The 144,179-nt window shown below is 46.8% G+C and overlaps 1 protein-coding gene, 1 long non-coding RNA gene and 2 pseudogenes across 4 annotated transcripts in view; 1 reads left to right on the forward strand and 3 right to left on the reverse strand.

The window, feature by feature from the left end:
* Window positions 1–43,204, reverse strand: part of Tgt (tRNA-guanine transglycosylase) — a 196,498-nt gene extending 153,294 nt beyond the window's left edge. For all 3 annotated transcript variants that reach the window (XR_011040591.1, XR_011040592.1, XM_068354084.1), the window contains exons 1-2: window positions 43,052–43,204; window positions 40,368–40,582 (exon numbers count right to left, since the gene is read on the reverse strand). Coding sequence is in view for 1 of the 3 variants with exons in the window: in XM_068354084.1 (XP_068210185.1) it covers window positions 40,368–40,571 (204 nt within the window). In the remaining 2 variants the exon portion in view is untranslated. The remainder of the gene's footprint in view (window positions 1–40,367; window positions 40,583–43,051) is intronic.
* LOC137623947 (5S ribosomal RNA) lies at window positions 21,216–21,334 on the reverse strand (annotated as a pseudogene).
* A 7,835-nt stretch (window positions 43,205–51,039) lies between the features above and the next one.
* On the forward strand, window positions 51,040–98,884 carry LOC137623301 (uncharacterized). The gene is made up of 2 exons (XR_011040593.1): window positions 51,040–51,139; window positions 96,275–98,884. It is a non-coding gene; the product is annotated as an uncharacterized lncRNA (long non-coding RNA).
* Window positions 98,885–102,424: 3,540 nt separating this feature from the next.
* LOC137623843 (uncharacterized) lies at window positions 102,425–104,576 on the reverse strand (annotated as a pseudogene).
* Between the last annotated feature and the right edge of the window lie 39,603 nt (window positions 104,577–144,179).

The following is a 144,179-nucleotide window of genomic DNA, read 5'->3' on the forward strand; positions in this document are numbered from 1 at the left end:
CGACTCCTTCCTCTCATCGTCCGTTAGCTTAGGACTAGCAGCTGCTGTCAAAGCGTCGTCCTCTGGATCGCTCTACCCTTCCACATCCGAACTCTCATCCATACGAACCCGGAGTGAGTCGTAGTTGTCAACGGGATAGACCGGGGATATGGAGACTGCTGAGGAGGTGCTCACTTCCGGCTGCCCAAGAGGCAGTGAAGAAGGAAGCCCCGGACGAGAATTTTGGGATGGTGAATAAATTCTTTCAGCTCCCTGCTACGAGGCAGGTGGTCCTCTGTCAACGAGGGCCCAGAGGGCTCCATTGGTCTACAGGCGGGAAGGGAGTTCGCTGCCAGAGGGAGCATGTCATTCCCAGTCACAGGTCGTACCTCCTTAGGCACTATCTCGACCGGCGAGGGACAGAAGGAGTCCCTGTAGCAAGTCACCCTATCCTCCTTGGGGGGCAAAGGACGAATCCTTTTACTCTTTCCCTTGGGTCTGGCCTGTGGCATCTTGAACTGCAGGGGGCTACCCTGGGGTTCTTTCCTACTCTCTTCCCGTGGTCTCTTAGGATGGGATAACAGATTCGCCTTGCCAGTCGGGCCCGCAGGCGCAGAACCCTCCGATCTCCTCCTAGGATCGGAGGGAGGAGAGGTCCCTGGGACGAGAGGTGGCAACAAAGGGATCCTAGGAGTGTCCCCTAAGGACTGGAAGCAGGAAATGACTCCCGTCATGGCTTGATGCATTACATCAAATAAGGCGCGAAGCCATGGCGAGTCGCGGGCTCTCGAGGAACTGAAGGGAGGGTCTTTAGAAAGACACGGATCCCTGGGTTTATGAACCTGGGCAGGTTTCTTAACCCTCTTGCCTGAGGGAGGCTTCCCAGCAGGCAAGATTGGCACAAGCCTACCCTTTGGGATAGGATCTGGGTGGAGTAGCGTGGGCGACTGTTGTCTCTATGGTGACGGGGGCCTATGAGACTGGGGAGACTGATGGGTGATTCTTCTTGCAGGAAGGTTAACCCCTACCGCAAAAAAGAGAGACAGTAATTCTTTCGGGGATGAGGTCGCTACCATACAGAGGCGGGTTTGGTTCGTCGAGGCTGTTAAAACGCGAGAACCCTCTCCTGACTGAGGTGTGAGAATATCGAGAGTTGGTGCTTGTAGAGCGTCGTGTGACGCTGTTCTGTCGCATGACACAGCGCGAGGAAGAGCTGTATCTAGAGGTGGGAATCCTGGGGGGGGGGGGGGGGGGGGGGCAACAGGGGATCGTGAACCACGATCGCATGCTCTACTATAACTCGGGCGGCTAGGAACTCCATCACTAGTTCCTGTTGGGTTGCGCGCACCTGATGATTCAGCATAGTAAAGATTGCACGCGCCAAGATGGCCACGCGCGTGCACTTCAACATGGCGCTGATTGCGTGCGCTTTGTTTGCGCGTGCAGTGTTGGTTACGTGCGTAGCACGCATAAGGTTGGTCGAGAGTGTGCAAGCTCTCACCGTGACGAGTCCGAAAACTCTCTGTCGTAAGAGTAACACTCTTGGCACTTAGGAGAGAACTCATTGCTACGATCACCCGAAGGTTCACGGTAGTGTAAGTTGCGTGAGCGCAAGCGGTCAACACAACGAGAGTCCAATAACACTCTGTTATACGAGTAAGACTCGCAATGACTAGGGTCACGAGAACCCGAAAGTTCAGCATGTACTGTGCTGCGAGACCCCGAAGGGTCAGCGCAACAAGAAACCGAAGTTCCTCTGTCACGAACCCCCGAAAGGTCAGCGTGATTAAAGGCACGAGTTGCGAGACCCGAAGGGTCAGCGCAATGAGAAACTGAAGTTTCCTTGTCACGAAACGCCGGAGTGTCAGAGTGACTAAAGTTACGAGAGTCCAAGGGTTCAGCGTAACTAAATTTAGGAGAACCCGAATGATCTGCGTGATGAGGAACCAATTCCTCTGTCACAAGACCCCGAAGGATCAGCGTGACTGATGGCACAAGATCCCAAAGGCTCAACGTTACCATCGTTACAAGAGCCCGAATGTTCAGCATAACTGAAACCCGAAGGTTTCGAGTCGCGTAAGCCCGAAGGATCAGCGCGACGGAGCCCCGAAGGACTCCTACTGTCATGAGAACCCACAGGATCAACATGACGAGAGCCCGAAGGCTCACGATCATGCCAGCCCAAAGGGTGATCGTCACGAGACCCCTAAGGGTCCACGCGAGGAGAACCAGCAAGTTCAAAAAGATGTCTCCTCACAGCACGAGGAGGAGAACGTCCGGGATGGAGAGGAGTTACAAACCCTTCCACCCTACGAACCTCAGGAGAGAAACGTTCAGCAGACTCCACCCGGGGAGGGAGACTGATTCAGATCTGAGGATAAATCCTCCGCAGGGGAGGAGAGTTCCCCCGAAGGAAAACGTCGCTTAAGACAAGGCTCTCGCTCCACCCCTGGAGGAGAGCCATAAGCATAAGGAGATCTCTGATAATCAGAGGCAATCTTCTCTCACAAACGAGAGATATGTTCCCCCCGAAGGGGAAACCTGCCTTGGAGAAAGCCCTGCTACCGCCCCTGGTGGGTTAGCTAACTCCTCGGCGTCGAAAACAAACTCTAGGCCTGACCGACGGGCAGCAGCGCCTGCACCCACATTAGGAGGATCAACCTCTGCGGAGGAAGGAGATAACCGCCTTCTTTCCGCTCCCCTTTGAGGGAGCTTGAAGAGAGCTTCCTTCGAAGGGGGGCCATCGATGCCCAATGATGGCCAAAAAGACACAAGGTCAGAAAAGGAACAGAAACTCCCTGGGAGAAGGAAAGGAGCCGACTCACTAGGGGAGCTGACACCTTCGCCTATCCCATAGGGTTGACTGGAGTCAAAAGCCCTGTGCTGCCACTCGGTCATACCCCGGAAGGGTCCGGCAGAGAAGCAGCTTCGGACAGAGATTTAGGCGTAGAGGAAGTAGAAGCCCGCGATTTTTTTGATTTCGCCCGAACTTCTCCCACTGGGAGGCAGGCCACTCCCGACACTCAGAACAGGTGTTGTCCCGAGAACACTGACGTGACAGAGGGTGAGGGTCCGTGTCTACGGACGACATAAAGGTACTGCAGCAGCAGGGCTCGCGACCAGGACATGTCTGCATAGCGGGACAATAAACACACACACACCATACACAAATGAAAAAGGAAAAGCAAATAAAGTCAAGGCAGTTTATGAGTTAACGGGAGAGAGAGACGGCACTCTACCGAGCCAAAAGTAAAAGTGGTTACTCAGCCGACAGGTGTGAGTGAGCGGAGTAGCCGGTCTACCCCTCCCTTCCGCTAACTAGTGAATGGGGGTAGTTATCTCTCACTAAAATTGTCTTGGCTAGTTTTCAGCATTGCCAAAAGTAATACTCTACCCTATAAATAGCGTAAGGTTTGTATCTGTGTCGCAACAAACACCTATTGAGAAATGATGGTTTGTATTCATGTAGGGAGCTTCCCGTTTAACCGCATGGCAAACAGGTCGGTTCCCAGTGAACCCCACATGGAAAGAAATCTCTTGTTGTGCATGGATATGGGGACCACTCCAATCCTACAAGCTTTGCCTGGCAACTGAGCATGTCTACTATAGTGCTCCCAAACGAAAGTGGCAGCTGAGAGCTTATTTTTTCACATCGAATCTTAAATATTTCGGTCATTTTACCTGGAGAAGCCCAAAAGCAGAGGATGGATTAAGTTCTTAAAGGTGGGACAGTTCCGTCGGTCATTATCCCGGATATACTGTAGCTCCCTTTTCGGCTATTTTTCCCAGGTGGCCAATGGAAAAGAAATTGGAATAGATTAAAAGTCTCTAATGCATTTAAAAACAAGACGCACTTGTCTTTATTATTTTTACATCTGAGTGAATATGATATACGGCATTATATATATATATATATATATATTCACATATGTATGTATATATATATATATATATATATATATATATGTTTATATATGCACAATCAAATCTTATATTCAATTCATTTATTACATTGTGTCTTTTACTCACGTTTCACTTGGCACTGTGGCACTGAATGACCTTTGAAAGTCCTAAAGCTTGGAAGTGACAAAAGAAAACTGGGGAAAATGCTGAAAAACACGTAAAGAAGCTTCAAATAGAAGGTTCTGAATGAGACCACCTTGATGCTGCAGAGCATTTGTAGGAGTCTTTCATAATCAATGTAGCTTCGTCAGATGATGATGATGAGGAGGAGGAGGAGATATAAATATGAACAGTAGTCGGAGTTTTTTTTTTTTTTTTTTTTTTTGTACAATTGTATAAATTCAATTTTGAGTATATACTGACTTTATTTTCCCTAAGTAATAAAGGACTTTTGTTGATATTTTAGATATTATTACCATTTCTTATTATGGCTTGTAAATACGAAAATGTTAAATACGAAAATGTTAAATATGAAAATTCATAAAGCATTGAAATAACTGTTTAGTATACAGTATTTCGAAATTGCAAATGTAACAAAATTAACATAATCGACAAATACTAAATGAGGAGACCTTAAAGGCTTCGACAATTCTCAATAGAAAGACTAGATAAATAAATGAATAAAGATATATCTATCTATCTATCTATCTATATATATATATATATATATATATATATGTATATATATATATATATATATATATATCTATCATTATATATATATATATATATATATATTATATAGATAAATATTATATTTATATATATATATATATATATATTATATAGATAAATATTATATTTATATATATATATATATATATACATACATACATACATACATATATGTATGAGTGTGTGTTTGTGTGTATGTGTTTAAAATGATTACAAACAAAAACTCTGTAGGCAGAAAAAAACCCCAGAAAGAATTAGAAGATTAAGATTTAGAGGTCACCCATTCTCAGAGAAGAATGGGATTAGTCCGACATGCTAAATCAGTTAATCCGCAAATGTCAAGCTGGGCAAATTGTTTTCTTGTGTCCTCACCTAGAGGTCGTGAAGGTACGAAATTATTTGAAAACTATACTAAGTATTAAGAAGAACTGTCATTCGACTGCCACTTTCGTTTGGGAGCACTATAGTACAATTACCTTACTTGGAATGTATCTGGCTGACAGCTCTAAAGGGTGGTACACCACCCAGATGTACATCTGCTTTGTCAACTTGCAAAGAGGAAGTGATAACATGTCCCTTGCTTGTTGACATAACCTACTATGGTGGTGTTGTCATTCATCAAAACTACCAAGTGACTGACTCCTCGTACACATTAAGAATGCTTGCAAAGCTAGAAATACTCCTTACATTTGAAACACATTTACATGCAAATGCTCATTTTCTACTGACCACATACCTGATGCAACCAGGTCACGGTCACCCAGATGTGCGCCCCAATCATCCTTCAACGGATCTAAGAACAGTTGCATGAACCATGGGCATTTACCTAGACCTTCAGTGACTGATGAACTTGATGGGGAGAGATAAGTCTATAAAGTCTCTTTTGCATCATATTAGGTGTTGCCATAGATGACAATAAAGAAGACTAGGCTTTCCTCCTCTTACTGTCAATGGGTGGGAGGCCACAATCTGCACTCATCACATGGGGATGACTGCAAATAATTATATTTGCTACAAGGGTAAGGGAGATGTGCATGAGTGTTGTAATTCAAGAGGTATTAGTTTGTTGAGTGTAGTTGGAAAAGTGTATGGTAGAGTATTGATTAATAGGATTAAGGATAAAACAGAGAATGCAATCTTGGAAGTACAGGGTGGTTTTAGAAGAGGTAGGGGTTGTATGAATCAGATTTTTACAGTTAGGCAGATATGCGAGAAATATTTAGCAAAAGGTAAGGAGGTGTATGATGCGTTTATGGATCTGGAGAAAGCATATGATAGAGTTGATAGGGAAGCAATGTGGAATGTGATGAGGTTATATGGAGTTAGTGGAAGGTTGTTGCAAGCAGTGAAAAGTTTCTACAAAGGTAGTAAAGCATGTGTTAGAATAGGAAATGAAGTGAGCGATTGGTTTCCGGTGAGAGTGGGGCTGAGACAGGGATGTGTGATGTCGCCATGGTTGTTTAACTTGTATGTTGATGGAGTGGTGAGAGAGGTGAATGCTTGAGTGCTTGGACGAGGATTAAAACTGGTAGGCGAGAATGATCATGAATGGGAGGTAAATCAGTTATTGTTTGTGGATGATACTGTACTGGTAGCAGACACAGAAGAGAAGCTTGACCGACTAGTGACAGAGTTTGGAAGGGTGTGTGAGAGAAGGAAGTTGAGAGTTAATGTGGGTAAGAGTAAGGTTATGAGATGTACGAGAAGGGAAGGTGGTGCAAGGTTGAATGTCATGTTGAATGGAGTTACTTGAGGAGGTGGATCAGTTTAAGTACTTGGGGTCTGTTGTTGCAGCAAATGGCGGAGTGGAAGCAGATGTACGTCAAAGTGTTAGGGGCAGTTAAGGGAGTAGTAAAAAATAGAGGGTTGGGCATGAATGTAAAGAGAGTGCTATATGAGAAAGTGATTGTACCAACTGTGATGTATGGATCGGAGTTGTGGGGAATGAAAGTGATGGAGAGACAGAAATTGAATGTGTTTGAGATGGAGTGTCTAAGGAGTATGGCTGGTGTATCTCGAGTAGATAGGGTTAGGAACGAAGTGGTGAGGGTGAGAACGGGTGTAAGAAATGAGTTAGCGGCTAGAGTGGATATGAATGTGTTGAGGTGGTTTGGCCATGTTGAAAGAATGGAAAATGGCTGTCTGCTAAAGAAGGTGATGAATGCAAGAGTTGATGGGAGAAGTACAAGAGGAAGGCCAAGGTTTGGGTGGATGGATGGTGTGAAGAAAGCTCTGGGTGATAGGAGGATAGATGTGAGAGAGGCAAAAGAGCGTGCTAGAAATAGGAATGAATGGCGAGCGATTGTGATGCAGTTCCGGTAGGCCCTGCTGCTTCCTCCGGTGCCTTAGATGACCGCGGAGGTAGCAGCAGTAGGGGATTCAGCATTATGAAGCTTCATCTGTGGTGGATAATGTGGGAGGTTGGGCTGTGGCACCCTAGCAGTACCAGCTGAACTCGGCCGAGTCCCTGTTCAGGCTGGAGGAACGTAGAGAGTAGAGGTCCCCTTTGTTTTTGTTTTGTTTCATTGTTGATGTCGGCTGCCCCCCAAAATTGGGGGAAGTGCCTTTGGTATATGTATGTATGTATGTACAAGATTTACATAGTGTATAAACCACTGACAGTGTCCACCCTTTTGCCACTTGGTTACAAAATTTGTGTAAAACATCTTTTGAATCCAACAACCAACCATTCACTCTGTAAGAAAGAGAAAAATATTAAAGCCTTTGGATAGGTTGCAACACTACACCCGTACTTGCTGTAGCTGAAGACAAAAGTAGTGTCTTTGACAGGAAAGTGTGCAGGACTACTGTATTAGCCTGTCCTCATCACTTGTTAACTACCTGATTGATGAATTCAATGGCCATTTCAGTTCTGCTGGAGACATTACCTATTTGTGTATGTGTAAGAACAAACTAAGATTACCAGACAAGATATTTTGTGTTTAGTAATGGAATCATAGGAAGAGTAAAAAGGCTCATTTCTGTATTCCAACTTAAAAGAATCCTTCAACAGACCAGTAGCTAGCACGGACCTGCTACTAAACCAATTAATCAAATAATTTGTAAAATATGGTAAAGATGTAATTTGTTACCTGTTCAAATGAAAAGCAACCTCTTAAAGTAAACAATACTAATAAAAATAATAATACAGTTTGGATAAAAACTTAATAACCCAATCAAGAACAGTGATTGCATAGAGGACAAAGATGTATATACTCAAAGATGGCAAAATAAAGTGAAAGATTAATTTCTTGGAAGTGGATGATATCCCACTACTTGATTACCTGTCCCAATTTTGCTAATGTACTGTTCCTTGAAACAAAACTTCAATTGGTGTTTCCAGCTCATACCAGGAATGCCCTTATACAATATAAAAACAACGTATTATTATTATTATTATTATTATTATTATTATTATTACTAGCTAAGCTACAATCCTAGTTGGAAAAGAAAGATGCTATAAGCCTAGGAGCTTCAACAGGAAAAAATAGCCCTGTGAGGAAAGGAAATAAGGATATAAACGATAGGAGAAATATGACAAATTCGTAGATATTTTGTATTTTTCCTAACTATACAAACCTTAGCTATTTATTTGGGGTTATACTTTTGGCGAAGCTGAAATGATGAGCCATTAAAATTTTAGCGAGGGTTAACTACCCACACCGCTAGTTAGCGGGGGTAGGGGGAGTAAGGGGGTAGCTTGCTACCACTCCCGCTCACACACCTGTGATTTAGTTCACTTTGCTTAGAGGTAGGACTTCAAGGGGGATAGGGCTGTCAGGCAACTTTGTATAAATAGCTAAGGTTTGTATAGTTAGGAAAAATACAAATTATCTACGAATGTCATTTGTTCCGTAACTGGAATACAAACCACACTATTTATTAAGGGTGACTCACCCATTAGGAAGGGTGGACGTCCCTGCCAATCTGGCTTTTGGCTTTACCCGGGGGCTCCTTATCTGAGTATGTTAGTACTCTAAAATAAGGAGTCCCTGCACTCGCTAAAGCCTTACTACGCAAGGTCCGCGGCCTATGCAAGACGTGTGTTGAGACATGCAGAAGTGTGAATGTCTAGGTAAAGTTATTCCGAGTCTATTGTAGGAAAAACTGATGTAACAAAGACTTTCCCAATACCACCTCGCCAGGGTATGGGGATGCTACAGTATTGTCTTAATATGACAAATTCGAAGATAATTTGTATTTTTCCTAACCATACAAACCTTAGCTATTTACAAAGGGTTTACTTTTAGCGCAGCTGAAATGACGAGCCAATAGTTTTTAACGAGGGTTAATTACCCCCGTGCTAGTTAGCGGGGGGTGGGGAAGGGTAGCTTGCTACCCCTCCCCCCTCCACACACCGGTGACTTGCTTCACTTCACTTAGAGGTAGGACTTGACTTGGGGGTCAGGGATGGCGGGCACATATGTGTAAATAGCTAAGGTTTGTATGGTTAGGAAAAATACAAATTATCTTCGAATTTGTCATTTGTTCCGTAACCGAAATACAAACCACGCTATTTACAAAGGGTGACTTACCCCTTAGGAAGGGTGGAAAGTCCCCAGCCTTACTGACTTCGGCTTGCCCGGGGGCTCGATCCCTTAGTGAGCAGCACTAGAGAGAGGGAGCCCCTGTACCTCACAGGTTCCTAGCATCGCTAGGAACGAGTGGCCTACATAAGTAGTGTGAGGAGGAGAGTGTGACTCGTCCTATGAAGTTGACCTTGAGACCTTCAGATAGGAATTCTAGGATAGGACGTTCCCCATACCACCTCGTCAGGGTATGGGAGACGCAACAGTATTAAGCTTAATACTAGGAGCACAAAGAAGCATGGGTTACCTGCAGAGGTCGAGGTCAGCTATGCGAGGACCAGGATGCTGCTTCCCCAAGAGAGGGGAGAATGAAGAAAGAAGTAAGGGTCAGACATACTCTTTCATTCACACAGACTAAGACCGGGTAACAACGCCCTCAACCTACTGCTACTTGTCCAAAAAGGAGCCTGAGGTTAGACCAGCTGTTGTGCAGCCACCACAGGGCCGATAGAGAACGTATCGAGGCTCCTGTGGGTCACGTCTTGCAGGTAGTGGGCTGTGAAGGTCGTTTGACGCTTCCAGACCCCCGCTTGAAGTACCTGCGTCACAGAGAAGTTTCTCTTGAAGGCCAGGGATGTAGCAATACCCCTGACATCGTGGGCCCGAGGGCGACGTGACGGAGGAGGGTCAGGATTCAGGGCATGGTGGATAACCCTTCGAATCCAAGCAGAGATGGTGTTCCTTGTGACCCTCCTCTTTGTCCTGCCTGTGCTCACAAACAAAGCTCGCACATGAGGACGGACTGCAGCCGTTCTCTTCAAGTAGTACCTCAGACACCTCACTGGGCATAGTAGCAGCTGGTCTGGGTCGTTTGTTACAGAACGGAGACTCGCGATCCTGAAAGAGTCGAACCGAGGATCCGGCACTCCAGGATTCTGAGTCTTGGCCACAAACTCAGGGACGAACCTGAACGTTACCTCCCCCCATCCCCTTGAATGGGCGATGTCGTACGAGAGACCATGAAGTTCACTAACTCGCTTGGCCGAGGCCAAGGCGAGTAGGAAAGCCGTCTTCCAAGACAGGTGGCGATCGGAGGCCTGGGTAATGGCTCGAAGGGAGGTCTCTTGAGAGACCTGAGAACTCGAACCACGTTCCAAGGAGGGGGTCTCACTTCCGACTGGGGGCAGGTAAGCTCATAGCTACGTATGAGTAAAGAGAGTTCTAGCGATGAAGAAATATCCACGCCCTTCAATCTGAAGGCCAAGCTTAAGGCTGAGCGATAGCCTTTCACTGCCGAGACAGAAAGGCGCATTTCTTCTCGCAGATACACAAGGAAGTCCGCTATTGCTGGAATAGTGGCATCGAGTGGAGAGATACCCCTTCCACGACACCAACCACAAAAGACTCTCCACTTCGCTTGGTAGACTCCCTCAGAGGACCTTCGCAGGTGCCGAGACATTCTCTCCGCAACCTGTTGCGAAAAGCCTCTCTCCGCGAGGAGACGCTGGATAGTCTCCAGGCGTGAAGCCGAAGCGAGGCTACGGCCCTGTGAGGGACACCGGAGTGGGGTTGTCTGAGAAGCTCGTGTCGTGGAGGAAGCTCCCTTGGGAGTTCCGTCAGGAGTTGCAGAAGGTCCGGAAACCATTCCGCGTGATGCCATAGCGGAGCTACTAGAGTCATGGAACAGTTGACCGATAGTCTGGTCCTGTTGAGCACCCTTCTCATCAGACAGAATGGTGGGAAGGCGTACACGTCGATGTTGTCCCACCGTTGCTGGAAAGCATCTTGCCAGAGTGCCTTGGGGTCCGGGACTGGTGAGCAGTACAGGGGCAGCTTGAAGTTCAAGGCTGTCGCGAACAAGTCCACCGTCGGGGAACCCCACAAAGTCAGGACTTTGTTGGCTATCTGAGGATCCAAAGACCACTCGGTACTCACTATCTGCGAAGCCCTGCTCAGACTGTCGGCGAGCACATTCCTCTTGCCAGGAATGAAGCGAGCTGATAGTGTTATCGAGTGGGTTTCGGTCCACCTCAGAGTCTCTACTGCAAGATGGGATAGCTGTTGCGAAAAAGTGCCTCCCTGCTTGTTGATATAAGCCACTACCGTGGTGTTGTCGCTCATCACCACCACGGAGTGACCCGCCAGGAACCGTTGGAACTGTTGAAGGGCCAGAAAGACGGCCTTCAATTCTAGCAGGTTGATGTGTAGGCACTTTTCTGATTCTGACCAAAGGCCTGAGGCCCTCTGGTTCAGAACGTGCGCCCCCCACCCTTCTTTTGACGCGTCCGAAAACAGAGTCAATTCCGGGGGAAGGACGAGAAGACTCACTCCCTTTCGCAGGTTCTCGTCGGCCAGCCACCACCGCAAGTCCGTCTGTTCCAGAGACCCCATTGGGATCAGAGTGTCCGGGGAATCGGATCCTTGATTCCACCGGGACTTGAGCCGCCATTGAAGGGATCTCATCCTGAGGCGGCTGTTTGGAACCAGACGGGCCAGGGATTATAGGTGGCCCAAGAGACGCAACCACGATTGGGCGGGGAGTTCTTTTCGCCTGAGGAAAGCTTCCGCCACCCTCCTCAGCCTTGCTATCCGGTCGTCTGATGGAAAGGCTTTGTGGAGATTGGTGTCTATTAGCATGCCTAGATAAACCAGTCGTTGGGACAGCTGCAGAGAGGACTTCTCGAGGTTTACCACGATCCCCAGATCCTGGCAAAGATCTAGAAGCCTGTCTCGGTGTCGAAGAAGGGTCGACTCCGAGTCTGCTAGGATCAGCCAATCGTCTAGGTAACGAAGGAGACGAATGCCGTTCCTGTGCGCCCAAGTCGAAATCAGGGTGAACACTCTGGTGAACACCTGAGGAGCTGTGGAGAGACCAAAACACAGCACCTTGAACTGGTAGATCTTGTTGTCTAGGCAGAATCTCAGGTACTTCCTGGAAGACGGATGGATTGGGATCTGGAAGTACGCATCCTTTAGATCCAGTGTACACATGAAGTCTTGTGGTCTCACCGCAAGTCTGACCGTGTCTGCTGTCTCCATGCTGAAACGGGTTTGTTTGACAAACCTGTTCAGAGCCGAGAGATCGATGACGGGTCTCCAGTCTCCAGTAGCCTTCTTTACAAGAAAGAGTCGACTGAAGAAGCCTGGAGAGCCGTCCACGACCTCCTGGAGAGCACCCTTCTCGAACATGGTCTTGACTTTGGCCTGAAGGGCCAGCCCCTTTGCCGATCCCATGGCATAGGAGCTCAACGACACTGGATTCGCTGTCGGGGGAGGTTGAGATGACGTGAACGGGACGCGATAACCTTGGCCGATCACCGAGATCGTCCAAGCATCGGCCCCGAGATGTTGCCACCTGCGGACGCAACGCTGAAGGCATCCCCCCACAGGTGGACACGCAGGGGGACTGCCACCCCTAGGGCTTGCGGCCGCGGCCGCCACCCCTAGAAGTCTTGCCTCCCCTGGAGGACTTACCACCCCTCTTGACCTTGGCTGGAAAGGGCTGGGGCTTAGACACCACTTTCTTAGCTGCCGGTGCCTGTTTTGGAGCCTTACGAGGCTGTTGCTGCTGTTGTGGCGGGGCTGGAGGCTTATAGGGCCGAGTTGTAAGGGCCCTGTGGAGGAGGGAGTCCGTGCTGGATTTTCTCCACCTCTCAGCCGTTCGCTCCAAGTCTTGAGGCTCAAACAGGCTCTCCCCCAGGAGGGAGGCATGTCGGAGCCTACACACATCTACGGCGGGGACCTTCGGATGGAATCTCTCGGACACAGCATCGCGACGCTTCAACACCGAGTTGGCCCACAGGGTGGTAACCTGGTGCGCCAAGAACTCGATGGAGCGGGTGCCCGAGAGCAAGAAGGTCTCTAGGGCCTTCCTATTGGTCTCCTTGGACAAGTCCTCAGATCGCAATAGGATGCCCAGAGATCCTAACCAGAAGTCCAGCCACGAAGTGGCCTGCATGGCACACTTAGCGACCTTCTCGTGGTTAAGGATCTCTGCCGCCGAGAACGACACCTGCCGGGCAGAGAGTTTCTCCAAGGGAACTCCCTTCGCCAGCTCCTCCACAGAGTGATGGAGCGGAAGAGCGAGGTTGTGCTCACCCAGGATCTCGAAATACCTCCTCTGCTGAAGGCGAGGAGGAGGGATGAGTTTGTTCCCGGCAGTGGAACGACTGGAGGAGGCAAGAAGTGCGAGCTGAGCATTGGCCCTAGCTCTGGCACTCTTCAGCCCCCGAGACCAGGGCAGAGCTGCACTGGTCTTAGGGGCCTTCCGAACGTCGAACACTTCATCCAGAATTGTGTCTTTGCCTTCACGGGGGGGGGATGACTGGATCCGTAAGACTGTTAAGTTGCCTTATCAGGCTTAGGACCTGCCAGAAGGCATGTTCGGACTCTTGCTGTTCTCCTCCCTGCGGGCTGGCAGCTAAGTCTCCTGCCCCAGGAATCTCTTCCTGGGGTGATACGTGGACATTCCCCTGGGTAGTCGTGGGTTCCTGTCGAATCCTTGCAGAGGATTTAGGGATGGTCTTGGAATCCTTGGGCTCCCTCCTAGGAGGGATACAGGATCCCAACAACGAGGTTCGAGGGGCCCCTTCCTCACGAGACGATTCTCCTGCCTGAAGCGAAGTCTCCCCCCCTGGTGCCGGGGGGAAGACTACCGGTCCACTGGACTCACCTGAGGACGGAAAGGCCTCGTCCACGGGAGAAGGAGAGAGTACTCGTGCAGGAGAGGGGACCCTCGAGACCGACCTCTTGGGAACCAACTTCGCCCTGGGGGAAGTCACCACAAAGTCCACTCCTCTCTTTCTCTTCAGCGTAGGAGAGACAGCCGCTGGTTTGTTACCCTGGCCGGCGAGTGCTGGTTTCATAACCCTCACTAACGCCCGTGCCAGCGGACCAAACCAAGTCTGCTGCTCAAAGGACACAGAGTCCGAAATCCTCGCCAAGGTGAAAGGGATCGGGCGATCCTTTGGAGTGGACACGACGGTACCTGCCTGAAAAGAAGGTGGGGAAGAATGCTGTAATGACCTGTCCACATCCTGCAATACCAACCTGTGCTTGGATGGAGGTGATCCCGAGTGCCGTCTAGGAGCACGCGTCCCTGCTGCTACCACCGGCTGTGGAATTCGCCGCGAACTATGGTCGCGCGAGGGTGAACGGTCGCGCAAAGGCGAATGGTTGCACAGGCGAGCGGTCGCGCGGGCGCACAGGCGAGCGGTCGCGCGGGCGCGCGGGCGCGCGGGCGCGCGGGCGCGCAGGCGAGCGATCGCGCGGGCGCGCAGGCGAGCGATCACGCGGGCGCGCAGGCGAGTGGGCGTGAGGGTGGGCAGGTAAATGAACACGTGTCCGAGGCGACGAACGCAAGCGATGGCGCGACGGCGAGGGATCGTGCTGCCGCGTAGGTGAAGAAGATCGCTGGCGATAATGACCACGTGATGGTAAGCGATGGCGAGCAGCATGTGAAGGTGAATGATTGCGCGCAAGAGGGCGGTCGTTCAGGGTTGCGCGATGAGGAGCAGCATGCGTAAGCGGGCGATCGTTCAGGGTTGTGCGATGGCGAGCAGCATGCGCAGGTGAATGATCGCGTGAAAGGGTGCGATGGTGATCAGCATCCGCAGGAAGGCGATCGTTCAGGGTTGTGCGATGAGGAGCAGCATGCGTAAGCGGGCGATCGTGCAGGGTTGTGCGATGGCGAGCAGCATGCGCAGGTGAATGATCGCGTGAAAGGGTGCGATGGTGATCAGCATCCGCAGGAGGGCGATCGTTCAGGGTATTGCGATGAGGAGCAGCATGCGTAAGCGGGCGATCGTGCAGGGTTGTGCGATGGCGAGCAGCATGCGCAGGTGAATGATCGCGAGAAAGGGTGCGATGGTGATCAGCATCCGCAGGAAGGCGATCGTTCAGGGTATTGCGATGAGGAGCAGCATGCGTAAGCGGGCGATCATGCAGGTTCGTGCGATGGCGGGCAGCATGTGAAGGTGATCGCTGGCGAACTGGTGATCGCTGGCGAGCTGGTGATCGCTGGCGAGCTGGTGATCGCTGGCGAGCAGAAGGTCGACGCGTGTCCTGTGAGAGGATAGGTTCACGAGCAGGAACGGGAAGATCGCTGGCGCGTTGGCGAGCATGTGTTTCTGACACACGCGCAGCACGATGTTGCGTAGCCACAGGACCAGGTGAATGGTGAGCAGGGAGTTCAGCAGGAACTAAAGGGTGGTCAGAGACCGCAGGGCGATGGTCCTCAAATGAGCGCTGACGCTCGGAAGAGAGCTGACGAGCAGGAGAGCGCTGGCGAGGGGGGCGAACCTCAGGAGAGAGCCGACGAGCAGGTGAGCGTCGGCGAGCAGGAGAGTCTTGGCGAGCAGGAGATCGTCGACGAGCAGGAGATCGCTGGCGAGCAGGAGATCGCTGGCGAGCAGGAGATCGCTGGCGAGCAGGAGAGCGCTTGTGCGCTGGCCCTGCTCGCGTAAGGGAAGAATCCCTTAGCCCCGAAGGGACCGTTGCCCGTCGGGTGACGAGTTCTCCAGAAGGCGAAGATCCGGCAGGAGATGGAGAGCGGTCCGCAGAGAGGTTCAAGGAGGGCGGAGCAGTCGGTTGAGGTTGACGAGGAGAGTCCCCCCCGGAGGACGAAGACCCAAAAAGGCGCCTCTTAGTCCCCCTGTAAGGGGAAGGGAGGCCCTTGTGGCGTAGAGGGCGGTGAGCCTTACGGCGGAGGCGGCCTCGGGGGAGATCGTCGGGACCATCGGTCCTCCAAAGGGGAGTCTCCTTCAAAACACTTCCCTCAGAAGGAAGCTGGGCAGCAGTCGAGACCGAAGGACTCACTTCCCCCTTCGAAGGATGCACGGAAGGAGGAGGAGAGCCTAGAGCACCATCACCAGCAACAGCACCTGCGTCGGAGGGCCCAGCCACGTCGGAGGCCTCTGTCACCACGACGTCGACAATAGACAGAGGGTCTACCTCCGCTACCACCGGCGACTGTTTAACAGCGGCCCCCAACGAGACAAGGTCAATAAGAGCGACCCTGGAGGGCAAGCCCTTAAGCCCCAGGGACGACCAAATCTGCAACAGATCATCACTGGATAAAGTATTATTATCAATAACCTCCCCCGGAGGAGGAGGGGGAACCGCCTCGCTATGGGAGGCGACGCCCTCTCCCCCCACCGAAGGTAGGGAAACAGAACAAGGGCCTGCGCTCCCACTCGGACGACTCTCCTTAGGAGGCGGACGAGGGGGAGCTTCGGAGGAGGTTTGGGCGGCGGAAGAAGAGTCCCGAGAACCTTCCTCCTTCAAGGCTAACCCCGGAGGAGAACGGTCTCTCTTGGACTTCTTCTTACGCCGACGGCCAAACCTCTCCCACTGGGAGGCAAACCACTCCCTGCACTCACGGCACATGTTATCCTGGTCGCACCGTCGGCCCCGACATTGAGGGCAGAGGGTGTGAGGATCCGTAATCACGTCCAACATGAAAGTCCCACAAGGACGGCCGGCAACTCCAGGGCATGTCCGCATATTAAATAAAAGAAAATAACTGAAGGTCAACTTCCAACCAATCACACAAGCTGAAAAGAAAAAGAAGAAAATTAAAGGCTGTCACGAAGGCGATGAACAGACACGTCTGATCACCGCCGAGCCAAAAGTGAAGTGAAGCAAGTCACCGGTGTGTGGAGGGGGGAGGGGTAGCAAGCTACCCTTCCCCACCCCCCGCTAACTAGCGCGGGGGTAATTAACCCTCGTTAAAAACTATTGGCTCGTCATTTCAGCTGCGCTAAAAGTAAACCCTTTGTAAATAGCGTGGTTTGTATTTCGGTTACGGAACAAACTAGGTACACAAGGGAGCATGGTTTACCTGCAGTGGTTTGAGGTCAGCATATGCAGAGAACCAAGGATGCTGCTTTCCCCATGAGAGGGTAGGATGAAGAAAAGAATAAGAGCCAGTCAAATCTTTTCATTCCCGCAGACTAAAACCGGGTAACAGTGCCCTCAACCTTCTGCTACTTTTCCAATAAGGAGTTAACACTCGCTAAAATTGTAATAGCTTGTTGCAATATATAGGGGTTTGTGTCTAAGAAAACTTAATAGTTTGTATATATGAAAAAAATTTCTTTTATTTATATGCTATGGTATCTCTCAAGCCCCTCCTTCCAAAAAATGTTTTAATCTGTTATTCCTTTCCAGGTATTGACAGCAGCCCCCTACACTCAGTAGGGAGTGTAAGGGAAGTTTATTTTTCAGAGTACTGTATGTACAGTATATAGAAAAAAGTAAGTACATCTGTCCCTGGAATCAAATGTATCGCAAAACATGATTATCTCGTTTTGATAGAAATAAATGATGCATTGCTCAAAATGGGTGAAACGGGAGAAAGTGAAGATATAAACTCAAGTTTCAAGGCTCAACTAGAAGATGATGTAATTAGAGAAGTTTTGACATCAGGCACGGATCTTCGTCAACAATCTCAGTCAGTTGAAAAAGAGCTTCGACAGTTGGAAAACTTGAGTATCCAAGATTACATCAACAAGGCTCAAGATATTGCTACTCTACATCACCAGATCACAGAATGTGATTCCATACTGGAACTTAGTGATGGACAGTTTTTTAAATGTTTGCCCCAGAACCAAGTTAACATAAAGTGGCATAGAACAGTTTTTTGCAGAGATAGCCAAACTTTTAAGTGTGTTCAATTCCTAAACCCAGTGGATTGTTCATGCAGATTATGAACCACAGTGTTGCGGGGTCCTCCGTTAAGCTTGAAGTTTGTTTCTGTCATAGTCAGGAATAAATCTGCATGATCCACCTGAGTATGTTGCTAGTCTGCCTGGGGGAAGAAAGTTATAAGCAAGATTGCCGGGATCTTCTAGTTTTGCCACATGAATTGCAATCCTTGTTGTATGAACTCTTTGATCATGAGGCAAGCTACTGGTATTTGCCCAAATAGATACACAGTTAGGTGGGCCTTTGTTTATACTTGTACTGTATTGGAACACTTATGAGTGTCCCACATGTGAATAGTTTTTGTTATTTGTGGAGCTGGAGTGGAAAGGGATGCTAATTTTGCCTTTAATTGATTATTCTAACTGACAAAACAATGTTAATGTATTCCTAACAGTTTTTTTTTTTTGTTTCATTTACAAATATGACAAATTCGGAGATACGTAATTTGTATTTTTCCTAACCATACAAACCTTAGCTATTTACATTGGGTTTACCTTTTAGCGTAGCTGAAATGGCGAGCCATTAGAATTTAACGAGGATGCATTACCCCCACGCTAGTTAGCAGGGGGGTAGGGGAGTGGTAGCTGGCTACCCCTCCCCCCTCACACACCGGTGAACTGCTTCACTTTCACTTAGAGGTAGGACTTGCCTTGGGGGACAGGGCTGGCAGGCAAATATATGTAAATAGCTAAGGTTTGTATGGTTAGCAAAAATACAAATTATCTCCGAATTTGTCATTTGTTCCGTAACTGAAATACAAACCACGCTATTTACATTGGGTGACTTACCCCTTAGGAAGGGTGGAAAGTCCCCAGCCATACTGGCTTTGGCTTTACCCGGGAACTCAGAATCCGAGTGAGTCGCACTCGAGAAAAGGAGTCCCTGCACCGAACCGTGTGGCCTACATAAGCTTGTGTGTGAAGGAAGAAGCGTGACCCTTCCTAGGCAGTTGACCTGGAGTTCCAGAAGGAACTCTGGGTTAGGACGTTCCCAATACCACCTCGTCAGGGTATGGGGGACGCGACAGTATTGACTCAATACTCGGAACACAAGGAAGCATGGTTTACCTGCAGAGGTTTTAGGTCAGCTATGCAGAGACCAGGATGCTGCTTCCCAGTAGAGGGGATGATGAAGAAAGAAGTAAGGGCCAGACATACTTCTTTCGTTCATGCAGACTAAAACCTGTTAACAATGCCCTCAACCTTCTGCTACCTGTCCAAAAAGGAGCCTGAGGTTAGACCAGCTGCTGTGTAGCCACCACAGAGCGATAGAAACGTAAAGATACTCCTGTGGGTCACGTCCTGCAGGAAGCGGGCTGCGAAGGTCATTAGATGCTTCCATACTCCAGCTTGTAGCACCTGCGTCACAGAGTAGTATTACTCGAAGGCGAGGGACGTTGCGATGTATCCGACATCGTGCTGTAGGGCGACGTGATGGGGGAGGGTCTGGATTCAGGTCGAGATGAATGTCCCCGAGTCCGAGCTGAAGAGGTATACTGGTGACTCTCCCCAGTGTCCTTCTTATGCTCCCAACCCGGCTGCACGTGAGGACAAACTGCAGCTGTTCCCAAAGATAACCCCTCGATTCCTTTACTGGCAAGAAGGAGAAGGTTTTGGGTCATCTGATACAGAATGGTGACTCGAAATCTTGAAGGAATTGGACCGAAGGGCCGGGACCCCAAGATTCTGAGTCTAGCCAACAACTCAGGAGCGAAACTGAATGTTGCCTTCCCCCATTCCTTAGAAAGGGCGGAGTCGTACGAGACCAAGGAGATTGCTTACACACTGGCCGCGGCCAGAGTGAGCAGAAGCCCCAAGACGGAATACGATCAGAGGCCTGACGTAATGGGTCTTGAGAAGATCTCTTAAGGGACTAAAAAGTCCGAACCATGCTCCATGTTGGAGGTCTCACTCCGACTGGGGGCAGGGACGTTCGCAGCTTCGCATGAGCGAGGAAAGGTCCAGCAGGAAGGAAAAAGTTTATTCCTTTCAGCCTGAAGGCCAGGGAAAGACTGAGCGACAGGCTTCACTGCCGAGAGCGGAAAGGAGTTTCCTCACGCCGAAAAGCAATAAGTTCGTTATTGCTGGAGAAGAGGCCTCAAGGGAAGAGGTATATCTCCCACGACACCAACCACAGAAGACTCTCCACTTCGCCTGGTAGACCCCTGCGGATGACTATCGCAGATGACGCGACCTCCGCCACGCGACTGTAGCGAGTTGTCTCTTCTTGAGGAGGAGGCGTAGTGTCTCCAGGCGTGAAGCCGAAGCGATGCCCCGGCTCGTGAAAGATGTTGCAGTGTGGTTGTTTGAGTAGCCTGTGGCGTGGGAGAAGCTCTCCCGGGAGTTCCGTCAGGGGAAGCAGAGGGTCCGGAAACCGTTCTGCGTATAGTCCCAGTGGAGCTCTCAGGGCCATTGAAAGATTTACAGACAACCTGGTCTTGTTGAGACCCATTCTCAACAGCCAACAAAGGAGGGAAGACGCAGGCGTCTATGTTGTTCGACCATAACCGGAATGCATCTTGCCAAAGAGTCTTGGGGTCTGAGACTGGGGGGAAGAACAGCGGAAGCTTTAAGTTCCAAGCTGTCGCGATCAGGTCCCCCAGGCCAAGACTTGCTGGTTACTAAAGGCCAAAGACCCCCAGGTACACTCTATCTACGAGGCTCTGCTCAGATAGTCGGAGAGGACATTCCTCTGCCTGGAATGAGCAAGCCGATAGTGGTATTGAGAGGATCTCAAATTATCTCAGTATGTCTACTGCAAGATGCGAAGGTATGAAAATGCATCCCTTGCTGGTTGGAATACCCCAGTACCATGAAGTCGTCGCGCACGGAGCGACTCAGCAGGAGCTGTAGGATCTGTAGAGGGGCCAAACTGCGGCCCCTAAGCCTGCCTGAATGATGGAGAGGTATCCTTCAGGTCCTGACCATAGGCCTGAACCGGAACATGCCCCCCCTCCCCCCCTTTTCTTTGACGAGTCCGAGAACAGCATAAAAAATGTGGGGAAAGGTCGAGAATATCCACTCCCATCAAGAGGTTCCATAGGTCAACACCCATTGCAGGTCTAATCGTTCCGCTGGTCCCATAGGGGCCAGAAAGTCCGGTTAATCGTTGCTTTGAAACCACCGGAACTTGGGCCGCCCCACAGGGAATTTATCCTGAGGCGACCGTTCGGGACTTTAGACGGGTCAATGAGGAAAAGAGACCTAGGAAACGATCCAAGGTAGGGCTGAAAGCTCTGCTTGACTGATAACAGGTACTGCGACTCTCCTCAGCCTTGCCACAGTCAACTGAAGGGAAGGCTCGGAGGAGGAGGCAACAGCATCTGGCGTCCCCAGGCGGTCACCCCGGAAGGCTCGGAGGAGGAGGCAACAGCATCTGGCGTCCCCAGGCGGTCACCCATCCAAGTACTGACCAGACCCGACGTTGCTTAACTTCGCTGGACGGACGAGAAGCGGGGTTTCCAACGTGGTAAGGCCGTTGACTCAATATCATGGCTAGATACTCCAGATGTTGAGGCAGAAGTAGAGAAGGCTCCTAGCAAATTACCATGATCCCTCACTCATGGTAAGGATCCGTAAGCTTGTCCCGGCGTTGAAGAAGGTCGAACCCGAGCCTACCGGATTGACCAGACCTCCAATAGGCGAAGGAGGCAAAAGCCTGCTCCTGAGCGGCTATGAGGAAAGCAGGGAGTGTTCTCTGGGGAAAAACCTGCGATGCCACGGCGGGATCGCCACACCGCATCTTAACCTGTAGTCTAGGCTGATTTCCAAGAGCTTCCTGGAAGATGGATGGAATGGAAACTGAAAGTACCCGTCCTTCCGATCCAGGGCCTAAGGAGTCCTGCCGCCTCGTTACCAGTCTGATCGATTCTGCTGTTCCACGCTGGACGAAGTTTGTTCGACAAACTTGATCAGAGCTGAGAGGTCGACTACGGAATTCCCGTCTCAGATGCTTTCCTATGAGAAAGGATCAACTGAAGAAGCCGGGGGGTGAAGCCGTCGACGATCCTATGGAAGACCTACTCCTAAGGCATGGATCATTCTGCCCAAACGGGCAAAACTCTTGCCGACCCCATGGCATAGATTGATTGATTTAAAGTTTTCAGGCATCCTGACATCTGAGGTCATTGATGCCGGTAACATTTAATTTATGTATACAAAAATAAAAAATAAAATAAAATAAAAAATTAAAGAGTATTCAATTAAAATCATAAAAGTTGAATGTCATAAAAGTTAAATATTTTTCAGAAGACCTGCTTCTGAAATAAATCTAAAAATGCCACTTGCATGGTAGGACACATCATTTCCAAGAATCTTGGCAAGGATGAACCTGCCACCCTCACCTTGAGCCTCAAACAAATATCTATCCCTTAAGTTGTTATAATTGGGGCATTCGGTCAACAAATGCCTTACTGTTAGAGGTACTAAACAGTCGTCACAATACGGCTAGTGTTGGCCCTTCAGCAGAAACTCGTGTGTCAACCGAGTGTGACCAATACGGAGACGACAAAGAGACGTCTCCCATTTTCGGGGCATCATATTATACCTCCAAGGAGATATGTCATTTGTTATCTCTCGCATTTTATTGCCATCTTGACTATCCCATTGCTGTTGCCATTTATTGCAAACCAATTTCTTGATGTCAGGTAAGAAATCATCACAGGGAATGGGATACCTTCTTGGCAGCAACTCGGATGCAGCCTCCTTAGCCAGTGAATCTGCCTTCTCATTCCCGGACACACCTACATGTGCTGGAACCCAACAAAATTGAACTGTTATACCTCTCCGTCCAGTAAGGAAAAGCCATTCTAAAATCTTTAAAACTAGAGGGTTATTAGAATTAAAAACTTCCATAGCTTGAAGGACACTCCTTGCATCACTAAAAATTGTAAAATTACCCTCCTTCTCCAACGCTATTTTCTCAATAGCGGTTAATATGCCATACAGTTCGGCAGTAAATATGGAAGCGGTCAGAGGAAGTGCACCTCTACAATTAAAACCATTACTATGTACTCCAAATCCAACGCCAGCATCAGATTTGGAGCCATCAGTATAGATAAAAGTTGATCCTCTATGTTCTTTAACATGTTCATTAAAAAGACACCTGGCTTCTAGGTCTGACATATTCTTCGTATCTCCAATAAAATATTTACAAAAAGATATCTCCGGTAACTTCCATGGAGGCGTTGATGATACCTTGAATGGAAGTACCTTATTTCTAATTATATCCAGACTATTTAATAATCGTTTCACCCGAAAGCCATAAGGTTGAGGAGATTTTGGGTGCAACTCAAAGTATGATGTGTGTCTTACAAGGCTTGCAGTCTGAAAAGCTAGAGAGTTAGGGAGTCTTTGCAATCTAAACCAATACCGAAGAATGGAAGACATTCGGTAAAGGTCTAGAGGTAACTCTCCAGCATCAACAAGGAGACTTGGGATAGGCGAGGTTTTAAAAGCTCCAGTAGACAATCTAATACCTGCATGATGTATCGAGTCTAATACAGTATTTTTAACCGGCTTGGGGTGGCTGAAGAATATACCTCACAACCATAACTAATTTTGGAAAAAATCAAGGCCTTGTATAATTTTAAAATAGTATTGCGGTCTGCCCCCCACGATGTATGGGACAATACTTTTAAGATATTCAGAGCTTCAACACATTTAGCTTTTAATGCTTTTAAGTGAGAAACCCATGTCAGCCTACAATCAAATATCAAACCTAAAAATTTAGCTTCTCTTGCACATGGTATCCGTTGACCTTTAATGTATATATCCGGGTCTGGATGTACTCCCCGGATACGACAAAAATGGACAACGGTAGTTTTACTTGTCGAGAATTTAAATCCATTCATGTCAGCCCACTGGATAATTTTATCAATAGAGAGTTGGATTTTTCTCTCAACCATTGCCATTCTGGTGCCAGCAAATGATATTGAGAGATCATCCACAAATAATGTTGAGAGAACATCCTGGGGAATGGCTGAGGATATCCCATTAATTGCTAGTGCAAAAGGGGTTACACTCAGCACACTACCCTGAAGAACTCCTTCTTCCTGGCACTTACTCTCAGATAGAGTTTCCCCAACTCTCACTTGAAAAACTCTACGTGAAAGAAATGCCTGAATAAATAGTGGCAGCTCTCCTCTCAATCCCAATTCATGAATGGTTTTAAGTATACCATATCTCCATGTGGAATCATATGCCTTTTCAAGGTCAAAAAATACTGTAACATGGTGCTGTTTGGAAGCAAAGGCTTCACAAATAGAACACTCTAGTCGTATCAACACATCAGTCGTTGAGTGCATTTTTCGGAATCCACATTGAATCGGTGATAAAATACCTTTCTTTTCAAGGTACCACATCAGCCTTGCATTGACCATCTTCTCCATGATTTTACATAAACAAGATGTCAATGCAATAGGACGATAGTTTGTTGCTAAAAACTTGTCTTTACTGGGTTTTAAAAAGGCTAAAATAATGGCTAGTTCCCAAACACTTGGGTAACTATGATCATGCCATATTCAATTAATAATACTTAAAATAAATAGCTTTGTATTAAAATGTACATGTTTAATCATTGCATATGGAATTCCATCGGGTCCAGGGGCTGTATCATTGCAATGAGCAAGTGCGGAATCAAATTCTCTTTCAGTGAAAGGAGAATTATACGACTCTTCCCTTCTTGTTGCAAAATTTAAAATTTTCTTTTCTTCAGTGCTCCTATACTGGTGACCAGGGGCTCCTTCACACTTGCTGGATACTTTTGAAAAATTATTAGCCAGGGCATTGCTAACATCATTTGCTTCAGTTACATACTGGCCATTCACCTTCAACACTGGTGGTGGGTTGGGGGTGAATTTGCCAGCTATCTTTTTTACTTTCCTCCACACAGAAGATGGTGGTGTTCTACTGTTAATGGAGGAAACAAAAGACATCCATGACTGGCGCCTTGCTTCTTTCATGGCACGACGGAACTGTGCTCTACATTTCTTGTACATAATTAAATTCTCATCAGTTCTGCGTCTACGCAATCGTGTTAAAGATCTTCTTGTGGCTCTGTGCAGGGCAGTTAGTTCTGAAGACCACCACGGGACTGGTCGTCGTTTGAATAACCCTGTTGTTTTTAGAATTGAATTGACTCCTGCTGTATGGAGAGTTCCATTCAGTAAGTCTATGGCATCATCGATATTATCAACTTGTCCTGCATCCCCCTCAATTTCGCTTAGCTCATGAAATTTATCCCAGTCCGCCTTGTCAAGATTCCATTGTGGCGATCCCTATAAAGGTGGACCATTGTTGGTGTTTATGATGATTGGTGCGTGATCACTAGTATGCCAATCATCTAATGTTCTCCAATCGAAGTCGAGAAGGCAATTAGAGCTTACGATTGATAGGTCAATACATGACAAGGTACCTGTCTGGACATGAAAGTGTGTGGGCTCTCCTGTGTTAAGGAGTCCCACATCTTCATTTTCCACAATTGATGATATGATATTTCCCCTCGTGTTTGCTAAAACATCACCCCACAAAGGATGTCTACCATTCAAATCTCCAAGTAAAAGAAAAGGTTGAGGGAGTTGTTGAATCACCTCCACTAAGTTGTCATACAAAATGTTATCATTTGGAGGCAAGTACAGAGAACAAATTATATATTTTCGCCCTATGTCGATCTGTACAACCACTGCCTGCAGAGGTGTACGAATAGACAGAGAAACTTGGGGAACATCTCGACGAACGTATATGAGACTTCCGCCATGGCTCCCCACTTGGTGATCATATGGTGTCCTATAACTAATGTATTCGCGAGGACAAGGGGTATTATGATCAAGTTTGCTCTCCTGTAGACAAATAATTATGGGGGAATGCTCATGAATAAGGAGCTTAAGTTCTTCATATTTGGCCCTTAAACCCTGATAATTCCATTGCAAAATGGAGGAAAAAACTATGGTTTATAATTTGGTAGACCCCTTGGATGGAGTCTTCCCATTAGCAGTTTTTGATCTAACACTATTTTTAGGTGGTTTTATTAAAGAGGGTCTTGATAGATTGGGTTTAGAATTTATGATTTTCTTTTTGTCTTTGTGATCTGATTGTTGAGGAGGTTGGTGGACCTCCACTTGAATTTCCGATTTATTTAAATTGACTTCCAGATCAGAAATATCAACAGACAAATCATCATATTTATTTGACGTCGTAATTTTGATATTTCTTATGGAAGGGGGCGAGAGAGATGGAGGTCTCTCTCTTTTCCGATTAGTAGGTTTTGAGCTACCAGGTTTTTGCACCTTCCCCAATACAGGTGCACCTGGTAACTCGGTGTCAGGTGGCATCTCCATCAAATCAGGCAAGGACATGGCCTGGGAGAGGTTAGTACTATTGTTGGTAATGGGGGACGAAGGCTGTACAGAAATGGGCAATGACCCATTTTTAATACGCTGTGGCGAAGCCTCAGAAGGCAATATGATTACCTTGTCATGCAGTACTTTATTATCAGAGGTTGTATTTCTTTTCTTAGGATTACTGGCAGTGCTAGGTGGGGTTGCTGTCTCCTGTGGTAAATTTACCTTTGATTTTAAGGCCTTTGCATAGCTGGTTGATTTATTCAACATTCTTTTTGCATGTCCCACACTTATGTGTTCTAAACTTTATTTGTTTAGGGCAGCTTCCTCCAACTTATACAGTTCGCATCTCCTATCAGTTGATTTATGATTCAAATTGCAATTTGAACACCTGGCCTCAAGTGTACATTCTCCATGATAAGTTTTGGAGCAAATACCACACATTTTTCCATTTTTGCAAACTTTGGATGGGTGTCCAAATTTAAAACAATTAAAACATTGCAGGGGCTTTTGTTTGAATGGCCGAACTTTAATCCTTTCATTTTCAATAAAAATAAGGAAAGGTACATCAGCATCCTGGAAAGTAAGTATAATCATTGAAGTTCCAGGAACCTTATGCACTTTCCATACATTTAATGGACACATAGAAAGTATCTCCTCCTCTGTAAATTCGTATAGGTCCTTATTAAAGACCACTCCCCTTCCATAACTAAAATTTAGATGAGGTTTCATTTCCAATGTAATTTCATCACTGCCTGTCTGTAAGTTAGACAGTATTGCAGACCGAGTCGAAGATTTGGCATGGATGAGATAACTGTTCCTCCCAAAACGAGATATATCTCCAGGTGCTATGGTTCCTACTTTTTTTTGGATAAACTTACATATCTTAAAATAATTCCCTATTATCCCTTTAGGTTCAGCTAAGAGCCACATTGGTGGTTTGGGTTTTCTCTGTGAAGGCATGGGTACATTTCTATCTTTTTCAAACCAATCAGCAGGTTTGTACACATCCAATTCCTTTGGGACCTTATCACAAAGAGCTCCCATGATGTTCAATTCGTTAATTTTGATACTACTAATATTACTTATGGCATTAAACGCTTCATCATGACTTTCAAAAGATATCCAAGAGTCCCATTTTTCATCTCCAAGTCTCATCCTTATTTCCTTTATCAAGCCATAGCACTCAAATGCTCTATATATATCATCATAATTTGTCTCTAATGGGATTTGGGAAACATGAAGGAATCGTAGTTTCCCCGTGTTACCCAAATTGCTAGATTTTTTAACATCAGTAGAGTGGTCCTTTTTAGTTCGAAGGTCGTCAACAGAGTTTTCCTTAATTACAGTAGCAGAAGTCGTCAACAGTGCCGGGGGGGGAGTCAGCAAATCCAGGGGATGGGGAGTCAGTATTTGAAGGGTCCATATTTAAGGGTGGGATTTTCAGGTTTTTTGTTGTTGTTTTGTTGGGGTACCTGCTTGAGAATTATAAGAAAGTATCATACGTTGGAAAGGAAATTTGTATTCTCCACTATCGGCACAATGAGAGTATACTTCCCCGATGGTCCACTCCATACCCTACCCGAAGGATAGCATCAAAACAGATATAGAGGCACAGGTGTAAGCTAAACCCGCCTGTTAGGACTGAGACCAAAGTAATATGGAATCATCCTCCCCATATCTGTAATGATGGGCTTCCGGCCAAAAGCCAAGAGTCCCACCTCAAGGATTGGATCCCCCTGGATTCCGATGACCCAACCCTTGAGAGTAGTTCCGCCAAAAAGGTCCAAACCATTTTTGGGATGGCTGAGATCATCCAATACTCTCATATATAGCTTTGAATGCGAATACCTCCCAACCATGATCCCTTCTCCCATTCATCTAAGCAGGCAGTAATAACGAATGTGGAAATATCCACGCTATTTAAATAAAATAGAAAAAAATAGATAAATAAATAAATGAACAAATAAAATAAATAAATATATATATATATATATGCATACATCTACATATATATATAACTAAGAAAAATAATAATCATAGAGATAGGACAGCAAGATGAAAGAAAGTTGATAAAATTAGGAGAAGGTCGAAGTAATATTAAGCAGAAGAAAAAGGTGAAAGAGAGAAATTTAGATTCGAACTGGGAGAGCAATTTCCCGAAGTTCGAGAGCCCTCTTGCCCGTCACCAAGATTCAGCACGGGAATGAAATGCAATGCTGAAGCTCAATGACTTCATCAAGGCATTCTCTCATTAAGAGGGCCATGGCATAGAGGTTCAGTGACACTGAATTCGCTGACAGAGACGGCAGGCGCGATATCCTTGGCTGATCACGGAGATCGTGCAGGAATCGGCATCGGCAAGCTGTTATCCGAATGAGTAACCTTAGGCATCCTCCCAGTGTGAGACCTGCAAGGGGGGATTGCCAATCCTAGAGTTCGTGAACTCTGTCACTCCCTCTAGGATTATGCCCTCCCGGGAGAGCCTCCCGTGCTACCTGTTCCTGACAGGAGGGACTGCTATTGGACACCTTGTCTTAGTTGCCGTAGTCGGTCCGATAACTTAGGCCGACGAGGCTGAAAGAAAGAGGCGCTGGAGGCCTGCAGGGTCTGGAAGAAAGCGCCTTGGAGGAGTGAAATCGGAAGTCGACTTCCTCCGCACACCGCTGTCTATGTCTCTGTCCTTGGGGACAAACAAGCTCTTCCCAAGGATGGAAGGGTGTCTGAGTTTGTCGACATCCACGGATGAGACACCCGAGAGGAAACCCTCGGTCATTGCGTCCAGATGGTCCAACATCGAGCTTTCCCGCAAGTTCGAAACTTGGCGACGAAACGCCAAGGTGCTTGAGCCCGAGAGGAGGAAAGTACACATGATCTTCCTGGAACTTCCTTGTACAAAACCTCGGGTCGCAACCGAGGAGGGAAAGGACCTGGTAAGCCCCTTTCACGAGATGGAGAAGAGGAAGGGGTAAACCAGTCACCCCTTGGCCGACGGAAGATCTCGAACGGAAAGTTCCCTGGCAAAACCCTTCCAAGGAATGACTGGGAAGGGCTAACCCAGGTTCTGGAAACAAGAATGTTGCTCAGACCTCCCTGAAGATTCTTCCTGCTCTTGCATGTGCCATGCTCTGCGTTTACGGGGTGAGGACCGTGTTCTGGAAATACGCTCCAGAAGACTCGCCAGGCTGGCCATGTTGCGAAACCCCGACGGGAATCGCGGTCGCAATCGCCCTGGAGCTCGCGCGATAGTAAATCAAAGGTTTGCGCGTGGCCGAACGTGGAAGCACCCATGCGCGGGCACGTAGGAGCGCAAAAGAAAGTGCGCGAAAGAGCGTGGTGAGGAGGGCGAGCGTGGTGAGGAGGGCGAGCGTGGTGAGGAGGGCGAGCGTGGTGAGGAGGGCGAGCGTGGTGGGGAGGGCGAGCGTGGTGGGGAGGGCGAGAGCTGGTGGTCGGCGAGCGATGACCCGTAGGCGAGCAATGGATACTGCAGGAATCAAGCCGACGCTCGCGCGACGGAACCCCAACCCCGTCGGTCCGGGCGACGGAACCCCAACCCCGTCGGTCCGGGCGACGGAACCCCAACCCCGTCGGTCCGGGCGACGGAACCCCAACCCCGTCGGTCCGGGCGACGGAACCCCAACCCCGTCGGTCCGGGCGACGGAACCCCAACCCCGTCGGTCCGGGCGACGGAACCCCAACCCCGTCGGTCCGGGCGACGGAACCCCAACCCCGTCGGTCCGGGCGACGGAACCCCAACCCCGTCGGTCCGGGCGACGGAACCCCAACCCCGTCGGTCCGGGCGACGGAACCCCAACCCCGTCGGTCCGGGCGACGGAACCCCAACCCCGTCGGTCCGGGCGACGGAACCCCAACCCCGTCGGTCCGGGCGACGGAACCCCAACCCCGTCGGTCCGGGCGACGGAACCCCAACCCCGTCGGTCCGGGCGACGGAACCCCAACCCCGTCGGTCCGGGCGACGGAACCCCGTCGGTCCGCGCGACGGAACCCCGTCGGTCCGCGCGACAGAACCCCGTTAGGTCCGCGCGACGGAACCCCGTCGGTCCGCGCGACGGAACCCCGTCAGTCCGCGCAACGGAACCCCGTCAGTCCGCGCGACGGAACCCCGTCGGTCCGCGCGACGGAACCCCGTCGGTCCGCGCGACGGAACACCGTTGGTTCACGTGCGGGCGACCATTGGAGCGCATGAGCGTAGGAGCGCGGGCACGTGGGCGTGCAGTCGCGCGGGCACAGCTGTACGTGAGCGCAGGCGGTCGGGAGACCGAAGGCGCGTAGGCGGGCTATGGCGCGTTGACGAGCAATGGCGCGTAGGCGGGCGATGGCGCGTTGACGGGCGATGGCGCGTTGACGAGCGATGGCGCGTTCTGGCGAGCGATGGCCCGTAGGCGAGTGAAGGCTCGTTGGCAAGCGATGGCGTGTCAGCGAGCGGTGGTGCGTTAACAAAACGCTAGCGCGCAGGCGAAGAATCGCGCAGGCGCGTAGGCGATCGCTAACGCGTAAGAGACTAGTAATGGTTAGCGTGCATCGCGCTAACAGAAGGCGCGCAGGTGAATTAGGAAGGTGAGCGCTGAAGCAAGCTGTTAATCAGGCGATCCTAGACGGTCAGAAAAAACTGTTGGGGCCCATTGGTGCGTGACAGAAAAGGGCGCGCAGATGTGCGCTAGCGATTGAAGAAAGCTGGCGCAAAGAACCACAGAAGTAAAGGTGAGCGCTGGCGAGCAGGAGGAAGATCTACGGCAAGACTCAGCTACCGGAGATCAAGGTCCACAGCAGGCACGCGCTAGATCGCTACTGATGGTGTCCAGGGGAACTAACATGTGTGGCTGACGAGCAGGCGAACGTTGACGCGTCTGTGGTCGCTGGCGAGCTGGTGATCACTGGCGAGCAAAAGGCAACGCGTGGAATCCTGTGCGTAGAAGAAAAGTCCTTGTCCAAGACCTGAACCAAAGTTCTAGATCGCGAGGGCGAACGTGGGCGCACAAGGCGCGTAACAGGAACCAACAGGAACAGCAGAGACGATCATCAGGAGAGCGCTGGCGAACAGTAAGGCACTAGCGATCAGGAAAGCGCTGATGAGCAGGAGAGCGCCTGTGCGCTAACACTGAGCAGGAGAGACACTGCAGAAGGGCGCACAGGGGAACCCTGACACGCAAGGGAAGAACCCCCGTGGGAGGCAACCCTTTGCCCCGAAGGGATCGTTGTCCGTCGGGAGACTGATGTCCGTCGGAAGACCGTTGTCTGTCCGTCAGGAGACTGATGTCTGTCGGAAGACCGTTGTCCGTCGGGAAGACCGTTGCCCGTCAGAAGACGAGGTCAGACTGCTGTCCGTCTGCACCAGGGCTGAAGATCAAGAAGAAGGAGTTGTAGGCTGCATACGGAGATTCAAAAAGGCGCCTCTTAGCACCCTTATAGGGAGATGGGAGGCCCTTACGACGTAGCGGACGGTGAGCCTTACGGCGAAGGCGGCCAACAGCAACAACAGCAGAGGAGTCCTCCGAAGAGGAGTCTCTATGAGTGTACTCTCTCGCGAACGAAAGAGAAACACTTCGTAGAAGAGACGGGTCAGCCAGTGACCTAAAAGGAGCAATCCTCCGAAGAGGGGCTACTGCAGTTGCCCAGCCCCTTGAGCGTAACTGCAGGTGCGACCGCTCAGCACCAAGAGCATAGTCGCACGAAAAAAAGGCAAGAGAAGAACCCTCCAAAGGAGAAAAACTCAAGCCTGGACAGGAAAAACTTCCCTCGGAAAGTTACCCATCCAAGGAGGCGAGCCTCCTGAGTGTTCTAAAATGAACTGGAGAACTGTCATTCGTCACGGGAGTACTTCCAGGAGAAGGAGACACGCCCCTGATGAAAATCTATAGGGGAGGCAGCAACAGGTCAAATCCCCAGGCCTCAACAAGACAGCTCACTCCGATGTCACATTACAGAAACGAACTAGATCGGTAACTGTGAAAAATAAAACAAAAATCATTAGTTAACATTCATTCCCCCGGGAAGGCTCCGAAGAGGAATCCCGAGGGAAAGGAACACAAGAATTACACAACAGGCACGTTCCCCCACAACTACTTACACTCACGGAAGGAGAGCTGTAACCAACACAGAATTATAACAATTATAATTATGTAACTATGTAATTATGTAATTTCAAAATGAATGAACACTAAAGAAAGAACGAAAACCCCGAAAGGAATCGTTCTACAAAGCTGAAAAATCAACAAATACAATTAGATTCATAAACAAATTGAGACAAAACGTACGGCGTAGCAACCCCCCCACGCGGGAAGGAAGCTACAAAGGCGTAGTAAAAGTAACGTAGTAAAAGGGTGAACGACCTCAAGAGAGAGAGAGAGAGAGAAAGACCGAAGTCAAACTCGATCGCGACCAATGAAATTACACCATGGTGGCCTAACTGCCGAGGGCTCCACGGAGATATCGTACACTACACACACAAGCACAAACTCTGAAAAGGAAACTTACTGATTTCTATACTCAAATATATACATAAACATGTAAAAATGTTTACATATATATTGAGTAAAAGAAAAGTAAGAGATTAAGTAAAGACAAAACAAACAATGGCTGCCAAGCGAGGACAAAGACAGAGACGTCTGTCCATGTCCGAGCCAAAAGTGAAAGGGAAGCAGTTCACCGGTGTGTGAGGGGGGGAGGGGTAGCTAGCTACCACTCCCCTACCCCCCTGCTAACTAGCGCGGTGGTAATACACCCTCGTTAAATTCTAATGGCTCGCCATTTCAGCTACGCTAAAAGGTAAACCCAATGTAAATAGCGTGATTTGTATTTCGGTTACGGAACAAACATACTTTTCTTGTTTTAATGAAGATAAATTTATTCCAGTTCCTTACATCTGTGTCCCCTTCACAGCCACTGTTTTTTTTTACAATTGTTTTTTTCATTGTTTATTTTTTCCCTTTCACCTAATGTTCTGACCTTGAACATGAAGCTATCTAACCTTAAATTCAAGCTATTCACATATGCTGCTCATTTTTTCCCAGAAATGAATCAACATTCATCTTACGTGTTAATCCAGCTAGCCGTAGGACAGGGAATTTAAGAAAAAATGTTATTTTTATTAGTAAAATAAATTTTTGAATATACTTACCCGATAATCATGTAGCTGTCAACTCCGTTGCCCGACAGAATTCTACGGGAGGGATACGCCAGCTATCACAATACTAGAAGGGGGTGTACTCACCAGCGCCACCTGTGGCCAGGTACTACAGTACTTCTTGTTGACACCTCCTCAATTTTTCCTCGGTCCACTGGTTCTCTATGGGGAGGAAGGGAGGGTCAATTAAATCATGATTATCGGGTAAGTATATTCAAAAATTTATTTTACTAATAAAAATAACATTTTTCAATATTAAACTTACCCGATAATCATGTAGCTGATTCACACCCAGGGGGGTGGGTGAAAACCAGTGTACAAGACTAAAGGATAGCTAAGTATCCCGTATTTCATATAATCAGTTATCTCAAAATAACAATGAAATAATAAGTACCTGGTAAGGAAGTCGACTTGAACCGTTACTCTGCCTTTATTAAGTTCGTCTTCCTTACTGAGCGCAGCGTTCCTCTTAGGAGGCTGAATCAACTCAAAGGTGCTAAAGTATATAGGGCTGCAACCCCTACTAAAGGACCTCTACACAACCTCTAACCCAGGCGCTTCTCAAGAATGAATTGACCACCCGCCAAATCAAAAGGATGCGGAAGGCTTCTTAGCCTACCGTAACAACCATAAAAACAACAATAAAAGCATTCAAGAGAAAGGTTAAAAAAAGGTTATGGGATTAAGGGAATGTAGTGGCTGAGCCCTCACCTACTACTGCACTCGCTGCTACGAATGGTCCCAGGGTGTAGCAGTTCTCGTAAAGAGACTGGACATCTTTAAGATAAAATGATGCAAACACTGACTTGCTCCTCCAATAAGTTGCATCCATTATGCTCTGCAGAGAACGGTTTTTATTAAAGGCCATCGAAGTAGCTACGGCTCTCACTTCGTGGGTCCTTACCTTCAGCAAAGCAAGGTCTTCCTCCTTCAAGTGAGAATGGGCTTCTCTAATCAGAAGCCTTATATAATACGAAACCCCGTTTTTGGACATGGGCCTCGAAGGTTTCTTGATTGCACACCATAAGGCTTCTGACTGTCCTCGAATAGGTTTTGACCTATTAAGATAAAATTTCAGAGCTCTGACAGGGCAAAGAACTCTTTCTAGCTCGTTACCTACCATGTTGGAGAGGCTAGGAATTTCAAACGATCTAGGCCAAGGACGTGAAGGAAGTTCATTCTTAGCTAAGAATCCGAGCTGTAAAGAACATGTTGCAGATTCGGATGTGAACCCAATGTTCTTGCTGAAGGCATGAACCTCACTGACTCTTTTAGCTGTTGCAAGGCAGACGAGAAAAAGTGTCTTGAGGGTAAGGTCCTTGAAGGAAGCTGACTGGAGAGGTTCGAACCTAGGTGACATAAGGAACCTTAAGACTACGTCTAGATTCCAGCCTGGAGTGGGTAGACGACGTTCTTTAGAAGTCTCAAAAGACTTAAGGATGTCTTGAAGGTCCTTGTTGGAAGAAAGGTCCAAACCTCTGTGGCGGAGAACTGAAGCCAACATACTCCTGTACCCTTTAATCGTAGGAGCTGAAAGGGACCTCTCATTCCTTAGATGTAATAGGAAGTCAGCTATTTGGGTTACAGAGGTATTGGTAGAGGAAACTGCATTGGCTCTACACCAGCTCCGGAAGACTTCCCACTTGGATTGGTAGACTCTACGAGTGGATACCCTCCTTGCTCTGGCAATCGCACTGGCTGCCTCCTTCGAAAAGCCTCTAGCTCTAGCGAATCTTTCGACAGTCCGAAGGCAGTCAGCCGAAGAGCGTGGAGGTTTGGGTGCAACCTGTCTACGTGAGGTTGACGTAGAAGGTCCACTCTTAGAGGGAGAGTCCTGGGGACGTCGACCAGCCATTGTAGTACCTCTGTGAACCATTCTCTTGCAGGCCAAAGGGGAGCAACCAGCGTCAGCCGTGTCCCTTCGTGCGAGATGAACTTCTGAAGGACTTTGTTTATGATCTTGAACGGTGGGAATGCGTAAAGGTCGAGATGGGACCAATTCAGCAGAAAAGCATCCACATGAACTGCTTCTGGGTCTGGAACTGGGGAACAGTACAAAGGAAGTCTCTTGGTCATGGAGGTGGCAAAAAGATCTATTGTCGGCTGACCCCACAAGGTCCAAAGTCTGTTGCACACGCTCTTGTGGAGGGTCCATTCCGTGGGGATGACCTGATCCCTTCTGCTTAGGCGATCTGCTGAGACGTTCATGTTGCCCTGAATGAACCTCGTAACTAGGGTGAGGTTTAGACTTCTTGACCAAATGAGGAGGTCCCTTGCTATCTCGTATAGGCTCCTCGAATGGGTCCCTCCTTGCTTGGAGATGTAAGCCAAGGCTGTGGTGTTGTCGGAGTTCACCTCCACCACCTTGCCTACCAGGAGGGACTTGAAGTTCAATAGGGCTAAATGAACTGCTAGTAGCTCCTTGCAGTTGATGTGGAGCGTTTCCTGTTCCTCGTTCCACGTTCCCGAGCACTCCTGTCCGTTCAAGGTTGCGCCCCAGCCCGAGTCCGATGCATCCGAGAAGAGATGAAGATTGGGGGTCTGAATCGCCAACGATAGGCCCTCCCTGAGAAGGAGATTGGTCTTCCACCACAAGAGAGTGGTCTTCATCTCTTTGGTGACCGGGATAGAGACTGCTTCGAGCGTCAAACCCTTGTCCCAATGAGCTGCTAGATGGAATTGGAGAGGGCGGAGGTGGAGTCTCCCTAGCTCGACGAACAGGGCCAACGATGAAAGGGTCCCTGTGAGACTCATCCACTGTCTCACCGAGCAACTGCTCCTCTTCAGCATGCTCAGGATGCAATCTAGGGCTTGGCTTATCCTTGGGGCCGATGGAAAAGCCCGAAAATCCTGACTCCGAATCTCCATTCCCAGGTACACAATGGATTGGGAGGGAATGAGCTGGGACTTTTCTAAATTGACTAACAGACCCAGTTCTTTGATCAAGTCCAAAGTCCAGTTGAGACTCTCCAGACAGCGACGACTCGTGGAGGCTCTCAACAGCCAGTCGTCTAAATAAAGGGAGGCTCTGATGTCCGATAAGTGGAGGAATTTTGCTATATTCCTCATCAGATGCGTAAACACCATAGGAGCTGTGCTTAGGCCAAAACACAGGGCTTGGAATTGGTAGACAACCTTTCCAAAAACGAATCTCAGGAAAGGTTGGGAGTCTGGATGAATAGGAACGTGAAAGTAAGCATCTTTCAGATCCAACGAGACCATCCAGTCCTCCTGCCTGACCGCTGCTAGGACCGACTTCGTCGTCTCCATAGTGAACGTCTGCTTGGTGACATAAGCATTGAGCGCGCTGACGTCCAGCACCGGTCTCCAACCTCCTGTCTTCTTGGCCACCAGAAAGAGACGGTTGTAGAAGCCCGGGGATTGATGGTCCCGGACTATAACCACTGCCTTCTTCTGTAACAGGAGCGACACCTCCTGGTGCAACGCTAGCCTCTTGTCCTTTTCCTTGTAGTTGGGAGAGAGGTTGATGGGAGAAGTGGTCAGAGGGGGTTTGCGGCAGAATGGTATCCTGTAACCCTCCCTCAGCCAACTGACAGACTGGGCGTCTGCACCTCTCTTTTCCCAGGCTTGCCAGAAGATCTTGAGTCTGGCTCCTACTGCTGTCTGGAGAGGAGGAGAGTCAGTGTTTGCCTTTTGAAGTCTTGGAACCTTTCCTAGACTTGCTCCTGGAAGAGTCTGGACGGGAGCTTCCTCGGCTGGGGGCTCTACCACGAAAGGGCGGAATAAACCTCGTAGCAGGAGTATCAGCCACTGGGGTGCGATAAGTCCTGAGGGAGCAACCTTAGTCTTACGAGCTGAAGAGGCCACAAGATCATGGGTGTCCTTTTGAATCAGGGCCGCAGACAAGTCCTTAACAAGCTCTTCGGGAAACAAGAACTTAGAGAGCGGAGCGAAAAGGAGTTGAGACCTTTGACAAGGTGTGATGCTGGAAGAAAGGAAGGAACAAAGCTGCTCCCTTTTCTTAAGCACTCCTGACACAAACATTGAAGCAAGCTCGCCAGATCCATCCCTAATAGCTTTATCCATGCAGGACATTAAGAGCATGGCTGAGTCCTTGTCCGCAGGGGAGGTCTTCTTGCTAAGGGCCCCCAGGCACCAGTCTAGGAAATTGAACATCTCAAAGGCTCTAAATACACCCTTTAGGAAGTGATCTAGATCGGAGAAGGTCCAGCAAACCTTAGAGCGCCTCATTGCTGTTCTACGAGGAGAGTCTACCAAACTTGAGAAGTCAGCCTGGGCAGAGGCAGGTACTCCCAAGCCTGGTTCCTCTCCTGTGGCATACCAAACGCCCGCTTTAGAAGTGAGCTTAGTCGGTGGGAACATAAAGGAAGTCTTTCCTAGTTGCTGCTTAGACTGCAACCACTCCCCTAAAATTCTTAGAGCTCTCTTAGAGGACCTTGCAAAGACGAGCTTAGTATAAGTTGACTTGGCTGGCTGCATGCCCAGCGAAAACTCAGATGGCGGAGAGCGGGGGGTAGCAGAGACAAAATGGTCTGGGTATACCTCTCTGAAAAGAGCCAGGACCTTACGAAAGTCAATAGGAGGAGGAGAAGACTTGGAATCTTCCACGTCTGATGAGGGATCCAGGTGTGCAGCCTCATCATCAGAAACCTCATCACCAGAGTGTAGCGAAGTGAGAGGTAAGGTATGCTGAACAGCAGAATCTGCACGAGCGGGAGCAAAAACGCTTGTGGTTACATCCTCAAGTCTCTGTTGCTGAGGCAAAACCTGAGGTTCAGGCTGCAAAGGCTGGTCAAAAGGAGTAGCAGAAGGTAGGCGCATGGGTTGAGGAGGCTGACTCCTGGCATGAGTGTCTTGACTCAAGAGTTGCGCTTGCTGTAAGGTTAGCGGATGCGCAGTAGCAGGTTCCTGAGGAACGAGTTGAGGTTCCTGAGGTGTGAGCTGCGAGAGTTGAGGTAGTGGCTGCGCAGAACGCAGTTCTTGTCTCGCGAGTTGAGGTTCCTGAGGCGCAAGGCTAAGGTGTTGAGGCTCTCGCCTTGAGGAGGGTTGAGTTCGCTGCAGCGAGAGCTGAGGTGTCTGCCTCATGGATGGGAGAGGTTGTTGTACCTCAAGAGAGTGTTGCCTCACTGGTGGAACCGCAAGTGGAAGCGGAGGAAGTAAGGTATAAGCTTCCTGTTCCCATTGCTGAGGTTGCCTTAAGGAAGGCGGAGGAAGCTGCACACCGCTGGAAACTGGCAACTCAGTACGTGGTAAGGTATCCTGAGGAGCCTCAACATCGTACGCCTGGCAGACAGGACTGCGGTTAGGCGGAGCGATCGCAGGAGGAGGTGTAACCTTCTCAGCCTGACACTCACGCATTAGGACCGCAAGTTGTGACTGCATAGACTGCAGTAGAGTCAACTTGGGGTCGGCAGACACTAAGGTCTGCTGAGGCAAAGCCTTAACAGAAGAGATCTGTTGCGGCAGCACCTTACTCCTCTTAGGAGGTGTGCAGTCAACTGATGACTGCGGCGAGTCAGAGCTGATCCAATGACTGCAGCCAGGTTGTAGAGCTCTTGAGGTCTGGACTTTGCGTTTGATAGGTCTTGAGACCTGAGTCCAACGTTTTCTCCCTGACAATTCTTCAGCAGACGAGTAAAAGACGGGCTCAATCGTCTGCGGGTGGGAGTGACGGTCTCTGGAAGACACGCCCGCAACCACCGAGGATACTTCTGTGCGCCGATCAAGGCCTGCCGAACCCTTTTGCCCTTCGACATTGCTTCTCCCCTGGGCTTGGGAGCTTGCAAGAGGTCCCGGACTGGGAGGACGACTGGCACGCACAGAAGTACCCTCACGCACCACACTGACACTGACACTAGCACTTAGCACTGCACTGACACTAGCACTTGTCACAGCACTGGCACTATTACCCCCCACTGCACTCTTGACCTTAAGTTCCTTGACTTCGGCCATAAGAGATTTATGATCACTAACCACCGATTCCACTTTGTCACCTAAAGCCTGAATGGCACGCAAAACAACAGACATATCAGGTTGAGGGCAAATAGTAGGTTCGGGGGTAGCCACTACAGGGGGAGGAAAAGGTAGGGGATCATGAGGTGAGGAAAAAAGTGAAGAGCGAGAAGAACTCCTCCTAACTCTCTCTCTCTCTAACTTGGTTGAATATTTAAGAAATCGGACAAATTCAAGTTCCGAAAGTCCGGCGCATTCCTCACATCGATCTTCCAACTGACAGGGTCTTTCCCTACAGTCAGAACAAGCGGTGTGAGGATCTACCGAGGCCTTCGGAATACGCCTATTACAAGACCTACATCGTCTATGGGGTGGGGCTTGTGAAATGTCAGACATCTTGAATCAAAGAGTTAGCCAAGTGGGGATTCCAAATCAAGCAAAAAGATCGTTAACCATTAATCAGAACTAAATAATAGCTATCTAAGCTAATATAGAAGTTTTCCAGTAAAGCGACAGCCGAAATCTGAGAGAAATACTTCACCAAAAGCCGTGAAAATACTCCAAGATCATAAGCGTATCCCAGAACGTCTTGCCGGAAGCACGACAGAGGAAAAATTGAGGAGGTGTCAACAAGAAGTACTGTAGTACCTGGCCACAGGTGGCGCTGGTGAGTACACCCCCTTCTAGTATTGTGATAGCTGGCGTATCCCTCCCGTAGAATTCTGTCGGGCAACGGAGTTGACAGCTACAAGATTATCGGGTAAGTTTAATATTGAAAAATCAAGATTCTAGCTGGGTCCCCTTGCCCAGCATAAATCAAGGGGTGGTGCCCAGAGCTCCGTTTTCTTGACCTGTTACTTAGGTTTCGGACACTAGGCAGTTTGGATGCTTCCTCTGGCCACAGTCTGCAAACCACTACATTGTCATTTCAGCTCTGCCGAAAGTATAACCCCTAATAAATAGCGTGGTTTGTATTCCAGTTACGGAACAAAATGAACAATTAAAATAAAATATTTAAACAACATTAACAGTAAGCACACATTAAAACTAAACTCCTTACACTAACCACACAGAACATTAAAGGCAAACTTAATCTTACCTGAGTCCCAACAGGCATAAACATAGGCAATTCCACGCTGTAATGTGGCAACTTCATGAGACTGGTACGAGCTTTTGATTTCTTGCACTCGGCTAGTACTTTGAAACTAAGGGCAGGACTTGAACTACTACTGCTAGCTGTTACAACTGCTGCTGCAGTTCCTGCTGAAGATGCAGCAACCGAATTCTTTACTAGGGCTGCCATCCTTCACAAGACTGAAATGGAAATCTCAAAATTGTAACAATAATCTTAAAAATTTTGATAGTAATGATGATAATAATAATAATTATTATAATAATAATAGTAATAATAATAATAATCCAGATTTACAATTTAATCATTTATTTAGCTGTATTAAAATCCTATAGTACACGATACCCTACAAGGAAAACAAACTGGTCATATTAAAAAATATGTATAATAACAAGGAAGATGTACAATGTGCTAAACTTAAACAATACAGTATTATTATTATTACCAAAGTTATGCAACAACCCTAGTTGGCAATGGATGTTATTAGCCTTATAATGGATACAACAGGGTAAATATCCCAGTGAGGAAAGGAAATAAAGAGACAGATAAAATAGCATACCTGAGTGTGCCCTAAAGCAAGAGTACTCTACTCCAAGAGAATGCAAGACCATGTCACAGAGGCTATAGCCAGGGCCGCTTATCTATTTTAAGTTGTTTCAAACATAACTGATGACGATACCTAACGCACAGTCATAGCTTTTCAGTTATGATAGTTGACCCACCATATCTCAAAAACTACGGATTTCCGCAAGAAATCATTACAAAAAATGTTCAAAACCCAATTTACATTAAATTAGTCTTATTGTCTACAATCCGTTTATTGCACGGTTCTATAATTATACTAGAAAGCCTTGGCCTATCTCTCTTAACCACCATAGGTCGACCCTTCCATATAATGGATGCATTAATTGCCATCAACTTGCGAGAGTCTATATTGTGGATGCATTTTTTTCATCCTTTCTCCCTCGTACGTATGACTTTAGCTCCGCCTTCTATTGACGTCACAGGCTACTTTAACCAATCAGTGATCGTTTACAAAGCAAAGTTGCCAGAAATCTTATACTTTGAGGTTATAGGAGTGTGCTAAGCATGCGCCGTTGGCGGTGGGGGTAGGTAGGTGCCGTTTGGCTTGTCGATCGAGATTTTGTTATCTGTTGGCACGATAAAAGATAACTTTTATTTTATGCAAAATCAAGAGTTAATTTGTTTTATAATGGCTAATATCATCTTTATGAATCAGAAACAAGTGCTGATGATTTGGACAGCTATAGTGAGCATGATAATGACGATTATATTACTGATAGCGATGTTTATGACGACAATCTTGACATTGAACCTGTTGCTTCATCCACTAGAAGAAGCCCTACTACCACAAAAGACATCACTCACAGGAACAATAAAGATTAATTCTAGATTTTTGCCTTAAATTTTGGCCATGGAGAAAAAATCAAGCCTATTATCATAAATGACTATAATGTTGGTATGGGAGGTATTGACCTTTCAGACAAAAAACTTGATCATTATGCTGCACAAAGGTCAACCAGGAGATACTGGAAGAAAGTTTATAGTAATCTTATAGATGTATCAGTTCTAAATGCTTATATTATCTATCAGCAAAATACTGATAGGCCATCCAAGAGATAATTATGAATGCTGTAATATTTTTGTAAATCCACATTACCAAATGGTGTAAAAGTGTCACTTATTATGTTGATATATATATATATTTTTTTTTACTACGCTATTACTGGATAGAATATTTGGGTTTTTTTTAGGGCATTTTCAAAATTATATTCTTTACAAAATTAGCACTTATAACAAATAGGAATATGTTTTGTAATAATTCATCTTCAAAGTGACTGATTTTTTTGCAACTGTGATTTCTAAAGACATTCTTTTTATATCCAAAATAATTAACAATGTATTAAACAACAAGCACCCTATTCAAAAAGCTCATCTTCTGGTGGTTTCAATGATACCAAATACTTATATATTAGAGTAAAAAATAATATAATTACAGCTTTTTTTCTTTTTACTATAAATATCAATAAACCGTCAACGTCCTTTGGCAGCACCACCCGTCGTCCTTCGTGGGTTAAGTAGACAGCCCAGGCCTCATTTCGGTATTATTGTACTGTATTACAAGGTAATATAACCTACAGAAAAAATACTACTTTTATCTACAGAATATAATGGCTAGGCCTATCACTCCTGAATATAAAGCCTAGACATATTTCTCCCCTTTTAGTCTACACACCGTTTATTGTACTGTTCTATAATTATATAAGAAAGTCTTGGCCTATCACTCTTGAGTAGACAGCCTAGGCCTATCTCTCCTAAGTATAAAGCATTGACCTATCTCTCGTGAGTATTAAAATAGTCCTATTGTCTACAAACCATTTATTACACTTTCCTATAAGTTCACCAGAGAGCCTTGACCTATCTCTCATGAGTAAACAACGTAGGCCTATTTCTCCTGAGTATAAAGACTAGGCCTATCTCTCTTACTAAACACATCTCCCCCTAAGTAAAGACTAGGCCTATCTCGCGAGTATATAGCCTAGGCCTATCTCTCCTGAGCAAAAAAGCCTTAGTATTTAATGTTATCTAGGTTTACCAATCTATCATTTAAAGTACTCAAACAAACTTACCTTTAAATTTTAAATGGACTCAACTACACGGACGGCGGGACGGACCGGTTGGAGACACACATTTGAGTTTTGACAGAAAGAAGTCGTCTGTAATAGTAGTAGTAGTGAAAACCCTACTCTAGAAAACGACTCCTCACTCACTCGGTTGTTTACCAAAGGCTGCTTGTTTACTTGTGATAGTTATTATTATTATTATTATTATTATTATTATTATTATTATTATTATTATTATTATTATTATTATTATTATTATTAATTATTGATTATCAATTATCAATAATTAATTATTACTTACTAAGCTACAACCCTAGTTGGAAAAGCAGGATGCTATAAGCCCAATGGGATCCAACAGGGAAAATAGCCCCGTGAGGAAAGCAAAAAAAAAAGGAAAAAAATAAATATTTTAATAGAAACGTGGCCACTTAGTTTTCCCCCATTTTTAGCTTATACTAACTTTAACTTGCTTAGGTTAACTGGCTATTACATATTTTTGACTGTGCGCGGTGGGATTGTGTATATATTCTTTTGGATATTTTAACTTTCGAGAGAGATTAGCAGTCTCAGGGTCACAGGATACGTGGCTGATCCAATTTAAATAATTGACCATTGCAGAAGACCACGTGTCTAAGCACCCATCTTTATTATTTCGAATTAGTTTTTATTGCATCACATTTTACTTTGATACCATTTTTGTTTGTTTAGATGTCCTTTTCATTTAATGTAAATTTGTAAAATAAATTAATATTAGGTAAATTAAATCTCCTTCGTATTTTTACTCTCTCATTTATTTCAATGTTCCTATTATGGATATTTGATCACAGGACAGAATACCCGATATTTGAAAGGAGTAACTTGAAAAAGGGTGTGTTAGCGAGCAACTTATTATTGAATATCTGCTTTGAAGGTAAAGATCCATATCTTTAAACTATATACTTTACTTTACATCACTGCTACCATTTTTTTTTTATTTATTTATTTTTTTTTTTTCTTTTTAAGATTCCAGCCCAGCATCTCACTGAGGTCACTGGGACGGAGTCGAAGCAGAGCCTAAGAGTCAAGATAACCATAGACCTGACAAAGCTAGAGTAGGCCATACATTACTTTTATTTTCACATGTGGAGTTCTCCAGCCTCTGGACAGAGTAAAATTTCCCCCTTTAGTATTTAAGCGTGACGGTTAGTAACCTGCGGCAGTAAAGTTATTAGCAGGGTGTTTGTGCCCCGAGTGTAAGAGCTCATTATCCTCACCTGTTGATCTTTGTGTAACTGACGTAGGGACTCTAGGGAGACTTTCCTGGACTAAGTTCCCACTCAAACATTTAATTGATAAAACATAATTCTCCAAAAATAAGAATAATAATAAGAATAATAATAATAATAATAATAATAATAATAATAATAATAATAATAATAATAATAATAATAATAATAATAATAATAATAATAATAATAATAATAATAGAGGAAGAAAAAAAGAAAGCAGAGATGACTAAACTGGGGTTTGTGAATAGTAATGGCAGACTACATAGGGCTAAGGAAGAGGTAATAGTTATAAAAAAAAAGTTGAATATGATAAAAAAATATAAAAACAGGAATGATAAGGATAGGCTTTGTGTGTTGTGCATGGAGGTAGGTTATACTACGGAGAATATGTTTGGCTGTAGAGAATTAAGAAAATTTAGAAGCAATAACATAGAAATGGGGAATTTAGAAACACCAACTAAAGAGGTCGCCCGGTATAATAGAAAGGGCATTGAAATTAGAAATAAAGTTATTTAAGCTTTATTCTCTGTGTAGGAGGTAACTAATGATAATGAATTTTCTGAAGACGATTGCAGCCATTTGCACGCACTACGCTTCTTCTAGTAGTGTGCCCACAATCACTCTGTGTTGTTGTTGAGAGAGCAACGAGGAACCTGGAAATTTTGCTAGTCAAAAATAAGTTGCGAATGTACGATTTTGCAATAGACAAACCACAGGAGGTTGTTTTAGATATAAATCTGATATTTAAATGGAAATGTTTTAATAAAGTGGTATATATACATGTATATATTGCACTATAAAAACAATGTGAATGAAAGGGGGAGCATGGATATTGTTTGAATAAAATGTATTCATAACATTCGGTGAATGAGTTAATATTTGATAACAGGCTAACACTAAAATTCGTTAAATGTATTGATTAGATCTAATATTTTATCTTATATCATATTTGCAGGGGAGTACATTGGCTCCAAGAAAGGGCCAGATCTCCTACTAAAATGGAAGAAGTTGCGAATGTCATCATCATCGCCATGTTATCAAGATGGACACAACTAAAATTCATATATTTTGTTTAACAGAAACGCACCAAAAGATAGATAAAATACAGCTAAGTAAAGATAGAAAAAAATGGATTTTAAAGACAAAAAGGGTGGTGGGTTAATGTTAATTTTAAAAAATAACGATATCACTGAAGCAGAGGAAATGGATACAAAACATAGAGATATAATAATGGCACAGTGCAAAATCTACAACTTAGTATTTCTGATAATACTAGTATATTTCGCAGCAGGAAATACAGAAGAAGATAGAAAAAGCGATCAAGAATTGAAAGCAGAATGTGAAAGATTAATACAGAAAGCAGGAGAATGGGGGATTTTAACGGCCACGTGGGATTTCTGGGGCACCAACAAGTAGACAGAAATGGGGAAATGGTGCTAGATTGGATGAGTAACCACAACCTAACACTATTAAATGGAGATGAAAGGTGCCCAGGACTATACACGTGGAAGAGACAAGACCAGCATAATGCTATTGATTTTGTTCTTGCAAATAATATGCTATATAAACAATTTGAATGTATGGAAATAGATGAAGATAAAACAGTATTAGACATATCAGATCACAACTTAATAACAGTAGAATTGAAAGTTAAAACAAATAGAGAAAATAACTTCAATAAAGGGAAGTGGGAAGAAATTACATGTTATAGCAATGACACAAAATATATAGACGAATATGTGAAATCTATTGGGAGAAGGATGTAAAAAAAACATTGAAGAGCTAAACATAATAATGGCAGAAATAAAACAAGAACATTTGGCTAAAACATATAGGAGAAGGATAACAAATGAAGGGAAGACCAAAGAACAACCTTGGGTAACCGAGGAAATAAGGAGAAAGATTAAGGAAAGAAAGGAACTTAATAGAAAAAAGATAAATGAAAAAGATATTAGGTTAAAAACAGAATTAGAAGAAAAATACAATCATAAGAAGAAAGAAGTACAAATACTGGTGAAAGATAGTATAACTTTATATGAGAAAAAGAAGACCAGGGAGATAAGAGATGATAAAAACAATAAACTATAGGAAAACATAAATTAAGAAATAGCAAAGAAATAAAAAGCGAGGCAATACAATTATATGGAGATAGAGGAAATAGAATATCAGATGAAGAGGCTTAAGAAGAATTGGTAAAATTTTGGAAAACAGTCTACAATACACATGAAAATAGAATAACAGAGATCTGGAATGACGAGAAGGAGAGTGAATACCTGGATAATTTGAGAAAAGAAAACGACATTGTAATAGTAAATTAATATAGTATACCCGAACACCTAAGGGAGCATTATGATGCTGTACTAAATGTCAAAGGAATAATTAAACCCATGCCTGCCGCTGAAATGAATAAAGGTAAATTAGAAAAATGCCTAAAACGCCTAAAGAAAGATAAAGCAGCTGGGCTAGATAGACTAAAGCCAGACTATTACAAAGCTATGATGATAAGTGATATATGTAAGAATACGCTAATGAACTGCTACAAAGAGGAACTAGCCAGTTAAGAAAAACCCAAAAGCTGGAAAGAATCCAGAACAAAAATGTTAAAAAAGAAAAACAAACCAACAGCAAAGGAATTGAGACCAATAGCATTCACAAATGTATCATATGAAATATACATGGCTTTTATCAAGGATGAAATAGAAGGACACCTAAAAAGTTATACTGCCATAGAGGATAGTCAAGCGCGATTTACAGAGGAAGGAAGGATTGAGGATAATATATTCATCTTACAGTACATGGTTGAAGAAACTTTCAAAAATAAGAAAAAACTCATAGTTGCCTCTTTAGATTTCAAAAAAAGCTTTCGATTCCATAAAAAGGGAAGCGCTGGTAGAAACATTAAAGCAATATGAAGTACATACTAGTATAATTAACTCTATAGCTGAAGTATATGTGGGAGACTCTTTCTACGGAAGAGTAGAACAAAAATTGAGCGTAAGTAGTGGAATAAAGCAAGGCTGTACTGGCTCTACAACATTATTCAAATTAATTACTTATCAGATTATAAAACAAGTAGAAAAGGAAAGTAATGGTTTTAAAAATGATATTATAGAGCTAGTGGTATTATTTTTTGCTGATGATGTCCTAGTGCTTCCTGAGAATATAGATGATGCTGAACTGAACATAAGGAAAGTGATAGATATAGGAAACCAGTGTGGTTTAGACATAAATAGAGACAAAAGTAGCGTACTTATATATAATATGAAGGAGAAACCAGATAACATAGATAGAGGGAATAAGAGTAGTTAGTAATATTAAATACCTAGGTATCAAGGTAGATGATAGTAGGAATATGTTCAAAACACAAAAAAATGAAATGATAGTTAAGGCGCAAAAGCTAGCTAATCTTACATATTCAATCATAGAAAAAATTTGTAATAAAATACTGATAGGGAAAACATACTGGAAAAGTGTAGCGCTACCTTCTATATTATATGGAACAAATGTAATTAACTTAACGGAAACTGAAATAGAAAAGTTGCAGAGAATAGAGAATGGAGTGTGTAGAAGGATGTAAATAATACAGCAATTGTAGCCTTGAGAGGGGATGTAGGAGCATCTGCTATGAAAACAAAGGTAATGGATGGAAAGCTGAGGTACCTTAATAGCATTTATAAGGGAGAGAAGGACTTACTAACAGTAATAGTCAATAATATGAAAGAAAAAGAGAGAAAGTGTTGGATGCATGTGAAAAAGTATGCTGAAGAATGTGGGATGGCGATGAGAGAAGTCAAGAGATGTACGAAAGAGGACATAAAGAAGAGAACAAGAGAATGGGACACAAGCAAATAGATGAGTGAAATGGAGTGCAAGGAGAGTCTAATTTTGTATAAAAACTGGAAAAGTGAAATCAAGGAGGAGGAAGTATATGACAACATATTTTCGTCAATTTTATTATTCAGAGCAAGGACAAGCACGTTGGGTTTGAATATAAAAAAACAGACACCAAGATGGAAATATAAACTGTGTATTATGTGGTGTAGAAGAAAATGCTAACCACTTTATGTTATATTGTCCACAGTTTAGTGATATAAGAATAAAAGCAATTGAACTCCAACAACCATACGAAGAAGATAGTGCACAAACAGTTGAAAAATTCCTTTTTTTTTGTGAAGAAAATATTGAAAATAAGAAAACTGTACTACAACAAATGTGGATGAAAAGAGAAAAACTAGTGAAAATAAGGAACACACAAAACTAAAAGACACAGAGGCGCCGTTACAAAGAAAAGCCTCAACCTGAATCTGATCTGATCTGATCCGATGACTTCATACATACCCTACGTAGAAGAAATCAAAGCAAAAGGAGGAATGAACAGCACAGCCTTCTGGGAATTCAAGAAGAAAGTGGATGGAAAAAATGCCAGTAAATGTACAGCAATCAGAGGAAAAGATGGAGAAATAATAGAGGATATTGAAGAAATAAAGAAAGAATATGAGAAATTCTACAGTGATTTATTTAAGCTAGAAAATCCCCTAAGTGAAGAAGAGACCCTGGCAGAAGAAATCAACAACATGTTTGATAAATGGCTGTCAGGAAGTGACAGAGTGAGATCCAGCAAGGAAGAAAAAATAACATATCAAGAAGTAGAAGCCATCATAAAAAGCCTGAAAGACAAATACACAATGGACAGGCAAGGATTGAACAATGTTATGATTAAAATGATGGGGAATGAGATAATAGAAAGCCTGAAGCTGATACTCACAGAAATTGACGAAAGCATATGTATCCCTAAAGAGTGGGAAGAGATGTGGATACTTTCAATCCACAAAAAGGGAAATAAAATGGAACTAGAAAATAAAAGAGGCTTATTTATTACAAGCATAATTAGTAAAATATACGAGAAAATAAGGATGAAAAAATATAAGGACAGATTCAAAGAAGAGATGAGTCGATTCCAGTGTGGAGGCATTGAAGGAAGATCTACGGCCGATCATCTGCTTACACTAAATGCAGTAATAGACTATAACGCCTATTTGGGAGGGTCGACATACGTATGGTTCTGTGATGCGTATAAGTGCTTTGATAAGCTAGATCTAAAGGACTGCATAAAAGAAATGGGAAAAATGATAGGATGGAAAGAAGCATTGATAGTTAAAAAAATGAATGAAAAAGGTAGAGCAGCCATCAACTGTCCAGCAGGTACAACAGAAGATATAACGATTGAAGGAAATGTTAGACAAGGAACTATATATGGACCCAAGCTATGCAGTATAGCAACTGACAAAGTTAATAGCATTAGCAGAAAAAATATCACATTGATAAGAAATATTGAAATTGAATCACTTGTATATGTAGATGATATAATGTTTCCCTCAGGAAGGAAAGATGGTATCGAATGTGCCATAAGTAACTGCCATAGCCTAGAGACCCTAAAGAAGTTCACTATAAACACCAACCCCAAAAAATCGGGTGTATTAAGAATTAACAAAAGAAAGAAAGAGAAAGAGGTGGAGATTGAAACAAAAGTGAAGAACGGAAAAGTAAGTTTAGTTAAGGAATATAAGTATCTGGGTGAATGGTATACAGAGAAGGGAAACAAAGAATTGAGTATCAGTAAAAAAACCCAGAGGGTTGCATATATGACCCAAGAAATAAGAAAATATGGGGATACGAGAAAAGTTGGAAAGATGGCATTGGAAGTCAGAAAGAAAATATATGAAACAGTAGTTGTACCAACAATATTTGCCAACGTGGAGACCTGGAGTGTAATTAGGGACAAAGATATGAAAGATCTAGAAAACCTCCAATACAAGATAATAAGAAATATGTACGAACTACCTGCGAGTACTCCATATTGGGGCATACTTGCAGAAACAGGAATATGGCCGGTGTCCTGCAGAATAGAATATAAGAAGTTAATGCTCTTCCATAACATCATAAACTCCGAGGAAAAAAGATTAGTAAGAGAGATAATTGAGGATCAATTGAAGAACCCGTATGGGAAGTGCTGGAGCAAGAGCGTAGAAGAAATCTGCAGTAAATATGGGATGGAAGTGGAAGAAATAAGAAGTTGGGGGAAAAGGACCCTGAAAAAAGAAATCAAGAAAAGAATTATAGAAAAAATAGAAGAAACTATTGAAGAAAAAAAGAAAATAATGAAAAAATTAAGATTTATTAAAGGAAATGGCCATATGCCTTATATCAGAGAAATGTATCTGGATAAGGCATCCCTTGTGATGAAAGCAAGATTAAATATGCTCAACTTAAAAGCAAATTTCAGGGGAAAATATGATGACAATTTGTGTGATTTATGCAAAGAGGAAGAAGACACCACCGAACATTTATTTTTATGCCCAAAGTTAGAACAGCTGAAGAATGTAGAAATAAGTTTAGGTATGCTAAAAAATCCTGGCAGGGATCTGGCTGCATTTATAGATAGGGCAATGAATATAAAAGAAGAGTTTAGGAAGCCCAAACTGAGTACCACAACAGGTTGCCAAAACTGATGATAGCAAGGTGTTATCGTATCCAATTTCAAAGTATAAGGGAATAAAAGTAAAGACTGTGAACCTCATTATGATATTAATTTATTTAAGGCACAGATGATATAAACTTAATAATAAGAATAAGCTTAGAAGCTTTGCACCTATCTATAAAGAGATAGAGTGCCCGCAAACTTATTTTGCGGAGTGAGCAATAAGGAACCAGGAACCAGGAACCAGGACGTAACGCAGAAGTCTTGTAAATATTGTGTAGTGAACTATTTTATTATAGTCTGCGCCACTCTATTGGTTAAAATCGAAACACAGCATTGAGACGCAAGGTTAGTAGGTGTTGATAAAGTATGTAAAGTTTGCCTTTAAACTTATGGTTGCTGAAAGTTGTGTAATACAGTACTGTATATGTTCTGGGTGTATGTAGTTAGTTGGGAAAGGTGTAAATATTCTTATTACCTGTCAAATCGATTTTATTTTCGCGGAAAATGTTTATCTTTTTCTGAATTACGATATTATAAAGGTAGGTGTACGATTTACAAAATAATTTATTTTGGTAAACTTTTACTGTATTACAGGGTATCATTTCGAACAGAAAATATGGTTTCCTGTAGTGAATAAGGTGATTTAACCGAATTTGACCTTCATTTCAACTGCAAACAAACAGAACAACCAGTTCGGGTAACTTCAAGTAGACGAACGGGTTGTTGTTGTTGCGGTTGAAATGAAGGTGAAAACCGGTTGAATCACGTTATTTACTAGAGGAAAACATATATCTTCTGTTAAAATGTTGAAATATAATGGCTCTTATTCTGGGCTCACTTCACTCACCCGAAAACAAAAACAGTAAAGTTTTACTGTCTTACAGATTCTGATTTCAAACAGAAAATATATGTTTTCCTGTAGTAAATAACGTGAATTGACTGAATTTGACCTTCTTTTCAACTGCAAACAAACAGAATAACTAATTCGACGAAGTTCCTTGCTGTTATTACGGATGAAATGAAGGTGAAAACCGGTTAAATCACATTATTTTCTACAGGAAAACATATATTTTCTGTAAAATTTTTAAAATATAATGTCTTGTTTTATATATTGTGTTAAAATGTTTAAATATAATGACTTATTCAAATTCCGTGTCACTTCACTCATGTATGTACTGCTAACGCTAACATTAACAACGTTGCCAATATTACACAGCGTTACCAACGTTACGATGTCATTGCTAACGTTTGCAATGGTACGGTAATATTAGCATGTGTATATTAAAGCATTTTTCCATATACCCTTTACACAATATATAAAAAGGTACAAAAAGGGTACAGAACCTAACAAACCCACCTAACCTAACCTAGAAGTTCATAACATTAGCAACACTATATATAATGGTTCTTGTTCCGCCACTGGCTGTCTTACGCTCGCAGGAAAATAAAGCATCAAGCTCGTATGTACTGGCAAGTGGTAATGTTGCGCTGCGCACGCTAACTTTAGCAATGTTACCCCAACACGCAATGATACGATAACATTAGCAATTCTAAATATAATGGTTCTTGTTCTGACATCGGCTCGCTTACGCTCGCAGGAAAATAAAACATCAATCTCGTATGCACTGGCAAGCGGTAATGTTGAGCTGTGCACGCTCACAAAATAGTAAAACTAACACATTAAAATTAAAGAAATTAATGACTTACTTTTATGACCACGACAACGAAACTTGTGGGTCACCGGGGTGTTGTGACTGTAACGTCTTAACCTCTTTGTCTTAGTTTAGTACTGCACTTGGAACACTGTAAACGTTGGGCTATTACATTACGAGATTTAAGAAAATTATCAACATTAAAATTCACCAAAATACTTTCAAGTATGGATTACGGCAGTCGTTACAAGTTTTCTAAGACTTCCATCGTAAAATATGCAAAAAAGACGTCACTTGAACTAACAAAAATTGGACTTGGACAAATGTTTCCATGGGAAAGGGTTTGTTGGAAGGTGGGGGTTGGGAAATATTAGCACCCCCCCCCGGTACAAACTTTCCATACGTATGTGTTCGTGATTGGTTAACGGAAAAGCAACGGAGTCTAGAAAGTAAACATGAATGAACTAGAATGGGAAACTTGTCCAAAATGTATAAAAGTAATATAGCAAGATAAAATGGAGCGTATGATGAATAAGATTTAATGGGAATATAAAATGGGGTGATTTTATAAGATATCGGATAATAAAACGAGTAGTTTTTGAGTCAAACGTAATATGTATACTGTACGAGGGTATTACACAAAAGGAATGGTATAGTTGTACTGGATCAAGGCAAATACTTGAATAAACCAGGTGAAGTCGAATAGTTACATTTCACGGCTAGCGAAGAAGAAATCCTATGGGTGGAGGAGGAGTCTAAGCGCAGGGAGGCAGGGTTTATGCGCAGAAGGTCGACACCTGCTATGTACAAACGAACGAACGAGAGCGACTACAACTGACAAGTAAAATGTCTTAGCTATCTTAGTTTCAGTATTGCAGTAATAGACGTGAATATCTTTCCTGTATGATGACACGAACGGCACTTGGGACACTGTAAACATTGGGCTATTACATTATGAGATTTAAGAAAATTACCAACATTGGATGACGTATCAAAGAATTCACCGAAATGCTTTTAAGTATGGAATACTGCAGTCGTTACAAGTTAATATAACTTCCATCATGAAATACGCAAAAAGACCTCACTTGAACTAGCAAAGACCTGACTTGGAAAAAGGTTTCCACGGAAAAGGGTTTGTTGGAAGGTGGGGGTTGGGAAACATTAACCCTCCTGTGCAAACTTTCCATACGTATGGGTTCGTGACTGGTTAACAGAAAAACAACGGAGTTTTGAGATTAAACATGAATGAACTAGAATGGGAAACTTGTCGAGAGCAAGTATTTATATGAAATCTGTGTGTGACAAGGTAATAACAAAATGTATAAAAGTAATATAGAAAGATAAAATGGAGTGTATAATAAATAATATTTAATGGGAATATAAAATGAGGTGATTTTATAAGATATTGGATAATAAAACGTGTAATCCTTGGGTCAACCAAAATATATATACGTGGGTATTACATAAAAGGAATGGTATAGTTGTACTGAATCAAGTAAAATTCTTGAATAAACCAGGTGAAGTAGAATACTTGAATGTGGCGGGTAAAATGACGTACAGTAGGGGGAAAATGGAGAGGGGCTATAAGAGAAGAAGTAATCCTATTGGTGGAGGCAAAGTTTATGCGCAGGTGGGAGGAGTTTATGCGTCGGTCGAAAACTGCTATGAACAAACGAACGAACGGGAGCGACTACAACCGACCCGTAGAATGTCAACAAATAAATGGAAAAATATACCGTTAGTATAGGATATAGATAATTAGCATCTATTCCGTAACCAAAATACAAACCACGCTATTTACATAGGGTTTACTTTCGGCGTAGCTGAAATGACGAGCCATTAGATTTTAACGAGGGTTAAACTACTCCTGCGCTAGTTAGCACGGGGGTAGGGGAGGGGTAGCTAGCTACCCCTCCCCCCCTCCACACACCGGTGAGCTGCCTCACTTCACTTTTGGCTCGGACGATGTACAGACGTTTCTGTCCCGTCCTCGCGTATTTGACAGCCTTAATCTGTTTTTCTTTTTCTATCAGTGTGTGTGTGTTTGAAGTTGGCCTCTACCTTTGCTTCCACCATGCGGAAATGCCCTGCACTTCCCGATCGCCCCTGTGGAACATTCATGTCGGCGGTCGAGACAGACCCTCACACCCTTTGTCCACAGTGTCGAGGCCAACGGTGTGATAGTGATAATCTGTGTATGGAATGTCGGGAGTGGCCTACCTTCCAGTGGGAGAGGTTTGCCCGGCGGCGTAAGAAGAGTTCTAAGCGAGACTGTTCTTCCCCAGGGACTGCCCACGGGAAGGAAGGCTCCAAGGACTCTTCTTCCATTGCCCGAACCTCCTCCGAAACTCCCACTCGTTCGATCTCTCGTGAGAGGCCGCCGAGTGGTACCGTAGGCCCTTCTTTTGTTTCCCAAACTCGGGGTGCGGGAGAGGGCGTTGCCTCCCATAGCGAGGCAGCTCCCCTCCTCCTCCGGGGGAGGATATTATTGATTTTGTAGATTACGACCAAACTGTCTAACGATGATCTTTTCCAGCTTTGGGCTTCCTTGGGGCTTAAGGGCTCGCTCTCCAAGGAAGCCCTGTTTGATCTGATCCAGTTGGGGGAAGCTGTCCAACAGTCACCGGTAATACCAGAGGTAGACCCCCTGGCTATTGACAACGTTGTTGTGGCAGAGGCGTCCGACGGGTCGGGTCAAACCCCTACTGCTGATGTTGCTGAAGGCCCAGGTTCCCCCTCCGAATATCCTTCGAGGGGGAAGTTGGGTCCAACGGTCTCTCCTGCGAGTGTTGCTCCCCCTCGGGGGAGTGCACTAACAGAGACTCCTCTTCGGAGGACCGACGTTGCTGATACCCTGCCTCGAGGTCGTCTTCGCCGTAATGCTCGCCCTCCTCTTCATCGCCGAGGCCTTCCTTCTCCTTACGAGGGAGTCAAGAGGCGCCTCCTCTTCGGGTCGTCATTCTCGTCGTCCCCTGTGAAGGACTCTTCTCGTCGGGAGCAGACCGTAGCAGTAACTCCTCTGGACCTCTCTGCAGATCGTTCACAATCTCCTGCGCCTGCCAGATATTCCTTGCCTACGCAAGCACCGGCCCCTTCGGGGCGGAAGGGCTTATCTCACAAGCGCCACCGCTCTCCTGATCGCCAGCGCCCGACTGCTCGTCAGTGCTCTCCTGCTCGCCAGCGATCTCCTGCTCGCTAGCGATCTCCTGCTTGCCAGTGCTCTCCTGCGTGCCAGCGCTCTCCTGCTCGTCAGCGCCCTCCTGCACGCAAGCGCTCTACGGCAGATGAGTCGTCAGAGTCTTCTCGTCATCGCTCTCCTGATCGCCAGCGCTCTCCTGCTCGCCAACTCTCTCCTGCTCGCCAGCGCTCACCTGCTCGCCAGCGCTTTCCTGCTCGTCAGCGCCCTCCTGCGCGCAAGCGCTCTACGGCAGATGAGTCGTCAGACTCTTCTCGCCAGCGCTCTCTTGATCGCCAACGCGCCCCTATTCGTCAGCGCTCTCCTGCTCGCCAGCTTTCACCTGCTCGCCAGCGCTCGCCTGCGCGCACGCGCACTTCAGCCCCGGCTGCGCGCCCTACGCGTCAACAGTCTCCTGAGCGCCGTCAACCTCCGGGGTGTCAGCGCACTACTGCACGCCCAGTTCCTGATGCGCGCCCAATGTGCCAGCGATTCTGCTATCGCGCGAGCGCCAGCTCGACCCCCAGTGCGATTCCCACCGGGTTTCGCAGCGCCCCCAGCCTTGCGAGGTACCGGGGCTGCGTACTTCCAGATCGTCCTTGCGATCACCATCGCGGAAGCGCCGAGCATGCACCCAGAGGTCCGGACAACATTCATCTTCCCTTTCTTCTTTCCAGGCAGGCCCTGTAGTATCCACTCCGAAGGATCAACCGATCCCCTTCCCTCCAGCGGGGATCGGTGACACTGCGTCAGTCAGCCGCCAGCCTTGGTTCGGTTCCCTGATGAAAGCGGTGGTGCAGGCTATGAAGCCAGCCCTCGCTGATCTGGGACTGAAACCAAAGGCTCCCTCACCCCCGCTGAAGAGGAGAGGAGTGGATTTCGCGGTAACTTCTCCCAGGGTTAAGCTGGCTCCCAAGAGGTCCGTCTGGAAGGCCCCTTCCCCCTCGCAGACGTTTTCTCCTTCTCCTGTGGACGAACCTTTCCCGTCCTCGGGAGAATCCAGTGAGGTGAGACACTCTCCCACGGCATCAATGGGAGGAACCCCACCTCAAGGAAGAGAAACGTCTCGTATAGGAGGGACCTTCCAGACCTCTTTGCTGGAGTCCTGTATCCCTCCCAGGAGGGAGCCCAAGGACTACAAGACGTCACCCAAATCATTGTCAAGGTTTCGTCCAGAGCCAACCCTTCCCCGGTAGAACGTCCGCGTGTCCCCCCATGAAGAGCCAATGGGGACAGGAGACTTAGCTGCTAGTCCACAAGGAGGAGAGCAGCGCGAATCGGAACACGCCTTCTGGCAGGTCCTTGGACTAATGAGGCAACTCAATAGTTTCAAGGACCCCGAGACCGCCCCTTGCGAAGGCTAGGATACGGTCCTGGACCAGGTTTATGGCATTCAGAAGCCCCCCAAGACCAGTGCAGCCCTGCCCTGGTCCCAGGGGATGAAGAGCGCCAGGGACAAGGTCGAGGGCCAGCTTTCCGAGCTCGCCTCCTCCAGCAGTTCTTCTGCCGGGAACAAGCTCCTCCCCCCTCCTCGCGTGCAGCAGAGGAGGTACTTCGTGATCATGGAGGAGCCTTGTTTAGCTCTTCCCTTCCACCACTCCGTGGAAGTGCTCACCAGGGGTCTCTCTGTAGAGAAACTCAACGCCCGACAGGTGACATTCACGGCGTCGGTGGTCCTGAGCCAGGAGAAGGTCGCAAAGTGTGCAATGCAGGCCACTTCGTGGCTGAATGTCTGGCTAGGGTCTCTGGGCATCCTATTGCGCTCTGAGGACTTGTCCAAGGAGAGCAATAGGAAGGCCCTGGAGACCTTCCTCCTCTCGGGCACGCACTCTATCGAGTTTTTAGCTCACCAGGTCAATAACCTTTGGGCTAACTCGATTCTCAAGCGTCGTGATACGGTGACCGAGAGGTTCCACCCGAAGGTCTCCGCTTTGGATGTCGGCAAGCTCAGACATTCCTCCATCCTTGGAGGAAACCTGTTTGAGCCCAAGGACATAGAACGGACAGCTGAGAGGTGGAGGAAGACGAGTCACGATTCGCTCCTCCAGAAGGCCCTTACATCTCGGCCCAACAAGCCTCCAGCTCCTCAACAACAACAGCAGCCTCGCAGGACACCGAAGCAGGCTCTGGCAGCTAAGACCAAGGTGTCTAAACCGCAGCCCTTTCCTGTCAAAGACAAGAGGGGCAGAAAGTCCTCCAGGGGAGGCAAAAATTCTAGAAGGAGCTGCCGAGGCCGCAAGCGCTAGGATTGGCAATCCCCCTGCGTGTCCACCTGTGGGGGGATGCCTACAAAGTTGCGTGCTCAGGTGGCAGCAACTAAGGGCCGATTCCTGGACGACCTCTGTGGTCGGACAAGGATATCTTGTCCCGTTCATTTCATCTCAACCTCCCCTGACAGCGAATCCAGTGTCGTTGAGCTCCTAAGCCACGGGATCGGCAAAGGGGCTAGCCCTTCGTGCAGAAGTCGAGACCATGCTCAAGAAGGATGCTCTCCAAGAGGTCGTGGACGGCTCCCCAGGCTTCTTCAGTCGACTCTTTCTTGTAAAGAAGGCGTCTGGAGGCTGGAGACCCGTCATCGAGCTCTCAGCCCTGACCAAGTTTGTCAAGCAAACTTCATTCAGCATGGAGACAGCAGACAGCAGTGAGACCGCAAGACTTCATGTGCACACTGGATCTGAAGGACGCGTACTTCCAGATCCCAATCCATCCGTCTTCCAGGAAGTACCTACGTTTCATCCTAGACAACAAGATCTACCAGTTCAAGGTGTTGTGTTTCGGTCTCTCCACAGCACCTCAGGTGTTCACCAGAGTGTTCACACTGATATCTTCGTGGGCACACAGGAACGGCATCCGTCTCCTCCGTTATCTGGACGACTGGCTGATCCTAGCAGACTCGGAGTCGATCCTTCTTCGACACCGAGACAGGCTTCTGGGAATTTGCCAAGATCCAGGGATCATGATAAATCTCGAGAAGTCCTCTCTGCTCCCAACACAACGACTGGTATATCTAGGCATGATATTAGACACCGATCTCCACAGAGCCTTTCCATCTGACGACAGGATAGCAAGGGTGAGGAGGGTTGCAAAGCCTTTCCTCAGTCGAGAAGATCTTCCAGCCCAATCGTGATTACGTCTTTTAGGTCACCTAGCCTCCTTGGCCCGTCTGGTTCCCAACGGCCGCCTCAGGATGAGATCCCTGCAGTGGCGGCTCAAGTCCCGGTGGGATCAAGGCATCGATTCCCCGGACTTCCTGGTCTCGATAGGACCTGCGGAACGGACGGACCTGCAGTGGTGGCTGACCGACGACAACATTCGAAAGGGAGTGGATCTTCTCGTCCTTCCCCCTGATTTGATGCTGTTTTCGGACGCGTCAAAAGAAGGGTGGGGGGCCCACGTTCTGAACCAGAGGGCCTCAGGCCTATGGTCAGAATCAGAAAAGTACCTCTACATCAACCTGCTAGAGATGAAGGCCGTTTCCCTGGCCCTTCAACAGTTCCAACAGACCCTGGCGGGCCACTCTGTGGTGTTGATGAGTGACAACACCACAGTAGTGGCTTATATCAACAAGCAGGGAGGTACCTTTTCACAACAGCTATCCCATCTTGCAGTAGAGATACTAAGATGGACCGAAGTCCACTCGATACGTCTATCAGCTCGCTTCATTCCTGGGAAAAGGAATGTACTCGCCGACAATCTGAGCAGAGCTTCGCAGATAGTGAGTACCGAGTGGTCTTTGGATCCTCAGGTAGCCAACAAAGTCCTGACTTTGTGGGGTTCTCCGACAATGGACCTGTTCGCGCCAGCCTTGAATTTCAAGTTGCTGCTGTACTGCTCCCCAGTCCCGGACCCCAAAGCACTCTGGCAAGATGCCTTCCAACAACGGTGGGACAACATCGACGTCTACGCCTTCCCACCGTTCTGTCTGATGAGAAGGGTGCTCAACAAGACCAGACTATTGGTCAACCTGTCGATGACCTTAATAGCTCCGCTATGGCATCATGCAGAGTGGTTTCCGGACCTTCTGCAGCTCCTGACGCAACCCCCGAGAGAGCTTCCCCCACGACACGAGCTACTCAGACAACCACATTGCAACATCTTCCACAAAGCCGTAGCATCGCTTCGGCATCACGCCTGGAGACTATCCAGGGTCTCCTCACTGAGAGAGGCTTTTCGCAACAAGTTGCAATTAGGATGTCTCGACACCTGCGAAAGTCATCAGCAGGGGTCTACCAGGCGAAGTGGAGAGTCTTCTGTGGTTGGTGTCGTGGGAGGGGTATCTCTCCCCTCGATGCCTCTATTCCAGCAATAGCGGAGTTCCTCGTTTATTTGCGGGAGGAAATGCGCCTTTCGGTCTCGGCGGTGAAAGGCTATCGCTTCAGGCTGAAAGGAATACTGTAGACATTTCCCCCTCGCTGGAACTTTCCTTACTCATACGTAGCTACGAGCTTACCTGCCCTCAGTCGGAAGTGAGACCGCCTCCATGGAACGTGGTTCGGGTCCTCAGGGCTCTGAAGAGACCTCCGTTCGAACCATTACGCCAGGCCTCTGACCAACACCTGACTTGGAAGACGGTATTCCTGCTCGCTCTGGCTTCGGCCAAGCGAGTCAGTGAACTTCATGGTCTCTCATACGACATCGCCCATTCAAGGGGAAGGGGGGGAGGTAACGTTCAAGTTCGTCCCTGAGTTTGTTGCCAAGACTCAGAACCCCGGAGTGCCGGACCCACGGTTCGACTCCTTCAGGGTTGTGAGTCTTCGTTCCGTAACATATGACCCAGATCACCTGCTACTCTGCCCAGTAAGAAGTCTGAGACGTTATCTGAAGAGAACAGCTGCAGTCCGTCCCCACGTGCTAGCCCTGTTTGTGAGCACGGGTAGGACGAAGAGGAGGGTCACCAAGAATACCATCTCAGCCTGGATTCGACGGACCATCCATCATGCCTTGAATCCAGACCCTCCTCCGTCACGTCGCCCTAGGGCACATGATGTCAGGGGCATCGCCACGTCCCTAGCCTTCAAGAGAAATTTCTCTGTGACGCAGGTTCTACAAGCTGGAATCTGGAAGCGTCAGACGACCTTCACGGCCCACTACCTGCAAGACGTGACCCACAGGAGCGTCGATACTTTTTCTATCGGCCCGTTGGTGGCTGCACAACAGCTGGTCTAACCTCAGGCTCCTTAATGGACAAGTAGCAGAAGGTTGAGGGCACTGTTACCCGGGTTTAGTCTGCGTGAATGAAAGAGTATGTCTGGCCCTTACTTCTTTCTTCATCCTCCCCTCTCTTGGGGAATGCAGCATCCTGTGTCTCTGCATAGCTGACCTCAAACATCTGCAGGTAAACCATGCTTCCTTGTGTTCCTAGTATTAAGTACAATACTGTCGCGTCCCCCAACCCTTCATTTCTCCACACACATCTTATGTAGGCCGCTCGTTTCTTGTGTAGCAAGAAACTTGCGAGGCGCAGGGATTCTTTTTCTCGAAGTGCTGCGCACTCAGATTCTGAGTCCCCGGGTATGCCAAAGCCAGTAAGGCTGGGGACTTTCCACCCTGCCTAAGGGTAAGTCACCCTATGTAAATAGCGAGGTTTGTATTTCGGTTACGGAATAAATGACAAATTCGGAGATAATTTGTATTTTTCCTAACCATACAAACCTTAGCTATTTACACATATTTGCCCGCCAGCCCTGTCCCCCAAGTCAAGTCCTACCTCTAAGTGAAATGAGGCAGCTCACCGGTGTGTGGAGGGGGAGGGGTAGCTAGCTACCCCTCCCCTACCCCCGTGCTAACTAGCGCGGGGTTAGTTTAACCCTCGTTAAAATCTAATGGCTCATCACTTCAGCTACGCCGAAAGTAAACCGTATGTAAATAGCTAAGGTTTGTATGGTTAGGAAAAATACAAATTATCTCCGAATGTCATATTTTTTCATCGGTTTATTATACATCCAAGAAGGTAATGTATAGAGAAGAAAAGGCTTTTGTTCCGTAACTGACATACAAACCACGCTATTTAATCGGGGTTATTACTTTCGGCGTAGTTGAAATGACGAGCCATTAGAATTTTAACGAGGGTTTACTACCCCACCGCTAGTTAGCGGGGGTTAGGGAGGGTAGCTTGCTACCCCCCCTCACACACACCTGTGCTTGAGCTCACTTTGCTCTCAGCTCGGGTGGTAGTCGGATGTGTCCGCTTTCACCCTCGCCTTTCTGACAGCCATTTAATGCTTTTTGCTTTTCCTTTTACAGGTGTGTTTGAAATTGGCCTCTGCTATCATGCGAAAGTGTCCTGGATTACCCGACCGCCCTTGTGGCACGTTTATGTCGGCGGTCGATACGGACCCTCACACCCTTTGTCCTTATTCTAGGGGCCAGCGGTGTGATAGAACTAATAAGTGTGGTGAGTGTAGGGAATGGTCTACCTCCCAGTGGGAGAGGTTTTCTCGGCGACGGAAGAAGAAGTCCAAACGGGATATTTCTCCTTCGAAGGTTTCTTTGAAAGGAGAAAATCCCAAGGGCTCTTCTTCCGTTGCCCAAACCTCCTCCGAAGCTCCCGCTCGATCGGTTTCTTCCGAGAAACTGTCGAGTGGTAGCGTAGGCCATAGTTCTGTTGCCCTATCTTGGGGTTCGGAGGAGGGAGTTGCCTCCCATAGCGAGGCAGCTCCTCCTCCTCCCCCGGGGGAGGATTTAGATCTTAATTATTCCATAACCAAAATACAAACCACGCTATTTAAATAGGGTATTACTTTCGGTGTAGCTGGATGACGCGCCATTAGATTTTTAACGAGGGTTAACTACCCCCTCGCTAGTTAGCGAGGGGGTAGGGGAGGGATAGCTAGCTACCCCTCCCCCCTCACACACCGGTGAACTGATTCACTTCGCTTTTGGCTCGGGTGATGGTCAGACATGTCTGCTCTCACCCTCGCATATTGACAGCCTTAATCTTTTTTGCTTTTTCTTTCAGTTGTGTGTTTGGAAGTTGGCCTCTCTCTTTATCATGCGGAAGTGCCCTGATTTACCCGACCGCCCTTGTGGGACTTATATGTCGGCGTTCGAGACGGACCCTCACACCTTGAGTCCGTTCTGCAGAGGTCAACGGTGTGATAGAGATAAAGTGTGCAGTGAGTGCAGGGAATGGTCTACCTCCCAGTGGGAGAGGTTTTCCCGGCGACGGAAGAAGAAGTCTAAGCGGGATCTTTCTCCTTCAAGGGTTTCCTTGAAGAAGGAAAATTCCAAGGACTCTTTTTCCGTTGCCCGAACCTCCTCCGAAGCTCCCGCTCGATCGGTCTCTCATGAGAGGCCGTCGAGTGGTAGCGTAGGCCGTTCTTTTGTTGACCGACCTTGGGGTTCGGGAGAGGGAGTTGCCTCCCATAGCGAGCCAGCTCCTCCTCCTCCTCCGGGGGAGGATTTATCTGTTTGTGTGTATAATGATGATTTATTGCAGCTTTGGGCTTCCTTGGGGCTTAAGAGTTCGCCCTCCAGGTAAGCCCTATTTGACTTGATCCAGTTGGGCGCAGCTGTCAAACAGTCGCCGGTGATAGCGGAGGTTGACCCTCTGTCTATCGTCAACGTTGTTGTGGCAGAGGCTTCCTACGGGTCGGGTCAAACCCTGCTTTGGGTGCTGATGTTGCTGAAGGCTCAGTTCCCCCCTCCGAACATCCTTCGAGGGAGGAGCTGAGTCCAACGGTCTCTCCTGCAGGTGATTCTCCCCCTCAGGGGAGTTCACTGACAGAGACTCCTCTTCGTAGGACCGACGATGGTGTTCCTGCTCCCAGAGGTCTTCCTTCTCCCCACAAGGGAGTTAGGAGACGCCTCTTCGGCTCCTCCCCCTCGCCATCCCCCTCAGAGGATCCTCCTCGACGTGATTTGACCGTTGCAGCCGCATCACTGGACCTCTCTGCAGATCGTTCGCGATCTCCTACGCCTGCCAGACTTGCTGATCCTCCTTCACCGTTCGTGGCAGCTGATGCACAGTGGGCCCCCACGCACCCCGTTATCCAACGGGCACCGGTCCCTTCGGGGCAAAATGGCTTGTCTCACAGTGTGAGCAAGTCCCTTAAGTGCCAGGTTTCACCTGTGCGCCCACGATCTCCTGTTCCTGTTGTTGCTGAGAGTCATCCTGTGCCGGAAACAACGCGCCAGCGATCTCCTATGGCAGAGTCGACATGTCAGTGCTCTCCTGCTCGCCAGCGCTCACCTGCGCACAAGCGCTCTCCTGCGCGTCAGCGATCTCCTGTACGCCAGCGATCTCCTCCTCGCCAGCGCACATCAGCGCGCCCTGATCCTGAAACGCGCCACGCGCGCCCACGATCTCTTGCGCACCCACGATCTCCAGCTCGCCAGCGAACTTCCCCTGTGCGCCCACGATCTTCGGATCTGGGCGTAGGGAAGAAGTCTTATCCTTCGCCTTCTCGCCAACGATTACCTGCGTGCCCTTGGAACTCGCCCTCTCGTCAATCCTCGCCTGCGCGCCATCGCGCGCAGTCACCTTCGCGCCATCGCGCGCACAGATTCCAGCTCCTACCATGCGCACTTCCAGAGGTGGACGGGATACTACGCGCCCACGGGCAGTCTCCTTCACGCGCTTCTACGCCTGCTGGTCCTGCGCTCCATTTGTCTTCTCCAGATCGCGCACCTGCACGCCAGCGATCTCCTGCGCACCCGCACAGGCGGTCGCCAACACTCGCTCACGCGCACGCATACGTGCGCGAACGTTCGCCCGCGTGCGAACCTGGGACTGTTCTATCGCGCGAGCGCCAGCCCAAGCGCGATTCCCTCCGGGTTTCGCAACGCGAGCTTGCTAGCGAGTCTTCAGGAGCGAGAACAGTCAGGTCGTCTTCTTCATGCCCCCCCCCCCCCCCCCCCCCCCCCGGCAAGCGCAGAACAGCGCGTTCACAGGAAGAGGGGAGGTCTTCAGAGAGGTCTAGGCACCAATCTTCTTCCCTTCCTTTTCAGGCAGGCCCTGTGGTATCTACTCCGAAGGATCGCCTGATCCCCTTCCCTCCAGCGGGAGTCTCTGACACTGCGTCTGTCAGTAAGCAGCCATTGTTTGGGTCCCTTATCAGAGCTGTCGTCCAGGCTGTTAAGCCTGCCTTCGCTGATTAGGGTCTCAAACCAATGGCAGCTCCTACCCCACTGAAGAGGAAGAGAGGAGTAGAGATTGTGGTGACTTCTCCCAGGGTCAAACTGGCTCCTAAGAAGTCCGTAAGGAAGGCTCCTTTCCCCCCCACAGACGTTCTCTCCTTCTCCTGTGGATGAAGCTTTCTACCGCACCAATGGGAGAAACCCCACCGCGAGTAGGAGAATCGTCCAGTGTTGGGGCAGAGAAGAGCCCTCAGACTTCGTTGCTGGAGTCCTGCATCCCTCCTAGAAGGGAACCGAAGGACTCGAAGACTATCCCGAAGTCTTCTTCCAGGATTCGACCAGAGCCAGCGAGACCCCAGGAGAACGTCCACGTGTCCCTCCAAGTAGAGCATCTGGGGACAGGAGACTTTGCTGCCAGTTCACCAGAAGGTGAGCAGCAAGAGTCAGAGCATGCCTTCTGGCAAGTCTTGACTTTGATGAGGCATCTCAACGGGTTCAAGGACCCTGAGATCGCCCTTCGTGAGGGCAAGGACACGGTCCTGGACCGAGTCTTTGGCACTCAGAAACCCATTAAGGCCAGTGCGGCTTTGCCTTGGTCCCAAGGGGTGAAAAGTGCCAGGGATAAGGTTGAGGGCCAGCTCTCCGAGCTCGCCTCCTCCATCCGTTCCACTGCTGGCAACAAGCTCCTCCCACCTCCTCGTGTTCAACAGAGGAGGTATTTTGAGATCATGGAGGAGTCTTGTTTAGCTCTTCCACTCCACCACTCTGTGGAAGAGCTTTCCAGGGGTCTCTCTCTTGAGAGCTCTCTAGCCGGCAAGTGACATTTTCGGCAACAGAGATCCTGAGTCAGGAGAAGGTCGCAAAGTGTGCCATGCAGGCCACTTCGTGGCTGGATGTCTGGCTGGGGTCTCTGGGCATCCTGCTGCGATCCGAGGATCTGTCCAAGGAGAGCACCAGGAAGGCCCTGGAGACCTTCCTCCTTTCGGGCACACGCACCATTGAGTTTCTGGCCCACCAAGTCTCGAACTTGTGGGCAAACTTGATCCTGAAGCGACGTGATGCGGTGGCCGAGAGGTTCCACTCGAAGGTCCCAGCCGTGGATGTCTGCAAGCTCAGACACTCTTCCCTCCTGGGAAAGAGTTTGTTTGAGCCCAAGGATATGGAACAGGCAGTTGAGAGGTGGAGAAAATCGAACCATGATTCTCTTCTCCAAAAGGCTCTTACAACAAAGCCCTACAAACCTCCAGCACCTCAACAACCTCGCCAGTCCAAGACCACGAAACCGGCAGTGGCAGCAAAGACGACGGTGTCCAAGCAGCAGCCCTTTCCTGTCAAAGACAAGAAGGGCAGAAAGTCCTCCAGGGGAGGCAAGAATCCTAGAGGGAGCGGCCGAGGCCGCAAACGCTAGGATTGGCAATCCCCCTGCATGTCCACGAGTGGGGGGGATGCCTGCAAAGTTGCGCATTCTGGTGGCAGCAACTCGGGGCCGATTCCTGAACGATCTCTGTGATCAGTCAGGGATATCGCGTCCCGTTCATAACATCTCTTCCTCCCCTGACAGCTAATCCAGTGTCGTTGAGCTCCTATGCCATGGGATCGGCAAAGGGGCTAGCCCTACGGGCAGAAGTAGAAACCATGCTGAAGGAGGATGCTCTCCAGGAGGTCGTTGACGGGTCCCCAGGCTTCTTCAGTCAACTCTTTCTTGTAAAGAAGGCGCCTGGAGGCTGGAGACCAGTCATCGACCTCTCAGCTCTGAACAAGTTTGTCAAACAAACTCCGTTCAGCATGGAGACAGCAGACACTTAAGATTTAACCTAGACAACAAGATCTACCAGTTCAAGGTGCTGTGTTTCGGTCTCTCCACAGCACCCCAGGTATTCACTAGAGTGTTCACCCTGATCTCTTCGTGGGCACACAGGATTGGCATCCGTCTTCTCCGTTATCTGGACAACTGGCTGATCCTGGCAGACTCGGAATCGACCCTTCTTCGACACCGAGACAAGCTTCTGGGACTTTGCCAAGATTTAGGGATCATGGTAAATCTCGAGAAGTTTTTTCTGCTTCCATTTCAACGACTAGTATATCTAGGCATGATATTGGACACCAATCTCCACAAAGCCTTTCCATCAGACGACAGGATAGCAAGGGTGAGGAGGGTCGCAGATCCTTTCCTCAGACAATAAGAGCTTCCAACCCAATCGTGGTTACGTCTCCTAGGTCACCTTTCCTCCTTGGCCCGTCTAGTTCCAAACGGCCGCCTCAGGATGAAATCCCTGCAATGGCGGTTCAAGTCCCGGTGGAATCAAGGCCACGATTCCCCGGACATTCTGGTCCCTATGTGTCCTGCGGAACGGACGGACCTTTAGTGGTGGGTGACAGACGAAAACCTCCGAAAGGAAGTGGATCTTCTCGTCCTCCCCCTGGATTTGATGCTGTTCTCGGACGTTTCAAAAGAAGGGTGGGGGCCCACGTTCTGAACCACAGGATCTCAGGCCTTTGGTCAGAATCAGAAAAGTGCCTCCACATAAATCTGCTAGAGATGAAGGAAGTATATCGGGCACTTCAACAGTTCCAACAGACCCTGGTGGGTTACTCCGTGGTGGTGATGAGCGACAACACCACGGTAGTGGCTTACATCAACAAGCAGGGAGGTACCTTTTCACAACAGCTATCCCATCTTGCAGTAGAGATACTGAGATGGACCGAAGTCCACTCGATTCCACTTTCGGCTCGCTTCATTCCGGGCAAAAGGAATGTGCTTGCCGACAGTCTGAGCAGAGCATGGCAGATAGTGAGTACCGAGTGGTCTTTGGATCCTCTAGTAGCCAACAAAGTCCTGACTTTGTGGGGTTCCCCGATTGTGGACCTGTTCGCGACAGCCGTGAACTTCAAGATTCCGCTGTACTGTTCCCAAGTCCCGGACCCCAAGGCACTCTGGCAAGATGCCCTCCAACAATGGTGGGACACAATGGTGGGACAACATCGACGTTTACGCCTTCCCACTGTTCTGTCTGATGAGAAGGGTGCTCAACAAGACCAGAATATCGGTCAACCTGTCAATGACCTTAATAGCTCCACTATGGCATCATGCAGAGTGGTTCCCAGACCTTCTGCAGCTCCTGACGGAACTCCCGAGAGAACTTCCTCCGCGACAAGAGCTACTCAAGCAACCACACTGTAACATCTTCCACAAAGCCGTAGCATCGCTTCGACTTCACGCCTGGAGACTATCCAGCATCTCCTCACAGAGAGCGGCTTTTTGCAACAAGTTGCGGAAAGGATGTCTCGGCACCTGCGAAAGTCATCCAAAGGGGTCTACCAGGCGAAGTGGAGAGTCTTCTGAGGTTGGTGTCGTGGAAGGGGTATCTCTCCCCTTGATGCCACTATTCCAGCAATAGCGGAGCTTCTTGTGTATTTGCGGGAAGAAATGCGCCTTCCAGTCTCGGCAGTGAAAGGCTATCGCTCAGCCTTAAGCCTTGCCTTCAGGCTGAAAGGAATAGACATTTCCTCCTCGCTGGAACTTTCTCTACTCATACGAAGCTACGAGCTTACCTGCCCTCAGTCGGAAGTGAGACCTCCTCCATGGAACGAGGTTCGAGTCCTCAGGTCTCTTAAGAGACCTCCGTTCGAACCATTACGCCAGGCTTCTGATCGTCACCTGACTTGGAAGACGGTGTTCCTACTCGCATTGGCCTCAGCCAAGAGAGTCAGTGAACTTCATGGTCTCTCGTACGACGTCGCCCATTCAAGGGGATGGGGGGAGGTAACGTTCAGGTTCGTCCCTGAGTTTGTGGCTAAGACTCAAAATCCTGGGATTCCGGACCCACGGTTTGACTCCTTCCGGATTTCGAGTCTCCGTTCTGTAACAGATGACCCAGACCATCTCCTACTATGCCCAGTAAGGAGTCTAAGGCTCTATCTTAAGAGAACAGCTGCAGTTCGTCCTCAAGTGCAAGCATTGTTTGTGAGCACAGGAAGGACGAAGAGGAGGGTCACTAAGAACACCATCTCAGCATGGATTCATAGGGTCATCCACCATTCCCTGAATCCAGACCCTCCTCCGTCACGTCGCCCTAGAGCACACGATATCAGAGGCATCGCTACGTCCCTGGCATTCAAGAGAAATCACTCAGTGACGCAGGTTCTACAAGCTGGGGTCTGGAAGCGTCAAACGACCTTCACAGGCCACTACCTGTAGGACGTGACCCACAGGAGGCTCGATACGTTCTCTATCGGCCCTGTGGTGGCTGCACAACAGCTGGTCTAAACCTCAGGCTCCTTAATGGACAAGTAGCAGAAGGTTGAGGGTATTGTTTCCGGTTTTAGTCTGCATGAATGAAAGAGTATGTCTGGCCCTTACTCTTTTCTTCATCCTCCCCTCTCTTGGGGAAAGCAGCATCCTGGGTTCTCTGCAAAGCTGACCTCAAACCACTGCAGGTAAACCATGCTTCCTGGTGTTCCTATTATTAAGATAATACTGTTGCTTCCCCCATACCCTGACGTGGTGGTATTGGGACCGTCCTATCCTAGAATTCCATCTAAAGGATTCCAGGTCAACTTCCTAGGACGAGTCATACTTCATTCCTTCACACACAAGCTTACGTAGGCCGCACGTTCCTTGCAGAGCAAGGGACTTAAGAGGTGCTGGGACTCTTTATCTCGAGTGCTACACACTCGGATTCTGAGTCCTTGGGCAAAGCCAAAGCCAGTAAGGCTGGGACTTACCACCCTACCTAAAGGTTAAGTCACCCTATTTAAATAGCGTGGTTTGTATTTTGGTTACGGAAGAAATGACAAATTTGTAGATAATTTGTATTTTTCCTAACCATACAAACCTTAGCTATTTAATCATACTTGCCCGCCAGCCCTGTCCCCCGTGAAGTTCTACCTCTAAGCAAAGTGAATCAGTTCACCGGTGTGTGAGGGGGGAGGGGTAGCTAGCTACCCCTCCCCTACCCCCTCGCTAACTAGCGAGAGGGTATTTAACCCTCGTTAAAAATCTAATGGCTCGTCATTCAGCTACGCCGAAAGTAATACCCTATTTAAATAGCTAAGGTTTGTATGGTTAGGAAAAATACAAATTATCTACGAATTTGTCATTTTGTGTAATAATGATTTATTTCAGCTTTGGTCTTCCTTCGGGCTTGAGGGTTCGCCCTCCAAGGAAGCCTTGTCTGACATGATCCGGTTGGGGGCCGCTGTCAAACAATCGCCGACTTTGGCAGAGGTTGATCCTCTGTCTATCGTCGACGTTGTGGTGGCGGAGGCTTCTGATGCGGTATCTCAGACATCTGCACCTGATCAACCTGATGTAGCTGAAAGCTTAGTTCCTCTCTCTGCTCATCCTTCGAGGGAGGAACTAAGTCCAACAGTCTCTCCTGCCAGTGATTCTCTCCCTCGGGGGAGTTTACTCAGAGAGACTCCTCTTCGGAGGACTGCTGACGGTCAGCCCGCTGACCCCACGGCCCCCAGAGGGCGCATAAGGCGTAAAGCCCGCCTTCCTCTTCGCCGGAGAGGCCTTCCTTCACCTCACAAGGGTGTGAGGAGGCGTCTCTTCGGTTCATCGTCTCCGCTGCAGTCCGCCGCAGAGGAGCCTCGCCATCGTTCTCCGACTCTCCCAGCGACAACCCTGGACCTCTCTTCTGATCGTTCGCGATCCCCTTCGGTGGAAGGCCGTCCTTACAAAGGACACGTCGACCTTCCACCTGTCAGACCAGCTGACCTGCCGTCGCCGTTCCTGGCTGCTGACATGCTGTGGGCGCCAACACATCCTGTTGTGAAACAGGCAACGGTCCCTTCGGGGCAACAAGGGCGTATGCGCAAGTTGGCACATACGTCCCTTACGCGCCAGAACTCTCCGCGCCAACGATCTCCTGCGTGCCCACGATCTTCTGATCTGGGCGCAGTAGGGAAGTTAATTTGTTCCCCTGCTCGTCAACGCGCCGTCGTTCTCCACCTGCGCGCCATCCCTCGCCAGCACGCCTTCGTGCGCAGTCTCCCACTCGCACCCACGAGGTTGAGCACGCGCGCCCACTCCAATCTCCCATCTCCCCAGCCTGATGTGCGCACTCATGCGCGCCCGCGCAAGAGATGTATTTCCCGCGCGCGCGAGCCCAACGATATCATCGCCCGCACGGGCTCTTCAACCTGACCCTGCGCGCGCGCGAACATTCACCCTTGCAAGTGCGCAACCTTCATTCTGCGCACCATCGCTCGCCCGCGCCCACCCTCGCTATCGCCCTCGCACGCGTGTGACAGAAGTCACCCGCGCGCGACAGCAGTCACCCGCGCGCAACCCAGGGTATTTCCCATCGCCCGAGAGCTAGCACACCCTCCGGCGCGATCACCAACCAACCAACAACAACCCCCCCGCACGCGAGTCTGCAGGACATCGCGCGACAAGGTCGTCATCGTCGCGTCGTCTCCCCCACCCCCGCATGCGCAGAACAGCGCGCTCGCCGGCAGGGGGGAAGGTTCCAGAAAGGTCTAGGGACATTTCTTTTCCTTCATCATCTTTGTTTCAGGTGAATCCCCCTTTGGTAACTCCTCCCAGGGATCGGTCGATCCCTTTCCCTACAGAGGAGTATCTGACAGCGCAGCCGTCAGTCAGCAGCCTTGGTTTGGGACACTGGTCAAAGCAGTCATGCAGGCATTTAAACCTGTTCTCTCTGACCTGGGCCACAAATCCTTGACAGCTTCTACTCCCCTGAAGAGGAAAAGAGGAGATTCGAACGTGATAACTTCGCCGAGGGCAAAGCTGACTCCTCGTAAGTCCTTGAGGAAGGCCTCCTCACCCCCCACCGGACGAAGACTTCCCGTCCTTAGGGTGTCACGTGAGGTGAGGCGTTCCCCCATCGCACCAATGAGGGAAACCCCACCTCGCGCTGGAAAGTCTTCTCGGGTAGGGGTGGAGAAGAGCCTACCACCATTGTTGTTGGAGTCTTGCATCCCTCCCAGAAGGGAGTCTAAGGACTCCAAAACTTTACCAAAGTCATCCTCAAGGATTAGACCAGAGCCAGCCAAGCCCTTGGAGAACGTCCACGAGTCCCCCCAAGAAGAGCCTTTGAGGACAGGAGACTTCGCTGTTAGCCCTTCAGGAGGAGAGCTGCAGGAATCAGAACACGCATTTTGGCAGGTGCTGACCCTTATGAGGAATCTCAATGGGTTTGCTGACCCAGAGATTCCTCCTCGTAAGGGCAAAGACACGGTCTTGGGCCGAGTCTTTGGCACTCAAAAACCCTCGAAGGCCAGTGCGGCTTTGCCCTGGTCTCAAGGGGTCAAGAGTGCCAGAGATAAGGTCGAAGCCCAGCTCTCCGAGCTTGCCTCCTCCAGCCCATCCAGCGCCGGCAACAAACTCCTCCCACCTCCTCGTGTCCAACAGAGAAGGTACTTCGACATCATTGAGGAGACTTGTTTGGCTCTTCCCCTTCACCATTCGTTGGATGTGCTTACCAGGGGACTCCCTCTTGAGAAACTCCAACCGGCAGGTCTCGTTCTCGGCAACGGAGATCCTTAGCCAGGAGAAGGTGGCGAAGTGTGCCATGCAGGCCACTTCGTGGCGGGATATCTGGCTAGGGACCCTAGGCATACTGTTACGTTCGGAGAATTTATCCAAAGAAAGTACCAGGAAGGCTATGGAGACCTTTTTACTCTCGGGCACTCGCACGATTGAGTTTCTAGCCCACCAAGTCTCGAACTTGTGGGCTAACACCATCTTGAAACGTCGCGATGCGGTGTCTGAGAGGTTCCATCAAAAGGTCCCTAATACCGAGATCAGCAGGCTCAGGCATTCTTCCGTTATGGAGAAGAACTTGTTTGAGCCTAGGGACGTGGAGCAGGCCGCTTAGAGGTGGAGGAAGTCCAACCAGGACTCTCTCCTACATAGGGCTCTGACATTGAAGCCCTATAAATCTCCACCACCCCAGCAGCCACATCCTACCAAGACCACGAAACCGGCAGCGGCAGCGAAGACGGTGGTGTCCAAGCCCTTTCCTGTCAAGGACAAGAAAGGCATAAAGTCCTCCAGGGGAGGAAAGAATCCTAGAGGGAGTGGCCGAGGCCGCAAACGCTAGGATTGGCAGTCCCCCTGCATGTCCACCTGTGGGGGGATGCCTACAAAGTTGCGCGAACAGGTGGCAGCAACTCGGGGCCGATTCCTGGACGATTTCCGTAATCAGTCAGGGATATTGCGTCCCGTTCACAACATCTCTACCTCCCCTGACAGCGGATCCAGTGTCGTTGAGCTCCCTTGCCATGGGATCAGCAAGGGGGCAAGCCCTTCGGGCAGAAGTCTAGACCATGTTGAAGAAGGGCGCTCTCCAAGAGGTCCTCGACGGGTCCCCAGGCTTCTTCATTCGACTCTTTCTTGTAAAGAAGGCGTCTGGAGGCTGGAGACCAGTCATCGACCTCTCAGCTCTGAACAAGGTTGTCAAGCAAAATCCGTTCAGCATGGAGACCGCAGACATGGTCAGACTTGCAGTGAGACCGCAAGACTTTATGTGTACACTGGACCTGAAGGACGCGTACTTCCAGATCCCAGTCCATCCGTCTTCAAGGAAGTACTTAAGATTCAGCCTAGACAACAAGGTGTACCAGTTCAAGGTGCTGTGTTTTGGTCTCTCCACAGCACCACAGGTTTTCACCAGAGTGTTCACCCTAATATTGTCGTGGGCACACAGGATCGGCATCCGTCTCCTCCGTTATCTGGACGACTGGCTGATCCTAGCAGACTTGGAGTCAGCCCTTCTTCGACAACGAGACAAACTTCTGGGACTTTGCCAAGATCTAGGGATCATGGTAAATCTCGAGAAGTCCTCTCTGCTTCCCACTCAGAGACTGGTATATCTAGGCATGATCATAGACACCAATCTCCACAAAGCCTTCCCATCAGACGACAGGATAGCCAGGCTGAGGAGGGTCGCAAGCCCTTTCCTCAGACGAGAAGAACTTCCAGCCCAATCGTGGTTATGTCTCCTCGGTCACCTCTCATCTTTGGCCCGTCTAGTTCCCAACGGTCGCCTCAGGATGAGATCCCTGCAATGGCGACTCAAGTCTCGGTGGAATCAGGGTTACGATTCCCCTGACGTCATGATCCCTGTGGGACCTGCGGAACGGACGGACCTCCAGTGGTGGGTGACAAACGAGAACCTACGAAGAGGAGTGGATCTTCTCGTCCTCCCCCCGGATTTGATGCTGTTTTCGGACGCCTCAAAGAAAGGGTGGGGGCCCCACAATCTGCAACACAGGACCTCAGGTGTGTGGTCAGAATCAGAAACGTGCCTTCATATAAATCTTCTAGAGATGAAGGCCGTATTCCTGGCCCTTCAACAGTTCCAACAATACCTGGCTGGTCACTCTGTGGTGGTGATGAGCGACAACACCACAGTAGTGGCTTACATCAACAAGCAAGGAGGTACCTTTTCAAAGCAGCTATCCCATCTTGCAGTAGAGATACTGAGATGGACCGAAGTCCACTCGATTCCACTATCGGCTCGTTTCATCCCGGGCAAGAGGAATGTGCTCGCCGACAGTCTGAGCAGAGCGTCTCAGTGAGTACCAAGTGGTCTTTGGATCATCTAGTAGCCAACAAAGTCCTAACTTTGTGGGGTTCCCCGACTGTGGATCTGTTCGCTACAGCGTTGAACTTCAAGCTTCCGCTGTACTGCTCCCCAGTCCCTGATCCCAAGGCGCTCTGGCAAGATGCCTTCCAACAATGGTGGGACAACATCGACGTGTACGCCTTTCCCCCATTCTATCTGATGAGGAGGTTGCTCAACAAGACCAGAATATCGGTCAATCTTTCAATGACCCTTATAGCTCCGCTATGGCATCACGCGGAACGGTTTCCGGACCTTCTGCAACTCCTAACGGAACTTCCGAGAGAACTCCCTCCACGACACGAGCTACTCAGACAACCTTAAGCCAACATCTTCCACAAAGCCGTAGCTTCGCTACGACTTCACACCTAGAGACTATCCAGCATCTCCTCGCTGAGAGAGGATTTTCACAACAATTTGCGATTAGGATGTCTGGACATCTGCGAAAGTCATCCGCATCTGACTACCAGGTAAAGTGGAAAGTCTTCTGTGGTTGGTGTCGTGGAAGGGGTATCTCTCCACTCGATGCCACTATTCCAGCAATTGCGGAGTTCCTCGTGTATTTGCGGGAAGAAATGCACCTTTCTGTCTTGGCGGTGAAAGGCTATCGCTCAGCCTTAAGTCTAGCCTTCAGGCTGAAAGGAATGGACATTTCTTCCTCGCTGAAACTTTCCCTACTCATACGAAGTTATGAAATTACCTGCCCTTAGTTGGAAGTGAGACCTCCTCCATGGAACGTGGTTCGAGTTCTCAGGTCTCTTAAGAAACCCCCCTATGAACCATTACGCCAGGCTTCGGATCGCCACCTAACTTGGAAAACGGTGTTCCTACTAGCTTTGGCCTCGGCCAAGCGAGTCGGTGAACTTCATGGTCTCTCATATGACATCACCCATTCAAGGGGATGGGGGAAGGTAACGTTCAAATTCGTCCCTGAGTTTATTGCTAAGACTCAGAATCCGGGGGTGGCAGACCCTCGGTTTGACTCCTTCCAGATTTCGAGTCTTCATTCTGTAACAGATGACCCAGACCATCTCCTACTGTGCCCAGTAAGGAGTCTGAGGCTGCAGTCCGTTCCCATGTGCAGGCATTGTTTTTGAGCATTGGGGGGACTAAGAGGAGGGTCACCAAGAACACCTTCTCAGCATGGATTCGTAGGGTGATTCATCTGTCCCTGAATCCAGACCCTCCTCCGTCACGTCACCCTAGACCACATGATGTCAGGGGCGTAGGTACGTCCCTGGCCTTCAAGAAAAATTTCTCAGTGACGCAGGTTCTTCAAGCTGGGGTGTGGAAGCGTCAGACGACCTTCACAGCCCACTACCTGCAAGACGTGACCCACAGGAGGCTCGATACGTTTTCTATCGGCCCTGTGGTGGCTGCACAACAGCTGGTTTAAAACCTCAGGCTCCTTAATGGACAAGTAGCAGAAGGTTGAGGGCATTGTTACCCGGTCTTAATCTGCATGAATGAAAAGGTTTGTCTGGCCCTTATTCTTTTCTTCATCTTCCCCTCTCTTGGGGAAAGCAGCATCCTGGGTTCTCTGCACAGCTGACCTCAAACCACTGCAGGTAAACCATGTTTCCTTGTGTTCCTAGTATTAAGCTAATACTGTCATGTCCCCATACCCTGACGAGGTGGTATTGGGAGAGTCCTAGCATAAGTTTCCATCTAAAGGACTACAGGTCAACTTCCTAGGACGAGTCACACTTTATACCTTCACACACAGCTTATGTAGGACGCAGCCCTTGCGTAGCAAGGTTCTAGCGAGGTGCAGGGACTCCTTATTGTTGAGTGCTGACACACTCAGATACTGAGTCCCCGGGCACAGCCAAAAGCCAGTACTGGCTGGGACTTTCCACCTTTCCTAACGGGTGAGTCACCCATATTAAATAGCGGGGTTTGTATGTCAGTTACGGAACAAATGACAAATTCGTAGGTAATTTGTATTTTTTCTAATTATACAAACCTTAGCTATTTAATCAAACTTGCCCGCCAGCCCTATCACCCTTGAAGTCCTACCTCTAAGCAAAGTGAGCTCAAGCACAGGTGTGTGTGAAGGGGAGGTAGCAAGCTACTCTCTCTACCCCCCGCTAACTAGCGGTGGGGTAGTAAACCCTTGTTAAAATTCTAATGGCTCGTCATTTCAGCTACGCCGAAAGTAATAACCCATATTAGATAGCTAAGGTTTGTATAGTTAGGAAAAATACAAATTACAATACCTACGAATTTGTCATGTTTCATCGCAGTTATAAACTTGCTGAGGAATGTAGCCTTCTCTGGAAATTATATTCTCAAACTTCTTGATGAATTCTTCTGCTGCTTTCTTGTCAGAACTGGCCGCCTCTCCATGCCTGATGACTGAGTGAATACCAGTCCTCTTCCTAAACCGATCAAACCACCCACGAGAAGCCTTGAACTCTAGGGGGGCTTGCTGCGACGTTCCTTCGCCTCCGCCGTCTCTCTGGGCTTCCATGAGATCGGCAAAGATGGCGCTCGCCTTGTGCGAAATTACCGATTGCGTGAGTGTATCACCAGCGATTTCCTTCTCTTTAATCCACAGAAGAAGGAGCCTCTCCATCTCATCGTTGATTGAGGTCCTTCCACTGGCAAGGACAGTCATGCCTTTAGAAGACTTACTTGCTTTAATGGCTTCCTTATTCTTAATAAGTGTACCAATCGTAGATTGGTTACGGCCATACGTACTAGCGAGGGTAACGATGCGCATGCCTTCTTCATATTTCTTTATGATCTCCAGCTTTGTTTCCATAGTTATCATCTTCTTACTTCTGCCTTTAACATCACTAGCAATCGTGGGACCCATGGCTAACGAATTAAAGTTATAATTAAGCACTAAAATGCACAAAAAATACGATATCGCAAGCACTCACACGAGATCAAGTCTTTACAAAAGGCACAGAGGATTCTGAACTGAGCGCGCGTATGACATAGAGAGAGAGAGGCAGCATGTCTCTCAGGCATTGTGGGAGGATTTTCGACCAATAGCGTATCGGCATCTTAGTGACGTCGTGACGTCGACCAATAGCAGACCAGCTTCTTAGTGACGTATGCAGTGACGTATGAGTGTGGTGGTAAGCTACTGACTCGCACAGTCGTACGCATAGAAACCGCCAAATTTGAGTTTCGGAATTCGATGCCGTAAGGTGGGGAAAATGTTGTAACAAGGGGAAGAAAAAAAATCGTATTCCACACCGTAACGTAAAAAAAAAAACGTAAGGTGGGGACGCCGTATGATTAGGGATCGAAGGTCCAACGATCCTGAAAGTGAAAGAGTCTGCCTCCTACCTGGAACCTCTCATTGCTTAGACGTTCCTGAAGACTTATTTCTGTGACCGCGTCCTCCTCTACCCCTTAGGGGGTGTCCGGAGGAACCTCTTTTTGGGCCTCTACCTTTGCAGGGTCGAAAGGTGGTTGTGAGCCTCTTAAAACCTGGGTTAAAGACAGGTGACTGGGCCACCAGCTGCTGAGGGATCATCTGGAAGGTGTGGTTTGCGGCTGGACTACCATTTGAGGCACCGTGGCCATGGTCATGGCCGGAAGTTGTGCAGGTCTACGTGGTCTTCTTGTCTTTTTGTTCTTAGGTTGGGGACCACTGTCTGAGGAAGATTTCCTCTTTGAAGACATGCCCCACTTTTGGAGAAGGTTCCTATTCTCCATGGCGGCTTTGGTAATGACTTCTTGGACCACATCTTGTGGGAAAAGGTCTTTTCCCCAGATGCATAATGAGATCAGCTTTCTGGGTTCGTGTTTCACCGCTGCTGCGGCGAACACATGCTCTCTACAGGACATCCTTGACCTGACAAAGGCATATAAGTCCTTCACAAGGGTACCCATGTGGGACTTGGCTAAGACCATACAGTATACATATCTGGGGCGTAAGTTAGGCCTGCACACATTTCCAAGTAGTTCTGATGAGACAAGGAGGCAGCAAGTCTTTCTTTCGTCTCCTGTTCCCTTCTCAAAAGTTGATCTGGCAACTTTGAAAAGTTCTCATTGAACTGTTGGCCTGCTATCTCCGGATCCGACTTTGAGACGGAGAAGGTTAGATGTACCTCTTTCCACTTCTCCTCGCAGGTGGGCATAGCTAGAGATAATAGTTTGCATTCCTCTAGAATTGTGCAGGGTTTGCCCTCTTCTACTGCTTTCATGACACAGTCGAGGGCATTCACCGAAAAGGGGAAAGCTCTGGAGGAAGGAGCAATGGAGGTTGGAAGCTTCTTGCTCAATGCTGAAACTTTGGAGTTGGTATATCCGGCTCCTTTCAGAGTCTTGGTAAGGATGGCTTGTGCCTAGTCATATTCGAAGACAATGACTTCCTTGGGTACCGTCTCCTCGCGGGATGCAGGTTCATCTCGCAGTCTCATGTAACAATCTGGGTACGCTGAAAAGCTGGACCAGAATTCAAGATCTTCAAGGTGTTTGGCCCCCAACTTCTCGGAGAAGTATAGCTTCCCATTCATTATGGGCATGTACTCCGTATACCTCCAGGGGTTGGTTTCAGAGTAGTGAGGGAGGTCAGATACTTTAAAGGGTTTAGTAGAACCCCTGGAAGCGCCAGGGCGCTTCCCTTCTTGTACCTCTCTCTTCGTCTGCTTGATGTCTTGCTTCATCTCTTCTTATTCCTTTCAGAACACTGCCAACATCTGCTGGATCGACGTTAGGAGCGCCTCGCTCCTGTCGACCTGTGTAGTTGGTTGGGGAATTGGGGCTGAAGAGGTTGACGGCATAGCTTGATATGCTGTCATGGTGAACTGGGGGTCCTCAGTCACCATTGAAACGGATCCTTCTTCTTCCGTTGGTGGTTGAACCCCGTCTTCTTCAGAGCCTTCTTGCAGTAGGTCCTGTTCGGTGTCGGTAGACACCGACATCCGTTCTTGGTGGATGTCCATGCCTTTAAGTGCCATGTTAATGCCCGTGTTGATCTTCAGCTGAATGAAGGGATGCTGGACCTGTTCCTAGGGCACTACCACACTGGATTGAGTCTTAGGGAACAGAAGGCACCTAAGAGATTCGTTAGGTAGGTAAGGTCCCGGAGAGTTCTTTTGGAACCCTCTTACCCACCTACGAAGGGTTTCCTTTGCTGTATCCCTAGCCTCTGTGGTGGTAGGGATATCTTCTCTAAAGCAGTTGGTCAGCTAGGTTGAGCAGTTGGAGGAACCCTTCGGGTCCCAGTACATCAGGGATCCAGATATGATGCAGCAGGGGGCATGAGACCTGCACATCGTATGCCCACAAAAGTTCTTACTCTTGTGGTTGCAGAACACAACTACACACGTCACCATTGCCTCCTCCTGTAAAGGAAAAGGGTGAAATGAGTATACAGTTGTTTATATCATTGATATAAATGCATACTTTTAATAGTAATACTTACTATTATATTTAATAGCTTAGGATAGTAAGCTAGAAAGGAAATAGGAAAGACACATATCTGTGTTTCCTCTCCCAGGCAATTGCTGAAACCTCCGTCAATATTAATTTGTTCCAACACGGAGTACTTACCTCGAACTACTTTCTTAGGAGTATCTGGGATCTCCTCCCAACCAACCAGAATTTTGTGTAGTTTACCCTACTCCCATTTTCTATGCGGGGTAACCTCTGGCGGAGTGATACGCGCCCAGAGACGACCCGGAGTCAGAGAGCATGCTTGCTCAGGTCTCGTTCTCCAGTAAGTTTCTGGTCGCGGCGCGGATAACATCCCGACGCTCTCTCTTACCCAGCGCGACCCTTTGTGTCTCACGCGGTTCCCACGTGGTCCCTTTGTGCTCTTCCTTATCCTTTTCCCTCTGTGTTCCTGTGTCTCGCGGTGTCTTACTAGTGCATTACGGAGCATCCCTGTCGTTGCCCTGGGCCTATGGCCAGTAAATCATGTGGCGCCTTTTTCTCTAAGCCTGAAGTTAACCCGCACTCCTTGTGTTCTTCGTGTAGGGGCAGTGTGTGTTCCCCTACAGCCACGTGTCCGGAGTGCGAGTTCTGGAACGAGGTGCAGTGGGTGCGCTATGGCACCAAGAAGAAGAAGACCTCTAGACGTTCACCTAGGAAACCGAGCGTCTCTTCGCCTCTTGCTTCGCCCGGCGTTTCTTCGGACAGTCTCTCTCTGCCGCCTTCCCCTACCCAGTGTAGGGTCGAGGTAAGTCTGTTGCGGGGAAGAGGCCTGTGGCCCTTCCCCAGGAGTCTGATTTACCTGACAGTGGGATTGTGTCTTCGATCCAGGCAAGTGGGGGGCCTGAGGGAGGGACGGGAGTGTGTTCGGGGGACGGAGCCCTGGTGAAAGCAGGGCCCGTCTCGTCGGACGATCCTATGTGGGGTAAAACTGCTGCAGCCTCTTCTCCCGCCTCTTGGGCAGGTTTTTCAGGTGCGTCAGCAGCCGAGGGAGCTGCCGAGAAGGAAGACTCGCCGCCGTCAGACCCCCTCGCGTGGGTGCCTCCGAAGACGCCCTTCAGATCTCCCCTGAGGATGGAAGAGGAGTTTGAGACCTGGTTCCCCAGCGAGGAGCTCCCCCGCTCCCCTCCAGCGCCTTCAGCTACGTTCCCGTCCGTCTTCCTGGAGCCTTCATTGCCGACCGGACACCATGTGGACCCACCAGCAACGAGGCGCGACTCAGGCCCTTCAGTGAGGTCCTACAGGTCTTCGGGCTCCTCGGTCGGGGCTTACTCCTACTCATCGGAAGACGGAGCCCCAAGGGACCATAGGAGACGGCGAGATAGGTCCCGCAGGAGACGGTCTCGCTCACGTTCCTGTTCCAGATCCCGCGGACGTGGGTAGGCGCTCTAGATCCCCCCAGGAGGAAGTATAGGAGAAGCGACTCGCCGGAGGAAGAATGGGTGCGGGTCGCCATCCCCTGTAGCCAACTCCTGGGGGCTTCAGCAGTCCCGAGCACCTCGGGATGGCTCCCTAGGTCCCGCTCACCAGTAGGATTTGTCTCCAGCAGCAGATATGATCGACGGAGGGAGTCGTCTCTTCAGGCCCCAAGGGACAGGCATAAGTCCGTGAAGGTTCCGACTCCATCCGCCCAGTGGAGAGAGTTGCCCCTTCGGTTTGGCAGCCGCGTCCCGGCCTTAAAATCTACGATGAATCGTCCGGAATGAGAGAGACTCCTTCTCTTGACGGGCAAGCCCGCAGACCCCTGGTCCCCCGGAAGAAGAGAAAAATCCAAGACGGAGGCCTCCGTCCCTGCGGCGATGCCTGTCCTACACCCTGAACCGCAGAGACTGGACCACTCCAGGAAGAAGCCTCCTCCCCGCGCGGCTCCCCCCGTTGGAGGTCCTCCGTCACGAGCACTGGAGCGCCTGACGGAGAATGTAGAGGACTGCGTAGAAGGTTTGGCAGCGGAAGTTTCGGCCTACAGGAGGGTGATAGGCCTCATTAGGCGTTACCACAGGCTGGACAAACCTGAGCCCTCTACCGACGATGTCTGGCTCTCGAGCCTCAGCAGGCTGGTGGATGCACCTGTGCAACAGAGGCCCTCGCTAGCCCTCCCCTTGGCTAGGGATGTTAGGCTGGGTATGGCGCACGTTGACAAGATCGTGGCCAACCACGCGGAAGCTCCCAAGAGCCAGAGCACCTCCAAACTTCTCCAGGGCCTGAAGACATAGAGCCAGTTCTACCTTCCTGAAGGACAACGCGCTGGTCCCTGTACGTTGGAGCCAGCAGTCGCCATCCTGGGACAAGGAGCGGCGGAGGATAGGGCTACCACTGCTCCGGTTTGTTTCTCCCCTGTAGAAACATCCATGATGGAGGAGCGGGCCAAGGACCTGGTGCACTTGCCATCGTGGCTGGATTGGTGGGCCTCCACGCTGGTGGGGTTCCAATCCTCGCACGACCTTGCAATCCCGGAGAATCAGGCCTTGCTGAAGGAGCTGATTAGCTCGGGAGGTAAGGCCCTGAAGTTCCTCTCCTACCAATCCATCGCGCAGGCCACCAATTGGATACTGCGGAAGAGGGACACTGTGCTTAACAAGCTCGTCAGGAGGCTCCCTGACAGAGAAGCGAGGTCCCTGAGGAGCCTGCCACTGTGGGACAACTCAGTGTTCCCCCTGAAGGCGGTGGAGGAGACGGTAGAGAGGGTTAGGAAGCTAAAGGATGCGGGAGAACCCAGACCCCCTCCAGCGAGAAGAGCTGCCCATAGAAGGACACCCTCCGACGTCTCTCTCCCTCCTCACGCCTCACCTAGCCAGCCCAGGAGAGACGCCCCTACTATGTCCTGGCAGCAACCTTCGCAGCCCTCCCATAGAGGAATGCCGGTTGCGCAGTCAGCCTTCAGGCCTTCCTATTCGGCCGCCAGAAGAGGTCATTCAGGCCGCGCCTCTCGAAGGAGATAGGGAGAGAGCCCCCCTACTCCTGCCGAAGAAGGGTACAGGTTGCCCTTCCTGGCGGACCCCACACCTCTAATACCAGATCTGCAGGCGGAATGTTTGGCACCGAAAGACCCCTTGAGAAGGACGGCCCTACAAGAAGAGGTCTCTGCGATGCTGGCGAAAGGGGCAATAGAACCAGTCAAGAACCCGGGTTCAGGGTTCTACAGCAGACTCTTCCTGGTGGAAAAAGCAACAGGGGGCTGGAGACCAGTCATAGACCTCTCAGCCCTCAACAGGTTCGTGTGCTAGACCGACTTCAAGATGGACACTCCGAAGTCGGTCCTAGCGGCCTTGAGGGAAGGAGACTTCATGATGTTGATAGACCTCAAGGACGCATACTTCCAGATCCCTGTTCACCTCTCCAGCAGAAAGTACCTAAGGGTAAAATGGGGTACCCAAACGTTGCAGTTCAAGACCCTATGCTTTGGTCTGTCCACAGCCCCTCAGGTCTTCACGAGGGTCTTCGCATTAGTCTCAGCCTGGGCACACGAACAGGGTATCCGCCTGATTCGGTACCGCGGAGAGACTGGACAACTTGGACCAGATCCTACGGCCCTTCCTGTCGGACCAGCCCAGGAGAGCCAAGGACTGGCAGAGACTGATAGGCCACCTCGTGTCGTTAGAGAAGCTAGTCCCACAGGGGAGACTCAAACTCAGGGGAGTACAATGGAACCTGAAGGAGACCTCGAACCAGAGAGACTCCCCGCACAAGGTGGTCCCGATGTCCCCGGAGACTAAGGAAGTCCTAGAGTGGTGGCACGACAGATCGAACACCCTCAAGGGGATGCCCTTCGCAGCCGACCCTCCGGAGATGCTCCTGTTCACGGACGCATCCAAGGAGGGTTGGGGTGCGCATCTCCTTGACAGTACAGCAAGAAGAAGATGGTTAGCCGAAGAGAAAACCTGCACATAAACATACAGTACTAGAAATGATGGCAGTGCGAAGAGCGTGCCTAGAGTTTGTTCATCGGCGCCGGGGAAACACCGTGGCACCGATGTGCGACAAGGGTGGCCTACATAAAGAAGCAAGGAGGACTGATATCAAAGGAGCTGTGCGACCTCACGTTGGAGTTTCTGGAATGGGCCGAAATGGAGCAGATCAAGATCTCGGCCAGATTCATCCCAGGGATGAGAAACGTCTTGGCCGATGGCCTCAGCAGAATGGGTCAAGTGGTAGGGTCCGAGTGGTCCTTGCACCCGGAAGTGGACAAGACTCTCATTCAGAAGTGGGGCTCGCCAGTGATAGACCTCTTCGCCACGAGACTGAATGCACAGATCCCCGTGTTTTGTTCTCCTGTGCCAGATCCAGGGGCGGCGTTCGAGGACGCCTTCCAACGCCCTTGGGACAACCTCGACGTTTACGCCTTCCCTCCCTTCGGAATGCTCAGGCAAGTCCTCAACAGGGTGAGGCGAGCGGACAACCTGTGGATGACTTTGGTAGCGCCCTGGTGGCCGGAGGGAGAGTGGTTCGCGGATCTAAAGGAACTAGCGCGCCTTCCACCTTGGCCCCTTCCGGACAGACCAGACCTTCTCCGGCAACCGCACTTTCAAAGGTTTCACGAAAGACTTCGGTCCCTCTGACTTCACGCGTGGAGGTTATCGAGCGTCTCCTGAGGAAGGAAGGGTATTCGGCGAAGACGGCAACAAGGATGTCAGGGTACCTGAGACATTCGTCAGCCGGGCAAAATGGGCTACCTTCACGAAGTGGTGCGTCTCGAAGAACATCAAGCCGTTGCAGGTCTCCATCCCGGAGATAGCTGACTTCCTAGTCTATCTCAGGGATGGGGTGAACATGTCCATCCCAGCCATTAAAGGAGTCTGGGCTGCCCTGGGACAAGTCTTCCTCCTGAAGGGCATCAACCTGGGTACCTCCAGACACATCTCGATGCTCATCAAGAACTTCGAGCAATCGTGCCCCTCTCAGGCCGTTAGGGTGCCCCAGTGGGACGTGGCTAGAGTCCTGAAGCTGCTGTCAGAACCTCCCTTCGAACCCCTAAAGGACATCTTGGACAGAGAGCTCACCCTCAAGACAGTTTTTCTGTTAGCGATGGCATCAGCAAAACGGGTAGGGGAGATTCATGGACTATCATACGAGGTGTCACACTCGAAGGGTTGGCGTGAAGCTACCTTCAGGTTCGTACCATCCTTCGTGGACAAGACCCAGAATCCAGCAGTCTGGGACCGTAAGTTTGAAGGATTCTCGGTGCCGGCAATCCCTCGTTCGGACAACACGTGGTTATTATAAATGAATATACAGTATATCACAAGCACACGTGATTCCAATCAATGTAAATATCACCCACGATTCAGTTATCATGGTGGAGATGGGTTTATTTCATGTGTATGAACAGATTCCTGAATTCGACAGGAATATGTACGAGGACTTGTCATAAACTTTTATCTCTCTTGATAGCTCAGTCGGTATGGTCCGTGCAGGCATGGTTTCCAGCCAAACAGGTGGGGGTTCGAATCTCCACCCGGCCAGAAGCTGTTACCATAAAATGAATTCCAAGTGGATGTATATTCCCAAGATAGAATTCGGTATTAAATGCCATTCGTGGGTGATATTTACATTGATTGAAATCACGTGTGCTTGTGATATACAGTGAACCCTCGTTTATCGCGCTAAATAGGTTTCAGACCCGACCGCGATAGGTGAAAATCCGCGAAGTATTGACACCATATTTACCTATTTATTTAACATGTATATTCAGACTTTTAAAACCTTCCCTTGTATGTAGTACTGTTAACAAACTACCCTTTAATGTACAGAACACTTAATGCATGTACTACAGTACCCTAAACTAAAACAGGTACAAATATTAAAGGCGATTTTATATCATGCGTTTCCTAAACACGCCAAAAAGCATGATAAAAAATGGCAACCAATGTTTTGTTTACGTTTCTCTGATCATAATGAAGAAACAAACGCATTTAGTATACTGTACACATCTGTGTATAGGTTAGTTTTTGCATCGATTATATTGATTATACAGTATGTTGATTTTGTTATTACCAATGTTTTACTTAATTTTTCTTAGGACTTCCAAATGAAATGTTTTTCTTTATGATGCCGCCTGAAACGACGGCGTCATAAAGTACGCTCAGTAAACAACCACGCTCAGTAAACAACCACGCGCAGTAAACAACCACGCTCAGTAAACAAAGAAGGCATTTAACGCGCATGATGAAAGTGATAAATAATGCTATTTACAGTAAAAGCTTTTAGAAATATGTTATTACAAATATTATTTACTGTATCTATATAAAATCATACAGTACATACTGTACGTAGCAAAGCAGGAAAACTATTTACGAGAGAGAGAGAGAGAGAGAGAGAGAGAGAGAGAGAGAGAGAGAGAGAGAGAGAGAGAGAGAGAGAGAGAGAGAGAGAGATTGTTTTATGTACGTAAATGTAAATTTTAAACAAAAAAAATATGATAGGTTACATGTATACTCTTCAGACTTTTAAAACCTTCCCTTTAACTTAATGCATACAGTACTAAACTAAAACAGGCACAAATATTAAAATGTTAGAATATTAAAGTAAAAAATAAAGATTGTTACTGTACTCACCACGAAAGAAGTTCAAGAAAAACTTGAATGATGATGGCGATGAATTTGCTGCACAGTAGAAATGATGATGATGAAGCTGATGATGTCTTCTACTGTGCAGCCAATGATAGTACAGTATTTCTGGGTCGAACCTGTGGCGCCCGGCCAAAAGTCCTTCTTGTATACCTTTTGGTCTCTCCCCAGAAATAGATTTTTCCTTCGTCAAAATCCCTTTTTACGTCTCTTCAGACGGAGGTGTCTTTTCCTGGGACACCTCTTCAACTTCTTCCTGAGACACTTCTTCAATTTCTTCCGAGGGCATTGTGATCGGAAGTTGCTGCCGCTGTTTCTTTTTTCGCAAGAGCATCCTGTAGAGAGTCATGTGTTCATCGATCTTGTTGCAGAATTGTATAGAACGAACCATATCCTCGTCCCACTCTTGCGACATTTCTTTCACCTCATTCGCAAGCTTGCAGAGCTTGGCAAGCCGTTCTAATGTTAAGCCCGTTTCTTCGACATTTTCTTGGATCTCTTCCTGTGTTTCACTGTCTTTTTCACTGGCCGATTTCGTCAGGTCTTCGAGGTCTGCGGCCGCGTAACTTATACTGTCTTTTAACATATCGAGAAGCGTCACCTTCTCAGCAATCGTCATCATCTTTCGGTGGTGTTTAGGCTCACTACCAGCCTTAGTAGAAGCAGAACGCTTGGGAGGCATTGTACAGTAGGGTTTAACAGAAAGTTCAACAAAAAGTTCAACTTGAAACAGTCACGCACAGCACAGATTAAAGTTCACAATAACTTAACAACGTCTACACAGCGATACGGCGGGAGAGAAAGTGTCCGCGAAAAGATGCTGGAAGTTGGAGATGCGGGCAAAACACCAATCACAGGCTAGATAACAAAACTTGAGTTCTGATTCGTCATCTATCAGCGCTTGAACCAATCACAACCCGTCTTATATGCTACTTAGGTTACCAATTCAAAGTACAAGATACCCTGCGTACAGTATACTGTACAGTAATAATAATAATAATAATAATAATAATAAATAATGATACTGTAATAATAATAATAATAATGATAATAATAATAATGATAATAATAATAATAATAATAACAAAAATAATTTTAATAACAACAACAACAATAATAATAATAATATAATAACAATAATAATAATAGCTTTACGTACGCTATTTTACGCTTTTGTTGTAGGATGTGTGTCTCTCTCTCTCTCTCTCTCTCTCTCTCTCTCTCTCTCTCTCTCTCTCTCTCTCTCTCTCTCTCTCTCTCTCTCTCTCTCGTACGCTTATTCGAAATGTGATTTGTTCCGTAACCGAAATACAAACCACGCTATTTACAAAGGGTTACCTTTTAGCGCAGCTGAAATGGCGAGCCATTAGAATTTAACGAGGGTGTATTACCCCCGCGCTAGTTAGCGGGTGGGTAGGGGAGTGGTAGCTAGCTACCCCTCCTCCCCCTCACACACAGGTGAATGCTCACTTTCACTTTTGGCTCGGACTGTGATAGACGTCTCTGTCTTGGTCCTCTCTTGGCAGCCATTGTCTGTTTTGTCTTTACTTAATCGCTTACTTTTCATTTACTCTATATATATGTAAACATGTTTTCATGTTTGTATATATATTTGAGTATAGAAATAAGTAAGTTTCCTTTTCAGATTTGTGTGTGTAGTGTACGATCTACGTGGAGTCCTCGGCAGTTAGGCCACCACGGCGTAATTTTATGGGTGGCGATCGAGTTTGACTTATGTCTTTCTCTCTCTCTCTCTTGAGGTCGTTCACCCTTTTACTACGTGTTACTACGCCCTTGTAGCTTCCTTTCCGTGTGGGGGGGGGGTTGCTACGCCGTACGTTTGTCTCAATTAGTTATGAATCTAATTGTAGTTGTTTTTTGTTTTTCAGCTTGTAGAACGATTCCTTTCGGGGTTTTCGTTCTTTCTTTAGTGTTCATTCATTTTTAAATTACACAGTTACATAGTTACATAATTATAATTGTTATAATTCTGTTTTGGTTACAGCTCTCCTTCCGTGAGTGTAAGTGGTTGTGAGGGCACGCGCCTGTTGTGTAATTCTTGTTTCCTTTCCCTCGGGATTCCTCTTCGGAGCCTTCCCATGGGAATGAATGTGTACTAATATTATTTGTTTTATTTTTTTACAGTTACCGATCTAGTTCGTTTTCTGTAATATGGCAACGGTGTGAGCTGTCTGGTTGAGTCCTGGGGATTCGGCTGTTGCTGCCTCCCCCCTTGTATTTTCGTCAGGGGCGTGTCTCCTTCTACTGGAAGTACTCCCGTGACGACGGACAGCTCTCCAGTTCATTTTAGAACTCTCAGGAGGCTTGCCTCCTTGGGCGGGTAACTTTCCTTCCGAGGGAAGTTTTTCCTGTCCAGGCTTGAGTTTTTCCCCTTTTGGGGGGTTCTTCTCTTGCCTTTTTTTCGTGCGACTATGCTCTTGGTGCTGAGCTGTCGCACCTGCAGTTTCGCTCAAGGGGCTGGGCAACTGCAGTAGCTCCTCTTCGGAGGATTGCTCCTTTTAGGTCACTGGCTGACCAGTCTCTTCTACGAAGTGTTTCTCTTTCGTTCGCGAAAGAGTACACTCATAGAGACTCCTCTTCGGAGGTTTCTTTTGTTGCTGTTGCTGTTGGCCTCCCTCGCCGTAGGCCCACCGTCCGCCTCGTCGTAAGGGCCTCTCATCTCCCTATAAGGGTGCTTGAGGCGCCTTTTTGGATCTCCGTTTGCAGCCTACAACTCCTTTTTCTCGATCTTCCGCCTTGGTGCAGATGGACAGCAGTCTGATCTCGTCTTCCGACGGGCAACGGTCTTCCCGACGGACAACGGTCTTCCCGACGGACAGCGGTCTTCCGACGGACATCAGTCTCCCGGCGGACAACGATCCCTTCGGGGCAAAGGGTTGCCCCCACGGGGGTTCTTCCCTTGCGTGTCAGGGTTTCCCTGCGAGCCCTTCTGCTGTGTTCTCTCCTGCTCCTGCTCAGTGTTAGGGCACAGGCTCTCTTCTGGTCATCAGCGCTCTCCTGTTCGTCAGCGCTTTCAAGATGATCATCCCTGCTGTTCCTGTTGGTACCTGTTACGCGCCCTGTGCGCCCACGTTCGGAACTTCGGTTCAGGTCGGGGTCAAGGATTCTTCTTCTATACGCAGGCTTCCACGCGTAGCCTTCTGCTCGTCAGCGATCATCAGCTCGCCAGCGATCACCTGTCTCTCGGCGATCTCCGGATCGCCCGCGTGTGTTACAGACGGCACGCCAACGTTCTCCAACACTTCTGAAGGAACATGGTTTGCCAGCTACTAGCTCACCTGCGCATGCTGATCGCCATCGCGCGACCCTCAACTGCGGATGCTGATCGCCATCGCGCGACCCTCAACTGCGGATGCTGATCGCCATCGCGCGACCCTCAACTGCGGATGCTGATCGCCATCGCGCGACCCTCAACTGCGGATGCTGATCGCCATCGCGCGACCCTCAACTGCTGATGCTGATCGCCATCGCGCGACCCTCAACTGCGGATGCTGATCGCCATCGAGGACCCTCAACTGCGGATGCTGATCGCCATCGCACGACCCTCAACTGCGGATGCTGATCGCCATCGCGCGACCGCACACCTGCGCATGCTGATCACCATCGCGCGACCCTCAACTGCGGATGCTGTTCGCCATCGCGCGATCGCCCACCTGCAGATGCTGCTCGCCATCGCGCGACCGCCCACCTGCGCATGCTGATCGCCATCGCGCGACCCTGGCATGCTGATCACCATTGCGCGACCCTGCGCATACTGATCACCATCGCACGACCCTGCGCATACTGATCACCATCGCGCGACCCGGCGCATGCTGATCACCATCGCGCGATCGCCCTCCTGCACATGCTGCTCGCGATCGCTCACCTTCGCATACTGCTCGCCAACGCACGATCGCTCACCTGCGCATGCTGCTCGATCTTCGCGTCGGCATAACACAATGCGCCATCGCCAACCTGCGCGTTAGCGCTCACCAGCTCACCACCGATCGCTTGTTGATCCATATCGCCAGCGGTCTTCCTCGCCCACGCGGCAGCGCGTTTCCTCGCCATCGCGCTAACGCTTGCGTTCGGCGCCTCGGACTCGCTCTCATCCACCAGCCCACCCTCACGACCGCTCGCCTGCGCGCCCGCGCGACCGCTTGCTTTTGCGCCCGCGCGACAGCTTGCTTTTGCGCCCGCGCGACCATTCGCCTGCGTGCCCACACGCCCACGTGCCTGCACGTCTACGCTCATGCACGTCCGCGCCCATGCTCTCCAATGTTCGCCCACGCACGAACCAACGGTTTTTCCATCGCGCGGACGGATGGTGTTCCGTCGCGCGAACCTACAGTGTTTCTTCGCACCAACGTCGGCTTATTTCTTGCAGTATCCACTGCTCGTCTATGGGTTATCGCTCGCTGACCACCAGCTCTCGCCCTTCCTACCACGCTCGCCCTCCTTCTGCGCTCTATCGCTCACCTTCGTTTGCGTTACCGCGCATGGGTGCTTCCACGTTCGCCCACGCGAAAATCTTTGAATTACCGTCGCGCGAGCTCCAGGGCGATTGCGACCACGATTCCCAATGGGGTTTTCGCAGCATGGCCAGCCTGGCGAGTTCTTCTGGAGCGTATTTCCAGAACACGGCCTCACCCCGTAAACGCAGAGCATGGCACTTGCAAGAATAGGAGAAACTTCAGGGAGATCTGAGCAACACTCCTCTTTCCTGAACCTGGGTTAGCCCTTCCCCGTCATTCCCTGGAAGGATTTTTTGGGGGGGGGGGCTTTCCGTTCGAGATTTCTCCATCGGACAAGGGGTGACTGCTTACCCCTTCCTCTGGGAGCTTACCAGGTTCTTTCCCTCCTCGGTTACGGCCCGAGGTTTGGTTCAAGGAAGCTACAGGAAGATCAGGGGTACTTTCCTCCTTTCGAGCTCAGGCACCTTGGCCTTTCGTCGTTAAGTATCTAACTTGCGGACAAGCTCGATGTTGTACCATCTGGACGCGCTGACTGAGGGCTTCCTTCGGGTGTCTCATCTGTGGAGGTCGACGACCTCAGACACCCTTCCATCCTTGAGAAGAGTTTGTTTGTGCCCAAGGACAGAGACTTAGACAGCTGCTGTGCGGAGGAAATCGACTTCCGGTTTCACTCCTCCAAGGCGCTTTCTTCCAGACTCTGCAGGGCTCCAGCGCCCTTTTCTTTCAACCACGTCGGCCTAAGTTATCGGCTACGACAACTGGGATAAGGTGTCCAATTGCAGTTTCCTCCTGTCAGGAACAGATGGCACGGGAGACTCCCCCGGGGGGGCATAGTCCTAAAAGGAGTTCATGAACTCTAGGATTACAGGTTTTTCGCTGGGAGGATGCTTAAGGTTACTCATCCGAATGACAGCTTCCCGATGCCCATTCCCGCACAATCTCTGTGATCAGCCAAGGATATCGCGCCTGCCGTCTCTGTCAGCGAATTCAGTGTCTCTGAACCTCTATGCCATAGCGTCAGCAGAGTTGCCCGGTTGGGCAGAATGATCCATACCTTAGGCGAAGGCCTTCCTTAGGATCATCGACGGCTTCACCCCCGGCCCCCTCAGTCGATCCTTTCTTGTAAGGAAGGATCTGAGAGGGGATGTCCGTAGTCGACCTCTCAGCCCTGATCAAGTTTGTCGAACAAACTTCGGCCAGCGTAGACCAGCAGAATCGATCAGACTGGTAACGAGGCGACAGGACTCCTTAAACCCTGGATCGGAAGGACGGGTACTTTCAGTTTCCGTTCCATCCATCTTCCAGGATGCTCGTCGAATTCAGCCTAGACTGCAAGTATTCCTGCTTATGATGCAGTGTGGCTATCCCGCCGTGGCATAGCAGGTTTGTTTCCCCAGAGAACTCTCCCTGCCTTCCTCTTGGCCGCTCAGGTGCAGGCTTCCGCCTCCTCTGCTGTTTGGAGGGCTGGTCAACTCCGGTAGGCTCGGGTTCGACCTTCTTCAGCGCCGGGATAAGCTTCCGGATGCTTACCATGAGTGTGGGCTCATGGTATTTTGCTTGGAGCCTTCTCTTCCTCTGCCTCAACATCTGGAGAATCTGGCCATGATATTGAGTCAACGGCCTTACCACGTTGGAAACCCCGCTTCTCGTCCGTCCAGCGAGGTTAAGCAACTTCGGTACTTGGATGGGTGACCACCTGGGGACGCCAGATTCTGTTACCACATCCTCCGAGCCTTCCTTTCGGTTGACTGTGGCAAGACTGAGGAGAGTCGCAGTACCTGTTCTCAGTCAAGCAGAGCTTTCAGCCCTACCTTGGAACGTTTCCTAGTTCTCCTTTCCTCATTGACCCGTCTATAGTCCGAACGGTCGCCTCAGGATAAGTTCCATGTGGGGCGATCCAAGTTCGGGTGGCTTCAGGCAATGTTTAACCGGACTTCCTGGCCCCTATGGGACCAGCGGAACTATTAGACCTGCAATGGGTGTTGACCTATGGAGCCTCTTGATGGTAGTGAATATTCTCGTCCTTTCCCCACATTCTTAATGCGGTTCTCGAACTCGTCAAAGGAAAGGGGGGGGGGGGGGGCATGTTCCGGACCAGGCCTATGGTCAAGACCTGAAGGATACCTCTCCATCATTCAGGCAGGCTTAGGGGCCTTAGTCTGACCCCTCTACAGATCCTACAGCTCCTGCCGAGTCGCCCCGTGCGCGTCGACTTCATGATTCTGGCGTATTCTAACCAGCAGGGGACGCATTTTCACACCTTCACATCTTGCAGTAGAGATACCGGGATGATTGAGATTCTCTCAATACCACCATCGGCTCTCTCATTCTAGGCAGGGGAATGTTCTCTCAGACTATCCGAGCAGAGCCTCGTAGAGAGAGTGTACCTGGGGGTCTTTGACCTTGGGTAACCAGCAAGTACTGGTCTGGGGGACCTGATCGCGACAGCTTGGAACCTCAAGCTTCCGCTATTCTTCCCCCCAGTCTCAGACCCCGAGACTCTGGCAAGATGCATTCCGGTGATGGTGGGACAACTTCGACGCCTGCGTCTTCCCTCCTTTTTGTCTGTGGACAATGGGTCTCAACAAGACCAGGTTGTCTGTCAACCTTTCAATGGGAGAGCTCCACTGGGACTATGCGCAGAACGGTTTCTGGACCCTCTGCTTCCCCTGACGGAAATCCCGAGAGAGCTTCTCCCACGGCGCAGACTACTCAAGCAACCACACTGCGACATCTCTCCCGAACCGGGGCGTCGCTTCGGCTTCATGCCTGGAGACACTACGCCTCCTCCTCAAGAAGAGACAACCCGCTACAGTCGCGGTACGGAGGTCGCATCATCTGCGATTGTCATCCACAGGAGTCTCCCAGGCAAAGTGAAGAGTCTAAGGTGGTTGGTGCCGTGGGAGATATACCTCTTCCCTTGAGGCCTCTTCTCCAGCAATAACGGTCTTATTGCCTTTCGGCGGGAGGAAACTCCTTTCCGCTCTCGGCAATGAAGCCTGTCGCTCAGCCTTTCCCTGACCTTCAGGCTTAAAGGAATAACTTTTTCCTGCCCGCTGGATCTATCCTTGCTCATGCGAAGCTACGATCGTCCCTGCCCTAGTCGGAGGAAGACCTCCAACTTGGAGCATGGCTCGGACTTTTAGTCCTTTAAGAGATCTTCTCAAGACCCTTTACGACAGGCCTCGGATTGTATTCCGCCTTGGGTCTCCTGCTCACTCTGGCCACGGCCAGTGTGTAAGCAATCTTCTTGGTCTCTTACGACTCCCCCCTTTCTAAGGAAGAGGGGAAGGCAACATTCAGGCTCGCTCCTGAGTTGTTGGCTAGACTCAGAATCTGGGGGTCCCGGCCCTTCGGTCTGATTCATTCAAGATTTCGAGTCTCCATTCTGTATCTGATGTCCCAAGACCTCTTACTTGCCAGTAAAGGAATCGAGAGGTTAGCGCTGGGAACAGCTGCAATTTGTCCTCAGTTGCAGCCGATTTGGGAGCACAAGGAGGACATGGGGGAGAGTCACCAGTATACCTCTTCAGCCCGGACTCAAGGACATTCATCTCGACCTGTCTCCAGACCTTCCCCCGTCACATCGCCCTACAGCACGATGTTAGATACATCGCAACGTCCCTCGCCTTCGAGTAATACTACTCTGTGACGCAGGTGCTACAAGCTGGAGTCTGGAAGCGTCTAATGACCTTCGCAGCCTGCTTCCTGCAGGGCGTGACCCACAGGAGTCTCGATACGTTTTCTATCACTCTGTGGTGGCTACACAACAGCTGGTCTAACCTCAGGCTCCTTTTTGGACAGGTAGCAGAAGGTTGAGGGCATTGTTATCAGGTTTTAGTCTGCATGAACGAAAGAAGTATGTCTGGCCCTTACTTCTTTCTTCATCATCCCCTCTACGGGGAAGCAGCATCCTGGTCTCTGCATAGCTGACCTCGAACCTCTGCAGGTAAACCATGCTTCCTTGTGTTCCGAGTATTGAGTCAATACTGTCGCGTCCCCCATACCCTGAAGAGGTGGTATTGGGAACGTCCTAACCCAGAGTTCCTTCTGGAACTCCAGGTCAACTGCCTAGGACGGGTCACACTTCTTCCTTCACACACAAGCTTACGTAGGCCACATGGTTCCTTGCGGAACAAGGAACTTGTGAGGTGCAGGGACTCCTTTTCTCGAGTGCGACTCACTCGGATTCTGAGTCCCCGGGTAAAGCCAAAGCCAATATGGCTGGGGACTTTCCACCCTACCTAAGGGGTAAGTCACACTTTGTAAATAGCGTGGTTTGGATTTCGGTTACGGAACAAATGACAAATTCGAAGATAATTTGTATTTTTCCTAACCATACAAACCTTAGCTATTTACATATATTTGCCCGCCAGCCCTGTCCCCCAAGACAAGTCCTACCTCTAAGTGAAAGTGAGCATTCACCTGTGTGTGAGGGGGAGGAGGGGTAGCTAGCTACCACTCCCCTACCCCCCCCCCCCCCCGCTAACTAGCGCGGGGGTAATACACCCTCGTTAAATTCTAATGGCTCGCCATTTCAGCTGCGCTAAAAGGTAACCCTTTGTAAATAGCTAAGGTTTGTATGGTTAGGAAAAATACAAATTATCTTCGAATTTGTCATTTTTTAAACAAAGAATATTATTGGATGCAGTACTACGTACGTATACATACAAAAGATTCATGGAAAAGAAGCACATCCATTACATTTGTAGTACAGTAGTAGCCAACAGCAGCCTTACACCATTCTAATATGGTATGACTGCATCTGATTTGCGTTTCATGTTCGATTTAATTTTACTACGTACTGTATACAGTACTGAATTATCGTATGATCACATTCTCTTTTCGTGTTTTATTTCTTTCTGTGCTTAATTATATGTCATATGTAATGCAATGAAAAATCAGTAAGAGTAGATATTACTAATTACAGTAATAATGGAATTACAGGTAACGAAATATCGTATTTGAGGTCTTCAGATATCGCGGTATTTTCGAAATTTCCGGAAAATCCGCGATATGTATATATATGGGTTATGAAAAAAATCCGTGAAGTGGTGAATCCGCGATGGTCGAGCCACGAAGTAGCGAGAGTTCACTGTATATATATATATATATATATATATATATATATATATATATATATATATATATATATATATATATATATATATATATATATATATATGTGAATGCTTCGATAGTGACAATTTAACAATAAACAAGCAATATGGAGTGTGAAATGTTAAATTCTTTTGAACAAACGTAAAATGACTGTGAATGTCCTGTAGAGAGTAGGGTTTCCTGATTGTATAAAACCAGAAGAACAGCCCTTAAAGTAAGTAAGTAAGTACGCCGAAAAACGTCTCAAGTTGAGTCTCTTGGAACCAACTAATGTCGTAGGGCAAGGTATTACTGTATGCCACAAGCTAAATTATTAAGGTTATCTAAGGCAATAGTTTTTGTGTAAACAGTAAAAAAAAAAGAGGAGCCATTTTATATTTAAAATGTTACTAGTATTGTACATTGAAATTTCTTGTCTTATAGGTGTCTTGCATTAAAGAGTGCCAAATGGATGAAAGTGACGATGCAGGATGGGACCATCTGTCAGATTTCTCCAAGTTAGGGCACACTGGATACCGCAATGGAATTCTTGAAGAGTTTGAACAATCTGAGTCAGAAGGAAGAATTGCTGGATTCCAGAAAGGTAACATGACCAACTTAAATCCAACATATACCCTTTCAAGACTTAACGGGTTAGTTACAGCTTGTATTTTAAAGTTGAATAGTACATTAACAGAAAAGCAAAAGCAAGAAGCTCATACAATACAGAAAGATATAAAAGAGATTTTAGATTTCATGTCCAGTTCACCCTCTGAAGTTGTTAACGAATTTCCTAAAACGAGGCCCCCATATCATGATTGTAGTTGTGCAGAAAAAGGCAGTTGTGAAAAAAATGACACTACTATAGATGGTAAAGGTTATTATTCACAATGCCAAAGTATTATTTCAAGGACTAAAGCATTTTGTGATGATACTGGATGGAAAATTCCATTGTGTTGTGAAAGTGGGTTAAATTTTTAGTTAACGCAGTTGACTTTTTCTGAGTTGTATTTAAATACAGTAATTTAATAACAGAATTATTAGTTTCTATGCAAATACAAACTATAGTTTTTTGAAAGTCCAATGAGCAGGCTACTGTAATAAAACAAATGTGTGCTAGATGCCATCAGATGTTGGAGATATTTATAGATTAATGAACTTAGCCTTCTAAATTAGTGTATATCTTACTGAATAAGAAAGGAACTCATACATTTAAATTCATATAGTCAGCATAATTATTTACATTCCTTGTAGAGTATTCACTGTTGTTTTTAAAGCTTTAGCTTTTGACTCTGTTTCAAATATGTACAGTACTGTAGTGGTCTTGGCCTCAATTTCTTACATAAAACTATTGTATTCTTTTATTATTTTCCAGATAAATCATATTACTTTAGTTTGTGAGTTCTTCCTATGCAAATACAAACTTCTGAGTCATTTATTAGGGTATACTCCTAAGTCTATTTTCTACGACCAGACAAAAGAAAAAAGGTGCTTAACTGTCATCTGTTACAGGTTACTAAACAACTCCACTGCTGGGCAGTGCTATGTTTTTCTATCTCAAAGTAACTTGCCCTTTAAGCAGCCAGCTCAAAAAAGATGCTTGCTACCTCCTACAGACTCCCGGCTGCCTAGGTGGCAGTTCTTCGGGGCCGAGTCCTGAACAGTGGAAGTTCTAATTCAGGGTATTGAGTCCTGTTTGTAGACTGCTTACCATCATTAGCTTGGACTCTGACAGTCCGACCATTTAATATGAAAGGTAAAGGACCTCTTCCTAAAAGAGCAAGTGTCCAAGATGTTGGCCAATGGGGCTGTAGATGAAGTCGTAAATGATTCCCCAGGTTTCTTCAGCAACCTCTTCTTAGTAAAGAAGCTTGGGGGGGGGGGAAATAGAGACCCTTTATAGACTTATCCCATCTGAACCTGTTTCATTCTTGAAACAAAGTTCAGAATGAAGACCCTGGCCACCATTCTCCGGGCCATGAGGATAAATGACTTTCTGCTGACCATAGACCTGAAAGACACACTCTCAGGTCCCAATTCATCTGGGATCAAGAAAGTACCTGAGATTTCTTTTCAGAGATAAAGTCTACCACTATAAGAAGCTGTGCTTCGATCTCTCAACAGTGCTTCAGGATTTTACTGGATTGTTTCGCTTGTCTCAGCTTGGGCTCATGCCATGGGCATCAGGCTCCTATAGTACCTGGTTGACTGCCTTCTTTTAGTGAAGTTTAGCACTTTGTTTGTTCAGCACAGAGGCTTTCTCCTAGACTTTTACAAGTAGTTTGGAACCCAGCTGAACCTAGAGAAGTCCAGTCTCATCCCCCAACAATGTATTAGATACCTAAGTATGGAAATCGATTTGCCCAAACCCAGAGCATTTTCATTTGCCGATATGGTGATGAGATTCAAACAAGTGGTAGAACCTTTTCTTGAAAGGAACTGCTTCCAGCTTGCTCATGGCAGAGACTTCTGGGTCACTTCATATCACTGGAGAAACTGGTCCCCTTTGGGAGGATGCATCTTTGCTTGGTGCAGTGGCCTCTAAAGAGCCAGTGGTCACAGTTTTCCAACCTTCCTGGAGCTTTAGTGGGTGTGTCAGGAGGTGGTGACAGATCTCCAATTGTGGCTGAAAAAGGAGAACCTACAGGTTCCTCCTCCAGAGTTTCCCCTCTTGGCAAGGGTGGGGCGCTCACCTTCAAATTGAGCTGATTTCAGGCCAGTGGCTGCAGGAAGACAAGACCTTTCATATCATCTACAGTACTTAGAAGGTAGTAGGTTGGTCAGGGCACCAGTCATCCATTGAGGTACTAGAGGTAAAGAGTTATTGGATCTTTTGACTGGCCCGACAGTAATACATTGGATCCCTCTCTGGTTATGGCTCATTTCTTTGCTTACACATCCACCAAATAGTCAGGCTTATTCTTTACACTTCTCTTATATCCTCATACACCTGACAATACTGTTCTGAGATCACCAAACAATTCTTCTTTGCTCAATGTAATGTACTGTAATTGTTCAGTGGCTAATTTCCTCATGGTAAGGGTAGAAATAACTTTAGCTATGGTAAGCAGATTTCCAGGAGAAAGAAACTCTAAAATTAAACCATTGTTTTCTAGTCTTGGGTAGTGCCGTAGCCTCTGCACCGTGGTCTTCCACTGTCTTAGGTTAGAGTTCTCTTTCTTAAGGATACACTCGGGCATGCTATTCTATCTTGTTTCTCTTCCTCTTGTTTTTATAGTTTATATACCAAAGATCTAATTTAGTGTTGCTCTTCTTAAAATATTTTATTTTGATTGTTCATTACTTCTCTTGTACTGTAGTTTATTTTCTTCACTGGGCTATTTTTCCCTGTTGCATTCCTTGGGCTTATAGCATCCTACTTTTCCAACTAGGGTTGTAATAATAATAATAAAATGAAGGCAGCCATATCTAGCATTAATTCACTACCCTTAAAGGTCACTCTGTCGTGCTGATGAGCAACAACTTATTAGTGACCTACGTCTCCAAACAAGGAGGCTCAGTATCCCACCTCCTATGCCAGCCAGCGGTGGGAATCCATCTTCGGGTACAGACCTAAACTGTATCTCTCAGCAAGATTTATTCCCGGGAAGAGGAATTTCATAGTGGACAATCTGAGTCGACCAGGGACAGTAGTTGTTCCAAATGATCTTTGCTTCTTCTAGTGGTGGAGAGTCTTTTGAGTTAGTGGGGTTCCACGACTCGAGACATGTATGCCCCTCATCTGAACACCAAACTCCTTGTGTATTACTCTCCAGACCTGGACCCAGCTGCGGTAATGGAGGACATCTTCCAGCACCAATGAGGCTTGCTTGATCTCTATGATTTTCCTTCGTTTTGTCTGATTCATCCAGTCCTGCGAAGTCAAGAGTAATACTAGTAACCCCAAAGTGGCTGCAGGCAGCGTAAGTATTCAGACTTGTTATATCTTCTCATGGAAATTCTCAGAGAATTTCCAGAATGGCTAAACCTGCTGTGCCAACGTAAGAAAATTCCACAAGGCAGTCCACTGCCCGTCTGTTTATGGCTGGAGATCATCCAACTTCTCTCCCAAAAGAAGGGCTTTTCAAGACGAACGGTGAAAGAACAATCCAGATACCTCCGAATGTTGTCTGCAGCGGTCTACCAGGCCAAGTGGTCAACTTTCTGTGGTGGTTGTCATAAGGGGAATAATGCTCCACTCAAAGACACTAATCCCCTGATTGCTGACTTTTTAGTGTTCATAAGGAATCAGAAATCCTTTTGTCACTGCAGTAAAAGGCTATCGCTCAGCCTTGAGCCAAGTTTTTAAACTAAAGGGAATTAATCTCCTCTTCATGCGAACTATCTGCTCTCATCAGGAGTTTTGAAAAGACATGCCCTCTTTGGGAACTTAGGTCTCTCTCTTGGAATGTGATTAAGGTTCTTAGGTCCCTGAAAATGACTCCTTATGAATCCTTGCATAAAGCTTTAGATACGAGTCTAATGCTGAAGACTGTATTTTTCCTTCTCCAAGTGTTAGCTAAGAGAGCAAGCAAGCTACATGGCCTATTTTATCTTACATTACATTCCAAGGGGTGGAGAGAATTATTCTTTTCTTTTGATCATGTTGTGGTTAAGACAAAATCTGGCTATACAGTACTTGATTATAGAATTGACTCCTCCAAGATCTCATCTCTCAAGGAGATAACGGATGATCAGGATAATCTGTTACTCTGTTGTGTAAGAGCAGTCAGGAAATATCCAAAGAGGCCAGCCTCTCCCAGACCTAGAATTCCTAGTCTGTTTGTCAGCACCAGCCACTCTAAAAAGAAAGTACAAATCAAGGAAATCTATTTCCTTTTGGCTGCGCAAGGTTATATTATGAGAGCATATAAATCCTCGGGAAGCATTGTCAGGGGCCTCCCTCGAGCACATGACATCCGTGGACTTACCACAACCATAGCATTCCGCAAGAACTATTCAATAGCCCAAGTACTTGGTACAGGGATCTGGAAGAGGCAGACCACCTTCCCTGGTCATTACTTGAAAGACAGTACTCATATGTCCTTGGGTCCTATTTTTGCGGTTCAACAAATAATTTAATCTAAGCTCTTACGGGACACTTGACTGATTGTCAGGGATTCAGTTATTCTCTGCATGGTAAGGGTATAAGAAGTGGATCAAGTCTGAGTGCACTCTACTTCTCCAAGCTGTGGACCAAGGAGTACTAGCATTGATCTCGCCTTAACGCGGGGAAGAATATTTTATTTATGTGTTTTCCCACTATTGGCATAAATTTGAATGCCTGTTTCTGGTAATACTGTACTTCATCCTATTTAGGTCTTGACTTCGAGGAATATGACACTTCAGTCTCCCCTCTTCATAAGCCGTTGAACTGTTTTTACTTAATTACTAATTATACTTTGAAAAAGGCTCCTTTGAGTCTAGTTCCTGACCTAGAGCTTGACCTCCTCTTAACAGACTTCCTCCCTCCTAAGGAAGATTCCCAATAAATGACTTTGAAGTTTGTATCTGCATAGGAATAAACTAAATATTTTTATAACAATTTGTATTTTTCCTAGCTATACAAACCTTAGTCATTTATACAAAGGTCCCACCTCATCCACCTCACAAGTATAGACCAGGATAGAATGGAGCTTGACCCGCAGCAGAATGTAGTACTGCCCAGGAGTGGAGTTGCTTAGAAACTTATTAAAGATACCAGTGAAGCACCTTTTTTCTGTCTGGTCGTAGAAAATCAACTTAGAGGAGTAAACCCCAATAAATGCCTTAGGTTTGTATAGCTAGAAAAAATACAAATTGTATTGAAATTTTGTAGTTTTTTATGGACTGTGCAAAGAAAATAACTCAGTGTAAAACTGTCTGTATGTTTCATAAATTGCCAAAAAATTGATGGCTATTTCCATTTACCAGTTGTAAATCTACTTTTGTTGTATAAACAGAAAAATGGAAATGTCTTTTGCTCTGAATCCCTTGACAGATTGAAATAGGATGCCATTCCTAGGACAAGGGGAATGGTGATGTATATTAGGACCAAGTACCCTGCTTCTCATAAGCTCTGCCATGAATGTGGATGCCATGAGAATCAGGTAGTAAAAGATTGTTGTAAGCATAACAACTTCTATTTGTGTTTGGTCTACCGGAATCCAGGCTTGGAGGATTCTATCTTCGATTGTCTTCTTATCCTTATGGGTAAGGTACAAGATGATAGAAAGATCTTTTGTTTTTGGTGATTTCAATACTCAACACTCGCAGAACTGATAACAGTTTGAACTTAGTATACACTAACTCCACTCCCCTGGTGTTATATCAAGTAAGGTTTGTTCTCCAGTTGGGACATCTGGTCATGCCTTGATTTCTTTAGTAGTTAAGTCTGAACAGCCTGTCTTTGATGTGTCATACTCGTGTAAGATTTATATAAAATCTCAAGAAGACTAGAATGGCATTTTGAGTGATGTTCTTATGCATTTGAATTGGTCACAATTGTATTAAAGTGTTGACCCTGTTGTTTTCTTAAATGAGAATCTGGTTAACATAATTGATAAGCGTATGCCTTCACATGTGCCAAAATACCAAGTGAAAACCAAACCCTGGTTCAATGATGATTGTAAACGTGCTTAATTGGAGAAGCAGGAGGCCTATCATCTTTGGAATGGTAACATATTCAGATTTGACTTGGAATAGCTATTCTCAGCCAAGAGCTGTTGGTCAGAGTTTATGCTTCAACTGAAAACGAATTAAACTTAACCCTAAAAGAAACCCTTTCTGGTACAACCCGGAACATAAGTGGTACATTGACCTGTGCAGACGGCTGTGTAACAAGGCGACTGACCGATCGTGAACAGGTGAAAATTGCGGGGCATTTGTGTTTTCTACAGTTAACATTACAATAAATATGAAAGCCCATGCTTGACATATGATAATGAAATGAATATAGAAATGAAGGGTAGATGATTCCGTGCCGGACTGAATAAATAATATGTACAGAAAAATATATACAAAGATGATAATATTGCTGCAAGCATTGTAGGACGTTGTCCTTACAACTATTCCCCCCCCCCCCCCACCACAATTATTAAAAGGGGAACATTTTAATGATTGTATGAAAGAGATAAATAATAAACAGATGCGCTTTTAGTCTCTGTATCGAGACGGGAATTGCAGGCGTCCCCTTCGTCGGCACACTAGTGCTGGAGGGGCATTATCTCCGCCTTGTGCATCAGGCGGTTGCAGGATGCCACCCCAGTGTTGCAATCCCGGTAGTTCAACTGCTGATTGTGGTTTCCTTGGACTGCGTCTCGGCGGCCTTCTTGTGTCTTCTGTTTTATTCTGGGGAGGCACTTTTGGGCGCCGCCCTTGCTGCTCAGTACGTTGTCCTCGTCTTCTGTGTAAGCAGGCTTTAATCTGTCCATGGTTACCCAGTCTTTTGCTCCATAGACCATGATCTTGAATGCCTTATTTGTCCTCTCCAGCATACGATACGGCCCCTTGTTCGAACGTAAGAGTGGGGGCCGGTGACCGTCTTGTCTGACAAAGACGTAAGGGCAGGTGTCCAGCGAGGCTAGCCTAAAACGTTTCGTCCTGTACGTGTACGTTTTGTGGCACGGCGTGAATTTTCCTGCCCTTTCACGCAGCCAGGCGACGCTGACGTCTTTTGTGTCTGGATTGGAAGGAAAAAACTCTCCAGGGACCACGAGCGTCTCCCCATAGACTTTTTCTGCTGAAGATGCATTGCCATTTGTTTTCGGAGCTGTTCGAAGGCCGAGGACTTGCTTGACCCAATGCTCGTCCTTGCATCGGGCCATTAGGGCCGCCTTCAGGGACCGATGGCTCCTTTCGACTATGCCGTTGGCTGCGGGGTTGTAGGCAGTCGTGCTGAGCAGATGGTCCCCATCAGGTGGGCGAGGGATGTCCATAGGTCCGAGATGAAGGCCGGCCCCCTGTCGGTTGTCATGTCGTCTGGGACCCCGAAATGGCTGACCCAGCTTGAGAGAAGGGCCTGGGCACAGGCATCCATTGATGCTTCAGTCATGGGTGTAGCTTCCGGCCACCTAGTTGATCGATCGATAATTGTTAGGAGGTATCTGGCGTTGCCTGAGGGTGGCAAGGGCCCCGCGACATCAATGTGGATGTGTCCGAAACGTCGCTTGGGTTGTGGGAAACTGCTGACTCCTGACTCGGTGTGGCGGCCAACCTTGATGGTCTGACACGCCGTGCATGCACGCGCCCACTCGCGTGAGTCCTTCCTTATTCCCGGCCACACGAACTTGTCGGTCATCATCCTGTTGGTGGTCCTTGATGATGGGTGGGAGAGGCCGTGTATGATGTCAGATACCATCCTTCGCCTCGATGGTGGGATAAAAGGTCAAGGACGACCTGTGCTGGTATCAGAGCAGAGTGGGATTGTTGGGATGTAACTTGATGTCTTCCCACCGAAGGGAAGTCGAAGAGAACCTCTAGTCTACTGTGGTGGGGTCATCTGTCTGCTCCCGGGCGATTTCCTCATAGTCCACCCCAATGTGGGTAAAGACTCTTAAAAGCAGGTTTGTTGCTTGGAGATGGCAACTAGAATTGCAATCAAGTCAAGCAAGTAAAGAAGCATACAGCAGACATTTGACTGCATATTGACAGAAATTCCCAAGTGTGAGGGATTTGACAAAAACTGTTGTAAATTAGCCCAGACAGTGGACAGCAGGAATAAAACTTTATTAGACATACTTTGTGTATCCTGATATCCTGTAGAATTGTTGGAACTGTGGAATTAAATGTACTGTACCATATATGTTCATTCAGCTTTGCATTTTGAATATGGTTGTTGATTAATTTCACTTGAAATAGCTTAAACATAACCTTAATTAACATTAATCAACATATTACAGTATTGTATTTTTTTTTTCACTCCGGAATGAAATAAACTTTTTTCCCTTTTATCATATAAACTGGCAGTGTTTCCTTACCCCGTAGCGGTCCCCTTCTCAGCCACTAATTTTGTCTTTTTTTTTACTTAGTATCATTGTTTTTCCTTTTTTTTTTTTTTCTTAAATAACCTGAAAACGGCTTATCTCTGAATAACATTAAGCAATTACTGTCTTATCTGGGTCCCATTGCCCAGTATAAAATCAAGGGGTGGTGCCCAGTGCCCAGTTCTCTTGACCTGTTACCTAGATTTTTGGGTACTCCACCGTTTTATCTTTTTTTGAAGTGAACGTTGGAGTGTGGTCGGCATTCAGACACTAGGCAGTTTGGGTGCTACCTCTGGCCACAGTCCGCAAACCACTACATAATATTTGGTGCCCAGACCCGGGAAACACATACCTCTAGATATGGCACAGGTAACGACCGAGAGTCGAAAGGCTAAGAGGAGGCTAAGTCGTGATGTGGAGAGCCTCGTCAAGATTGTCAGTGACCTGGCAACTCGGGTGAAGTCCCTGACACTTCAGGTAGCGGCGCTGAAGAGCGTGGAGCTGTCACCAACATGCCACGTTGCCACTGGGGTCACAACCACAGTGACCATCAGTGCTCCTTCTACGTCCCCAGCTTGGCCAAATGTCAATGGTCTGACCATTCCGGTAACTAGAGAGGAGCCAGTGATTGGAGGTCTCCAGCCCCCTCAAGGGTTCTCACCATTACTACCCCCTGTACCAGGCTTCTGGAAGTCTCTTGCTTGGAGTGGGCCTTTTACTTCCTCGCCTGTTCCGGCAACTAACCCCTTTATTCCGCCAGAGACTGCAGCCAGTTCTTGGACAACCCGGCCGAAGCCAGTAGGCCAGAAAAAGCTCCAGCAACTACGGCTGAGGCCGTTCTTGCCCAGACAGGGGCCATTCCAAAGCAGAGATGCCAGGCCAAGGAAAAGGCCAGACCAGCATTACCTAAAACTTTGACTATGTCCCAGGAGTCAACCAGCGACGATTCTGGTAGCAAGATTTCTGGTGACACTTCCAGCTCCTGTCCCAGTGTCAGCTCAGGCGACACTGTCTCCACCGACGAGGTCCAGTCCCTCCAGACAGAATGCAGTCAGTCTAATCTGCTAAAGGCCCTCGACTCCAGGACAGAGCCCCAAGCCTGGAATCTTCCAGCTAGAAACTGGCCAGAGTTTTGCCCGATTCCTGAGAGATTATGAGGCCTACTGCGCGAGCAAGTATACCGCAGGAAGTGCTGACCAGTGGATTGTTGAGCTAGGGAGGTTCCTAAAAGGGGAAATCAAGGAGGCGTTTTTGGCAATGGGGGTCCCGAGATCTCATACCCCGACATGAAGGAACGCCTCCTCGACTGGTGCAGAAAAGCCTGAGAGAGGCGTGATGCAAGTAGGAAGGCCCAGTTCAGCAGTGCCACTTGTGGCGAGGGCGAACTGCTGAAGATTTACGCCGTGCGGTTGACCTCCCTATATAGGTCAGTCTATCCTTGCCGTAGTTTGGACTGTAGAGAACTGAGGCGAAAGCTCCTCAGAGCTGTTCTGAGCAGAGCTGCGAGTTGGCAGGATGTTCTACACCTGTTGAGTGTTCTCAACGAGAAATCCCATCAGCAAAGCCAGAAGGCAGAGAATTTGGCCATCAGTCGTGTGGGGCAGTCATGGCATGGCTTGTATGCCGACAGGGTTGCCATGGCTGCCCCCAGCTATTCACCTGGACCTTACAGTGTATTCACGCACTCCTCCTCGACCTGTCCCCAAACCTGCACCTGTGGAAGTGCACCTGTCACCCTCGCCCACCCCGGATAGGTATCCTCAATTCCAGAGGAGGTATTGTGCTTGTTGCAAAAAATCAGGGCACCTTATGGACGAGTGTTGCAGACACCTCAACCTGTGCCTACGCTGTGGTTCGTCCAACCATCATGTTGCACAGTGTGGACGACAGGCGCTGCCTATAGGCAAATAACCTGTCCAGAAGTGAGGTAAAGCCCATAGCCCTGGGAGGGAGACGATTTCTGTTCAGACTCCAAGGTGGAGAGCAGTAACTGTGAGTGCTACTCCAACCCCATCGTCCTATTCTGGATTAATCAGTAGCCGGGAGAGCCAAAGTGAGAGCGAGTCTAGTGCTTCTTCTCAGACTGTTGAGAAGAAGAGGAAGAGCAAGAGAGCAAAGCCCAGGAAGTCGTCAAAAAGTGAGGTGTATCATAGGGCTTTAAACACCAGGCCTTCGATGTAGAAGATGGGGCTACATCGAAGGAGGGTGTGAGTGCTAGGAAGCGTGCTCCTAGTATTTCGGTGGCAGCCTCCAATGGCTCTCACAGGATTGTGCAGTAATAACCTGTCCTCGACACTGTCCAGAGCTTCTCCAACTGACTCCTCCAGGGAGGAAGCTGGAACTGAGGCTGTATTGAAAACCCTTTGTAGGGTTAACTTGGCGCTGTTGGCTCCTTTACCACTCATGGTTGTCCCAGTCACCATGTCTGATTTTCCACTGGGAGTGTTGGATGCTCTCATTGACTCCGGAGCTGAGGTCAACCTGTTCTCATCGAGAGTAGTACAGGATTACCAGCTGCAGATGGTACCCAACACCATTGGTCTGAAGGGTTTAGGGTAAACAGGACCTAAGACCTTAGGTACTGTACTGTTAACCCCTATACTGCATGGCATGACATTCGCCCCGAGTGTGTTCCATGTAGTGCCTTCAGGGACTATGGCTGAACACATAGTGCTCGGTTACTCTTGAGAACAAATGGGGTGATAGTTGACGGAGCCCAAATATGTGTAGCCTGTTGTCAGCAAGTGTTTTACGCACTTGAGGTCCACGCAGCCGATTCAATCAGGATTGCCAGTATTGAGCCAGTACTTGTTCTGGTTACTGTAGACTTTCCTAAGGGACTAGACACCTCTTTTAGGTGCCCTGCTTGTCCAACCAGCTGTTGGCCGGAGATGTATTATGATGGCGACATCATAACCACGGGGCTGTCAAGGAAAGCTACAACAATCCCTGGCATCCTAGGACTAAAAGATGGAAAAGCCTCAGTTTTAATCAAGGGTTCATCTGAAGAAACTGCCAAGATCAAGAAGGGCGATCTCTTGGGGAAGGTGTTCACCATGGCAATGATGGATACTCCTCTTATCCTGCCTGATAGCACAAGAGTATGACCTAACACCTGGACCAAGCGTATTGGAAGAGATAGACAATCTGTCTATCTCCGACGAACTGGACTCTTCTCGGAAGGACCAGTTTTGTCAAATGCTTCGACGCCATCTTCCGGTCATCAGTACTGGTAATGATGATGTGGGAGGGCGCTCAAGCACACCAATAAGCATCCACCTGTATGACGAGACGCCCATTTATCAGAGGGTTTGATGGTTTGCCAAACACGTCGCTGATGCCATCGAGGAACAGTGCAAGGAGTTGCATGAACTGGGTAATATGGAACTCAGCATCTCTCCTTGGTCTTCACCCATTATTCCAGTCTGAAAAAAGGACAATAGTATAAGGTTGTGTGTGGACTACTGTAGACTGGATAAGGCAACGGTCTCTGATAAGTTCCCGATGCCTAACATGGCAGATTCCGTATTTGGACTTCAAGGAGTCAAATACTTTACAACCCTTGACCTGGTTCGTGGATACTACCAGTTACTGTTAGCAGAGGACAGTGAAGAATACACGGCTTTCTCTACCACATTTGGACACTGGCAGTTCAGATGCTTGTCATTTGGACTGAAAAATGCACCTGCAGTGTTCCAGAGAGAAATCCAGAGTGTTCTCCAAGAGTTCCCAAAGCCAAGGTGGTTGTCTACATTGATGACATCTTGATACTTGGGTCTTCTTTTGAGGAACATCTGAAACTGGTAGAACGAGTTTTGGCTACTCTCTAGAAATATGGACTCAATATAAAACTCGGGAGATATTTTTGGGTTCAAGCCTAGGTCCAGTATCTTGGTCATCTGGTTGGACTTTCTGGTATGCGTAAGCTACCAGAACACGTCCAGAAAGTGGAGGACTTCCCTAAACCTACCACTGTGCGTGGGCTACAGGGATTCCTGGGACTGGTATCCCCATGTGCTCACAGATAGCCAAACCGTTATCTGCAGACTGGAAGATGTAAACCCCAAGGGACTAGAAAACTGAAATGGACTGCAGAAATGGATAGTGCCTTTGTGCACTTGAAGGAACTGATCAAGGAGGACATTATGTTGTCATACCCTGACTACTCCACTGATGCTAAACCCTTGGAGTTGTTTGTTGCCGCTTCGGGTGAGGGTGCTGGTGTTTGTCTGTGCCAGGATTCCTTAGAGCATCCAGGGGAGCGTCAGGTGATAGCGTACGACTCTATGACTTTCCTTGACTGCGAGACCTATTACAGTACTCTACCATTGAGCGTGAGTTGGCTGCTCTGCGATGGGGGTAAAAACCTTCAGGGCCTTCCTCTATGGTCAGTTCTTCGTGATTCATTCTGATCACCATTCCCTGATGTATCTTCATGACATGATGTGGACAGTCGTTTAGCACGGACACTGGAGGACCTGTCCAAATTTATCTTTATTGTTAACTACTGTCCAGGTGATCAGAATCCCGCAGCTGACTGGTTATCCCGCTGGCCCACATTAACTGACTGTCTGCTTGCTACTAAACCCACCACTCCCAAGCTGCCTACTGGGCTGGCTTTGTATAAGGAGGTTCGTGGTGGTCCAGATTCTCTCAGAATCCTTGGAGGTAGTCGTGAACTGCTGGACGGAAGGGTCGGGTGCCGCACCCGACTCAGCTGAAGGGAGCCAAGCTCCGGGATGCCTTAGTTCAGCAGTTTCTGAAGGATGCCAGTCAACTAGGCTTCAAACTGGACAAGACTAGCAGGAACATGATCAAGGCAATGCGTTTTCCAGGTACAGTCCCAGCTCTGGAGTTGCTCTTGGCAGCGTCTAAGATACTGATCCTGGAAATCTGTGTCCATTGGGGTCCCACTTGTTCTGTGGTCTATCGTGATCCATCCGTGACTGAGCCTCAGTGTGTGCATTTTCAGTGGCTGATAGAGCTCCGCAATTATGTCCCTCCAACTGACATGATTCTGGGCCATAAGGCGGAGGTTAAATCTTGTGTGCCTTATGCTAAGGGCTTGGTCATTGATGATCAGGAAGCACCGGAGGATTGTCCTGTAATCCAGTACGTGACAGAAAAGGCACCTCGTCAGTCCAGTTGTACACATGTCTCAACACTCGGCAGTAGGTATAGTAATGATATAGGAGACCTTATTTTGTGCTCTTGTTGAGTCTATACTGAGCCAACTTGGCATAGAGTACCAGGTATTGTCAGAAGAACAGTTAGAGGGGTTGGCTGGTTCCTGCACCAGCATTCTAGGCTACGTCCAGTTAGAGGTGAAGTGTCCTTCTGGGTGGAGGCTATCGCTGTATAACTATGCGGTGGTAGCTGCCAAAGACATTAACTTTTATTTTGTTCTTGGTAGGAATCTACTGGATGAAGACCACCTGACACTGAATTCACCCCGAGAACAGTTGGTGTGTGACCACACTACTGCTCTTCAGTTGTCTCTCAAGGTACTCTGTCTCCCCACTGCATACCAGACCACTGTTATGAAGGTGACTACCCCTGAACCTGATTGTGGAGTGTTCTCCGGGAATGCTCTTCTGTCCTTCAGTCAGGTGTCCAAGATCAAAGGAGATCATCAACAGATCCAATCTATCATCAAGATGACCTACTCCGGGGTTCCTGCATCTCGAGTTCCACGCTCCTATCTCCTCTATAGGAGATGTTGGTCTGACCTGGAAGTACACCAGGGTTTGCTAGTGAAGCGGAACCTAGACAGCTCAGTAGTCCCAGTAGTCACCTTCAATGTCCTGATTGACCTAGTTGCCGAGACACATCTCCAGAATGCTCACTGGGGGATCGGAAAAATGATTGCAATGCTCTGTCGACTTGTTTGGCACAAATCTTTGATTAGTGTAATCAGGGATATGTGTCGGACGTGTTGGGAATGTCAGACTTGTAAGGTTTCAAGGGAGGTGGTTGCCCCGCCAACCTTGAAAATAGTGACCTCTTCTCCTTTTGAATTGGTTGCTATGGACCTTGTGAGTCTCCCAACAACCAGTACTGGTTTTATTGGGTGTCTGATGGTAGTCGACCATTATTCCAAATGGGTGACAGCAGTACTCATAAGGACTAAGAAAAGCAGTACGATATGCCAGGCGCTTGAAGACAGAATCTTTCCTGTTATTCCTCGTTCCTTGAGTTCCAGTCCGGATATTTACTGATAACAGCTCTGAGTTTATTTTTCAGGAATTTACTGAGTTTTTGGAGCGGTACAATGTTGTACATGTGAAAACAACTCCGTATAAACCCTCTAGTAATGGTGCAGTGGAGCGGGTGAACCGTACCATTGCTGAGTTACTGAGGGTGATTTCTGGGATCTCGGAAATGGGACCAGTACTTATCCCGAGCAGCTCTTAGCTATAACCATTCCCACCACACTGAGATTGGCAGTTCTCCAGCGAACATACTGAAGGGTGCTCAAGATGTTGATAGTATCCTGTTGCTGTCAGCGGAAACGAGAGACCCATGGGCTGAAGGACATCCTTGGTACTAACCATTTAAGGAGGTTTCTCTGGTGCTTAAGAAGGTGCACCAGTTGGGACACCTTCAGACGATCAAGCTCATCCCTAGGTTTGAGAGGGTATTCTGTGTAACTAAGGTACACGAGAATAAGGTCACCTATGAGCTGTAGAGACTGCCTGATGGTGAACTGGTAAGAGCTCACCATATCCAGTTAAAGGCCTGGTTTGAACCTTCAGTTTATCTTAGGAGGCACTTTCTCTGGTATCCAAAGGATCCTGACCCTGTAATAGAGACTCAGAATAGTCCAGGACTCGTGGATAATAGTCCAACTTCCTCTGCAGTCTCTGAGAGTTCTGGTTTAGTAGTGATGGCAACTCCTATGGGGTGGCTGTAGTAGTCGCATAATACCTTTTGTCCCGAGATTGTAACAAGTCCCGACGACAGAGGAAAAGTCACTGTCCTACTAGAGCTATTACTCAGCCTAAGCCCATTCTTAGGCCAGCTAGGACTTATGAGAGGAAAAGAGCACTGGATGCCTGGTTATATCCTCCAGAAAATTTTGATGAGACTCCTGTATTAAAGCCTGAATCGTTTTGAGATCGTTTGGTCCTCCAACTGTGAGGGAACAGCCCCACTGAAATGTGTGAAACCCCAATTTTGTCTCCGGGATCAGTGGTTCACTTTCCTGTGCCTAAATTTCCAACACTCCAATTCTTAGCTTCCTTTTTTCGAGAGGAAGGTGTCGTTCATCCTCCAGGGAATTAGGAATTCTGGGAAGTTTCCAGTACAGTATTCCATTATGGGAAGTACTTTCTGTTGGCTCCCAGAGTCCCAGTCCAGATTTGTCAAGACCTGCTAGTTTATAAAGCCCTGTTTCTGACTTGGCAGTGTCTATTTATCCTGATTATGACTTTCTTGACTTTTTTCCACCCGATTGTGATGACCGACTGTTGCCTGAAAATCCCACCTCAAGTGGATTTAGTCCCTCATGGACTAGGTCAAAAGATCCTGTTCCTGACCTACCTTTAGTTCAGCCTTGAGTCCTGGAGTGGAGGCCTCGTCTCACTTACCAGACGAATACTACAGAGAGGGAGCTATCCTCCATTCCTGAGTCACCTCAGAATTCAAACCCTTTCCAACATTATGATGGTAAATCAAGACACTGGTCAGAGCCCGAAGCTTTAGTGGCACAGTCAGGTGCATCTAACCTGAATGCTACAACGCTGTTTGGTTCACCCGAAGCACAACCTTGCCCTGAGTCATCGCCTCATTTTTCAGGATTTTTATTGTCCTCTTCCAAGTCTACGGATTCTGTCTCTGGTTTACCTTGGAGAATGTCGATAACCCGCAAATACCCACTGTTATGCGAGGTTATCGATCGATTAAAGACACCCAGCTTATACCGGGAGAGTCGCCAGCAGATTGCTGAATTGCGGCGCATGTCCCAAGACAGAGTGTTGAGACTCGGAAGAACTATAAATCCCCCACTGAATTAATCTTTGAACAATTTTTTATAGCAAGTTTTGATAGTACAGTAATTACTTTTTTTTTTAGTCATGTTTTGATTCCCACATTGGGGTAGTTAAAAGGCTGTAGAAAGGGACATGTTGCGTGAGAAAATCTTTATTTAGTCACAGTTTGTATAACTGTTGCATTAATTGTTGTACTGTAAATTGACCTTGACCGTGACAGTTGTATTAGACTCAGTAAATTTTTATTATCCTGTAAAACCTGTAGTCCAGGGTCAATAAGTTTTTGTATTCATTTAAATTGATTTTGGACAGCAATTGGTTTTTTTCTTGATAGTTTCATGATGGTGTATAACTGTAATGCTGAAATGTTTCCTGTAAATAGTGTAATTTATTACAGTATATTGTATGGTATTTGGAGCATTGTTGAAAGGGATGGATGATAATCTAATTTTCAGTTGTAATGCACTGTATATCTTTTGTGTTTCCTGGTTCATTGTCTATTCCTATCACATTTTTATAATGAAACTGTTAAATAATGTACATAATGTAATACATATAATTTGATAAGTAGCTGAAGGGACAGATGATGAATTAAATCTTTTTTAGTTGATCATCCTACCTTTTTATCGAATTTATTTTTGTAAGGTAAAATTTATTCACTTGAATGTACAGAGTATGTGTGGGGTGTTGCTGTCAGTTACGAGGCACTAGCCGGGACTGACACACACTAAAACTTAAATTACATAAATGCATGGTAAATGTATTCACAAAACAGAGCCCAAAGCATCGTAATTCTAAAAATAATACTAGCTAACGTGACACTAGTGAAATTAAACTACATGAACACGAAATAAGAGGGCGGTCGGATACATGACATGACGCTCAATGGCTAGCTGGACTTGGAGGGCATGGCTCTCTCATCGCCTAATAAAGGTAAATAACCACTTCTCGAGGGGATCTAAAACGGTGAAAGCTAATTCAAACTGTAAAAGAAGAGGGTACTCGACTTAGACGACGAAGAGAAATCCATCATACGTGGAAAAACTCCAAAAAAGCTGAACTAAGCGCACTCGAAAAACCTTTGTACAAAGTAGGATCGCTGCGAAGAAAGGAATGTCATTAGTGACGTACAGCGGTATCAAGAGGGCCGATGGTATTTAACAGCTCCTCACCTATCCTTCCCCCCTAGTTTCCTAGACTGGTTCAAGTCTACTGGGTATGCAGATATATATGGTTATCTACGGATACATCCTTGATTATACACGATATCTTAGGATAGTCGTTCCGGGGGTTAGAACCCCATGATACCTGACGGTAATTCTCTTGTAATATCTCTCGCAGAAATATTATACAGTAGGAAGCTGCTGGAAGGAGCTTCCATAAGGACGACATGGGTATCTCACCCAAAAATAGATTTTTCCAAAGGTCAAAATCCATTTTCTTGGATGGGCTTGAGGGCTAATGGTTTGGATTTTATGAAAAACACCTAATTATTACATTTTTTATAGCCCTCAAGTGCCCCCCCCCCCCCCCAAAGAAATGCCTTAATCTGTTATTATTTCTTTTAACAAGTAATGACAGCAAGACCCTACACCCAGTAGGGAGACAAGTAGAGGTACAAGAATAGGAATAATAATGCATAATCCTGCACCTGTTTACGTTGCTGGTCAGTCTGATAAAGACTGTTGAAACGGATTTTGAGCAAAGCAAAAAATCAATTTTTAGGTGAGATAGCCATGTCGTCCTGATGGAAGGTTCCTTTAGGTAGCTTTCTAAGGGATATTTGCAACAGTGATACTCCCAGAGAAATAACTGTAGGTCTCCAGGATTCTAACTCCTGGTGCGAGTATCCTTAATATATCTTTAAGGATATCGCATAATATCAGGGGACGTATTTTTTGATACGACACGTAGAAATCTTCACCCCAAATAGATTTAACTCTTTGACGGGGAAGAGTGGCAAATGAAGGGGAGCCGTTATCAAGGTACTTGGTGGACCCCCTCCCTGTACTACTACGGCCCTTCATTTCTTGTTTCATTTAAGCAGGAATAGCCGCAGATTAAGTAGTTTCAGGTGGGAAAGAAGGGTGGGTCCGTCAGGACGACATGGCTATCTCACCCAAAAATAGATTTTTCGCTTTGCTCAAAATCCATTTTTTGGGCTCGGCCATGTCGTCCTGATGAAAGCTTACCAGAAAATTAACTTGAAAGTACTATATCTAAGATTTTGTACAAGTGCGTTTACTTTAAATGAGTTCCTTATATAGTCTCCTTGAACTATGTATATGACATTACCATTATTTATCATATACTCTAAGTTTGGAACTAACTTAGGGCTTCCTGCCCCCTACAGGGAAATTGTCGACTTCGACTGTAAGGATTCAAAGTTTGCATTTCCATAGGAACACGAGGGAAAATTCTTTGAGATTACCTGGTTGTTCTTTGAAAGGCATACTAACAAGGTATCTATTTAAGGAAAAAATAGAAAGGCTCTGGAATCTTTAATTTCGTGTTTGAGGGTTAAAAAAAGACGCAGATACACTTTTTGTTTTTATTTTAATAACCAAAACAAAATGATGATAATGTATCGTGAGAAGGAATCTAGCCTGCATATATAAACATCCTGGTTATATAGATATATTTTTAACCTGTAAGGGAAGAATATACATATGTTAATTCATTTGTTAATTTGTTTAGTTTCACTTGGATGTTGGATATGCTTCAACACTGTGTACAAATGTTCACATGGCAGTGGTGTTATTGGTTAGATTCTGCACCTATACAGAACAGTCAATAAATCACCATGGTGATTTTTACTAGAAGGTATTACACTCGAGGGTGCTAACACCTATTCACCCGATACACTATTGAGCCCCAAAACAGTCCACTGTTCATCGCAGCACTAAACGACAGGTTTTATGACACTACCTGCCGCCACCACAAAGTGTTTTAGTGTTTTTATCTCGTGCACTTGCTCCGCATAATGTTTGTAGAAGCCACTTGCTGATTTCCACCCCGTATAAGAGCGGAGCCTATCAAAGTCCATATGTTGACAGAAGTTCTACGAAGAAGCACCTTTTCTTGGATCGTGACCTGCGGGTGTACTGTCAGGATCCACTCTGCGAATAAAGTAGGTGAGTTTCGCCCTCAGTTGTTTTAGGGATAAGTTTGATGCTGAGGTTTCGCCTCGGAAGAGCTGTCCCTCCTTGAAGTCTGAAGTTCTTCGAAGATAGTCCTTAAGACACACTAATGGACATAGAGAGACATCTTCCTTCAGAGGGCAGCTCGTTTTTGGCGAGAAAGGTAGGATCAAGGAAAAGGTTCATTTTCCCACTTCTGTGAACTGAATATGGCCTTCATTCCTGGATAAGGCCACTATTTCACTAACTGGCGCCTGAGGCTATAGCAAACAGAAATATCACTTTGTGTTAGATCCTTTAGGGTGCAATCCTCATTGTTCATATTCAAAGTGAATTGCAAGACTTTGTCCAATGACCACGATATGGGCTTTGGAGGGGTTGCTGGTTTGAGTCTAGCCCATGCTTTCGGTATCTTATTGAAGATTTTATCTGAAACGCGTAAAGAAGAGGTCTAGTCAAAGCCGACTTACACGCAGTTATTGTGGTGGAAGCCAGGCCTTATTCGTGTAGGTAGATGAAGAAGGAGAGACAAAAATCTATTGATATTTCTGTTGATATCCTTGCTTTCACAAAAGAAGCCCACTTCTTCCAAGTCGATTCATATTGTCTCCTAGTTGAACTTGACTTGTATTCTTTTATAAAGTCGATCTTGTCTTTTGAGATCCCAAACCTTTTCTTGGCTGCTAGGGCAAGAAAATCATGAGATGTAGGTTGTTGATTCCCGAGGATGAAGCGTAGACAGTCGACTTCTGAACCAGTGGGGATAATACCAGGTTTGGATGAGGAAACAGCTTCAGTTTCAATTTTAGAACTAGAGGGAACCAATTGCTTCTGGGCCTTTTGGGGGCCACTACTGCTGCTGTTCCTCTGAAGAATCTTAGCTTGTTGGGGACCTTCAGCAGGAGATTGGTTGGTGGGAACAGATAGATTCGATTCCAGCAGTTCCAATCGATAGACATGGCATCTGTCACTTCTGCTTGAGGGTCCTCGTAAGGGGCTACATATCGGGGTAGTTTCTTGTTGTCGCTCGTTGCGAAGAGGTCGTTCTGCAGTTCTGGGACTTTTTCCAAGATGAAGGAGAATGAGTGTGCATCTAGGGACCATTCTGTCTCTATCGGCTTTTACCTGGATAGAGCATACGCCATCACATTGCGGAACCCTTGCAGGTGAACTGCTGATAAGTGCCATCTTCTCTTCCCTGCCAGGTAGAAGATGGCTAGCATCACGTGATTGATGTGAGGTGATCTCGAGCCTTGTCGGTTTAGACATCTTAATATCACCTCGTTGTCCAAGACCAGTCTGATGTGGACTGATCTGAGAGGGGATAGTTTCTTCAACGTAGGGAACACTTCCATAACCTCCAAAATGTTGATGTGAAAGGTTTTGAACTGGTGCGACCAATTCCCCTGCACTTTCCTTTGTTGGGAATGGCCTCCCCATCCTTCCAGGGAGGCATCTGTGTTTATTACCACTGATGGTTGACCACGGCCTTAGTAGCGTGCGCAATCGGGTCGGTGTCAACCTTTGTTGATCTCTTCGAGCGTTTGATGTGTATCTTCTCCAGACTCCTGACGCATCCTTTAACTGTGCTTTTAGCACTGGGTCTGTTACTGCTGCGAACTGGAGAGAACCCAATACTCTTTCCTGTTGGCGTCTTGAAATCTTGTTGAGTTTCAGTAGTCTCTTGACAGATCCCGCTGTCTCTCTCCTCTTCTTCGGTGGAATGGAGAGACGGTGTGACTGTAAGTTCCAATGGTTTCCTTACTATTGAAACTCCTGACCTGGAGAAAGGCGAGACTTCTTGCGGTTGATCTTGAAGTCTAGATGCTCCAGGAACTGAATCACCTTTCTGGCTGCTTGTAGACAAGCCGTCTTGGATGCTGCCTACACCAGCCAATCGTCCAGGTATGCTGCTACCTGAATGGCACGACGGAACTGTGCTCTACATTTCTTGTATATGACTAAATTCTCCTCAGTACGGCGCATGCGCAATCGAGTTAAAGACTTTCTTGTGGCTCTGTGCAGGGCAGTTAGTTCTGATGACCACCAGGGGACTGGTCTTCGTCTGAATATCCCTGCAGTTTTGGGAATGGAATTGACTCCTGCTGTGTGAAGGGTTCCATTAAGTAAGTCTATGGCATCATCAACACTTTAAACTTTTCTGCATTTCCTTCAATTTCACTTGACTCCCAAAATCTATCCCAGTCCGCCTTATCAAGATTCCATCGAGGCGATCTCTGTAAAGGTGGACCATTGTTGGTGTTTATGATGATTGGTGCATGATCACTAGTATGCCAATCATCTAATGTTCTCCAATTAAAATCGAGAAGACAGTTAGAGCTTGCAACTGATAGGTCAATGCAGGACAAGGTACCTGTCTGAACATGAAAATGTGTGGGCTCTCCTGTATTAAGGAGTCCGACATGTTCATTCTCCAAAATTGATGATACAATATTACCCCTTGCGTTTGCCAAAACATCACCCCATAAAGAATATCTACTATTAAGATCTCCTAGTAAGAGAAAAGGTTGTGGGAGTTGTTTAATCACCTCTACAATATTATCATATGAGATGTTATCATTTGGAGGCAAGTAAAGAGAACAGATTGTGTATTTTCTCCCTATATCAATCTGTACAACCACTGCCTGCAGAGGGGTACAGATAGACAAAGATATTTGGGGAACATCTCTACGAACGTATATGAAACTTCCCCCATGGCTCCCTGGCTCATTGATCATATGGTGTCCTATAGCTAGCTAACATACAGTACTCTTGAGGACAAGGAGTATTAGCATCGAGCTTGCTTTCTTGTAGACATACAGTTATAGGGGAGTGCTCATGTATGAGGAGCCTAAGTTGTTCATATTTCGCCCTTGAACCCTGGCAATTCCATTGCAGAATGGAGGAAAAAACTAGGGTTTATTTTTGGGAAGACACCTTAGATGAAGTCTTCCCATTGGCAATATTTGATCTAACAATATTTCCTGGTGGTATCTCTAGAGAGGATCTTTATATAGTGGGTTTTGTGTTCCTCTTTTTCTTTGTGTCCTTTTGATCTACTTGTTGAGAAGAATGGTGAACCTCAACTTGAATTTCTGATTCGTTCAATTTACCTTCTAGTTGATCAGAAACATCAGCAGACAAGATATCATATTTATTTGAAGTCGTGACTTCAATGTTTCTTATGGTTGGAGGCGAGAGAGATGGAGGTTTCTCTCTTTTTCGATTAAAAGGTTGTGATGTCAGGTTTTTGCACCTTCCCCACTACAGGTTCACCAGGTAAATTTGTTTTAAGTGGAACCTCCATCAGATCAGGCAAGGACACGGCCTGAGAGAGGTTTGTACTATTGTTTAGAATCGGAGTAGTTGGCTTTTGAATAACTTTCAGATCTTTAAGTATCTGTTTTTATTTTTCTACAATTACTGTATAGATTTTCGATGGGACTTTCAACCTCTTATCTACTTTCATTTGTTTCTTTATCTTAGAAATAGAGATATAATTTTCGTTAGTGTGGTTTGGCAAGTTTTTCTTCAAAACCATTCAAAATGGTTGCCCTGGTCTTATCTGCTTTTCAAGAGCTCTTTTTTGAGCCTCTTTAAAAGTAACCCTTTCCATGTTCCTAATGGCCTGAATTTCTTTTTCAAAAATAAACTTAACCACAGGTTTTAGATGTAGCTGGGTGTGCTTCCCCACAATGTATGCAATTAGTGTTTTCTGTGCATACTCCATGTCTACGTTTTCCACAGTTGGCACAAACAGCTGGCTTATTGTTTAGTTTTCCTTGCATTTCTGGCTTAAATGGCTGTACATTTGGCAATGATAACATTGCAATGCTGGAGGGATATATGGTTTTACCTTCAAAGATAGCCAACCAGCTTTTACTGTATAACATTTGGTAATCTGCATTGATCAAATGTTATAATCAAAGTAGCAAGAGGAATACGTTGCTCTCCAACTCTCTTTCTCATTCTGACTACTTTTACTACTACTTGACTTTTCAGTTCATCCTCAATTTCTTTTTCCTCTCTCCTCTCGGGAGTTCTGGAACCTCCCGCCGTGGACCGCGTTGACCCCCACCTCGTCTGGCTCTGCAGGATAATCTTCGGTCTACTCCGTGACGGCATTGACAGAGGCGGTGTATCTGGCAGCTCAGCAGGCGAAGTTTCTTGGCCTTCTCAACTAATGACGGCGTGTCCAGGTCCTCGGCGCCCTCTAACTGGCCACGGATGCTTTGGGAAAGGCGTTGGAGGAAGATCTCCCTTGACAGGCTTATCTCCCTGGCCCGTCCATCGCTGTCGAGCTCGTTCAGCTGGAGGATGTCCATCAGTTCATCCAAAGCTGCCGAGGGAGAGGTGTCGTCATCAGGTCGAGGGTACCAGGAGGTCGTAGATCTCCATCATTTTATTTTTTAGGTCTCTGTACCTCATGAGTCCCGGCCTCTGTTTCAGCCAGGGGGAAATCCTTTTAAAAGCATCTGGTGTCAACATTACCATCACCATATCTGCTTTTTTTATCTCATCGGTAATGTTTGCCAGCCTGAAGTGGGACTCGGCACGCTGGAACCATACCGTCGATGCATCCGGTGTGAAGGGAGGCAGCTGTAATGTCAACATTTGTGTGGCCGTTTGTGTTTTTATCGCCCCGTGCCCTTTGATTGCAACGGGCGAGGTACTGTCGACTTCTGAATCTGTCATCTAACCCCACACTCCGAAACTCAGTAGTGAGCCGTATTAAGTCTGCTAACAGAGTAGGAATTCCAAGCAGTTGAGTAGTCGTTACTTGCCGTGGCAAAACAGCCTTTAGAAATGCCAGAACGCAAACTGATTTGAGCCGTAATTAGTCCGTTACTGGCGTTGGGGTATGTGGAGTTGCGAACTCTAAGTCCATGAAGGGAAACTCCGTGGCAAAGTTTTGCTGATGCCAAAGCGCAAAATAACTTGCCCCGTAATTAGTCTGTTAATGGCGTTGAGATGAATGGATTCGCGAGCCCAAAACAATTATTTTTTTTGGAAATCACCGTTGTAAGTCCATTAAGGGAAACTTCGGGGTCACCAGTTGTGAGGGTTCGAGATAACGAGTGATGCTTTAATTCCGACATGGGCAAAGTACATTGTCCTGTGCGGACGGCATTGTAGCAAAGTGACTGACCGACCGCGAACTTGTGAAAAATGCGCGGCATTTGTGTTTTCTACAGTTAACATTACACTAAATATGAAAGCCCATGCTTGACATATAATAATGAAATGTATATAGAAATGAAGGGTAGATGATTCTGCGCCAGACTGAATAAGTAATATGTACAGAAATATATATACAAAGATGATGATATTGCTAAAAGCGTTGTAGGACGTTGTCCTTACAATACCTTTAAATCTGCACTATTGAGTGTAGACTTAACAGTTCCTCCTTTACTTAAACCATATGTTTCTGTCACTCAATATCCAAAGGAAAACACAACTCTTTTGGTTGATGTGTTTGACAGTAAGCAGAGTAATGAGAAACTCTATCTTCTTGATTCTTGTTTTCCTAAGATTAACTAACTAGTTTAGCTTTTTAGTCCAGTGAAATTAAAACACTATTGATGGACTGCGAGGCTTATGGAGGAGTAGCATTTATTCCTACACGGATTCAAACTTCCTAGTTATTTATTGGGGTTTACTCCTAAGTCGATTTTCTATGACCAGACAAAAGAAAAAAGAGGTGCTCAACTGTTAACTATAATAGATTACCAAGCAACTCTTAATGCTGGGCAGTGCTACATTCTGCAGTGAGGCAAGCTTTATTCTTCTGGTTGTGCTGTGAAGAGGTTATATTTTCTTGCTGCTCTATGATCATGCCTACGCTCCACACTGAATTACCCTTGCTGTGCTTTCTGTGCCTTTTTGGTTATTAATTGTCTAATGTTGCTAGTATTATTGCATACTTGCCCTAGCCATGAAGGGCATCCTTCTTGCACCTTTATAAGTCGAGTAGATGTAGATCTGTATCTCCTCTATCCTTTATGTCGAGGTAAAAGATGCTCCATTGTGAGTATTGTAGGGAGTGGCCGTCCTCCCAGTACGAGAAATATCATTCCTGTTGCCAGAAACAAGCTAAAAGGGATCGTTCCCCTTCCTTGTCTTCTTTTGGTATCATGATGTAAGATATGCAGGCTCTTTTCTGTGATGACTGATATTCCCTACTGCATTCCTCCTTTTCCTGAACCGTCAGGGACTTCATTTTTTGAACGTATTATCTCTTCATGGACGTAGTGGTCACGAATCACTCCGAAACTGTATCTCCTGACTACGCCCTCTGCACCTCTGGTGCTTGATCCTGTCCAAGTATCTTTGCTGCCTGATTATTCTGACTTCCATAGATCTTCTTTACCTCATACTAGTACCCTTAGTGGTGAGCCCTTTGTGAGAGTTTTAGAGGTACAGTAATGCCTCACAACACAAAATTAATTTGTTCTGGAGTGGCTTAGGTTTCGTGAAAATTTTGTGTTACGAGTCGCATTTTACATGTAAATTGCCTAATGTTCCAAACCCTACCTAATCACCACATTTAATTTTATAATAAAGCTACAGTATAACCATAATGATACTGTACAGCCAAATACATTTGAACCATTCAGTATACATAAACTAACTGTTAATACCTGTAAAATAAGTAGTTATTAGAAAATAATGCAATAGTAAATGGAAAATAATACAATGCATACTGTAAAATACTGTACATGGGCAAAATATACAGTAACATATGTACTGTACGATTATAGTTACCCTTACTATAGAGAGATACAATTTCTATCCAGTAAACAACCTGTTTTCTTCAAATTTTTTAATGGGTGACTTTTTTATTCTTGGCCTGGCTGGCAATCCATTTTTTTTTCATCATGAAACATTTTTCGCAGAATCAGAAAAATATTCACATCTTGTTTCGGAGCGTGAAAATTTTGTAAGCACATTCTTTCGTGAAGAGAGGGAGGACTGTATGACTCTTTGCTTCTTAAGGTTTCATCTGTGAAAGCATTGAAAGTCTCCCCTCGTTCCTTTGAGAGAATGACACATTTATGAGTTGTGGCTACCACTACCCCCCCTTACCGAAGTACCCTCCTTGTTGGAAGAACCCTGGCTTGCATCATATGCCTTTAGTAGTTGGTTGAACTAAAATTTATATTATCACAGCCCCATTGCTTCCTTTCCATCCAAACAGACTATACGGAAAGTTCAAGTTTCTATCGTCTCATCTTACTCCCCGACGCAGCCTGTGTCAACATAGAGTATCATGGTTCCACCATGTACTCAGATTGACATCCCTGCATACACTGCCCTCCAAGTGTGCGCTGCTGTCACGGAACAGACCACCTTTGTAGCATGAGAGTGTATACATACCGCGCAATGGCCATTGCATGTCATAGAGATTCACCCCTTTTTTTTTTGTACTATCCCTACCCAACCACATAATCATGTTGACACTTCTCACAAAAATAAGCCATCAGCTTAGGTTAACTACCAGGTAACCTCTACCTCGAGTTACCTCACTTAGAGCCTGTGTATCCAACAACCAAACACCATATCAATGACAAACCTGCTATTTTACCTCAATGTATGCAAACTAGTGCCTTACCTAATGTTCATACTGCTTCTGGAACAATGTGAGAGCATGCTTAATGGTTGTTCTATGGAACAACCATTGTCATCTCTTTCATGTGTTTCTACTTTAAGTTCAGGAAATAGCCATTCTATGGTACAACCATTAATATCATTTTCAGTTGTTTCTACTTTTCAGGTTCTGGATAGGAATAGGGTGCTGGAGCCTTTACCTCCTTCCACTCCGGATGAAGTTCCAGCTGGCAAGTGTATTATCTATGACCAGACAAAAGAAAAAAATGTCTTTTAACTGGTAACCATAATAGGTTACTAAGCAACGCTATGGCTAGATAGGGTTACGCTATGCTGCGAGGTAAGCTCTATTCTATCCTGGTCAAGACTTGTGAGATGGATATAGACCCAAATTGTAGGTTTTCCTTTTATTTAAAAAAGACCATTAATTTCTCAGCTCCGAAATTTGTTATTTTCTGCAAGTCAGCAGAGGTTCTTTTTGCACTTGGTGGAGAATTGGTAATGTTGCTTCATAAGGTAAATGTATTTGTAGTAGCTCTAGCCCTTCTAATTTCTGCCCAACTTCCATAACTCCCATATCATCTAAAGTTTTTGAACGTCTTTTTGCAAAATGTCTTAATAGGTTTACTGAAGGTAATCATTTGTTCCTTAGTTTGCAATTTGGTTTCACAAAGGCCTCAGAGAATATGATGCCCTTCTTACAATCTCCAATGATGTACAGAAATCCCTTGATTGTGGTCAGGAAGTTTGTATAATTGGCCTCAATTTTAGTGCTGCCTTTGACTACGTCAATCATGAGGCCATTGTTTTCAAACTCAAACAGTTGGGAATAGGTGGGTCTTTTCTTGGTATCTTAATTGAATTTTTAATTAATAGATTGCAAAGAGTTGTTGAAGCACACCATAGTAAGCATAGGAATGTGATATCTGGTGTTCCTCAGGGTAGTGTTCATACCATATACAGTACACATGATATGTGGTTCGGCCTAGGAAGCAAACTTGTTGCATGTGCAGATAATGCTACTCCTCTTTCCCTCAAATACATATCATGAATGTAGTTCTAGATTTGCTGAATCCCTTAATAGAGATCTAGCTAAAATTAGTTCATAGTAACAATTATGGGGCATGAAGTTAAAGCCTAACAAAATTCAAAGTATAATTGTAAGTAAGTCACGATCAGTGGCTCCATAACATCAAGATCTCAGCATAATTCTTTTTTACAAATCTACTTTTGAGAAACACATTTGGTCTTTTTCTTCTTTAATTGCACTAAAAAATGGATTTTGAGCAAAGTGAAAAATCTATTTTTGGGTGATAGCCCTGTTGTCCTGATGGAAGGTTCCTTTAGGTAGCTTTCTAAGGGATATTTGCTACAGTGATACTCCCAGAGAATAAACCATAGGTCTCCCGAATTCTAACTCCTGGCGCGAGTATCCTTAATACAGTGATACCTCGGTAGTCGAACGACTCTATACTCGAACAATTCGGAGTTCGACCAAAATTTTCGAGAAATTTTTGCTGCGGTGCTCGACCAAAAATTCGGTACTCGACCAGCCGAACACGTGACGACCGCATGGGCTTTGTGATGATCGCGCCATCTCGGCCACTCTCGCTTGTTCGGGAAGCATCAGTTCTCTCGAGAGCGTCACTCAGACAACGCGCGATCAGCATTCGTTGTGATTTAGTGATTTTCAGTGCTTTTAATTGCTTTTTTAGCTTTCATAATGAGTCCCAAGAAAGTAATGAGTGTTAAGGGGAAGGAGAAGAGGAAAACAGTGCGAACAACGATCGAGTTGAAGAAGGAAATTATAGCGAAATATGAGAATGGTGTACGAGTGTCCGATTTAGCGGTAGAATACGGAATGGCCAAGTCGACCATTTCTACGTTTTTAAAGCATAAAGAAATGATTAAGAAGGCGAATGTTGCAACGGGAGTTACGGCGGTAACTAAGCAAAGGCCACAAGTGATTGAGGAGATGGAAAAGTTGCTTTTAATATTTATTAAAGAAAAACAGTTGGCCGGGGAAAGTGTTAGTGAAGCGTTCATTTGTGAAAAAGCGTTGCATATCTATGAAGAATTAGTGAAGAAAAGTCCGAGTACCAGTGAAAGTGATTCATTTACATTTAAAGCGAGCAGGGGTTGGTTTGAAAAGTTTCGTAATAGAACAGGTATTCGTAATAGAACAGGTATTCATCATTTTCGAAGAATACTGCAGAGGAGGAAGAAACAATTAACAATAGACCAGTTTTTCACAAAAGAAAAGAAAGCTGCTACATCAAAGCCTGTTTCTCCTCCAAAGAAGAGACAAAGAAGAGAAGAAACCCCTGAAATAGATCTGCCCACCCTTTCATTGGAGAGAGAAACAACTCCTGAAGGAGAACTACCCCGCCACATCATGGAAGGGGACTCTCCTTCCAAGCAGTAACCTCCCCCTTCCATCCTCTCCACATCCATCCCTGTATGCCATCGAACCGCTGCTCAAAGGTATGTTCACTACAGTACAGAAAATGGTTTAAAATTGTTTTATTTTAGTACAGTAAATGGTTTAAAATTGTTTTATAGGATTTTCTGACCAATTTCATACACATTTAGATAATTATTGTTGTTTAGGTACACGTTTTATTAATATTTTGGGCCTGTTCGAGTGCTTGGGAACGGAATAGAATATATACCATTATTTCTTATGGGGAAAAAAAATTCGGTACTCGAACAAATCGGAGGTCGAACACGGATCTCGAACGGATTATGGTCGAGTACCGAGGTATCACTGTACATCGTTAAGGATATCGCATAAAATAAGGGGACGTATTTTTTTATACGACACATAGCAATCTTCACCCCGAATAGATTTAACTCTTTGAGGGGAAAGAGTGGCGAACGAAAGGGGAGCCGTTATCAAGGAACCCGGTGGACCCCCTCCCCGTATTACTACGGCCCATCATTCCTAGTTGCATTTAAGCAGAAATAGCCGCAGATAGAGTAGTTTTGGGTGGGTCCATCAGGACGACATGGCTATCTCACCCAAAAATAGATTTTTCACTTTGCTCAAAATACGTTTTTTGGGCTCGGCCATGTCGTCCTGATGGAAGCTTATCAGAGAATTAACTTGAAAGTACTATATCAGTGGGTTTGTATAAGTGCCTTTACTTTGACTGAGTTCTTTATATGGTCTCCTAGACCCTTATACTGTATATATGACATTACTGTTATTTGTCATATCCACCAAGCTTGGAACTAGCTAAGGGCTTCCTGCCCCCTGCAGGGAAAGTGTCGACTTCGACTATAAGGATTCAAAGTTTGCATCTCCATAGGGACGGAAGGTCATAATTAGAGATTACCCTTCTCATTCCTTGGAAATCTGTACTCTGATTTCAAGTTAGGGCCTTCTAGGGTTTAATCAAAACTCTAGTACGCTTTATTCGTCTGTAACTGAGATAGCAGCAACAAGACGCAAATACATTTAGTAATTTACCTTGCAACTAGATTATCAAATGCAGTTACAATCGGGTATGAATCTGACCCGGCATTGAAAACACATCAGGGTCCATATTTTCTCTTGTCGAAAAAATATGTAATTTCATTGAAATGATGCCACTCAATGGAGATGTGAAACCAAATCTGACTGGTTTGTACAGATTTTGGAAATGCATGAACACTGTGACACAACATTCACTCGGCACTGGTGTTATCGGTCAGATATGCACCTATATGGAATAGTGTGTTAATCATCGTTGTTATTTGTACTCGAGGGTAAATGTACCCATGCACCCAATGCACTGGAAAGTCCCAAAGCAGTTCACTGTTCATCGCAGCGCTAGACGACGGGTTTTATAACACTACCCGCCGCCACCACAAAATGTTTTATTTCATGTTCTTACTTCGTATAATATCTGTGATCTCCACCCAGTGTATGAGTGGAGTCTACCCAAGCCCCTGTGTTGGAAGAAGTTCCGTGAAGAAGCAATTTTCTTTGGATTGTGACCTGCGGGTGAGCTGTCAGGATCGCTCTGCAAATAAGTAGTTGAGCTTTGCTCTCAATTATCTTAGGGATAGATTTTGATCCAGAGGTTTTGCCTTGGAAGAGCTGTCCTTCCTTGAAGTCTGAAGTTCTACGAAGATAGACCTTAAGACACACTACTGGGGATAGAGAGACATCTTCCTTCAGTGGGCAGATTCTCCAAGGACCCCACCTGTTGGTGGGTAGCTTGTTCTTGGCAGGATCAGGAAAAGGGTTCAGTTCTCCTGTGTCTAGGAACTGAATATGGCCTACATCCCTGATAAGGCCACTATTTTACTAACTCCAACCCCTGAGGCTATTGCGAACAGAAAATTGACTTTGTGTTAGCTCCTTTAGAGTACAATCCTCATTGTTTAGGTTCGAAGTATAGTGCAAGACTGTGACCAACGACCATGTAATGGAGGGGTATAGTGCATGCTTTCGTCACCTTATAGAAGGTTTCGCTTGTGAGGTTCACCTCAAAGGCGTATAGAAGAGGTCTAGTCAGGGCCGACTTACACGTAGTTATTGTAATGGAAGTCAGGCCTTGTTCAAGTAGGTAGATGAAGAGAGACAGAAATCGGTTGAAATTTCTGTAGGTTTCCTTGTTTTCACAAAGGATACCCATTTCTTCCAAGATGATTTATATTGTCTCATGGTTGAACTTGACTTGTACTCTACAATAAAGTCGGCCTTGTCCTTCGAGATCCCAAACTTTTGTTCGCTGCTAGGGCGATAAAATCATGAGATGTAGGTTGTTGGTTTTCAAGGATAAAGCGTAAACAGTCGACCTCTGAACCAGTTGGGATAAGACTGGGTTTGGCAGAGGGAACAGCTTCAGTTTCAATTCTAGAACTAGAGGGAACCAATTGCTTTTGGGCCATTTGGGAGCCACTAATGCAGCTGTTCCTCTGCAGGATCTTAGCTTGTCGAGGACTTTTAGCAGGAGATTGATTGGTGGAAACAGGTAAATCCTATTCCATCTGTTCCAGTCGAGAGACATGGCGTCTATCGTTTCTGCTGGAGGGGTCCTCGTAAGGGGTTACATAACGAGGTAGTTTCTTGTTATCGCTCGTTGCGAAGAGGTCAATCTGCAGTTCCGGGACTTTTTCTAAAATAAAGGAGAATGAGTCTGCATCTAGGGATCATTCTATCTCTATTGGCTTTCGCCTGGATAGAGCATCCGCCGTCACTTCGCGGAACCCTTGAAGGTGAACTGCTGATAAATGCCATCTTCTCTTCCTTGCCAGGCGGAAGATGGCTAACATTACGTGATTAATGTTAGGTGATCTCGAGCCTTGTCGATTCAGACATTCTACTAGCAGTTCGTTGTCCAGGACCAGTCTGATATGGACTGCTCTGCGACGGGATAGTCTCGTTAACATCAGGAAGACTGCCATAGCCTCCAAGATGTTGATGTGAAAAGTTTTGAACTGGTGTGACCAATTCTCTTGCACTTTCCTTTCTTGTGAATGTCCTCCCCATCCTTCCAGGGAGGCATCCATGTGTATCACCACTGATATTTGTGGTGGTTGCAAGAGAATTGTCTGCGCTAGGCTCTTAGTTGTTGACCATGGCCTTAATAGCGTGGGCCATCGGGTCAGGGTCAACCTTTGTTGATCTCTTCAAGCGTTTGATGCGTATCTTCTCCAGACTCCTGCCGCATCCTTTACCTGTGATTTTAGCACCGGGTCTGTCATTACTGCGAACTGGAGAGAGCCCAATACTCTTTCCTGTTGGCGTCTTGAAATCCTATTATGTTGGATTAATCTCTTGAGAGATGCCGCTATTTCTCTCCTCTTCTTTTATGGAATGGAGAGGTGGTGTGACTGCAAGTTCCAATGGATTCCTAACCATTGAAACTTCTGAGCTGGAGAAAGGCGAGACTTCTTGCGATTGATCTTGAAGCCCAGGTGTTCTAGGAACTGGATCACCTTTCCGGCCGCTTGCAGACAAGTAGTCTTGGATGTTGTCAGCACCAGCCAATCGTCCAGGTATGCTATTACTTGCACTCCTTCGGAGCGTAGTTGCAGGACGATTGTGTCCGCTAGCTTGGTGAATACCCTTGGGGCTATATTTAGTCCAAAGAGCATGGGTGTGAAGACATATTTTGTCTTCTGTAGCCTGAATCCTAGGCAGGAGGACAGGGGGCGACTGACCGGTAGGTGCCAGTAAGCATCTGCCAGGTCTATTGAGATTGTGTAAGCCCCTTTTGGTAAAAGGGTTCTTATGTGTTGCAATGTAAGCATCCGGAACTTGCTTTTCTCGATGAACTTGTCGAGTGGAGACAAGTCTAGAATAACTCTGGGTTTGTCCGAGTTTTTCTTGGGAACACAAAACAGCCTTCCCTGGAATTTGATGGACTTTGTTTTTCTTATTACCTTCTTGTTCAAGAGTTCTGAGGTATATTCTTCCAATAAGGGGGTGGTGTTGGAAGAATTCTGGAAAAGTGGGGTGGATATTTGTTCCATTTCCAACCAAGCCCAATCGGGATTTGTCTGTGGACTCAGGGATCAAAGGTCCAACGATCCCAAAAGTGGAAAAGTCTGCCTCCTACCTGGAACTTCTCATTGTTTAGAGGTTCCTGAGGACTTGTTTCTGTGACCACGTCCTCCACCTTTAGGGTGGTTTCCGGAGGATCCTCTTTTTGGGCCCTTACCTTTGTAGGGCCGAAAAGTGGTCAAGTGCCTTTCAAAGCCTGGATTAAACACAGGTGATTGGGCTACCAGCTGTTGAGGGACCATCTGGAAGGTGATTTGCATCTGGGCTACCATATGAGGCACTGTGGTCATGGTCACAGTCGGAAGATGTTCAGGTCTACGTGGTCTTCTTGCCTTTTTGTTCTTAGGCTGGCGACCTCCGTCTGATGAAGATTTCCTCTGAGGACATGCCCCACTTTTGGAGAAGGTTCCTATTCTCCATGGTGGCTTTGGCAATGACTTCTTGGATCAATTCCTGTGGGAAAAAGTCTTTGCCCCAAATATATGATCAAATCAGTTTTCTTGGTTCGTGTTTCACCGTTGCTGCGGCAAACACATGCTCTCTACAGGTCCTTCTTGACCTGACAAAATATGTCTGGGGTTTTATTTAGGCCTGCACACATTTCCAAGCAGTTCTAATGAGACAGGGAGGCGGAAAGTCTTTTTTCGTCTCCTGTTCCCTTCTCAAAAGATGGTCTGGCAACTTTGGAAGGTTCTCATTGAACCGTTGGCCTGCTATCTCCGGATCCAACTTCGAGACGGAGAAGGTTAGATGTACCTCTTTCCACTTCTCGCAGGTGGGCATAGCTAGAGATAATGGTTTGCATTCCTCTAAAATTGGGCAGGGTTTGCCCTCTTCGACTGCTCTCATGACACAGTCTAGGGCTTTCCCCGAAAAGGGAAAGGCTCTGGAGGAAGGAGCAATGAAGGTTGGTGCTTCTTGTTCAATGCCAAGACTATGGAGTTGGTATATCCGGCTCCTTTCAGGGTCTTGGTAAGGATGGCTTGTGCCTTGTCATGTACGAAGACTGACTTCCTCCGGTATAGTCTCCTCGCGGGATGCAGGTTCATCTTGCAGTCTCACATAGCAATGTGGGTACGCTGAAAAGCCGGGCCAGAATTGAAGATCTTCAAGGGGTTTGGCCTCCAACTTCTCCGAGACATAAATCTTCCCATTCCTCATGGGCATGTGCTCCGTATACTTCCAGGGGTTGGTTTTGGAGCAGTGGGGGAGGTCATCTTAGCAGAGCCCCTGGAAGCGCCAGGGCGATTCCCTTCCTGTACCTCTCTCTTCATCTCTTTGAGATCTTGCTTATTCTTCTCTTGTTCCTTCCGGAACACTGTCAATGTCTGCTGGATCGACTCTAGGAGCCATTCGTTCCTGTCGACCTGTATAGCCAGTTGGGGAGTTAGGGCTGAAGAGGTAGACGGCATAGGTTGACATGCCGATACAGTGAACTGGGGGTCCTCAGTCACCATCGAAACGGATCCTTCTTCCTCCGTGGGTGGTTGAACCACCTCTTCTTTAGGGCCTTCCTGCTTAGAGATTCGTTAAGTAGGTAAGGTCCCGGAGAGTTCTACAGGAAGCCTCTTACTCACCTTCGAATGGTTTCCCTTGACTCCGTAGTGTCAGGGATATCTTCTCCAAAGCCGTTGGTCAGCAAGGTCGAGCAGTTGGAGGAACCCTTCGGGTCCCAGTACCTCAGGGATCCAGATACGATGCAGCAGGGGGCATGAGATCTGCACATAGTAGGCCCACAAAAGTCCTTACTCTTGTGGTTGCAGAACACAACTGTTCACTTCACCAGTGGCTCCTCCTGTAATGGAGAAAAGGGGTGAAATGAGTATACAGTTGTTTATATCTTTGATATAATGCATACTTAAAAATAGTAATACTTACTATGATATCTAACAGCTGAGGATAGTAAGCTAGAAAGGAAATAGGAAAGACACATATCTGTGTTTCCTCTTAGAGGCAATTGCTGAGACCTCCGTCAATATTAATATTTAAATTCCCTATAAGGGAAAATATAGAGTGGAATAATATTTATACTTACTCCTCCACCTGTAAAATATTAGTACTGAATGGTGTTTCATGAGTGTCCTGATAATCAAAGGATTCATCAGTGTGTTAAGGGAATACTTCAACCTCAGCATGTTATGCGGTCCCAACAATAGACTGCGAAAGAATACACAGTATGTTAGAAATACTTGTACTGTACTACTGTATTATTGTATACTGTAGTAGTTTTACCAACTACTGTATTGTTACATACTATAGTTTTCTAACTACTGTTATATACTGTATTGTTGTATACTGTAGTTTTACCGGTATACTACCGGGGTTAGGCTTAACTGATAGAGAGAGAGAGAATGGAAAGGAGGATTTCCTATTATTATGGTTTAGCACAATAATTGGAAGTGTAAGAGGGCTACTGCCGCCAACTGTCTCCTAGCCAGAATGAGAGTTCTAATGGAAGGGTAGGAATGCATCTGATTCTAGCTTCCATCCAGCCACAACTTTTGCTGCCGGTTGCAAGCTCTATGGATGGCAGTCCAATATCCTTAACCTGTTAAGCGTCACCCACGTGATAAACCGTTCACCACGATCTACTCGGTACCGCCTTCAACTGCATATTCTCTTCATGACTTTAATTGCCTTTTTCAAGCCGCGATAGGTGAAAATCCGCGAAGTAGTGACACCATATTTACCTATTTATTTAACATGTATATTCAGACTTTTAAAACCTTCCCTTGTACGTAGTACTGTTAACAAGCTGGCCTTTAATGTACAGAACACTTAATGCATGTACTACAGTACCCTAAACTAAAACAGGCACAAATATTAAAGGCGACTTTATATCATGCGTTTCCTATACACGCCAAAAAGCACGATAAAAAATGGCAACCAATGTTTTGTTTACGTTTATCTCTGATCATAATGAAGAAACAAACGCATTCACACATCTGTGTATAGGTTAGTTTTTGCATCGATTATATTGATTATTCAGTACAGTATGTTGATTTTGTTATTACCAATGTTTTACTTTATTTTTCTTAGGACTTCCAAATGAAATGTTTTTCAGGCGGCGTCATAAAGTAAGCTCAGTAAACAAACGAAGGCATTTAACGCGCATGATGAAAGTGATAAATATGTTATTTTTATTAGTAAAATAAATTTTTGAATATACTTACCCGATAATCATGTAGCTGTCAACTCCGTTGCCCGACAGAATTCTATGGAGGGATACGCCAGCTATCACAATACTAGAAGGGGGGTGTACTTACCAGCGCCACCTGTGGCCAGGTACTATAGTACTTCTTGTTGACACCTCCTCAATTTTTCCTCGGTCCACTGGTTCTCTATGGGGAGGAAGGGAGGGTCAATTAAATCATGATTATCGGGTAAGTATATTCAAAAATTTATTTTACTAATAAAAATAACATTTTTCAATATTAAACTTACCCGATAATCATGTAGCTGATTCACACCCAGGGGGGTGGGTGAAAACCAGTGTACAAGATTAAAGGATAGCTAAGTATCCCATATTTCATATAACAGTTATCTCAAATAACAATGAAATAATAAGTACCTGGTAAGGAAGTCGAATTGAACCGTTACTCTGCCTCTTTTTTAAGTTCGTCTTCCTTACTGAGCGCAGCGTTCCTCTTGGAGGCTGAATCAACCCAAAGGTGCTAAAGTATATAGGGCTGCAACCCCTACTAAAGGACCTCTACAAAACCTCTAACCCAGGCGCTTCTCAAGAATGAATTGACCACCCGCCAAATCAAAAGGATGCGGAAGGCTTCTTAGCCTACCGTAACAACCATAAAAAACAACAATACCAGCATTCAAGAGAAAGGTTAAAAAAGGTTATGGGATTAAGGGAATGTAGTGGCTGAGCCCTCACCTACTACTGCACTCGCTGCTACGAATGGTCCCAGGGTTGTAGCAGTTCTCGTAAAGAGACTGGACATCTTTAAGATAAAATGATGCAAACACTGACTTGCTCCTCCAATAGGTTGCATCCATTATGCTCTGCAGAGAACGGTTTTTATTAAAGGCCATCGAAGTAGCTACGGCTCTTACTTCGTGGGTCCTTACCTTCAGCAATGCAAGGTCTTCCTCCTTTAAGTGAGAATGGGCTTCTCTAATCAGAAGCCTTATATAATACGAAACCCCATTCTTGGACATGGGCCTCGAAGGTTTCTTGATGGCACACCATAAGGCTTCTGACTGTCCTCGAATAGGTTTAGACCTATTAAGATAATTAAGATAATACTTGAGAGCTCTGACAGGGCAAAGAACTCTCTCCAGTTCGTTACCTACCATGTTGGAGAGGCTAGGTATTTCAAACGATCTAGGCCAAGGACGTGAAGGAAGTTCGTTCTTTGCTAGGAATCCGAGCTGAAAAGAACATGTTGCAGATTCGGTCGTGAAACCAATGTTCTTGCTGAAGGCATGAACCTCACTGACTCTCTTAGCTGTTGCAAGGCAGACGAGGAAAAGAGTCTTTGAGGGTAAGGTCCTTGAAGGAAGCTGACTGGAGAGGTTCGAACCTAGGTGACATAAGGAACCTTAAGACTACGTCTAGGTTCCAGCCTGGAGTGGATAGACGACGCTCTTTAGAAGTCTCAAAAGACTTAAGGATGTCTTGAAGGTCCTTGTTGGAAGAAAGGTCCAAACCTCTGTGGCGGAGAACTGAAGCCAACATACTCCTGTACCCTTTAATCGTAGGGGCTGAAAGGGATCTCTCATTCCTAAGATGTAATAGGAAGTCAGCTATTTGGGTCACAGAGGTATTGGTAGAGGATACTGAATTGGCTCTACACCAGCTCCGGAAGACTTCCCACTTAGATTGGTAGACTCTACGAGTGGAAACCCTTCTAGCTCTGGCAATCGCACTGGCTGCCTCCTTCGAAAAGCCTCTAGCTCTAGCGAATCTTTCGACAGTCTGAAGGCAGTCAGCCGAAGAGCGTGGAGGTTTGGATGTAACCTGTCTACGTGAGGTTGACGTAGAAGGTCCACTCTTAGAGGTAGAGTCCTGGGGATGTCGACTAGCCATTGAAGTACCTCTGTGAACCATTCTCTTGCAGGCCAAAGGGGAGCAACCAGCGTCAGCCGTGTCCCTTCGTGCGAGATGAATTTCTGCAGGACTTTGTTGATTATCTTGAACGGTGGGAATGCGTAAAGGTCGAGATGGGACCAGTTCAGCAGAAAAGCATCCACATGAACTGCTGCAGGGTCTGGAACTGGGGAACAGTACAGCGGAAGTCTCTTGGTCATGGAGGTGGCAAACAGATCTATGGTAGGTTGACCCCACAAGGTCCAAAGTCTGTTGCACACACTCTTGTGGAGGGTCCATTCCGTGGGAATGACCTGATTCCTTCTGCTTAGGCGATCTGCTGAGACGTTCATATTGCCCTGAATGAACCTCGTGACCAAAGTGAGGTTTTGACTTCTTGACCAAATGAGGAGGTCCCTTGCGATCTCGTATAGGCTCCTCGAATGGGTCCCTCCTTGCTTGGAGATGTAAGCCAAGGCTGTGGTGTTGTCTGAGTTCACCTCCACCACCTTGCCTAGCAGGAGGGACTTGAAATTCAGCAGGGCTAAATGAACTGCTAGTAGCTCCTTGCAGTTGATGTGGAGCGTTCTCTGTTCCTCGTTCCACGTTCCCGAGCACTCCTGTCCGTTCAAGGTCGCACCCCAGCCCGAGTCCGATGCATCTGAGAAGAGATGAAGATTGGGGGTCTGAATAGCCAACGATAGGCCCTCCCTGAGAAGGAGATTGGTCTTCCACCACAAGAGAGTGGTCTTCATCTCTTTGGTGACTGGGATAGAGACTGCTTCGAGAGTCAAACCCTTGTCCCAATGAGCTGCAAGATGGAATTGAAGAGGGCGGAGGTGGAGTCTCCCTAGTTCGACGAACAGGGCCAGTGATGAAAGGGTCCCTGTGAGACTCATCCACTGTCTCACCGTGCAACTGCTCCTCTTCAGCATGCTCATGATGCAATCTAGGGCTTGGCTTATCCTTGGGGCCGATGGAAAAGCCCGAAAATCCTGACTCCGAATCTCCATTCCCAGGTACACAATGGATTGGGAGGGAATGAGCTGAGACTTTTCTATGTTGACTAATAGACCCAGTTCTCTGATTAAGTCCAAAGTCCAGTTGAGACTCTCCAGACAGCGACGACTCGTGGATGCTCTCAACAGCCAGTCGTCTAAGTAGAGGGAGGCTCTGATGTCCGATAAGTGGAGGAATTTTGCTATATTCCTCATCAGAAGCGTGAACACCATAGGAGCTGTGTTTAGGCCAAAACACAGGGCTTGGAATTGGTAGACAACCTTTCCAAAAACGAATCTCAGGAAAGGTTGGGAGTCTGGATGAATAGGAACGTGAAAGTAGGCATCTTTCAAGTCCAACGAGACCATCCAGTCCTCCTGCCTGACCGCTGCTAGGACCGACTTCGTCGTCTCCATCGTGAACGTCTGCTTGGTGACATACGCATTGAGCGCGCTGACGTCCAGCACCGGTCTCCAACCTCCTGTCTTCTTGGCCACCAGAAAGAGACGGTTGTAGAAGTCCGGGGATTGATGGTCCCGGACTATAACCACTGCCTTCTTCTGCACAAGTAGCGATACCTCCTGGTGCAACGCTAGCCTCTTGTCCTCTTCTTTGTAGTTGGGAGAGAGGTTGATGGGAGATGTGGTCAGAGGGGGTTTGAGGCAGAATGGAATCCTGTAACCCTCCCTCAGCCAACTGACAGACTGTGCGTCTGCACCTCTCTTTTCCCAGGCTTGCCAGAAGCTCTTGAGTCTGGCTCCTACTGCTGTCTGGAGATGCGGAGAGTCAGTTTTTTCCTTTAGAGGCCTTGGAACCTTTCCTAGACTTGCTCCTGGAAGAGTCTGGACGGGAGCTTCCTCGGCTGGGGGCTCTACCACGAAAGGGCGGTATGAACCTCGTAGCAGGAGTATCAGCTACTGGGGTGCGATAAGTCCTAGGGACTGAGGTAGCAACCTTAGTCTTACGAGCCGATGAGGTACAAGATCATGTGTGTCCTTTTGTATCAGGGCAGCAGACAATTCCTTAACCAGCTCTTCGGGGAAGAGGAACTTCGAGAGCGGAGCGAAAAGGAGTTGAGACCTTTGACAAGGTGTAATGCTGGAGGAAAGGAAGGAACAAAGCTGTTCCCTTTTCTTAAGAACCCCTGATACAAACAACGACGCAAGCTCGCCAGATCCATCTCTAATGGCCTTATCCATGCAGGACATCAGTAGCATGGCAGAATCCTTGTCCGCAGGGGAGGTCTTCTTGCTGAGGGCCCCCAGGCACCAGTCTAGGAAGTTGAACATCTCAAATGCTCTAAAAACACCCTTCAGAAGGTGATCAAGGTCTGAGAAGGTCCAGCAAACCTTTAGAGCGCCTCATTGCAGTTCTACGAGGCGAGTCTACCAGACTTGAGAAGTCAGCCTGGGCAGAGGCAGGTACTCCCAAGCCTGGTTCCTCTCCTGTGGCATACCAAACGCCCGCTTTAGAAGTGAGCTTAGTCGGAGGAAACATGAACGAAGTCTTGCCAAGGTGCTGCTTAGTCTGCAACCACTCCCCTAAGATCCTAAACGCTCTCTTAGAGGACCTTGCTAGGACTAGCTTAGTAAAGGTAGACTTAGCTGGCTGCATGCCCAGCGAAAACTCAGATGGTGGAGAGCGGGGAATAGCAGAGACAAAGTGGTCTGGGTATACCTCCCTAAACAGAGCCAAGACCTTACGAAAGTCAATAGAAGGCGGGGAAGACTTGGATTCATCCACGTCTGATGAGGGATCCAGGTGTGCCGCCTCATCATCAGACGCCTCATCACCAGAGTGTAGCGAAGAGATCGGAAAGGTATGCTGAACAGCAGAGTCAGTACGAGCTGGAACATCAATATTAGTGGTTTCCTCTTCAAGACTCTGTTGAGGGAACACCTGAGGCTCAGACTGCAAAGGCTGAACAAGAGCAGAAGCAGAAGGTAGGCGCATGGGTGGAGGAGGCTGACTCCTGGCATGAGTGGCTGAACTCAAGGGTTGAGCTTGCTGAGAGGTTGGCGGAAGCGGAGTAGTAAGTTCCTGTTCCTGTGGTGTGAGCGGAGAGCGATGAGATAGAGGCTGCGCAGAACAAAGTAAATGTCTCGCCAGTTGAGGCTCCTGAGGCGCAAGGCTAAGGTGTTGTGGTGCTTGCCTAGAGGAGGGTTGAGCTCGCTGCAGCGAGAGCTGAGGAGACTGACTCATGGTTGGGAGAGGTTGTTGTACCTCGACTGAGTGTTGCATCACTGGTGGAGCAGCAAGTGGAAGCGGAGGAAGAGGGGTATAAGCCTCCTGATCCCATTGCTGAGGTTGCCTAAAGGAAGGCGGAGGCTGAACACCACTGGGAACAGTAAACTCAGAACGTGGCTCAACATCGTACGCCTGGCAGGTGGTACTGCGGTCAGGCGGAGCGAGCGCAGGCGGAGCAAGTGCAGGCGGAGGCGGAGGCGCAACCTTCTCAGCTCGACACTCACGCATCAAGACCGAAAGTTGTGACTGCATGGACTGCAGAAGAGACAACTTGGGGTCGGCAGACACTACGGTCTGCTGAGGCAAAGCCTGAACAGCAGAGATCTGTTGCGGCAGAACCTTACTCCTCTTGGGCGGAGTGCAGTCGACTGATGACTGTGGCGAGTCAGAGCTGAGCCAATGACTGCAGCCCGGTTGAGCGCTCGCGTACTGGACTCTGCGTTTGAGTGGTCTAGAGACCTGAGTCCAGCGTTTCTTCCCTGACAATTGATCAGCGGACGAGTAAAAGACGGGCTCAATCGTCTGCAGGTGGGAGTGACGGTCTCTGGAAGACACGCCCGCAACCACCGAGGATACTTCTGTGCGCCGATCAAGGCCTGCCGAACCCTTTTGCCCTTCGACATTGCTTCTCCCCTGGGCATGGGAGCTTGCAAGAGGTCCCGGACTGGGAGGACGACTGGCGCGCACAGAAGTATCCTCACGCACCACACTGACACTGACACTAGCACTTGGCACTGCACTGACACTAGCACTCGTCACAGCACTGGCACTAATACCACCCACTGCACTCTTGACCTTAAGCTCCTTGACTTCGGCCATAAGAGACTTATGATCGCTAACCACTGACTCTACTTTATCGCCTAAGGCCTGAATAGCACGCAACACAACAGACATATCAGGCTGAGGGCAAATAGTAGGTTCGGGGGTAGCCACTACAGGGGTAGGAAAAGGTAGGGGATCATGAGGTGAGGAAAAAAGTGAAGAGTGAGAAGAACTCCTCCTAACTCTGCCTCTCTCTAATTTAGTTGAATATTTCAAAAGACGGACAAAATCAAGTTCCGAAAGTCCGGCGCATTCCTCACATCGATTTTCTAACTGACAGGGCCTGTCCCTACAGTCAGAACAAGCGGTGTGAGGATCTACCGAGGCCTTCGGAATACGCCTATTACAAGACCTACATCGTCTATGGGTGGGGGCTTGTGAAATGTCAGACATCTTGAATCCAAAGAGTTAGCCAAGTGGGGTTTCAAAATCAAGCAAAAGATCGTTAACCGTTAATCAGGACTATATAAAAGCTATCTAAGCTAATATAAGAAGGTTTCCAGTAAAGCGACAGCCGAAATCAAAGAGAAATACTTCACCAAAGTCGTGAAAATACTCCAAGAACATAAGCGTATCCCAGAACGTCTTGCCGGAAGCACGACAGAGGAAAAATTGAGGAGGTGTCAACAAGAAGTACTATAGTACCTGGCCACAGGTGGCGCTGGTAAGTACACCCCCTTCTAGTATTGTGATAGCTGGCGTATCCCTCCATAGAATTCTGTCGGGCAACGGAGTTGACAGCTACATGATTATCGGGTAAGTTTAATATTGAAAAAATGATATTACAGTAAAAGCTTTTATAAAATATGTTATTACAAATATTATTTACCGTATCTATATAAAATCATACATATGTAGCAAAGCAGGAAAACAATTTACGAGAGAGAGAGAGAGAGAGAGAGAGAGAGAGAGAGAGAGAGAGAGAGAGAGAGAGAGAGAGAGAGAGAGTTGTTTTACATAAGTAAATGTAAATTTTAAACAAAAAAAAAAAATAGCCCCATTTCATATAAAATAGATTACAGTACAAATATTTTACTTTATCATATTACAGTAGTCTGTATAATACTGTAAAGTTCAGTACAGTATGTTGTTGTTATAGTCGTGGCGATGAAATTCTCTCTCTATCTCTCTCTTCGTGTTATACAATACTGTACTTACATTTAGATGAAGAAACTAAAATTAGTTTTCTTAGTGTCAATTAAATACGAAACGAAAAAATTATGCCGAGTCTACATCCATTTCAAGGCAACCGATTTCATCAGCAAACCACTATTTTTTGGGAAACATCATTTTATTCTAGAAAATTGCTACTCTTTAAATAGTTAATTGCACATTAAGAAAGCGTGTACTTTTGTTTTTAAATTCCGGGTGTGTTTTAAAAATCTAGTATTGTTGACTTCTTTTTGTTTTACTTTTGGCTGTGATCAGATCAGCTGACATCTAGCTGCCCTCTTGAGAGTGTACGAATACACTAATAAAGTATCGTTTATACCATTTCTTAACTTATTCAAACCGTCTACAGTATACAGTTGATATTACATAAGCACCAATGTGTTATAACCTATCAAATTTTTTTGTTTCTTACATTTAAACCCCCCTCTATCTCTCTCTCTCTCTCTCTCTCTCTCTCTCTCTCTCTACCTCTTTCTCTCTCTGTGGGCTACTTTTCACTACCTCCCATTCCTTACCTCTCTCTATCTCTCTAACAAATGATATCTTTGTTGCTCCTCAAAGTTTCATTTATATTGAAAATCAATCATGATTCAATTTTCCTTACTTTCGCCAATCTCGCACCATCGGTCACATCGCGGTATTTTCGAAATTTCCGGAAAATCCGCGATATATGTATATACATGGGTTATGAAAAAAATCCGCAAAGTGGTGAATCCGCGATGGTCGAACCGCGAAGTAGCGAGGGCTCACTGTATTAAGTTTACTCGTATAGTAAGTATAGGATCACCACTTGGCAACACTCTCAGCATAGGGGAGCTGTAAACAGAAACTTATATGATGTCTGGCAACTATTTTTCTGAAGGTAGCTTGATGTTAGAAAACTGGTTTCCTCTCAGTGTGGCATCAATGACCTTAGATGTCAGGATGCCTGAAAACTTTAAATCATTCATTCATTCCTCTCAGTGCGCTTCGGGCGTTCATGCGGAAAAGGTTCTTTGTAGTTCCTTTTGCAATGAACGGTCTAAAGAGCAAGGTTATTTCTTTAGATGAAATAAATGATATTCTTGTTGAGGAATTTGATAATGATAACCTGTTTGATAATGAGAGCACTAGTTCTGAATCCTCCAGTGATGAGTATATTGAAGAAACAAAGTTTTCTTTCGATGCCGAAAGCAAAAACTACTTCTCATTACCGAAAGACTGGACAACGAGATTTCACAAAACTATATAGGAAAGGAAATGCCGAGAGAGAGAGAGAGAGAGAGAGAGAGAGAGAGAGAGAGAGAGAGAGAGAGAGAGAGAGAGAGAGAGAGAGAGAGAATAAAGTGGATAAATAATGTACAAATGTATGACGAACATATTTGAAAACTATACAGGAAACGATATGGGGGGGGAGAGAGAGAGAGAGAGAGAGGGGGGGGGGCCCTTGTCCCTTTGCTTTTGTTGCTTATCCAGGCGTAAGATTTACGATTGAAGATAAAAAGAACCCATTAGAATATTCAGTATTATGTAGCCATTTGAAATGAAATATTAGTAGTATTAATTGTTTTTTTTACTCCACCATTTAATTAATATCCCTACTTTTAACTATAAATACGAATTATAAGCATAAAGAAATTATATTAACATTAAAAAATTATCATTAGTGAAATGACCGCTCAGGGCAAAAAAAGCGTGACGGTACGTTAGCGGCAACCTGGTCCAGGGGCCAGTTGACAGGACGCTTAACAGGTTAAAGATATAAGGATACTTGCGCCAGGAGTTAGAATTCTGGAGACCTATGGTTAATTCTCTGGGAGTATCACTGTAGCAAATATCCCTTAGAAATCTACCTGAAGGAACCTTCCATCAGGAGGACATGGCCGAGCCCAAAAATAGGCTTATTGAGAAAGTTTTGTAAGATTTTTGGTGATCAATCTAGTGTTCTGAAGAAACATTTTCTTTCATTATACCTTGTTTCAAGTATTGCTCTCCTGTCTGGTCATCAGCTGCTGAATCTCATCATAATTTGTTGGACAAAACTTAGTCTATTAAATTTCCTTTGTTCCTACACTTATACAAGTCTATTAAATTTCCTTTTTTCCTACACAAATGCAAATTATCATCCTTTACATAAGAAAATGATAACAACGAAGCTGAGATTATGGCAATTAAAAACAAGGTGTCAACAACTGACAGGTAAGTTAACTGCTGGTAGTGGTTAGGTGACCGCTTTCCCCGCTAGCACACCGACAGCTTGCTTAGCTATCAGCCATCAGTGAGAACGGATGTTCTCTCCGACTGGGGATATTAATAAACGTTGAGGTTTCAAGCATGAAAGTCACAGCCATGGAGACCATGCAAGCAACCTCTTGGATAGACCACTGATCTGGCATCATCAGCTTCTTGGCAGACCCAAAAGACCTAAACAACCTTTGCAAGAAGCAGGCCCTTAAGAATATTGTCCTGACAGGAGCTATTGTCCTGACCGGAGCTAGGGTGGTCAAGTTTTTCATGCACCAGGTAGCTAACCTGTGGGTCAATTGGGTGCTTAAGCTTCGTGAGGCTGTGACTTTGAGGTTTCACAAGCAGTTTAGTCATCGAGAAAGGATAAACAACTCCATATTCAAGGAAAATCGCTCTTCCCACCAGTAGAGGTGATAGACAGGGCAGTATTCTTCCATCAACCCCAGCCTTCAATATCAAGACTGGGAAAGCTGTTCGTTCGCTCATTCAATTGTTTTCCAGATTGCCCGGAGCTTGTCTCTTAGACTAAAGGTCATAGCCACCACAGGTTACATGTTTGAGACCAAAACAGTCACGGTTGCAAAGTATCTCTGCCTTTCAGTACAGTGATACCTCGGTAGTCGAACGACTCTATACTCGAACAATTCGGAGTTCGACCAAAATTTTCGAGAAATTTTTGCTGCGGTGCTCGACCAAAAATTCGGTACTCGACCAGCCGAACACGTGACGACCGCATGGGCTTTGTGATGATCGCGCCATCTCGGCCACTCTCGCTTGTTCGGGAAGCATCAGTTCTCTCGAGAGCGTCACTCAGACAACGCGCGATCAGCATTCGTTGTGATTTAGTGATTTTCAGTGCTTTTAATTGCTTTTTTAGCTTTCATAATGAGTCCCAAGAAAGTAATGAGTGTTAAGGGGAAGGAGAAGAGGAAAACAGTGCGAACAACGATCGAGTTGAAGAAGGAAATTATAGCGAAATATGAGAATGGTGTACGAGTGTCCGATTTAGCGGTAGAATACGGAATGGCGAAGTCGACCATTTCTACGTTTTTAAAGCATAAAGAAATGATTAAGAAGGCGAATGTTGCAACGGGAGTTACGGCGGTAACTAAGCAAAGGCCACAAGTGATTGAGGAGATGGAAAAGTTGCTTTTAATATTTATTAAAGAAAAACAGTTGGCCGGGGAAAGTGTTAGTGAAGCGTTCATTTGTGAAAAAGCGTTGCATATCTATGAAGAATTAGTGAAGAAAAGTCCGAATACCAGTGAAAGTGATTCATTTACATTTAAAGCGAGCAGGGGTTGGTTTGAAAAGTTTCGTAATAGAACAGGTATTCATCGTGTTACTAGGCATGGGGAGGCAGCTAGTTCGGATCAAATTGCAGCCGATAAATACGTGGGGGAATTCGATCGGTACATAAATGAACAAAATTTGATCGCACAACAAGTCTTTAATTGTGATGAGACTGGGTTATTTTGGAAGAAAATGCCAGCCAATACGTACATTACCAAGGACGAGACGAAGATGCCAGGTCACAAGCCAATGAAAGATAGGCTAACATTGTTGCTGTGTGCAAATGCAAGTGGCGATTGCAAGATCAAACCCTTGTTAGTGTACCACTCGGACAACCCCCGGGT

Source organism: Palaemon carinicauda, chromosome 30 (assembly GCF_036898095.1).
Source record: "Palaemon carinicauda isolate YSFRI2023 chromosome 30, ASM3689809v2, whole genome shotgun sequence".
Taxonomy (NCBI): domain Eukaryota; kingdom Metazoa; phylum Arthropoda; class Malacostraca; order Decapoda; family Palaemonidae; genus Palaemon; species Palaemon carinicauda.